Raw genomic sequence first — 144,179 nt, forward strand, 5'->3', positions numbered from 1 at the left:
GTAGAATATGCTACGGTACACCACTCCTGTTGTGTTTCATCTGTATTAGCAGAATATGCTACGATACACCACTCCTGTAGTGTTTCTTCTGGATTAGCAGAATTTGCAATGGTACACCACTCCGGTTCTGTTTCTTCCGAATTAGCAGAATATGCTACGGTACACCACTCCTGTTCTGTTTCTTCTGGATTGGCAGAATATGTTACGGTACACATCTCTCTGAATTAGCAGAATATGCTTTGGTACACCACTCCTGTTCTGTTTCTTCTGAATCAGCAGAATATGCTACAGTACACCACTCCTGTTCTGTTTCTTCTGAATTAGCAGAATATGCTACAGTAAATCATGCATGTTGTGTTTCTTCTGAACTAGCAAAATATGCTATTGTTCACCAATCTGTTCTGTTTCTTCTGAATTATCCTCCTGTTCTGTTCCTTCTTATTTAGCAGAATATGCTACAGTACACCTCTCCTGTTGTGTTTCTTCTGAATTAGCAGAATATGCTTTGGTACACCACTCCTGTTCTGTTTCTTCTGAATAAGCAGAATATGCTACGGTACACCACTCCTGTTCTGTTTCTTTTGAATTAGCAGAATATGCGTTGGTACACCACTACTATTCTGTTTCTTCTGAATTAGCAGAATACGCTACTGTACACCACTCCTGTTGTGATTCTCCTGGATTAGCAGAATATTCTACAGTTCAACACTACTGTTGTGTTTCTTCTAAAGTAGCAGAATATGCTTTGGTACAGCACTCCTGTTGTGTTTCTTCTGAATTAGAATGTGCTACGGTACACCACTCCTGTTGTGTTTCGTCTGAATTAGCAGAATATGCTACGGTACACCCTTCCTTTTCTGTTTCTTCTGGATTGGCAGAATATGATACGGTACACCTCTTTCTGAATTAGCAGAATATGCTTTGGTACACCACTCCTGTTCTGTTTCTTCTGAATCAGCAGAATATGCTACGGTACACCACTCCTGTTGTGTTTCCTCTGGATTAGCAGAATGTGCTACGGTACACCACTCCTGTTTTGTTTCTTCTGAAGTAGCAGAATATGCTACTGTACACCACTCCTGTTTTGTTTCGTCTGGATTAGCAGAATATGCTACGATACACCACTCCTGTTCTGTTTCTTCTGACTTAGCAGAATATGCTACGGTACACCACTCCTTTTGTGTTTCTTCTGGATTAGCAGAATATGCTACGGTACACTACTCCTGTTGTGTTTCTTCTGAAATAGCAGAATAGGCTAGGGTGCACCACTCCTGTTGTGTTTCTTGTAGATTAGCAGAATATGCTACGGTACATCACTCCTGTTGTGTTTCTTCTGGATTAGCAGAATATGATACAGTACACGGCTCCTGTTGTGTTTCCTCTGGATTAGCAGAATGTGTTACGGTACACCACTCCTGTTTTGTTTCTTCTGAAGTAGCAGAATATGCTACAGTACACCACTCCTGTTCTGTTTCTTCTGGATTAGCAGAATATGCTATGGCACACCACTCCTGTTCTGTTTCTTCCGATTTAGCAGAATATGCTACGGTACACTACTCCTGTTGTGTTTCTTCTGTATTAGCAGAATATGCTACGGTATACCACTGCTGTTGTGTTTCTTGTCGATTAGCAGAATGTGATACAGTACACGACTCCTGTTGTGTTTCTTCTGAATAAGCAGAATATGCTTTGGTACACCACTCCTGTTGTGTTTCTTCTGAATTAGAATGTGCTACGGTACACCACTCCTGTTGTGTTTCTTCTGAATTAGCAGAATATGGTACGGTACACCCTTCCTTTTCTGTTTCTTTTGGATTAGCAGAATATGATACGGTACACCTCTTTCTGAATTAGCAGAATATGCTTTGGTACACCACTCCTGTTCTGTTTTTTCTGAATCAGCAGAATATGCTACGGTACACCACTCCTGTTGTGTTTCCTCTGGATTAGCAGAATGTGTTATGGTACACCACTCCTGTTTTGTTTCTTCTGAAGTAGCAGAATATGCTACGGTAGACCACTCCTGTTTTGTTTCGTCTGGATTAGCAGAATATGCTACGATACACCACTCCTGTTGTGTTTCTTCTAGATTAGCAGAATATGCTATGGTACACCACTCCTGTTGTTTCTTCTGAATTAGCAGAATATGCTACTGTTCACCACTCCTGTTGTGTTTCTTCTGAATTAGCAAAATATGCTACGGTACACCACTCCTGTTCTGTTTCTTCTGAACCAGCAGAATATGCTACGGTACACCACTCCTGTTGTGTTTCCTCTGGATTAGCAGAATGTGCTACGGTACACCAATCCTGTTGTGTTTCTTCTGAAGTAGCAGAATATGCTACGGTACACCACTCCTGTTGTGTTTCGTCTGGATTAGCAGAATATGCTACGATACACCACTCCTGTTTTGTTTCTTCTGGATTAGCAGAATATGATACAGTACACCTCTCTCTGAATTAGCAGAATATGCTTTGGTACACCACTTCTGTTCTGTTTCTTCTGAATTAGCAGAATATGCTTTGGTACACCACTCCTGTTCTGTTTCTTCTGAATCTGCAGAATATGATACAGTACACCTCTCTCTGAATTAGCAGAATATGCAACGGTACACCACTCCTGTTGTGTTTCTTCTTAATTAGCAGAATATGCTACTGTACACCACCCCTGTTGTTTTTCTTCTGAATTAGCAGAATATCCTACGGTACACCACTCCTCTTCTGTTTCTTCTGGATTAGCAGAATATGCTACAATACACCACTCCTGTTCTGTTTCTTCTGAATTAGCAGAATATGCTACAGTAAATCATGCCTGTTGTGTTTGTTCTGAACTAGCAAAATATGCTATAGTTCACCAATCTGTTCTGTTTCTTCTGAATTATCCTCCTGTTCTGTTTCTTCTGATTTAGCAGAATATGCTACAGTACATCTCTCCTGTTGTGTTGCTTCTAGATTAGCAGAATATGCTTTGGTACACCTCTCCTGTTCTGTATCATCCGAATTAGCAGAATATGCTACGGTACACCACTCTTGTTGTGTTTCTTCTGAATTAGCAGAATATGCTGCGGTACACTACTCCTGTTGTGTTTCTTCTGAATTAGCAGAATAGGCTAGGGTGCACCACTCCTGTTGTGTTTCTTGTAGATTAGCATAATATGCTACGGTACATCACTCCTGTTGTGTTTCTTCTGGATTAGCAGAATATGATACAGTACACGGCTCCTGTTGCGTTTCCTCTGGATTAGCAGAATGTGTTACGGTACACCACTCCTGTTTTGTTTCTTCTGAAGTAGCAGAATATGCTACAGTACACCACTCCTGTTCTGTTTCTTCTGGATTAGCAGAATATGCTATGGCACACCACTCCTGTTCTGTTTCTTCCGATTTAGCAGAATATGCTATGGTACACTACTCCTGTTGTGTTTCTTCTGTATTAGCAGAATATGCTACGGTACACCACTGCTGTTGTGTTTCTTGTCGATTAGCAGAATGTGATACAGTACACGACTCCTGTTGTGTTTCTTCTGAATAAGCAGAATATGCTTTGGTACACCACTCCTGTTGTGTTTCTTCTGAATTAGAATGTGCTACGGTACACCACTCCTGTTGTGTTTCTTCTGAATTAGCAGAATATGCTACGGTACACCCTTCCTTTTCTGTTTCTTTTGGATTAGCAGAATATGATACGGTACACCTCTTTCTGAATTAGCAGAATATGCTTTGGTACACCACTCCTGTTCTGTTTTTTCTGAATCAGCAGAATATGCTACGGTACACCACTCCTGTTGTGTTTCCTCTGTATTAGCAGAATGTGTTATGGTACACCACTCCTGTTTTGTTTCTTCTGAAGTAGCAGAATATGCTACGGTAGACCACTCCTGTTTTGTTTCGTCTGGATTAGCAGAATATGCTACGATACACCACTCCTGTTGTGTTTCTTCTAGATTAGCAGAATATGCTATGGTACACCACTCCTGTTGTTTCTTCTGAATTAGCAGAATATGCTACTGTACACCACTCCTGTTGTGTTTCTTCTGAATTAGCAAAATATGCTACGGTACACCACTCCTGTTCTGTTTCTTCTGAACCAGCAGAATATGCTACGGTACACCACTCCTGTTGTGTTTCCTCTGGATTAGCAGAATGTGCTACGGTACACCAATCCTGTTGTGTTTCTTCTGAAGTAGCAGAATATGCTACGGTACACCACTCCTGTTGTGTTTCGTCTGGATTAGCAGAATATGCTACGATACACCACTCCTGTTGTGTTTCTTCTGGATTAGCAGAATATGATACAGTACACCTCTCTCTGAATTAGCAGAATATGCTTTGGTACACCACTTCTGTTCTGTTTCTTATGAATTAGCAGAATATGCTTTGGTACACCACTCCTGTTCTGTTTCTTCTGAATCTGCAGAATATGATACAGTACACCTCTCTCTGAATTAGCAGAATATGCAACGGTACACCACTCCTGTTGTGTTTCTTCTTAATTAGCAGAATATGCTACTGTACACCACCCCTGTTGTTTTTCTTCTGAATTAGCAGAATATCCTACGGTACACCACTCCTCTTCTGTTTCTTCTGGATTAGCAGAATATGCTACAATACACCACTCCTGTTCTGTTTCTTCTGAACTAGAGAATATGCTACAGTAAATCATGCCTGTTGTGTTTGTTCTGAACTAGCAAAATATGCTATAGTTCACCAATCTGTTCTGTTTCTTCTGAATTATCCTCCTGTTCTGTTTCTTCTGATTTAGCAGAATATGCTACAGTACACCTCTCCTGTTGTGTTGCTTCTAGATTAGCAGAATATGCTTTGGTACACCTCTCCTGTTCTGTATCGTCCGAATTAGCAGAATATGCTACGGTACACCACTCTTGTTGTGTTTCTTCTGAATTAGCAGAATATGCTACTGTACACCACTCCTGTTGTGTTTCTTCTAAATTAGCAGAATATGCTAAGGTACACCACTCCTGTTCCGTTTCTTCTGAATCAGCAGAATATGCTACGGTACACCGCTCCTGTTGTGTTTCCTCTGGATTAGCAGAATGTGCTACGGTACACCAAACCTGTTGTGTTTCTTCTGAAGTAGCAGAATATGCTACGGTACACCACTCCTGTTGTGTTCCGTCTGGATTAGCAGAATATGCTACGATACACCACTCCTGTTGTGTATCTTCTGGATTAGCAGAATATGATACAGTACACCTCTCTCTGAATTAGCAGAATATGCTTTGGTACACCACTCCTGTTCTGTTTCTTCTGAATTAGCAGAATATGCTTTGGTACACCACTCCTGTTCTGTTTCTTCTGAATCTGTAGAATATGCTACGGTACACCACTCCTGTTGTGTTTCATCTGTATTAGCAGAATATGCTACGATACACCACTCCTGTAGTGTTTCTTCTGGATTAGCAGAATTTGCAATGGTACACCACTCCGGTTCTGTTTCTTCCGAATTAGCAGAATATGCTACGGTACACCACTCCTGTTCTGTTTCTTCTGGATTGGCAGAATATGTTACGGTACACATCTCTCTGAATTAGCAGAATATGCTTTGGTACACCACTCCTGTTCTGTTTCTTCTGAATCAGCAGAATATGCTACAGTACACCACTCCTGTGTGTTTCCTCTGGATTAGCAGAATATGCTACGATACAACACTCCTGTTGTGTTTCTTCTGGATTAGCAGAATATGATACAGTACACCTCTCTCTGAATTAGCAGAATATGCAACGGTACACCACTCCTGTTGTGTTTCTTCTTAATTAGCAGAATATGCTACTGTACACCACCCCTGTTGTGTTTCTTCTGAATTAGTAGAATATCCTACGGTACACCACTCCTCTTCTGTTTCTTCTGGATTAGCAGAATATGCCACAGTACATCATGCCTGTTGTGTTTCTTCTGAACTAGCAAAAATATGCTATAATTCACAATTTGTTCTGTTTCTTCGGAATTATCCTCCTGTTCTGTTTCTTCTGATTTAGCAGAATATGCTACAGTACACCTCTCCTGTTGTGTTTCTTCTGGATTAGCAGAATATGCTTTGGTACACCACTCCTGTTCTGTTTCTTCTGTATTAGCAGAATATGCTACGGTACACCACTCCTGTTCTGTTTCTTCTGAATTAGCAGAATATGCTATGGTACACCACTCCTGTTGTGTTTCTTCTAAAGTAGCAGAATATGCTACGGTACACCACTCTTGTTGTGTTTCTTCGGGATTAGCAGAATATGCTACGGTACACCACTCCTATTGTGTTTCTTCTGGATTAGTAGAATATGATACGGTACACCACTCCTGTTGTGTTTCTTCAGGATTAGCAGAAATGGCTATAGTACACCACTCCAGTTGTGTTTCTTTTGAATTTACAGAATATGCTTTAGTACACCACTCCTGTTCTGTTTCTTCTGAATTAGCAGAATATGCTACGGTACACCAGTGATGTTCTGTTTCTTCTGAATTAGCAGAATATGCTATGGTACACCACTCCTGTTCTGTTTCTTCGGAATCGGCAGAATATGTTACAGTACACCACTCCTGTTGTGTTTCTTCTGAATTAGCAGCATATGCTACGGTACACCACTCCTGTTGTGTGTCTTCTGGATTAGCAGAATATGCTATGGTACACCACTCCTGTTCTGTTTCTTCTGGATTAGCAGAATATGCTATGGTACACCGCTCCTATTCTGTTTCTTCTGAATTAGCAGAATATGCTATGGACCGGTACATAACTCCTGTCTGTTTCTTATGATGTAGCAGAATATGCTTTGGTACACCACTACTGTTGTGTTTCTTCTGAATTAGCAGAATATGCTGTGGTACACCACTCCTGTTGTGTTTCTTGTGGATTAGCAGAATATGCTACGGTACACCACTCCTGTTGTGTTTCTTCTGAATTAGCAGAATATGCTACGGTACACCTCTCCTGTTGTGTGTCTTCTGGATTAGCAGAATATGCTACAGTACACCACTCTTTTTCTGTTTCTTCTGGATTAGAAGAATATGCTATGGTACACCACTCATATTCTGTTTCTTCTGAATTAGCAGAATATGCTATGGGCCGGTACACCACTCTTGTTGTGTGTCTTCTTGATTAGCAGAATATGCTACGGTACAAGACTCCTGTTGTGTTTCTTCTGAATTAGCAGACTATGCTACGGTACACAACTCCTGTTGTGTTTCTTCTGAATTAGCAGAATATGTTACTGTACACCACTCCTGTTTCTTCTGGATTAGCAGAATATGATACGGTATACCTCTCCTGTTGTGTTTCTTCTGATTTAGCAGAAATGGCTACAGTACACCACTCCTGTTCTGTTTCTTCTGAATTTACAGAATATGCTTTAGTACACCACTCCTGTTCTGTTTCTTCTGAATTAGCAGAATATGCTACGGTACACCACTCCTGTTCTGTTTCTTCTGGATTAGCAGAATATGATACGGTACACCTCTCTCTGAATTAGCAGAATATGCTTTGGTACACCACTCCTGTTCTGTTTCTTCTGAATTAGCAGAATATGCTTTGGTACACCACTCCTGTTCTGTTTCTTCTGAATTAACAGAATATGCTATGGTACACCACTCCTGTTGTGTTTCTTCTGGATTAGCATAATGTGCTACGGTGCACCACTCCTGTTGTGTTTCTTCTGAAGTAGCAGAATATGCTATGGTACACCACTCCTGTTGTGTTTCTTCTGGATTAGCAGAATATGCTACGGTACACCACTCCTGTTGCGTTTCTTCTGGATTAGCAGAATATGATACGGTACACCACTCCTGTTGTGTTTCTTCTGGATTAGCAGAAATGGCTACAGTACACCACTTCTGTTCTGTTTCTTCTGAATTTACAGAATATGCTTTAGTACACCAGTCCTGTTCTGTTTCTTCTGAATTAGCAGAATATGCTACGGTACACCACTCCTGTTCTGTTTCTTCTGAATTAGCAGAATATGCTACGCTATACTACTCCTGTTCTTTTTCTTTTGAATTAGCAGAATATACTACGGTAAATCTCTCCAGTTGTGTTTCTTCTGGATTAGCAGAATATGCTACGGTACACCACGCGTGTTGTGTTTCTTCTGGATTAGCAGAATATGCTATGGTACACCTCTCCTGTTGTGTTTCTTCTGGATTAGCAGAATATGGTATGGACCGGCACACCACTCTTGTTCTATTTCTTCTGAATTAGCATAATATGCTATGGTACTCCTCTCCTGTTGTGTTTCTTCTGGATTAGCAGAATATGCTACGGTACAGCTCTCCTATTGTGTGTCTTCTGGATTAGCAGAATATGCTATGGTACACCACTCCTGTTATGTTTCCTCTGGATTAGCAGAATATGCTATGGTACACCACTCATATTCTGTTTCTTCTGAATTAGTAGAATATGGTATGGACCGGCACACCACTCCTGTTCTGTTTCTTCTGAATTAGCAGAATATGCTAAAGTACACCTCTCCTGTTGGGTGTCTTCCGGATTAGCAGAATATGCTAAAGTACACCACTCCTGTTCTGTTTCTTCTGGATTAGCAGAATATGCTACGGTACACCACTCCTGTTCTGTTTCTTCTGGATTAGCAGAATATGCTACAGTACACCACTCCTGTTCTGTTTCTTCTTAATTAGCAGAATATGCTACTGTACACCACCCCTGTTGTGTTTCTTCTGAATTAGCAGAATATCCTACGGTACACCACTCCTCTTCGGTTTCTTCTGGATTAGCAGAATATGCCACAGTACATCATGCCTGTTGTGTTTCTTCTGAACTAGCAAAAATATGCTATAATTCACAATCTGTTCTGTTTCTTCGGAATTATCCTCCTGTTCTGTTTCTTCTGATTTAGCAGAATATTCTACATTACACCTCTCCTGTTCTGTTTCTTCTGAATTAGCAGAATATGCTATGGTACACCACTCCTGTTCTGTTTCTTCTGAATTAGCAGAATATGCTATGGTACACCACTCCTGTTGTGTTTCTTCTAAAGTAGCAGAATATGATACGGTACACCACTCCTGTTGTGTTTCTTCTGGATTAGCAGAAATGGCTACAGTACACCACTTCTGTTCTGTTTCTTCTGAATTTACAGAATATGCTTTAGTACACCAGTCCTGTTCTGTTTCTTCTGAATTAGCAGAATATGCTACGGTACACCACTCCTGTTCTGTTTCTTCTGAATTAGCAGAATATGCTACGCTATACTACTCCTGTTCTTTTTCTTTTGAATTAGCAGAATATACTACGGTAAATCTCTCCAGTTGTGTTTCTTCTGGATTAGCAGAATATGCTACGGTACACCACGCGTGTTGTGTTTCTTCTGGATTAGCAGAATATGCTATGGTACACCTCTCCTGTTGTGTTTCTTCTGGATTAGCAGAATATGGTATGGACCGGCACACCACTCTTGTTCTATTTCTTCTGAATTAGCATAATATGCTATGGTACTCCTCTCCTGTTGTGTTTCTTCTGGATTAGCAGAATATGCTACGGTACAGCTCTCCTATTGTGTGTCTTCTGGATTAGCAGAATATGCTATGGTACACCACTCCTGTTATGTTTCCTCTGGATTAGCAGAATATGCTATGGTACACCACTCATATTCTGTTTCTTCTGAATTAGTAGAATATGGTATGGACCGGCACACCACTCCTGTTCTGTTTCTTCTGAATTAGCAGAATATGCTAAAGTACACCTCTCCTGTTGGGTGTCTTCCGGATTAGCAGAATATGCTAAAGTACACCACTCCTGTTCTGTTTCTTCTGGATTAGCAGAATATGCTACGGTACACCACTCCTGTTCTGTTTCTTCTGGATTAGCAGAATATGCTACAGTACACCACTCCTGTTCTGTTTCTTCTTAATTAGCAGAATATGCTACTGTACACCACCCCTGTTGTGTTTCTTCTGAATTAGCAGAATATCCTACGGTACACCACTCCTCTTCGGTTTCTTCTGGATTAGCAGAATATGCCACAGTACATCATGCCTGTTGTGTTTCTTCTGAACTAGCAAAAATATGCTATAATTCACAATCTGTTCTGTTTCTTCGGAATTATCCTCCTGTTCTGTTTCTTCTGATTTAGCAGAATATTCTACATTACACCTCTCCTGTTCTGTTTCTTCTGAATTAGCAGAATATGCTATGGTACACCACTCCTGTTCTGTTTCTTCTGAATTAGCAGAATATGCTATGGTACACCACTCCTGTTGTGTTTCTTCTAAAGTAGCAGAATATGATACGGTACACCACTCCTGTTGTGTTTCTTCAGGATTAGCAGAAATGGCTATAGTACACCACTCCTGTTGTGTTTCTTTTGAATTTACAGAATATGCTTTAGTACACCACTCCTGTTCTGTTTCTTCTGAATTAGCAGAATATGCTACAGTACACCAGTGATGTTCTGTTTCTTCTGAATTAGAAGAATATGCTATGGTACACCACTCCTATTGTGTTTCTTCTGGATTAGTAGAATATGATACGGTACACCACTCCTGTTGTGTTTCTTCAGGATTAGCAGAAATGGCTATAGTACACCACTCCTGTTGTGTTTCTTTTGAATTTACAGAATATGCTTTAGTACACCACTCCTGTTCTGTTTCTTCTGAATTAGCAGAATATGCTACAGTACACCAGTGATGTTCTGTTTCTTCTGAATTAGCAGAATATGCTATGGTACACCACTCCTGTTCTGTTTCTTCGGAATCGGCAGAATATGTTACAGTACACCACTCCTGTTGTGTTTCTTCTGAATTAGCAGCATATGCTACGGTACACCACTCCTGTTGTGTGTCTTCTGGATTAGCAGAATATGCTATGGTACACCACTCCTGTTCTGTTTCTTCTGGATTAGCAGAATATGCTATGGTACACCACTCCTATTCTGTTTCTTCTGAATTAGCAGAATATGCTATGGACCGGTACATAACTCCTGTCTGTTTCTTATGATGTAGCAGAATATGCTTTGGTACACCACTACTGTTGTGTTTCTTCTAAATTAGCAGAATATGCTGTGGTACACCACTCCTGTTGTGTTTCTTGTGGATTAGCAGAATATGCTACGGTACACCACTCCTGTTGTGTTTCTTCTGAATTAGCAAAATATACTACGGTACACCTCTCCTGTTGTGTGTCTTCTGGATTAGCAGAATATGCTACAGTACACCACTCTTTTTCTGTTTCTTCTGGATTAGAAGAATATGCTATGGTACACCACTCATATTCTGTTTCTTCTGAATTAGCAGAATATGCTATGGGCTGGTACACCACTCTTGTTGTGTGTCTTCTTGATTAGCAGAATATGCTACGGTACAAGACTCCTGTTGTGTTTCTTCTGAATTAGCAGACTATGCTACGGTACACAACTCCTGTTGTGTTTCTTCTGAATTAGCAGAATATGTTACTGTACACCACTCCTGTTTCTTCTGGATTAGCAGAATATGATATGGTATACCTCTCCTGTTGTGTTTCTTCTGATTTAGCAGAAATGGCTACAGTACACCACTCCTGTTCTGTTTCTTCTGAATTTAGAGAATATGCTTTAGTACACCACTCCTGTTCTGTTTCTTCTGAATTAGCAGAATAGGCTACGGTATACCACTCCTGTTCTGTTTCTTCTGGATTAGCAGAATATGATACGGTACACCTCTCTCTGAATTAGCAGAATATGCTTTGGTACACCACTCCTGTTCTGTTTCTTCTGAATTAACAGAATATGCTATGGTACACCACTCCTGTTGTGTTTCTTCTGGATTAGCAGAATGTGCTACGGTGCACCACTCCTGTTGTGTTTCTTCTGAAGTAGCAGAATATGCTATGGTACACCACTCCTGTTGTGTTTCTTCTGGATTAGCAGAATATGCTACGGTACACCACTCCTGTTGCGTTTCTTCTGGATTAGCAGAATATGATACGGTACACCACTCCTGTTGTGTTTCTTCTGGATTAGCAGAAATGGCTACAGTACACCACTTCTGTTCTGTTTCTTCTGAATTTACAGAATATGCTTTAGTACACCAGTCCTGTTCTGTTTCTTCTGAATTAGCAGAATATGCTACGGTACACCACTCCTGTTCTGTTTCTTCTGAATTAGCAGAATATGCTACGCTATACTACTCCTGTTCTTTTTCTTTTGAATTAGCAGAATATACTACGGTAAATCTCTCCAGTTGTGTTTCTTCTGGATTAGCAGAATATGCTACGGTACACCACGCGTGTTGTGTTTCTTCTGGATTAGCAGAATATGCTATGGTACACCTCTCCTGTTGTGTATCTTCTGGATTAGCAGAATATGATACAGTACACCTCTCTCTGAATTAGCAGAATATGCTTTGGTACACCACTCCTGTTCTGTTTCTTCTGAATTAGCAGAATATGCTTTGGTACACCACTCCTGTTCTGTTTCTTCTGAATCTGTAGAATATGCTACGGTACACCACTCCTGTTGTGTTTCATCTGTATTAGCAGAATATGCTACGATACACCACTCCTGTAGTGTTTCTTCTGGATTAGCAGAATTTGCAATGGTACACCACTCCGGTTCTGTTTCTTCCGAATTAGCAGAATATGCTACGGTACACCACTCCTGTTCTGTTTCTTCTGGATTGGCAGAATATGTTACGGTACACATCTCTCTGAATTAGCAGAATATGCTTTGGTACACCACTCCTGTTCTGTTTCTTCTGAATCAGCAGAATATGCTACAGTACACCACTCCTGTGTGTTTCCTCTGGATTAGCAGAATATGCTACGATACAACACTCCTGTTGTGTTTCTTCTGGATTAGCAGAATATGATACAGTACACCTCTCTCTGAATTAGCAGAATATGCAACGGTACACCACTCCTGTTGTGTTTCTTCTTAATTAGCAGAATATGCTAATGTACACCACCCCGGTTATGTTTCTTCTGAATTAGTAGAATATCCTACGGTACACCACTCCTCTTCTGTTTCTTCTGGATTAGCAGAATATGCCACAGTACATCATGCCTGTTGTGTTTCTTCTGAACTAGCAAAAATATGCTATAATTCACAATCTGTTCTGTTTCTTCGGAATTATCCTCCTGTTCTGTTTCTTCTGATTTAGCAGAATATGCTACAGTACACCTCTCCTGTTGTGTTTCTTCTGGATTAGCAGAATATGCTTTGGTACACCACTCCTGTTCTGTTTCTTCTGTATTAGCAGAATATGCTACGGTACACCACTCCTGTTCTGTTTCTTCTGAATTAGCAGAATATGCTATGGTACACCACTCCTGTTGTGTTTCTTCTAAAGTAGCAGAATATGCTACGGTACACCACTCTTGTTGTGTTTCTTCGGGATTAGCAGAATATGCTACGGTACACCACTCCTATTGTGTTTCTTCTGGATTAGTAGAATATGATACGGTACACCACTCCTGTTGTGTTTCTTCAGGATTAGCAGAAATGGCTATAGTACACCACTCCAGTTGTGTTTCTTTTGAATTTACAGAATATGCTTTAGTACACCACTCCTGTTCTGTTTCTTCTGAATTAGCAGAATATGCTACGGTACACCAGTGATGTTCTGTTTCTTCTGAATTAGCAGAATATGCTATGGTACACCACTCCTGTTCTGTTTCTTCGGAATCGGCAGAATATGTTACAGTACACCACTCCTGTTGTGTTTCTTCTGAATTAGCAGCATATGCTACGGTACACCACTCCTGTTGTGTGTCTTCTGGATTAGCAGAATATGCTATGGTACACCACTCCTGTTCTGTTTCTTCTGGATTAGCAGAATATGCTATGGTACACCGCTCCTATTCTGTTTCTTCTGAATTAGCAGAATATGCTATGGACCGGTACATAACTCCTGTCTGTTTCTTATGATGTAGCAGAATATGCTTTGGTACACCACTACTGTTGTGTTTCTTCTGAATTAGCAGAATATGCTGTGGTACACCACTCCTGTTGTGTTTCTTGTGGATTAGCAGAATATGCTACGGTACACCACTCCTGTTGTGTTTCTTCTGAATTAGCAGAATATGCTACGGTACACCTCTCCTGTTGTGTGTCTTCTGGATTAGCAGAATATGCTACAGTACACCACTCTTTTTCTGTTTCTTCTGGATTAGAAGAATATGCTATGGTACACCACTCATATTCTGTTTCTTCTGAATTAGCAGAATATGCTATGGGCCGGTACACCACTCTTGTTGTGTGTCTTCTTGATTAGCAGAATATGCTACGGTACAAGACTCCTGTTGTGTTTCTTCTGAATTAGCAGACTAGGCTACGGTACACAACTCCTGTTGTGTTTCTTCTGAATTAGCAGAATATGTTACTGTACACCACTCCTGTTTCTTCTGGATTAGCAGAATATGATACGGTATACCTCTCCTGTTGTGTTTCTTCTGATTTAGCAGAAATGGCTACAGTACACCACTCCTGTTCTGTTTCTTCTGAATTTACAGAATATGCTTTAGTACACCACTCCTGTTCTGTTTCTTCTGAATTAGCAGAATATGCTACGGTACACCACTCCTGTTCTGTTTCTTCTGGATTAGCAGAATATGATACGGTACACCTCTCTCTGAATTAGCAGAATATGCTTTGGTACACCACTCCTGTTCTGTTTCTTCTGAATTAGCAGAATATGCTTTGGTACACCACTCCTGTTCTGTTTCTTCTGAATTAACAGAATATGCTATGGTACACCACTCCTGTTGTGTTTCTTCTGGATTAGCATAATGTGCTACGGTGCACCACTCCTGTTGTGTTTCTTCTGAAGTAGCAGAATATGCTATGGTACACCACTCCTGTTGTGTTTCTTCTGGATTAGCAGAATATGCTACGGTACACCACTCCTGTTGCGTTTCTTCTGGATTTGCAGAATATGATACGGTACACCACTCCTGTTGTGTTTCTTCTGGATTAGCAGAAATGGCTACAGTACACCACTTCTGTTCTGTTTCTTCTGAATTTACAGAATATGCTTTAGTACACCAGTCCTGTTCTGTTTCTTCTGAATTAGCAGAATATGCTACGGTACACCACTCCTGTTCTGTTTCTTCTGAATTAGCAGAATATGCTACGCTATACTACTCCTGTTCTTTTTCTTTTGAATTAGCAGAATATACTACGGTAAATCTCTCCAGTTGTGTTTCTTCTGGATTAGCAGAATATGCTACGGTACACCACGCGTGTTGTGTTTCTTCTGGATTAGCAGAATATGCTATGGTACACCTCTCCTGTTGTGTTTCTTCTGGATTAGCAGAATATGGTATGGACCGGCACACCACTCTTGTTCTATTTCTTCTGAATTAGCATAATATGCTATGGTACTCCTCTCCTGTTGTGTTTCTTCTGGATTAGCAGAATATGCTACGGTACAGCTCTCCTATTGTGTGTCTTCTGGATTAGCAGAATATGCTATGGTACACCACTCCTGTTATGTTTCCTCTGGATTAGCAGAATATGCTATGGTACACCACTCATATTCTGTTTCTTCTGAATTAGTAGAATATGGTATGGACCGGCACACCACTCCTGTTCTGTTTCTTCTGAATTAGCAGAATATGCTAAAGTACACCTCTCCTGTTGGGTGTCTTCCGGATTAGCAGAATATGCTAAAGTACACCACTCCTGTTCTGTTTCTTCTGGATTAGCAGAATATGCTACGGTACACCACTCCTGTTCTGTTTCTTCTGGATTAGCAGAATATGCTACAGTACACCACTCCTGTTCTGTTTCTTCTTAATTAGCAGAATATGCTACTGTACACCACCCCTGTTGTGTTTCTTCTGAATTAGCAGAATATCCTACGGTACACCACTCCTCTTCGGTTTCTTCTGGATTAGCAGAATATGCCACAGTACATCATGCCTGTTGTGTTTCTTCTGAACTAGCAAAAATATGCTATAATTCACAATCTGTTCTGTTTCTTCGGAATTATCCTCCTGTTCTGTTTCTTCTGATTTAGCAGAATATTCTACATTACACCTCTCCTGTTCTGTTTCTTCTGAATTAGCAGAATATGCTACGGTACACCACTCCTGTTCTGTTTCTTCTGAATTAGCAGAATATGCTATGGTACACCACTCCTGTTGTGTTTCTTCTAAAGTAGCAGAATATGATACGGTACACCACTCCTGTTGTGTTTCTTCAGGATTAGCAGAAATGGCTATAGTACACCACTCCTGTTGTGTTTCTTTTGAATTTACAGAATATGCTTTAGTACACCACTCCTGTTCTGTTTCTTCTGAATTAGCAGAATATGCTACAGTACACCAGTGATGTTCTGTTTCTTCTGAATTAGAAGAATATGCTATGGTACACCACTCCTATTGTGTTTCTTCTGGATTAGTAGAATATGATACGGTACACCACTCCTGTTGTGTTTCTTCAGGATTAGCAGAAATGGCTATAGTACACCACTCCTGTTGTGTTTCTTTTGAATTTACAGAATATGCTTTAGTACACCACTCCTGTTCTGTTTCTTCTGAATTAGCAGAATATGCTACAGTACACCAGTGATGTTCTGTTTCTTCTGAATTAGCAGAATATGCTATGGTACACCACTCCTGTTCTGTTTCTTCGGAATCGGCAGAATATGTTACAGTACACCACTCCTGTTGTGTTTCTTCTGAATTAGCAGCATGTGCTACGGTACACCACTCCTGTTGTGTGTCTTCTGGATTAGCAGAATATGCTATGGTACACCACTCCTGTTCTGTTTCTTCTGGATTAGCAGAATATGCTATGGTACACCACTCCTATTCTGTTTCTTCTGAATTAGCAGAATATGCTATGGACCGGTACATAACTCCTGTCTGTTTCTTATGATGTAGCAGAATATGCTTTGGTACACCACTACTGTTGTGTTTCTTCTAAATTAGCAGAATATGCTGTGGTACACCACTCCTGTTGTGTTTCTTGTGGATTAGCAGAATATGCTACGGTACACCACTCCTGTTGTGTTTCTTCTGAATTAGCAAAATATACTACGGTACACCTCTCCTGTTGTGTGTCTTCTGGATTAGCAGAATATGCTACAGTACACCACTCTTTTTCTGTTTCTTCTGGATTAGAAGAATATGCTATGGTACACCACTCATATTCTGTTTCTTCTGAATTAGCAGACTATGCTACGGTACACAACTCCTGTTGTGTTTCTTCTGAATTAGCAGAATATGTTACTGTACACCACTCCTGTTTCTTCTGGATTAGCAGAATATGATATGGTATACCTCTCCTGTTGTGTTTCTTCTGATTTAGCAGAAATGGCTACAGTACACCACTCCTGTTCTGTTTCTTCTGAATTTAGAGAATATGCTTTAGTACACCACTCCTGTTCTGTTTCTTCTGAATTAGCAGAATAGGCTACGGTATACCACTCCTGTTCTGTTTCTTCTGGATTAGCAGAATATGATACGGTACACCTCTCTCTGAATTAGCAGAATATGCTTTGGTACACCACTCCTGTTCTGTTTCTTCTGAATTAACAGAATATGCTATGGTACACCACTCCTGTTGTGTTTCTTCTGGATTAGCAGAATGTGCTACGGTGCACCACTCCTGTTGTGTTTCTTCTGAAGTAGCAGAATATGCTATGGTACACCACTCCTGTTGTGTTTCTTCTGGATTAGCAGAATATGCTACGGTACACCACTCCTGTTGCGTTTCTTCTGGATTAGCAGAATATGATACGGTACACCACTCCTGTTGTGTTTCTTCTGGATTAGCAGAAATGGCTACAGTACACCACTTCTGTTCTGTTTCTTCTGAATTTACAGAATATGCTTTAGTACACCAGTCCTGTTCTGTTTCTTCTGAATTAGCAGAATATGCTACGGTACACCACTCCTGTTCTGTTTCTTCTGAATTAGCAGAATATGCTACGCTATACTACTCCTGTTCTTTTTCTTTTGAATTAGCAGAATATACTACGGTAAATCTCTCCAGTTGTGTTTCTTCTGGATTAGCAGAATATGCTACGGTACACCACGCGTGTTGTGTTTCTTCTGGATTAGCAGAATATGCTATGGTACACCTCTCCTGTTGTGTATCTTCTGGATTAGCAGAATATGATACAGTACACCTCTCTCTGAATTAGCAGAATATGCTTTGGTACACCACTCCTGTTCTGTTTCTTCTGAATTAGCAGAATATGCTTTGGTACACCACTCCTGTTCTGTTTCTTCTGAATCTGTAGAATATGCTACGGTACACCACTCCTGTTGTGTTTCATCTGTATTAGCAGAATATGCTACGATACACCACTCCTGTAGTGTTTCTTCTGGATTAGCAGAATTTGCAATGGTACACCACTCCGGTTCTGTTTCTTCCGAATTAGCAGAATATGCTACGGTACACCACTCCTGTTCTGTTTCTTCTGGATTGGCAGAATATGTTACGGTACACATCTCTCTGAATTAGCAGAATATGCTTTGGTACACCACTCCTGTTCTGTTTCTTCTGAATCAGCAGAATATGCTACAGTACACCACTCCTGTGTGTTTCCTCTGGATTAGCAGAATATGCTACGATACAACACTCCTGTTGTGTTTCTTCTGGATTAGCAGAATATGATACAGTACACCTCTCTCTGAATTAGCAGAATATGCAACGGTACACCACTCCTGTTGTGTTTCTTCTTAATTAGCAGAATATGCTACTGTACACCACCCCTGTTGTGTTTCTTCTGAATTAGTAGAATATCCTACGGTACACCACTCCTCTTCTGTTTCTTCTGGATTAGCAGAATATGCCACAGTACATCATGCCTGTTGTGTTTCTTCTGAACTAGCAAAAATATGCTATAATTCACAATCTGTTCTGTTTCTTCGGAATTATCCTCCTGTTCTGTTTCTTCTGATTTAGCAGAATATGCTACAGTACACCTCTCCTGTTGTGTTTCTTCTGGATTAGCAGAATATGCTTTGGTACACCACTCCTGTTCTGTTTCTTCTGTATTAGCAGAATATGCTACGGTACACCACTCCTGTTCTGTTTCTTCTGAATTAGCAGAATATGCTATGGTACACCACTCCTGTTGTGTTTCTTCTAAAGTAGCAGAATATGCTACGGTACACCACTCTTGTTGTGTTTCTTCGGGATTAGCAGAATATGCTACGGTACACCACTCCTATTGTGTTTCTTCTGGATTAGTAGAATATGATACGGTACACCACTCCTGTTGTGTTTCTTCAGGATTAGCAGAAATGGCTATAGTACACCACTCCAGTTGTGTTTCTTTTGAATTTACAGAATATGCTTTAGTACACCACTCCTGTTCTGTTTCTTCTGAATTAGCAGAATATGCTACGGTACACCAGTGATGTTCTGTTTCTTCTGAATTAGCAGAATATGCTATGGTACACCACTCCTGTTCTGTTTCTTCGGAATCGGCAGAATATGTTACAGTACACCACTCCTGTTGTGTTTCTTCTGAATTAGCAGCATATGCTACGGTACACCACTCCTGTTGTGTGTCTTCTGGATTAGCAGAATATGCTATGGTACACCACTCCTGTTCTGTTTCTTCTGGATTAGCAGAATATGCTATGGTACACCGCTCCTATTCTGTTTCTTCTGAATTAGCAGAATATGCTATGGACCGGTACATAACTCCTGTCTGTTTCTTATGATGTAGCAGAATATGCTTTGGTACACCACTACTGTTGTGTTTCTTCTGAATTAGCAGAATATGCTGTGGTACACCACTCCTGTTGTGTTTCTTGTGGATTAGCAGAATATGCTACGGTACACCACTCCTGTTGTGTTTCTTCTGAATTAGCAGAATATGCTACGGTACACCTCTCCTGTTGTGTGTCTTCTGGATTAGCAGAATATGCTACAGTACACCACTCTTTTTCTGTTTCTTCTGGATTAGAAGAATATGCTATGGTACACCACTCATATTCTGTTTCTTCTGAATTAGCAGAATATGCTATGGGCCGGTACACCACTCTTGTTGTGTGTCTTCTTGATTAGCAGAATATGCTACGGTACAAGACTCCTGTTGTGTTTCTTCTGAATTAGCAGACTATGCTACGGTACACAACTCCTGTTGTGTTTCTTCTGAATTAGCAGAATATGTTACTGTACACCACTCCTGTTTCTTCTGGATTAGCAGAATATGATACGGTATACCTCTCCTGTTGTGTTTCTTCTGATTTAGCAGAAATGGCTACAGTACACCACTCCTGTTCTGTTTCTTCTGAATTTACAGAATATGCTTTAGTACACCACTCCTGTTCTGTTTCTTCTGAATTAGCAGAATATGCTACGGTACACCACTCCTGTTCTGTTTCTTATGGATTAGCAGAATATGATACGGTACACCTCTCTCTGAATTAGCAGAATATGCTTTGGTACACCACTCCTGTTCTGTTTCTTCTGAATTAGCAGAATATGCTTTGGTACACCACTCCTATTCTGTTTCTTCTGAATTAACAGAATATGCTATGGTACACCACTCCTGTTGTGTTTCTTCTGGATTAGCAGAATGTGCTACGGTGCACCACTCCTGTTGTGTTTCTTCTGAAGTAGCAGAATATGCTATGGTACACCACTCCTGTTGTGTTTCTTCTGGATTAGCAGAATATGCTACGGTACACCACTCCTGTTGCGTTTCTTCTGGATTAGCAGAATATGATACGGTACACCACTCCTGTTGTGTTTCTTCTGGATTAGCAGAAATGGCTACAGTACACCACTTCTGTTCTGTTTCTTCTGAATTTACAGAATATGCTTTAGTACACCAGTCCTGTTCTGTTTCTTCTGAATTAGCAGAATATGCTACGGTACACCACTCCTGTTCTGTTTCTTCTGAATTAGCAGAATATGCTACGCTATACTACTCCTGTTCTTTTTCTTTTGAATTAGCAGAATATACTACGGTAAATCTCTCCAGTTGTGTTTCTTCTGGATTAGCAGAATATGCTACGGTACACCACGCGTGTTGTGTTTCTTCTGGATTAGCAGAATATGCTATGGTACACCTCTCCTGTTGTGTATCTTCTGGATTAGCAGAATATGATACAGTACACCTCTCTCTGAATTAGCAGAATATGCTTTGGTACACCACTCCTGTTCTGTTTCTTCTGAATTAGCAGAATATGCTTTGGTACACCACTCCTGTTCTGTTTCTTCTGAATCTGTAGAATATGCTACGGTACACCACTCCTGTTGTGTTTCATCTGTATTAGCAGAATATGCTACGATACACCACTCCTGTAGTGTTTCTTCTGGATTAGCAGAATTTGCAATGGTACACCACTCCGGTTCTGTTTCTTCCGAATTAGCAGAATATGCTACGGTACACCACTCCTGTTCTGTTTCTTCTGGATTGGCAGAATATGTTACGGTACACATCTCTCTGAATTAGCAGAATATGCTTTGGTACACCACTCCTGTTCTGTTTCTTCTGAATCAGCAGAATATGCTACAGTACACCACTCCTGTGTGTTTCCTCTGGATTAGCAGAATATGCTACGATACAACACTCCTGTTGTGTTTCTTCTGGATTAGCAGAATATGATACAGTACACCTCTCTCTGAATTAGCAGAATATGCAACGGTACAGCACTCCTGTTGTGTTTCTTCTTAATTAGCAGAATATGCTACTGTACACCACCCCTGTTGTGTTTCTTCTGAATTAGTAGAATATCCTACGGTACACCACTCCTCTTCTGTTTCTTCTGGATTAGCAGAATATGCCACAGTACATCATGCCTGTTGTGTTTCTTCTGAACTAGCAAAAATATGCTATAATTCACAATCTGTTCTGTTTCTTCGGAATTATCCTCCTGTTCTGTTTCTTCTGATTTAGCAGAATATGCTACAGTACACCTCTCCTGTTGTGTTTCTTCTGGATTAGCAGAATATGCTTTGGTACACCACTCCTGTTCTGTTTCTTCTGTATTAGCAGAATATGCTACGGTACACCACTCCTGTTCTGTTTCTTCTGAATTAGCAGAATATGCTATGGTACACCACTCCTGTTGTGTTTCTTCTAAAGTAGCAGAATATGCTACGGTACACCACTCTTGTTGTGTTTCTTCGGGATTAGCAGAATATGCTACGGTACACCACTCCTATTGTGTTTCTTCTGGATTAGTAGAATATGATACGGTACACCACTCCTGTTGTGTTTCTTCAGGATTAGCAGAAATGGCTATAGTACACCACTCCAGTTGTGTTTCTTTTGAATTTACAGAATATGCTTTAGTACACCACTCCTGTTCTGTTTCTTCTGAATTAGCAGAATATGCTACGGTACACCAGTGATGTTCTGTTTCTTCTGAATTAGCAGAATATGCTATGGTACACCACTCCTGTTCTGTTTCTTCGGAATCGGCAGAATATGTTACAGTACACCACTCCTGTTGTGTTTCTTCTGAATTAGCAGCATATGCTACGGTACACCACTCCTGTTGTGTGTCTTCTGGATTAGCAGAATATGCTATGGTACACCACTCCTGTTCTGTTTCTTCTGGATTAGCAGAATATGCTATGGTACACCGCTCCTATTCTGTTTCTTCTGAATTAGCAGAATATGCTATGGACCGGTACATAACTCCTGTCTGTTTCTTATGATGTAGCAGAATATGCTTTGGTACACCACTACTGTTGTGTTTCTTCTGAATTAGCAGAATATGCTGTGGTACACCACTCCTGTTGTGTTTCTTGTGGATTAGCAGAATATGCTACGGTACACCACTCCTGTTGTGTTTCTTCTGAATTAGCAGAATATGCTACGGTACACCTCTCCTGTTGTGTGTCTTCTGGATTAGCAGAATATGCTACAGTACACCACTCTTTTTCTGTTTCTTCTGGATTAGAAGAATATGCTATGGTACACCACTCATATTCTGTTTCTTCTGAATTAGCAGAATATGCTATGGGCCGGTACACCACTCTTGTTGTGTGTCTTCTTGATTAGCAGAATATGCTACGGTACAAGACTCCTGTTGTGTTTCTTCTGAATTAGCAGACTATGCTACGGTACACAACTCCTGTTGTGTTTCTTCTGAATTAGCAGAATATGTTACTGTACACCACTCCTGTTTCTTCTGGATTAGCAGAATATGATACGGTATACCTCTCCTGTTGTGTTTCTTCTGATTTAGCAGAAATGGCTACAGTACACCACTCCTGTTCTGTTTCTTCTGAATTTACAGAATATGCTTTAGTACACCACTCCTGTTCTGTTTCTTCTGAATTAGCAGAATATGCTACGGTACACCACTCCTGTTCTGTTTCTTCTGGATTAGCAGAATATGATACGGTACACCTCTCTCTGAATTAGCAGAATATGCTTTGGTACACCACTCCTGTTCTGTTTCTTCTGAATTAGCAGAATATGCTTTGGTACACCACTCCTGTTCTGTTTCTTCTGAATTAACAGAATATGCTATGGTACACCACTCCTGTTGTGTTTCTTCTGGATTAGCATAATGTGCTACGGTGCACCACTCCTGTTGTGTTTCTTCTGAAGTAGCAGAATATGCTATGGTACACCACTCCTGTTGTGTTTCTTCTGGATTAGCAGAATATGCTACGGTACACCACTCCTGTTGCGTTTCTTCTGGATTAGCAGAATATGATACGGTACACCACTCCTGTTGTGTTTCTTCTGGATTAGCAGAAATGGCTACAGTACACCACTTCTGTTCTGTTTCTTCTGAATTTACAGAATATGCTTTAGTACACCAGTCCTGTTCTGTTTCTTCTGAATTAGCAGAATATGCTACGGTACACCACTCCTGTTCTGTTTCTTCTGAATTAGCAGAATATGCTACGCTATACTACTCCTGTTCTTTTTCTTTTGAATTAGCAGAATATACTACGGTAAATCTCTCCAGTTGTGTTTCTTCTGGATTAGCAGAATATGCTACGGTACACCACGCGTGTTGTGTTTCTTCTGGATTAGCAGAATATGCTATGGTACACCTCTCCTGTTGTGTTTCTTCTGGATTAGCAGAATATGGTATGGACCGGCACACCACTCTTGTTCTATTTCTTCAGAATTAGCATAATATGCTATGGTACTCCTCTCCTGTTGTGTTTCTTCTGGATTAGCAGAATATGCTACGGTACAGCTCTCCTATTGTGTGTCTTCTGGATTAGCAGAATATGCTATGGTACACCACTCCTGTTATGTTTCCTCTGGATTAGCAGAATATGCTATGGTACACCACTCATATTCTGTTTCTTCTGAATTAGTAGAATATGGTATGGACCGGCACACCACTCTTGTTCTGTTTCTTCTGAATTAGCAGAATATGCTAAAGTACACCTCTCCTGTTGGGTGTCTTCCGGATTAGCAGAATATGCTAAAGTACACCACTCCTGTTCTGTTTCTTCTGGATTACCAGAATATGCTACGGTACACCACTCCTGTTCTGTTTCTTCTGGATTAGCAGAATATGCTACAGTACACCACTCCTGTTCTGTTTCTTCTTAATTAGCAGAATATGCTACTGTACACCACCCCTGTTGTGTTTCTTCTGAATTAGCAGAATATCCTACGGTACACCACTCCTCTTCGGTTTCTTCTGGATTAGCAGAATATGCCACAGTACATCATGCCTGTTGTGTTTCTTCTGAACTAGCAAAAATATGCTATAATTCACAATCTGTTCTGTTTCTTCGGAATTATCCTCCTGTTCTGTTTCTTCTGATTTAGCAGAATATGCTACATTACACCTCTCCTGTCTGTTTCTTATGATGTAGCAGAATATGCTTTGGTACACCACTACTGTTGTGTTTCTTCTGAATTAGCAGAATATGCTGTGGTACACCACTCCTGTTGTGTTTCTTGTGGATTAGCAGAATATGCTACGGTACACCACTCCTGTTGTGTTTCTTCTGAATTAGCAGAATATGCTACGGTACACCTCTCCTGTTGTGTGTCTTCTGGATTAGCAGAATATGCTACAGTACACCACTCTTTTTCTGTTTCTTCTGGATTAGAAGAATATGCTATGGTACACCACTCATATTCTGTTTCTTCTGAATTAGCAGAATATGCTATGGGCCGGTACACCACTCTTGTTGTGTGTCTTCTTGATTAGCAGAATATGCTACGGTACAAGACTCCTGTTGTGTTTCTTCTGAATTAGCAGACTATGCTACGGTACACAACTCCTGTTGTGTTTCTTCTGAATTAGCAGAATATGTTACTGTACACCACTCCTGTTTCTTCTGGATTAGCAGAATATGATACGGTATACCTCTCCTGTTGTGTTTCTTCTGATTTAGCAGAAATGGCTACAGTACACCACTCCTGTTCTGTTTCTTCTGAATTTACAGAATATGCTTTAGTACACCACTCCTGTTCTGTTTCTTCTGAATTAGCAGAATATGCTACGGTACACCACTCCTGTTCTGTTTCTTCTGGATTAGCAGAATATGATACGGTACACCTCTCTCTGAATTAGCAGAATATGCTTTGGTACACCACTCCTGTTCTGTTTCTTCTGAATTAGCAGAATATGCTTTGGTACACCACTCCTGTTCTGTTTCTTCTGAATTAACAGAATATGCTATGGTACACCACTCCTGTTGTGTTTCTTCTGGATTAGCATAATGTGCTACGGTGCACCACTCCTGTTGTGTTTCTTCTGAAGTAGCAGAATATGCTATGGTACACCACTCCTGTTGTGTTTCTTCTGGATTAGCAGAATATGCTACGGTACACCACTCCTGTTGCGTTTCTTCTGGATTAGCAGAATATGATACGGTACACCACTCCTGTTGTGTTTCTTCTGGATTAGCAGAAATGGCTACAGTACACCACTTCTGTTCTGTTTCTTCTGAATTTACAGAATATGCTTTAGTACACCAGTCCTGTTCTGTTTCTTCTGAATTAGCAGAATATGCTACGGTACACCACTCCTGTTCTGTTTCTTCTGAATTAGCAGAATATGCTACGCTATACTACTCCTGTTCTTTTTCTTTTGAATTAGCAGAATATACTACGGTAAATCTCTCCAGTTGTGTTTCTTCTGGATTAGCAGAATATGCTACGGTACACCACGCGTGTTGTGTTTCTTCTGGATTAGCAGAATATGCTATGGTACACCTCTCCTGTTGTGTTTCTTCTGGATTAGCAGAATATGGTATGGACCGGCACACCACTCTTGTTCTATTTCTTCTGAATTAGCATAATATGCTATGGTACTCCTCTCCTGTTGTGTTTCTTCTGGATTAGCAGAATATGCTACGGTACAGCTCTCCTATTGTGTGTCTTCTGGATTAGCAGAATATGCTATGGTACACCACTCCTGTTATGTTTCCTCTGGATTAGCAGAATATGCTATGGTACACCACTCATATTCTGTTTCTTCTGAATTAGTAGAATATGGTATGGACCGGCACACCACTCCTGTTCTGTTTCTTCTGAATTAGCAGAATATGCTAAAGTACACCTCTCCTGTTGGGTGTCTTCCGGATTAGCAGAATATGCTAAAGTACACCACTCCTGTTCTGTTTCTTCTGGATTAGCAGAATATGCTACGGTACACCACTCCTGTTCTGTTTCTTCTGGATTAGCAGAATATGCTACAGTACACCACTCCTGTTCTGTTTCTTCTTAATTAGCAGAATATGCTACTGTACACCACCCCTGTTGTGTTTCTTCTGAATTAGCAGAATATCCTACGGTACACCACTCCTCTTCGGTTTCTTCTGGATTAGCAGAATATGCCACAGTACATCATGCCTGTTGTGTTTCTTCTGAACTAGCAAAAATATGCTATAATTCACAATCTGTTCTGTTTCTTCGGAATTATCCTCCTGTTCTGTTTCTTCTGATTTAGCAGAATATGCTACATTACACCTCTCCTGTTCTGTTTCTTCTGAATTAGCAGAATATGCTACGGTACACCACTCCTGTTCTGTTTCTTCTGAATTAGCAGAATATGCTATGGTACACCACTCCTGTTGTGTTTCTTCTAAAGTAGCAGAATATGATACGGTACACCACTCCTGTTGTGTTTCTTCAGGATTAGCAGAAATGGCTATAGTACACCACTCCTGTTGTGTTTCTTTTGAATTTACAGAATATGCTTTAGTACACCACTCCTGTTCTGTTTCTTCTGAATTAGCAGAATATGCTACAGTACACCAGTGATGTTCTGTTTCTTCTGAATTAGAAGAATATGCTATGGTACACCACTCCTATTGTGTTTCTTCTGGATTAGTAGAATATGATACGGTACACCACTCCTGTTGTGTTTCTTCAGGATTAGCAGAAATGGCTATAGTACACCACTCCTGTTGTGTTTCTTTTGAATTTACAGAATATGCTTTAGTACACCACTCCTGTTCTGTTTCTTCTGAATTAGCAGAATATGCTACAGTACACCAGTGATGTTCTGTTTCTTCTGAATTAGCAGAATATGCTATGGTACACCACTCCTGTTCTGTTTCTTCAGAATCGGCAGAATATGTTACAGTACACCACTCCTGTTGTGTTTCTTCTGAATTAGCAGCATATGCTACGGTACACCACTCCTGTTGTGTGTCTTCTGGATTAGCAGAATATGCTATGGTACACCACTCCTGTTCTGTTTCTTCTGGATTAGCAGAATATGCTATGGTACACCACTCCTATTCTGTTTCTTCTGAATTAGCAGAATATGCTATGGACCGGTACATAACTCCTGTCTGTTTCTTATGATGTAGCAGAATATGCTTTGGTACACCACTACTGTTGTGTTTCTTCTAAATTAGCAGAATATGCTGTGGTACACCACTCCTGTTGTGTTTCTTGTGGATTAGCAGAATATGCTACGGTACACCACTCCTGTTGTGTTTCTTCTGAATTAGCAAAATATACTACGGTACACCTCTCCTGTTGTGTGTCTTCTGGATTAGCAGAATATGCTACAGTACACCACTCTTTTTCTGTTTCTTCTGGATTAGCAGAATATGCTATGGTACACCACTCATATTCTGTTTCTTCTGAATTAGCAGAATATGCTATGGGCCGGTACACCACTCTTGTTGTGTGTCTTCTTGATTAGCAGAATATGCTACGGTACAAGACTCCTGTTGTGTTTCTTCTGAATTAGCAGACTATGCTACGGTACACAACTCCTGTTGTGTTTCTTCTGAATTAGCAGAATATGTTACTGTACACCACTCCTGTTTCTTCTGGATTAGCAGAATATGATATGGTATACCTCTCCTGTTGTGTTTCTTCTGATTTAGCAGAAATGGCTACAGTACACCACTCCTGTTCTGTTTCTTCTGAATTTAGAGAATATGCTTTAGTACACCACTCCTGTTCTGTTTCTTCTGAATTAGCAGAATAGGCTACGGTATACCACTCCTGTTCTGTTTCTTCTGGATTAGCAGAATATGATACGGTACACCTCTCTCTGAATTAGCAGAATATGCTTTGGTACACCACTCCTGTTCTGTTTCTTCTGAATTAACAGAATATGCTATGGTACACCACTCCTGTTGTGTTTCTTCTGGATTAGCAGAATGTGCTACGGTGCACCACTCCTGTTGTGTTTCTTCTGAAGTAGCAGAATATGCTATGGCACACCACTCCTGTTGTGTTTCTTCTGGATTAGCAGAATATGCTACGGTACACCACTCCTGTTGCGTTTCTTCTGGATTAGCAGAATATGATACGGTACACCACTCCTGTTGTGTTTCTTCTGGATTAGCAGAAATGGCTACAGTACACCACTTCTGTTCTGTTTCTTCTGAATTTACAGAATATGCTTTAGTACACCAGTCCTGTTCTGTTTCTTCTGAATTAGCAGAATATGCTACGGTACACCACTCCTGTTCTGTTTCTTCTGAATCAGCAGAATATGCTACGCTATACTACTCCTGTTCTTTTTCTTTTGAATTAGCAGAATATACTACGGTAAATCTCTCCAGTTGTGTTTCTTCTGGATTAGCAGAATATGCTACGGTACACCACGCGTGTTGTGTTTCTTCTGGATTAGCAGAATATGCTATGGTACACCTCTCCTGTTGTGTTTCTTCTGGATTAGCAGAATATGCTACAGTACACCACTCCTGTTCTGTTTCTTCTGAATTAGCAATATATGCTACGTACTGGTACACCACTCTTGTTCTATTTCTTCTGAATTAGCATAATATGCTATGGTACTCCTCTCCTGTTGTGTTTCTTCTGGATTAGCAGAATATGCTACGGTACACCTCTCCTATTGTGTGTCTTCTGGATTAGCAGAATATGCTATGGTACACCACTCCTGTTATGTTTCCTCTGGATTAGCAGAATATGCTATGGTACACCACTCATATTCTGTTTCTTCTGAATTAGCAGAATATGCTAAAGTACACCTCTCCTGTTGGGTGTCTTCCGGATTAGCAGAATATGCTAAAGTACACCACTCCTGTTCTGTTTCTTCTGGATTAGCAGAATATGCTACGGTACACCACTCCTGTTCTGTTTCTTCTGGATTAGCAGAATATGCTACAGTACACCACTCCTGTTCTGTTTCTTCTTAATTAGCAGAATATGCTACTGTACACCACCCCTGTTGTGTTTCTTCTGAATTAGCAGAATATCCTACGGTACACCACTCCTCTTCGGTTTCTTCTGGATTAGCAGAATATGCCACAGTACATCATGCCTGTTGTGTTTCTTCTGAACTAGCAAAAATATGCTATAATTCACAATCTGTTCTGTTTCTTCAGAATTATCCTCCTGTTCTGTTTCTTCTGATTTAGCAGAATATGCTACAGTACACCTCTCCTGTTGTGTTTCTTCTGAATTAGCAGAATATGCTTTGGTACACCACTCCTGTTCTGTTTCTTCTGAATTAGCAGAATATGCTACGGTACACCACTCCTGTTCTGTTTCTTCTGAATTAGCAGAATATGCTATGGTACACCACTCCTGTTGTGTTTCTTCTAAAGTAGCAGAATATGCTACGGTACACCACATTTGTTGTGTTTCTTCCGGATTAGCAGAATATGCTACGGTACACCACTCTTTTTCTGTTTCTTCTGGATTAGAAGAATATGCTATGGTACAGCACTCATATTCTGTTTCTTCTGAATTATCAGAATATGCTATGGGCCGGTACACCACTCTTGTTGTGTTTCTTCTGAATTAGCAGAATATGCTACGGTACACCTCTCCTGTTGTGTGTCTTCTGGATTAGCAGAATATGCTACAGTACGCCACTCTTTTTCTGTTTCTTCTGGATTAGAAGAATATGCTCTGGTACACCACTCATATTCTGTTTCTTCTGAATTAGCAGAATATGCTATGGGCCGGTCCACCACTCTTGTTGTGTGTCTTCTGGATTAGCATAATATGCTACGGTACAAGACTCCTGTTGTGTTTCTTCTGAATTAGCAGACTATGCTACGGTACACAACTCCTGTTGTGTTTCTTCTGAATTAGCAGAATATGTTACTGTACACCACTCCTGTTTCTTCTGGATTAGCAGAATATGATACAGTATACCTCTCCTGTTGTGTTTCTTCTGATTTAGCAGAAATGGCTACAGTACACCACTCCTGTTCTGTTTCTTCTGAATTTACAGAATATGCTTTAGTACACCACTCCTGTTCTGTTTCTTCTGAATTAGCAGAATATGCTACGGTACACCACTCCTGTTCTGTTTCTTCTGGATTAGCAGAATATGATACGGTACACCTCTCTCTGAATTAGCAGAATATGCTTTGGTACACCACTCCTGTTCTGTTTCTTCTGAATTAGCAGAATATGCTTTGGTACACCACTCCTGTTGTGTTTCTTCTGAAGTAGCAGAATATGCTATGGTACACCACTCCTGTTGTGTTTCTTCTGGATTAGCAGAATATGCTACGGTACACCACTCCTGTTGCGTTTCTTCTGGATTAGCAGAATATGATACGGTACACCACTCCTGTTGTGTTTCTTCTGGATTAGCAGAAATGGCTACAGTACACCACTTCTGTTCTGTTTCTTCTGAATTTACAGAATATGCTTTAGTACACCAGTCCTGTTCTGTTTCTTCTGACTTAGCAGAATATGCTACGGTACACCACTCCTGTTCTGTTTCTTCTGAATTAGCAGAATATGCTACGCTATACCACACCTGTTCTTTTTCTTTTGAATTAGCAGAATATACCACGGTAAATCTCTCCAGTTGTGTTTCTTCTGGATTAGCAGAATATGCTACGGTACACCACGCGTGTTGTGTTTCTTCTGGATTAGCAGAATATGCTATGGTACACCTCTCCTGTTGTGTTTCTTCTGGATTAGCAGAATATGCTACATTACATCACTACTGTGCAGTTTCTTCTGGATTAGCAGAATATGCTACAGTACACCACTCCTGTTCTGTTTCTTCTGAATTAGCAATATATGCTACGGACTGGTACACCACTCTTGTTCTATTTCTTCTGAATTAGCATAATATGCTATGGTACTCCTCTTCTGTTGTGTTTCTTCTGGATTAGCAGAATATGCTACGGTACACCTCTCCTATTGTGTGTCTTCTGGATTAGCAGAATATGCTATGGTACACCACTCCTGTTATGTTTCCTCTGGATTAGCAGAATATGCTATGGTACACCACTCATATTCTGTTTCTTCTGAATTAGCAGAATATGGTATGGACCGGCACACCACTCCTGTTCTGTTTCTTCTGAATTAGCAGAATATGCTAAAGTACACCTCTCCTGTTGGGTGTCTTCCGGATTAGCAGAATATGATAAAGTACACCACTCCTGTTCTGTTTCTTCTGGATTAGCAGAATATGCTACGGTACACCACTCCTGTTCTGTTTCTTCTGGATTAGCAGAATATGTTACAGTACACCACTCCTGTTCTGTTTCTTCTGGATTAGCAGAATAAGCTATGGTACACCACTCCTGTTCTGTTTTTTCCGATTTAGCAGAATATGCTACGGTACACTACTCCTGTTGTGTTTCTTCTGTATTAGCAGAATATGCTACGGTACACCACTGCTGTTGTGTTTCTTGTAGATTAGCAGAATATGCTACGGTACATCACTCCTGTTGTGTTTCTTCTGGATTAGCAGAATACGATACAGTACACGACTCCTGTTGTGTTTCTTCTGAATAAGCAAAATATGCTTTGGTACACCACTCCTGTTGTGTTTCTTCTGAATTAGAATGTGCTACGGTACACCACTCCTGTTGTGTTTCTTCTGAATTAGCAGAATATGCTACGGTGCACCCTTCCTTTTCTGTTTCTTCTGGATTAGCAGAATATGATACGGTACACCTCTTTCTGAATTAGCAGAATATGCTTTGGTACACCACTCCTGTTCTGTTTCTTCTGAATCAGCAGAATATGCTACGGTACACCACTCCTGTTGTGTTTCCTCTGGATTAGCAGAATGTGCTACGGTACACCACTCCTGTTGTGTTTCTTCTGAAGTAGCAGAATATGCTACGGTACACCACTCCTGTTGTGTTTCATCTGGATTAGCAGAATATGCTATGATACACCACTCCTGTTGTGTTTCTTCTGGATTAGCAGAATATGCTATCGTACACCACTCCTGTTCTGTTTCGTCCGAATTAGCAGAATATGCTATGGTACACCACTCCTGTTGTGTTTCTTCTGAATTAGCAGAATATGCTATGGTACACCACTCCTGTTCTGTTTCTTCTGGATTAGCAGAATGTGCTACAATACACCACTCCTGTTCTGTTTCTTCTGAATTAGCAGAATATCCTACAGTACATCATGCCTGTTGTGTTTCTTCTGGATTAGCAGAATGTGCTACAATACACCACTCCTGTTCTGTTTCTTCTGAATTAGCAGAATATGCTACAGTACATCATGCCTGTTGTGTTTCTTCTGAACTAGCAAAAATATGCTATAGTTCACAATCTGTTCTGTTTCTTCTGAATTAACCTCCTCTTCTGTTTCTTCTGATTTAGCAGAATATGCTACAGTACACCTCTCCTTTTGTGTTTCTTCTGAATTAGCAGAATATGCTTTGGTACACCACTCCTGTTCTGTTTCTTCTGAATTAGCAGAATATGCTACGGTACACCACTCCTGTTTTGTTTCTTCTGAATTAGCAGAATATGCTATGGTACACCACTCCTGTTGTGTTTCTTCTAAAGTAGCAGAATATGCTACGGTACACCACTCTTGTTGTGTTTCTTCCGGATTAGCAGAATATGCTACGGTACACCAGTCCTGTTCTGTTTCTTCTGAATTAGCAGAATATGCTATGGTACACCACTCCTGTTGTGTTTCTTCTAAAGTAGCAGAATATGCTACGGTACACCACTCTTGTTGTGTTTCTTCCGGATTAGCAGAATATGCTATGGTATACCACTCCTGTTCTGTTTCTTCGGAATCGGCAGAATATGTTACAGTACACCACTCCTGTTGTGTTTCTTCTGAAATAGCAGCATATGCTACGGTACACCACTCCTGTTGTGTGTCTTCTGGATTAGCAGAATATGCTATGGTACACCACTCCTGTTCTGTTTCTTCCGGATTAGCAGAATATGCTATGGTACACCATTCCTGTTCTGTTTCTTCTGATGTAGCAGAATATGCTTCGGAACACAACTACTGTTGTGTTTCTTTTAAATTAGCAGAATATGCTACGGTACACCACTCCTGTTGCGTTTCTTCTGGATTAGCAGAATATGATACGGTACACCAATCCTGTTGTGTTTCTTCTGGATTAGCAGAAATGGCTACAGTACACCACTTCTGTTCTGTTTCTTCTGAATTTACAGAATATGCTTTAGTACACCAGTCCTTTTCTGTTTCTTCTGAATTAGCAGAATATGCTACGGTACACCACTCCTGTTCTGTTTCTTCTGAATTAGCAGAATATGCTACGCTATACCACTCCTGTTCTTTTTCTTTTGAATTAGCAGAATATACTACGGTAAATCTCTCCAGTTGTGTTTCTTCTGGATTAGCAGAATATGCTACAGTACACCACGCGTGTTGTGTTTCTTCTGGATTAGCAGAATATGCTATGGTACACCTCTCCTGTTGTGTTTCTTCTGGATTAGCAGAATATGCTACATTACATCACTACTGTGCAGTTTCTTCTGGATTAGCAGAATATGCTACAGTACACCACTCCTGTTCTGTTTCTTCTGAATTAGCATAATATGCTATGGTACTCCTCTTCTGTTGTGTTTCTTCTGGATTAGCAGAATATGCTACAGTACACCTCTCCTATTGTGTGTCTTCTGGATTAGCAGAATATGCTATGGTACACCACTCCTGTTATGTTTCCTCTGGATTAGCAGAATATGCTATGGTACACCACTCATATTCTGTTTCTTCTGAATTAGCAGAATATGGTATGGACCGGCACACCACTCCTGTTCTGTTTCTTCTGAATTAGCAGAATATGCTAAAGTACACCTCTCCTGTTGGGTTCCTTCCGGATTAGCAGAATATGCTAAAGTACACCACTCCTGTTCTGTTTCTTCTGGATTAGCAGAATATGCTACGGTACACCACTCCTGTTCTGTTTCTTCTGGATTAGCAGAATATGCTACAGTACACCAGTCCTGTTCTGTTTCTTCTGAATTAGCAGAATATGCTATGGTACACCACTCCTGTTGTGTTTCTTCTAAAGTAGCAGAATATGCTACGGTACACCACTCTTGTTGTGTTTCTTCCGGATTAGCAGAATATGCTATGGTATACCACTCCTGTTCTGTTTCTTCGGAATCGGCAGAATATGTTACAGTACACCACTCCTGTTGTGTTTCTTCTGAAATAGCAGCATATGCTACGGTACACCACTCCTGTTGTGTGTCTTCTGGATTAGCAGAATATGCTATGGTACACCACTCCTGTTCTGTTTCTTCCGGATTAGCAGAATATGCTATGGTACACCACTCCTGTTCTGTTTCTTCTGATGTAGCAGAATATGCTTCGGAACACAACTACTGTTGTGTTTCTTTTAAATTAGCAGAATATGCTACGGTACACCACTCCTGTTGCGTTTCTTCTGGATTAGCAGAATATGATACGGTACACCAATCCTGTTGTGTTTCTTCTGGATTAGCAGAAATGGCTACAGTACACCACTTCTGTTCTGTTTCTTCTGAATTTACAGAATATGCTTTAGTACACCAGTCCTTTTCTGTTTCTTCTGAATTAGCAGAATATGCTACGGTACACCACTCCTGTTCTGTTTCTTCTGAATTAGCAGAATATGCTACGCTATACCACTCCTGTTCTTTTTCTTTTGAATTAGCAGAATATACTACGGTAAATCTCTCCAGTTGTGTTTCTTCTGGATTAGCAGAATATGCTACAGTACACCACGCGTGTTGTGTTTCTTCTGGATTAGCAGAATGTGCTACGGTGCACCACTCCTGTTGTGTTTCTTCTGAAGTAGCAGAATATGCTATGGCACACCACTCCTGTTGTGTTTCTTCTGGATTAGCAGAATATGCTACGGTACACCACTCCTGTTGCGTTTCTTCTGGATTAGCAGAATATGATACGGTACACCACTCCTGTTGTGTTTCTTCTGGATTAGCAGAAATGGCTACAGTACACCACTTCTGTTCTGTTTCTTCTGAATTTACAGAATATGCTTTAGTACACCAGCCTGTTCTGTTTCTTCTGAATTAGCAGAATATGCTACGGTACACCACTCCTGTTCTGTTTCTTCTGAATCAGCAGAATATGCTACGCTATACTACTCCTGTTCTTTTTCTTTTGAATTAGCAGAATATACTACGGTAAATCTCTCCAGTTGTGTTTCTTCTGGATTAGCAGAATATGCTACGGTACACCACGCGTGTTGTGTTTCTTCTGGATTAGCAGAATATGCTATGGTACACCTCTCCTGTTGTGTTTCTTCTGGATTAGCAGAATATGCTACAGTACACCACTCCTGTTCTGTTTCTTCTGAATTAGCAATATATGCTACGTACTGGTACACCACTCTTGTTCTATTTCTTCTGAATTAGCATAATATGCTATGGTACTCCTCTCCTGTTGTGTTTCTTCTGGATTAGCAGAATATGATACGGTACACCTCTCCTATTGTGTGTCTTCTGGATTAGCAGAATATGCTATGGTACACCACTCCTGTTATGTTTCCTCTGGATTAGCAGAATATGCTATGGTACACCACTCATATTCTGTTTCTTCTGAATTAGCAGAATATGCTAAAGTACACCTCTCCTGTTGGGTGTCTTCCGGATTAGCAGAATATGCTAAAGTACACCAATCCTGTTCTGTTTCTTCTGGATTAGCAGAATATGCTACGGTACACCACTCCTGTTCTGTTTCTTCTGGATTAGCAGAATATGCTACAGTACACCACTCCTGTTCTGTTTCTTCTTAATTAGCAGAATATGCTACTGTACACCACCCCTGTTGTGTTTCTTCTGAATTAGCAGAATATCCTACGGTACACCACTCCTCTTCGGTTTCTTCTGGATTAGCAGAATATGCCACAGTACATCATGCCTGTTGTGTTTCTTCTGAACTAGCAAAAATATGCTATAATTCACAATCTGTTCTGTTTCTTCAGAATTATCCTCCTGTTCTGTTTCTTCTGATTTAGCAGAATATGCTACAGTACACCTCTCCTGTTGTGTTTCTTCTGAATTAGCAGAATATGCTTTGGTACACCACTCCTGTTCTGTTTCTTCTGAATTAGCAGAATATGCTACGGTACACCACTCCTGTTCTGTTTCTTCTGAATTAGCAGAATATGCTATGGTACACCACTCCTGTTGTGTTTCTTCTAAAGTAGCAGAATATGCTACGGTACACCACTTTTGTTGTGTTTCTTCCGGATTAGCAGAATATGCTACGGTACACCACTCTTTTTCTGTTTCTTCTGGATTAGAAGAATATGCTATGGTACAGCACTCATATTCTGTTTCTTCTGAATTATCAGAATATGCTATGGGCCGGTACACCACTCTTGTTGTGTTTCTTCTGAATTAGCAGAATATGCTACGGTACACCTCTCCTGTTGTGTGTCTTCTGGATTAGCAGAATATGCTACAGTACGCCACTCTTTTTCTGTTTCTTCTGGATTAGAAGAATATGCTATGGTACACCACTCATATTCTGTTTCTTCTGAATTAGCAGAATATGCTATGGGCCGGTCCACCACTCTTGTTGTGTGTCTTCTGGATTAGCATAATATGCTACGGTACAAGACTCCTGTTGTGTTTCTTCTGAATTAGCAGACTATGCTACGGTACACAACTCCTGTTGTGTTTCTTCTGAATTAGCAGAATATGTTACTGTACACCACTCCTGTTTCTTCTGGATTAGCAGAATATGATACAGTATACCTCTCCTGTTGTGTTTCTTCTGATTTAGCAGAAATGGCTACAGTACACCACTCCTGTTCTGTTTCTTCTGAATTTACAGAATATGCTTTAGTACACCACTCCTGTTCTGTTTCTTCTGAATTAGCAGAATATGCTACGGTACACCACTCCTGTTCTGTTTCTTCTGGATTAGCAGAATATGATACGGTACACCTCTCTCTGAATTAGCAGAATATGCTTTGGTACACCACTCCTGTTCTGTTTCTTCTGAATTAGCAGAATATGCTACAGTACACCACTCCTGTTCTGTTTCTTCTGAATTAGCAATATATGCTACGTACTGGTACACCACTCTTGTTCTATTTCTTCTGAATTAGCATAATATGCTATGGTACTCCTCTCCTGTTGTGTTTCTTCTGGATTAGCAGAATATGATACGGTACACCTCTCCTATTGTGTGTCTTCTGGATTAGCAGAATATGCTATGGTACACCACTCCTGTTATGTTTCCTCTGGATTAGCAGAATATGCTATGGTACACCACTCATATTCTGTTTCTTCTGAATTAGCAGAATATGCTAAAGTACACCTCTCCTGTTGGGTGTCTTCCGGATTAGCAGAATATGCTAAAGTACACCACTCCTGTTCTGTTTCTTCTGGATTAGCAGAATATGCTACGGTACACCACTCCTGTTCTGTTTCTTCTGGATTAGCAGAATATGCTACAGTACACCACTCCTGTTCTGTTTCTTCTTAATTAGCAGAATATGCTACTGTACACCACCCCTGTTGTGTTTCTTCTGAATTAGCAGAATATCCTACGGTACACCACTCCTCTTCGGTTTCTTCTGGATTAGCAGAATATGCCACAGTACATCATGCCTGTTGTGTTTCTTCTGAACTAGCAAAAATATGCTATAATTCACAATCTGTTCTGTTTCTTCAGAATTATCCTCCTGTTCTGTTTCTTCTGATTTAGCAGAATATGCTACAGTACACCTCTCCTGTTGTGTTTCTTCTGAATTAGCAGAATATGCTTTGGTACACCACTCCTGTTCTGTTTCTTCTGAATTAGCAGAATATGCTACGGTACACCACTCCTGTTCTCTTTCTTCTGAATTAGCAGAATATGCTATGGTACACCACTCCTGTTGTGTTTCTTCTAAAGTAGCAGAATATGCTACGGTACACCACTTTTGTTGTGTTTCTTCCGGATTAGCAGAATATGCTACGGTACACCACTCTTTTTCTGTTTCTTCTGGATTAGAAGAATATGCTATGGTACAGCACTCATATTCTGTTTCTTCTGAATTATCAGAATATGCTATGGGCCGGTACACCACTCTTGTTGTGTTTCTTCTGAATTAGCAGAATATGCTACGGTACACCTCTCCTGTTGTGTGTCTTCTGGATTAGCAGAATATGCTACAGTACGCCACTCTTTTTCTGTTTCTTCTGGATTAGAAGAATATGCTATGGTACACCACTCATATTCTGTTTCTTCTGAATTAGCAGAATATGCTATGGGCCGGTCCACCACTCTTGTTGTGTGTCTTCTGGATTAGCATAATATGCTACGGTACAAGACTCCTGTTGTGTTTCTTCTGAATTAGCAGACTATGCTACGGTACACAACTCCTGTTGTGTTTCTTCTGAATTAGCAGAATATGTTACTGTACACCACTCCTGTTTCTTCTGGATTAGCAGAATATGATACAGTATACCTCTCCTGTTGTGTTTCTTCTGATTTAGCAGAAATGGCTACAGTACACCACTCCTGTTCTGTTTCTTCTGAATTTACAGAATATGCTTTAGTACACCACTCCTGTTCTGTTTCTTCTGAATTAGCAGAATATGCTACGGTACACCACTCCTGTTCTGTTTCTTCTGGATTAGCAGAATATGATACGGTACACCTCTCTCTGAATTAGCAGAATATGCTTTGGTACACCACTCCTGTTCTGTTTCTTCTGAATTAGCAGAATATGCTTTGGTACACCACTCCTGTTGTGTTTCTTCTGAAGTAGCAGAATATGCTATGGTACACCACTCCTGTTGTGTTTCTTCTGGATTAGCAGAATATGCTACGGTACACCACTCCTGTTGCGTTTCTTCTGGATTAGCAGAATATGATACGGTACACCACTCCTGTTGTGTTTCTTCTGGATTAGCAGAAATGGCTACAGTACACCACTTCTGTTCTGTTTCTTCTGAATTTACAGAATATGCTTTAGTACACCAGTCCTGTTCTGTTTCTTCTGACTTAGCAGAATATGCTACGGTACACCACTCCTGTTCTGTTTCTTCTGAATTAGCAGAATATGCTACGCTATACCACACCTGTTCTTTTTCTTTTGAATTAGCAGAATATACCACGGTAAATCTCTCCAGTTGTGTTTCTTCTGGATTAGCAGAATATGCTACGGTACACCACGCGTGTTGTGTTTCTTCTGGATTAGCAGAATATGCTATGGTAAACCTCTCCTGTTGTGTTTCTTCTGGATTAGCAGAATATGCTACATTACATCACTACTGTGCAGTTTCTTCTGGATTAGCAGAATATGCTACAGTACACCACTCCTGTTCTGTTTCTTCTGAATTAGCAATATATGCTACGGACTGGTACACCACTCTTGTTCTATTTCTTCTGAATTAGCATAATATGCTATGGTACTCCTCTTCTGTTGTGTTTCTTCTGGATTAGCAGAATATGCTACGGTACACCTCTCCTATTGTGTGTCTTCTGGATTAGCAGAATATGCTATGGTACACCACTCCTGTTATGTTTCCTCTGGATTAGCAGAATATGCTATGGTACACCTCTTTCTGAATTAGCAGAATATGCTTTGGTACACCACTCCTGTTCTGTTTCTTCTGAATCAGCAGAATATGCTACGGTACACCACTCCTGTTGTGTTTCTTCTGGATTAGCAGAATACGATACAGTACACGACTCCTGTTGTGTTTCTTCTGAATAAGCAAAATATGCTTTGGTACACCACTCCTGTTGTGTTTCTTCTGAATTAGAATGTGCTACGGTACACCACTCCTGTTGTGTTTCTTCTGAATTAGCAGAATATGCTACGGTGCACCCTTCCTTTTCTGTTTCTTCTGGATTAGCAGAATATGATACGGTACACCTCTTTCTGAATTAGCAGAATATGCTTTGGTACACCACTCCTGTTCTGTTTCTTCTGAATCAGCAGAATATGCTACAGTACACCACTCCTGTTGTGTTTCCTCTGGATTAGCAGAATGTGCTACGGTACACCACTCCTGTTGTGTTTCTTCTGAAGTAGCAGAATATGCTACGGTACACCACTCCTGTTGTGTTTCATCTGGATTAGCAGAATATGCTATGATACACCACTCCTGTTGTGTTTCTTCTGGATTAGCAGAATATGCTATCGTACACCACTCCTGTTCTGTTTCGTCCGAATTAGCAGAATATGCTATGGTACACCACTCCTGTTGTGTTTCTTCTGAATTAGCAGAATATGCTATGGTACACCACTCCTGTTCTGTTTCTTCTGGATTAGCAGAATGTGCTACAATACACCACTCCTGTTCTGTTTCTTCTGAATTAGCAGAATATCCTACAGTACATCATGCCTGTTGTGTTTCTTCTGGATTAGCAGAATGTGCTACAATACACCACTCCTGTTCTGTTTCTTCTGAATTAGCAGAATATGCTACAGTACATCATGCCTGTTGTGTTTCTTCTGAACTAGCAAAAATATGCTATAGTTCACAATCTGTTCTGTTTCTTCTGAATTAACCTCCTCTTCTGTTTCTTCTGATTTAGCAGAATATGCTACAGTACACCTCTCCTTTTGTGTTTCTTCTGAATTAGCAGAATATGCTTTGGTACACCACTCCTGTTCTGTTTCTTCTGAATTAGCAGAATATGCTACGGTACACCACTCCTGTTCTGTTTCTTCTGAATTAGCAGAATATGCTATGGTACACCACTCCTGTTGTGTTTCTTCTAAAGTAGCAGAATATGCTACGGTACACCACTCTTGTTGTGTTTCTTCCGGATTAGCAGAATATGCTACGGTACACCAGTCCTGTTCTGTTTCTTCTGAATTAGCAGAATATGCTATGGTACACCACTCCTGTTGTGTTTCTTCTAAAGTAGCAGAATATGCTATGGTACACCACTCTTGTTGTGTTTCTTCCGGATTAGCAGAATATGCTATGGTATACCACTCCTGTTCTGTTTCTTCGGAATCGGCAGAATATGTTACAGTACACCACTCCTGTTGTGTTTCTTCTGAAATAGCAGCATATGCTACGGTACACCACTCCTGTTGTGTGTCTTCTGGATTAGCAGAATATGCTATGGTACACCACTCCTGTTCTGTTTCTTCCGGATTAGCAGAATATGCTATGGTACACCACTCCTGTTCTGTTTCTTCTGATGTAGCAGAATATGCTTCGGAACACAACTACTGTTGTGTTTCTTTTAAATTAGCAGAATATGCTACGGTACACCACTCCTGTTGCGTTTCTTCTGGATTAGCAGAATATGATACGGTACACCAATCCTGTTGTGTTTCTTCTGGATTAGCAGAAATGGCTACAGTACACCACTTCTGTTCTGTTTCTTTTGAATTTACAGAATATGCTTTAGTACACCAGTCCTTTTCTGTTTCTTCTGAATTAGCAGAATATGCTACGGTACACCACTCCTGTTCTGTTTCTTCTGAATTAGCAGAATATGCTACGCTATACCACTCCTGTTCTTTTTCTTTTGAATTAGCAGAATATGCTACGGTAAATCTCTCCAGTTGTGTTTCTTCTGGATTAGCAGAATATGCTACAGTACACCACGCGTGTTGTGTTTCTTCTGGATTAGCAGAATATGCTATGGTACACCTCTCCTGTTGTGTTTCTTCTGGATTAGCAGAATATGCTACATTACATCACTACTGTGCAGTTTCTTCTGGATTAGCAGAATATGCTACAGTACACCACTCCTGTTCTGTTTCTTCTGAATTAGCATAATATGCTATGGTACTCCTCTTCTGTTGTGTTTCTTCTGGATTAGCAGAATATGCTACAGTACACCTCTCCTATTGTGTGTCTTCTGGATTAGCAGAATATGCTATGGTACACCACTCCTGTTATGTTTCCTCTGGATTAGCAGAATATGCTATGGTACACCACTCATATTCTGTTTCTTCTGAATTAGCAGAATATGGTATGGACCGGCACACCACTCCTGTTCTGTTTCTTCTGAATTAGCAGAATATGCTAAAGTACACCTCTCCTGTTGGGTTCCTTCCGGATTAGCAGAATATGCTAAAGTACACCACTCCTGTTCTGTTTCTTCTGGATTAGCAGAATATGCTACAGTACACCACGCGTGTTGTGTTTCTTCTGGATTAGCAGAATATGCTATGGTACACCTCTCCTGTTGTGTTTCTTCTGGATTAGCAGAATATGCTACATTACATCACTACTGTGCAGTTTCTTCTGGATTAGCAGAATATGCTACAGTACACCACTCCTGTTCTGTTTCTTCTGAATTAGCATAATATGCTATGGTACTCCTCTTCTGTTGTGTTTCTTCTGGATTAGCAGAATATGCTACAGTACACCAGTCCTGTTCTGTTTCTTCTGAATTAGCAGAATATGGTATGGACCGGCACACCACTCCTGTTCTGTTTCTTCTGAATTAGCAGAATATGCTAAAGTACACCTCTCCTGTTGGGTTCCTTCCGGATTAGCAGAATATGCTAAAGTACACCACTCCTGTTCTGTTTCTTCTGGATTAGCAGAATATGCTACGGTACACCACTCCTGTTCTGTTTCTTCTGGATTAGCAGAATATGCTACAGTACACCAGTCCTGTTCTGTTTCTTCTGAATTAGCAGAATATGCTATGGTACACCACTCCTGTTGTGTTTCTTCTAAAGTAGCAGAATATGCTACGGTACACCACTCTTGTTGTGTTTCTTCCGGATTAGCAGAATATGCTATGGTATACCACTCCTGTTCTGTTTCTTCGGAATCGGCAGAATATGTTACAGTACACCACTCCTGTTGTGTTTCTTCTGAAATAGCAGCATATGCTACGGTACACCACTCCTGTTGTGTGTCTTCTGGATTAGCAGAATATGCTATGGTACACCACTCCTGTTCTGTTTCTTCCGGATTAGCAGAATATGCTATGGTACACCACTCCTGTTCTGTTTCTTCTGATGTAGCAGAATATGCTTCGGAACACAACTACTGTTGTGTTTCTTTTAAATTAGCAGAATATGCTACGGTACACCACTCCTGTTGCGTTTCTTCTGGATTAGCAGAATATGATACGGTACACCAATCCTGTTGTGTTTCTTCTGGATTAGCAGAAATGGCTACAGTACACCACTTCTGTTCTGTTTCTTCTGAATTTACAGAATATGCTTTAGTACACCAGTCCTTTTCTGTTTCTTCTGAATTAGCAGAATATGCTACGGTACACCACTCCTGTTCTGTTTCTTCTGAATTAGCAGAATATGCTACGCTATACCACTCCTGTTCTTTTTCTTTTGAATTAGCAGAATATACTACGGTAAATCTCTCCAGTTGTGTTTCTTCTGGATTAGCAGAATATGCTACAGTACACCACGCGTGTTGTGTTTCTTCTGGATTAGCAGAATATGCTATGGTACACCTCTCCTGTTGTGTTTCTTCTGGATTAGCAGAATATGCTACATTACATCACTACTGTGCAGTTTCTTCTGGATTAGCAGAATATGCTACAGTACACCACTCCTGTTCTGTTTCTTCTGAATTAGCATAATATGCTATGGTACTCCTCTTCTGTTGTGTTTCTTCTGGATTAGCAGAATATGCTACAGTACACCTCTCCTATTGTGTGTCTTCTGGATTAGCAGAATATGCTATGGTACACCACTCCTGTTATGTTTCCTCTGGATTAGCAGAATATGCTATGGTACACCACTCATATTCTGTTTCTTCTGAATTAGCAGAATATGGTATGGACCGGCACACCACTCCTGTTCTGTTTCTTCTGAATTAGCAGAATATGCTAAAGTACACCTCTCCTGTTGGGTTCCTTCCGGATTAGCAGAATATGCTAAAGTACACCACTCCTGTTCTGTTTCTTCTGGATTAGCAGAATATGCTACGGTACACCACTCCTGTTCTGTTTCTTCTGGATTAGCAGAATATGCTACAGTACACCACTCCTGTTCTGTTTCTTCTGGATTAGCAGAATATGCTATGGTACACCACTCCTGTTCTGTTTTTTCCGATTTGGCAGAATATGCTACGGTACACTACTCCTGTTGTGTTTCTTCTGTATTAGCAGAATATGCTACGGTACACCACTGCTGTTGTGTTTCTTGTAGATTAGCAGAATATGCTACGGTACATCACTCCTGTTGTGTTTCTTCTGGATTAGCAGAATACGATACAGTACACAACTCCTGTTGTGTTTCTTCTGAATAAGCAGAATATGCTTTGGTACACCACTCCTGTTGTGTTTCTTCTGAATTAGAATGTGCTACGGTACACCTCTCCTGTTGTGTTTCTTCTGAATTAGCAGAATATGCTACGGTACACCCTTCCTTTTCTGTTTCTTCTGGATTAGCACAATATGATACGGTACACCTCTTTCTGAATTAGCAGAATATGCTTTGGTACACCACTCCTGTTCTGTTTCTTCTGAATCAGCAGAATATGCTACGGTACACCACTCCTGTTGTGTTTCCTCTGGATTAGCAGAATGTGCTACGGTACACCACTCCTGTTGTGTTTCTTCTGAAGTAGCAGAATATGCTACGGTACACCACTCCTGTTGTGTTTCATCTGGATTAGCAGAATTTGCTATGATACACCACTCCTGTTGTGTTTCTTCTGGATTAGCAGAATATGCTATCGTACACCACTCCTGTTCTGTTTCGTCCGGATTAGCAGAATATGCTATGGTACACCACTCCTGTTCTGTTTCTTCTGATGTAGCAGAATATGCTTCGGAACACAACTACTGTTGTGTTTCTTTTAAATTAGCAGAATATGCTACGGTACACCACTCCTGTTGCGTTTCTTCTGGATTAGCAGAATATGATACGGTACACCAATCCTGTTGTGTTTCTTCTGGATTAGCAGAAATGGCTACAGTACACCACTTCTGTTCTGTTTCTTCTGAATTTACAGAATATGCTTTAGTACACCAGTCCTTTTCTGTTTCTTCTGAATTAGCAGAATATGCTACGGTACACCACTCCTGTTCTGTTTCTTCTGAATTAGCAGAATATGCTACGCTATACCACTCCTGTTCTTTTTCTTTTGAATTAGCAGAATATACTACGGTAAATCTCTCCAGTTGTGTTTCTTCTGGATTAGCAGAATATGCTACAGTACACCACGCGTGTTGTGTTTCTTCTGGATTAGCAGAATATGCTATGGTACACCTCTCCTGTTGTGTTTCTTCTGGATTAGCAGAATATGCTACATTACATCACTACTGTGCAGTTTCTTCTGGATTAGCAGAATATGCTACAGTACACCACTCCTGTTCTGTTTCTTCTGAATTAGCATAATATGCTATGGTACTCCTCTTCTGTTGTGTTTCTTCTGGATTAGCAGAATATGCTACAGTACACCTCTCCTATTGTGTGTCTTCTGGATTAGCAGAATATGCTATGGTACACCACTCCTGTTATGTTTCCTCTGGATTAGCAGAATATGCTATGGTACACCACTCATATTCTGTTTCTTCTGAATTAGCAGAATATGGTATGGACCGGCACACCACTCCTGTTCTGTTTCTTCTGAATTAGCAGAATATGCTAAAGTACACCTCTCCTGTTGGGTTCCTTCCGGATTAGCAGAATATGCTAAAGTACACCACTCCTGTTCTGTTTCTTCTGGATTAGCAGAATATGCTACGGTACACCACTCCTGTTCTGTTTCTTCTGGATTAGCAGAATATGCTACAGTACACCACTCCTGTTCTGTTTCTTCTGGATTAGCAGAATATGCTATGGTACACCACTCCTGTTGTGTTTCCTCTGGATTAGCAGAATGTGCTACGGTACACCACTCCTGTTGTGTTTCTTCTGAAGTAGCAGAATATGCTACGGTACACCACTCCTGTTGTGTTTCATCTGGATTAGCAGAATATGCTATGATACACCACTCCTGTTGTGTTTCTTCTGGATTAGCAGAATATGCTATCGTACACCACTCCTGTTCTGTTTCGTCCGAATTAGCAGAATATGCTATGGTACACCACTCCTGTTGTGTTTCTTCTGAATTAGCAGAATATGCTATGGTACACCACTCCTGTTCTGTTTCTTCTGGATTAGCAGAATGTGCTACAATACACCACTCCTGTTCTGTTTCTTCTGAATTAGCAGAATATCCTACAGTACATCATGCCTGTTGTGTTTCTTCTGGATTAGCAGAATGTGCTACAATACACCACTCCTGTTCTGTTTCTTCTGAATTAGCAGAATATGCTACAGTACATCATGCCTGTTGTGTTTCTTCTGAACTAGCAAAAATATGCTATAGTTCACAATCTGTTCTGTTTCTTCTGAATTAACCTCCTCTTCTGTTTCTTCTGATTTAGCAGAATATGCTACAGTACACCTCTCCTTTTGTGTTTCTTCTGAATTAGCAGAATATGCTTTGGTACACCACTCCTGTTCTGTTTCTTCTGAATTAGCAGAATATGCTACGGTACACCACTCCTGTTCTGTTTCTTCTGAATTAGCAGAATATGCTATGGTACACCACTCCTGTTGTGTTTCTTCTAAAGTAGCAGAATATGCTACGGTACACCACTCTTGTTGTGTTTCTTCCGGATTAGCAGAATATGCTACGGTACACCAGTCCTGTTCTGTTTCTTCTGAATTAGCAGAATATGCTATGGTACACCACTCCTGTTGTGTTTCTTCTAAAGTAGCAGAATATGCTATGGTACACCACTCTTGTTGTGTTTCTTCCGGATTAGCAGAATATGCTATGGTATACCACTCCTGTTCTGTTTCTTCGGAATCGGCAGAATATGTTACAGTACACCACTCCTGTTGTGTTTCTTCTGAAATAGCAGCATATGCTACGGTACACCACTCCTGTTATGTGTCTTCTGGATTAGCAGAATATGCTATGGTACACCACTCCTGTTCTGTTTCTTCCGGATTAGCAGAATATGCTATGGTACACCACTCCTGTTCTGTTTCTTCTGATGTAGCAGAATATGCTTCGGAACACAACTACTGTTGTGTTTCTTTTAAATTAGCAGAATATGCTACGGTACACCACTCCTGTTGCGTTTCTTCTGGATTAGCAGAATATGATACGGTACACCAATCCTGTTGTGTTTCTTCTGGATTAGCAGAAATGGCTACAGTACACCACTTCTGTTCTGTTTCTTTTGAATTTACAGAATATGCTTTAGTACACCAGTCCTTTTCTGTTTCTTCTGAATTAGCAGAATATGCTACGGTACACCACTCCTGTTCTGTTTCTTCTGAATTAGCAGAATATGCTACGCTATACCACTCCTGTTCTTTTTCTTTTGAATTAGCAGAATATGCTACGGTAAATCTCTCCAGTTGTGTTTCTTCTGGATTAGCAGAATATGCTACAGTACACCACGCGTGTTGTGTTTCTTCTGGATTAGCAGAATATGCTATGGTACACATCTCCTGTTGTGTTTCTTCTGGATTAGCAGAATATGCTACATTACATCACTACTGTGCAGTTTCTTCTGGATTAGCAGAATATGCTACAGTACACCACTCCTGTTCTGTTTCTTCTGAATTAGCATAATATGCTATGGTACTCCTCTTCTGTTGTGTTTCTTCTGGATTAGCAGAATATGCTACAGTACACCTCTCCTATTGTGTGTCTTCTGGATTAGCAGAATATGCTATGGTACACCACTCCTGTTATGTTTCCTCTGGATTAGCAGAATATGCTATGGTACACCACTCATATTCTGTTTCTTCTGAATTAGCAGAATATGGTATGGACCGGCACACCACTCCTGTTCTGTTTCTTCTGAATTAGCAGAATATGCTAAAGTACACCTCTCCTGTTGGGTTCCTTCCGGATTAGCAGAATATGCTAAAGTACACCACTCCTGTTCTGTTTCTTCTGGATTAGCAGAATATGCTACAGTACACCACGCGTGTTGTGTTTCTTCTGGATTAGCAGAATATGCTATGGTACACCTCTCCTGTTGTGTTTCTTCTGGATTAGCAGAATATGCTACATTACATCACTACTGTGCAGTTTCTTCTGGATTAGCAGAATATGCTACAGTACACCACTCCTGTTCTGTTTCTTCTGAATTAGCATAATATGCTATGGTACTCCTCTTCTGTTGTGTTTCTTCTGGATTAGCAGAATATGCTACAGTACACCTCTCCTATTGTGTGTCTTCTGGATTAGCAGAATATGCTATGGTACACCACTCCTGTTATGTTTCCTCTGGATTAGCAGAATATGCTATGGTACACCACTCATATTCTGTTTCTTCTGAATTAGCAGAATATGGTATGGACCGGCACACCACTCCTGTTCTGTTTCTTCTGAATTAGCAGAATATGCTAAAGTACACCTCTCCTGTTGGGTTCCTTCCGGATTAGCAGAATATGCTAAAGTACACCACTCCTGTTCTGTTTCTTCTGGATTAGCAGAATATGCTACGGTACACCACTCCTGTTCTGTTTCTTCTGGATTAGCAGAATATGCTACAGTACACCAGTCCTGTTCTGTTTCTTCTGAATTAGCAGAATATGCTATGGTACACCACTCCTGTTGTGTTTCTTCTAAAGTAGCAGAATATGCTACGGTACACCACTCTTGTTGTGTTTCTTCCGGATTAGCAGAATATGCTATGGTATACCACTCCTGTTCTGTTTCTTCGGAATCGGCAGAATATGTTACAGTACACCACTCCTGTTGTGTTTCTTCTGAAATAGCAGCATATGCTACGGTACACCACTCCTGTTGTGTGTCTTCTGGATTAGCAGAATATGCTATGGTACACCACTCCTGTTCTGTTTCTTCCGGATTAGCAGAATATGCTATGGTACACCACTCCTGTTCTGTTTCTTCTGATGTAGCAGAATATGCTTCGGAACACAACTACTGTTGTGTTTCTTTTAAATTAGCAGAATATGCTACGGTACACCACTCCTGTTGCGTTTCTTCTGGATTAGCAGAATATGATACGGTACACCAATCCTGTTGTGTTTCTTCTGGATTAGCAGAAATGGCTACAGTACACCACTTCTGTTCTGTTTCTTCTGAATTTACAGAATATGCTTTAGTACACCAGTCCTTTTCTGTTTCTTCTGAATTAGCAGAATATGCTACGGTACACCACTCCTGTTCTGTTTCTTCTGAATTAGCAGAATATGCTACGCTATACCACTCCTGTTCTTTTTCTTTTGAATTAGCAGAATATACTACGGTAAATCTCTCCAGTTGTGTTTCTTCTGGATTAGCAGAATATGCTACAGTACACCACGCGTGTTGTGTTTCTTCTGGATTAGCAGAATATGCTATGGTACACCTCTCCTGTTGTGTTTCTTCTGGATTAGCAGAATATGCTACATTACATCACTACTGTGCAGTTTCTTCTGGATTAGCAGAATATGCTACAGTACACCACTCCTGTTCTGTTTCTTCTGAATTAGCATAATATGCTATGGTACTCCTCTTCTGTTGTGTTTCTTCTGGATTAGCAGAATATGCTACAGTACACCTCTCCTATTGTGTGTCTTCTGGATTAGCAGAATATGCTATGGTACACCACTCCTGTTATGTTTCCTCTGGATTAGCAGAATATGCTATGGTACACCACTCATATTCTGTTTCTTCTGAATTAGCAGAATATGGTATGGACCGGCACACCACTCCTGTTCTGTTTCTTCTGAATTAGCAGAATATGCTAAAGTACACCTCTCCTGTTGGGTTCCTTCCGGATTAGCAGAATATGCTAAAGTACACCACTCCTGTTCTGTTTCTTCTGGATTAGCAGAATATGCTACGGTACACCACTCCTGTTCTGTTTCTTCTGGATTAGCAGAATATGCTACAGTACACCACTCCTGTTCTGTTTCTTCTGGATTAGCAGAATATGCTATGGTACACCACTCCTGTTCTGTTTTTTCCGATTTGGCAGAATATGCTACGGTACACTACTCCTGTTGTGTTTCTTCTGTATTAGCAGAATATGCTACGGTACACCACTGCTGTTGTGTTTCTTGTAGATTAGCAGAATATGCTACGGTACATCACTCCTGTTGTGTTTCTTCTGGATTAGCAGAATACGATACAGTACACAACTCCTGTTGTGTTTCTTCTGAATAAGCAGAATATGCTTTGGTACACCACTCCTGTTGTGTTTCTTCTGAATTAGAATGTGCTACGGTACACCTCTCCTGTTGTGTTTCTTCTGAATTAGCAGAATATGCTACGGTACACCCTTCCTTTTCTGTTTCTTCTGGATTAGCACAATATGATACGGTACACCTCTTTCTGAATTAGCAGAATATGCTTTGGTACACCACTCCTGTTCTGTTTCTTCTGAATCAGCAGAATATGCTACGGTACACCACTCCTGTTGTGTTTCCTCTGGATTAGCAGAATGTGCTACGGTACACCACTCCTGTTGTGTTTCTTCTGAAGTAGCAGAATATGCTACGGTACACCACTCCTGTTGTGTTTCATCTGGATTAGCAGAATTTGCTATGATACACCACTCCTGTTGTGTTTCTTCTGGATTAGCAGAATATGCTATCGTACACCACTCCTGTTCTGTTTCGTCCGGATTAGCAGAATATGCTATGGTACACCACTCCTGTTCTGTTTCTTCTGATGTAGCAGAATATGCTTCGGAACACAACTACTGTTGTGTTTCTTTTAAATTAGCAGAATATGCTACGGTACACCACTCCTGTTGCGTTTCTTCTGGATTAGCAGAATATGATACGGTACACCAATCCTGTTGTGTTTCTTCTGGATTAGCAGAAATGGCTACAGTACACCACTTCTGTTCTGTTTCTTCTGAATTTACAGAATATGCTTTAGTACACCAGTCCTTTTCTGTTTCTTCTGAATTAGCAGAATATGCTACGGTACACCACTCCTGTTCTGTTTCTTCTGAATTAGCAGAATATGCTACGCTATACCACTCCTGTTCTTTTTCTTTTGAATTAGCAGAATATACTACGGTAAATCTCTCCAGTTGTGTTTCTTCTGGATTAGCAGAATATGCTACAGTACACCACGCGTGTTGTGTTTCTTCTGGATTAGCAGAATATGCTATGGTACACCTCTCCTGTTGTGTTTCTTCTGGATTAGCAGAATATGCTACATTACATCACTACTGTGCAGTTTCTTCTGGATTAGCAGAATATGCTACAGTACACCACTCCTGTTCTGTTTCTTCTGAATTAGCATAATATGCTATGGTACTCCTCTTCTGTTGTGTTTCTTCTGGATTAGCAGAATATGCTACAGTACACCTCTCCTATTGTGTGTCTTCTGGATTAGCAGAATATGCTATGGTACACCACTCCTGTTATGTTTCCTCTGGATTAGCAGAATATGCTATGGTACACCACTCATATTCTGTTTCTTCTGAATTAGCAGAATATGGTATGGACCGGCACACCACTCCTGTTCTGTTTCTTCTGAATTAGCAGAATATGCTAAAGTACACCTCTCCTGTTGGGTTCCTTCCGGATTAGCAGAATATGCTAAAGTACACCACTCCTGTTCTGTTTCTTCTGGATTAGCAGAATATGCTACGGTACACCACTCCTGTTCTGTTTCTTCTGGATTAGCAGAATATGCTACAGTACACCACTCCTGTTCTGTTTCTTCTGGATTAGCAGAATATGCTATGGTACACCACTCCTGTTCTGTTTTTTCCGATTTGGCAGAATATGCTACGGTACACTACTCCTGTTGTGTTTCTTGTAGATTAGCAGAATATGCTACGGTACATCACTCCTGTTGTGTTTCTTCTGGATTAGCAGAATACGATACAGTACACAACTCCTGTTGTGTTTCTTCTGAATAAGCAGAATATGCTTTGGTACACCACTCCTGTTGTGTTTCTTCTGAATTAGAATGTGCTACGGTACACCTCTCCTGTTGTGTTTCTTCTGAATTAGCAGAATATGCTACGGTACACCCTTCCTTTTCTGTTTCTTCTGGATTAGCACAATATGATACGGTACACCTCTTTCTGAATTAGCAGAATATGCTTTGGTACACCACTCCTGTTCTGTTTCTTCTGAATCAGCAGAATATGCTACGGTACACCACTCCTGTTGTGTTTCCTCTGGATTAGCAGAATGTGCTACGGTACACCACTCCTGTTGTGTTTCTTCTGAAGTAGCAGAATATGCTACGGTACACCACTCCTGTTGTGTTTCATCTGGATTAGCAGAATTTGCTATGATACACCACTCCTGTTGTGTTTCTTCTGGATTAGCAGAATATGCTATGGTACACCACTCCTGTTCTGTTTCGTCCGAATTAGCAGAATATGCTATGGTACACCACTCCTGTTGTGTTTCTTCTGAATTAGCAGAATATGCTATGGTACACCACTCCTGTTCTGTTTCTTCTGGATTAGCAGAATGTGCTACAATACACCACTCCTGTTCTGTTTCTTCTGAATTAGCAGAATATGCTACAGTACATCATGCCTGTTGTGTTTCTTCTGGATTAGCAGAATGTGCTACAATACACCACTCCTCTTCTGTTTCTTCTGAATTAGCAGAATATGCTACAGTACATCATGCCTGTTGTGTTTCTTCTGAACTAGCAAAAATATGCTATAGTTCACAATCTGTTCTGTTTCTTCTGAATTAACCTCCTGTTCTGTTTCTTCTGATTTAGCAGAATATGCTACAGTACACCTCTCCTGTTGTGTTTCTTCTGAATTAGCAGAATATGCTTTGGTACACCACTCCTGTTCTGTTTCTTCTGAATTAGCAGAATATGCTACGGTACACCACTCCTGTTCTGTTTCTTCTGAATTAGCAGAATATGCTAAGGTACACCACTCCTGTTGTGTTTCTTCTAAAGTAGCAGAATATGCTACAGTACATCATGCCTGTTGTGTTTCTTCTGGATTAGCAGAATGTGCTACAATACACCACTCCTGTTCTGTTTCTTCTGAATTAGCAGAATATGCTACAGTACATCATGCCTGTTGTGTTTCTTCTGAACTAGCAAAAATATGCTATAGTTCACAATCTGTTCTGTTTCTTCTGAATTAACCTCCTGTTCTGTTTCTTCTGATTTAGCAGAATATGCTACAGTACACCTCTCCTGTTGTGTTTCTTCTGAATTAGCAGAATATGCTTTGGTACACCACTCCTGTTCTGTTTCTTCTGAATTAGCAGAATATGCTACGGTACACCACTCCTGTTCTGTTTCTTCTGAATTAGCAGAATATGCTATGGTACACCACTCCTGTTCTGTTTCTTCTGAATTAGCAGAATATGCTATGGTACACCACTCCTGTTGTGTTTCTTCTAAAGTAGCAGAATATGCTACGGTACATCACTCTTGTTGTGCTTCTTCCGGATTAGCAGAATATGCTATGGTATACCACTCCTGTTCTGTTTCTTCGGAATCGGAAGAATATGTTACAGTACACCACTCCTGTTGTGTTTCTTCTGAAATAGCAGCATATGCTACGGAACACCACTCCTGTTGTGTGTCTTCTGGATTAGCAGAATATGCTATGGTACACCACTCCTGTTTTGTTTCTTCCGGATTAGCAGAATATGCTATGGTACACCACTCCTGTTCTGTTTCTTCTGATGTTTCAGAATATGCTTCGGTACACCACTACTGTTGTGTTTCTTTTAAATTAGCAGAATATGCTGTGGTACACCACCCCTGTTGTGTTTCTTGTGGATTAGCAGAATATGCTACGGTACACCATTCCTGTTGTGTTTCTTCTGAATTAGCAGAATATGCTATGGTACACCACTCTTGTTGTGTTTCTTCTGAATTTACAGAATATGCTACGGTACATCTCTCCTGTTGTGTGTCTTCTGGATTAGCAGAATATGCTACGGTACACCACTCTTTTTCTGTTTCTTCTGGATTAGCAGAATATGCTACGGTACACCACTCCTGTTGTGTTTCTTCTGAATTAGCAGAATATGCTACGGTACACCTCTTCTGTTGTGTGTCTTCTGGATTAGCAGAATATGCTACGGTACACCACTCTTTTTCTGTTTCTTCTGAATTAGCAGAATATGCTATGGGCAGGTACACCACTCTTGTTGTGTGTCGTCTGGATTAGCAGAATATGCTACGGTACAAGACTCCTGTTGTGTTTCTTCTGAATTAGCAGACTATGCTATGGTACACAACCCCTGTTGTGTTTCTTCTGAATTAGCAGAATATGCTACTGTACACCACTCCTGGATTAGCAGAATATGATACGGTATACATCTCCTGTTGTGTTTCTTCTGATTTAGCAGAATATGCTACGGTACACCACTCCTGTTCTGTTTCTTCTGAATTAGCAGAATATGCTACGGTACAAGACTCCTGTTGTGTTTCTTCTGAATTAGCAGAATGTGCTACGGTACACCACTGCTGTTTTGTTTCTTCTGAAGTAGCAGAATATGCTACGGTACACCACTCCTGTTTTGTTTCGTCTGGATTAGCAGAATATGCTACGATACACCACTCCTGTTGTGTTTCTTCTAGATTAGCAGAATATGCTATGGTACACCACTCCTGTTCTGTATCGACCGAATTAGCAGAATATGCTACGGTACACCACTCCTGTTGTGTTTCTTCTGAATTAGCAAAATATGCTACGGTACACCACTCCTGTTCTGTTTCTTCTGAACCAGCAGAATATGCTACGGTACACCACTCCTGTTGTGTTTCCTCTGGATTAGCAGAATGTGCTACGGTACACCAATCCTGTTATGTTTCTTCTGAAGTAGCAGAATATGCTACGGTACACCACTCCTGTTGTGCTTCGTCTAGATTAGCAGAATATGCTACAATACACCACTCCTGTTGTGTTTCTAATGGATTAGCAGAATATGATACAGTACACCTCTCTCTGAATTAGCAGAATATGCTTTGGTACACCACTCCTGTTCTGTTTCTTCTGAATTAGCAGAATATGCTTTGGTACACCACTCCTGTTCTGTTTCTTCTGAATCAGCAGAATATGCTACGGTACACCATTCCTGTTGTGTTTCTTCTGAAGTTGCAGAATATGCTACGGTACACCACTCCTGTTGTGTTTCGTCTGGATTAGCAGAATACGCTACGATACACCACTCCTGTTATGTTTCTTCTGGATTAGCAGAATATGCAATGGTACACCACTCCTGTTCTGTTTCTTCTGAATCAGCAGAATATGCTACGGTACACCACTCCTGTTGTGTTTCCTCTGAAGTTGAAGAATATGCTACGGTACACCACTCCTGTTGTGTTTCATCTGGATTAGCAGAATATGCTACGATACACCACTCCTGTTGTGTTTCTTCTAGATTAGCAGAATATGCTTTGGTACACCACTCCTGTTCTGTTTCTTCTGAATTAGCAGAATATGCTACGGTACACCACTCCTGTTCTGTTTCTTTTGAATTAGCAGAATATGCTTTGGTACACCACTCCTGTTCTGTTTCTTCTGAATTAGCAGAATATGCTACGGTACACCACTCCTGTTCTGTTTCTTTTGAATTAGCAGAATATGCTTTGGTACACCACTACTGTTCTTTTTCTTCTGAATTAGCAGAATATGCTACTGTACACCACTCCTTTTGTGTTTCTTCTGGATTAGCAGAATATTCTACAGTTCAACACTCCTGTTGTGTTTCTTCTAAAGTAGCAGAATATGCTTTGGTACAGCACTCCTGTTGTGTTTCTTCTGAATTAGAATGTGCTACGGTACACCACTCCTGTTGTGTTTCTTCTGAATTAGCAGAATATGCTACGGTACACCACTCCTGTTGTGTTTCTTCTTAATTAGCAGAATATGCTACTGTACACCACTCCTGTTGTGTTTCTTCTGAATTAGCAGAATATCCTAAGGTACACCACTCCTCTTCTGTTTCTTCTGGATTAGCAGATTATGCTACAATACACCACCCCTGTTCTGTTTCTTCTGAATTAGCAGAATATGCTACAGTAAATCATGCCTGTTGTGTTTCTTCTGAACTAGCAAAATATGCTATAGTTCACCAATCGGTTCTGTTTCTTCTGAATTATCATCCTGGTCTGTTTCTTCTGATTTAGCAGAATATGCTACAGTACACCTCTCCTGTTGTGTTTCTTCTGAATTAGCAGAATATGCTCTGGTACACCACTCCTGTTCTGTTTCTTCTGAATTAGCAGAATATGCTTTGGTACACCACTCCTGTTCTATTTCTTCTGAATCAGCAGAATATGCTACGGTACACCACTCCTGTTGTGTTTCCTCTGGATTAGCAGAATGTGCTACGGTACACCACTCCTGTTTTGTTTCTTCTGAAGTAGCAGAATATGCTACGGTACACCATTCCTGTTTTGTTTCGTCTGGATTAGCAGAATATGCTACGATACACCACTCCTGTTGTGTTTCTTCTAGATTAGCAGAATATGCTATGGTACACCACTCCTGTTGTTTCTTCTGAATTAGCAGAATATGCTACTGTACACCACCACTATTGTGTTTCTTCTGAATTAGCAAAATATGCTACGGTACACCACTCCTGTTCTGTTTCTTCTGAACCAGCAGAATATGCTACGGTACACCACACGTGTTGTGTTTCCTCTGGATTAGCAGAATGTGCTACGGTACACCAATCCTGTTGTGTTTCTTCTGAAGTAGCAGAATATGCTACGGTACACCACTCCTGTTGTGTTTCGCTGGATTAGCAGAATATGCTACGATACACCACTCCTGTTGTGTTTCTTCTAGATTAGCAGAATTTGCTATGGTACACCACTCCTGTTGTTTCTTCTGAATTAGCAGAATATGCTACTGTACACCACTACTGTTGTGTTTCTTCTGAATTTGCAAAATATGCTACGGTACACCACTCCTGTTCTGTTTCTTCTGAACCAGCAGAATATGCTTTGGTACACCACTCCTGTTGTGTTTCTTCTGAATCAGCAGAATATGCTACGGTACACCATTCCTGTTGTGTTTCTTCTGAAGTAGCAGAATATGCTACATTACACCACTCCTGTTGTGTTTCGTCTGGATTAGCAGAATACGCTACGATACACCACTCCTGTTGTGTTTCTTCTGGATTAGCAGAATATGCAATGGTACACCACTCCTGTTCTGTTTCTTCCGAATTAGCAGAATATGCTTTGGTACACCACTCCTGTTCTGTTTCTTCTGAATCAGCAGAATATGCTACGGTACACCACTCCTGTTGTGTTTCCTCTGTATTAGCAGAATGTGCTACGGTACACCACTCCTGTTGTGTTTCTTCTGAAGTTGCAGAATATGCTATGGTACACCACTCCTGTTGTGTTTCATCTGGATTAGCAGAATATGCTACAATACACCACTCCTGTTGTGTTTCTTCTAGATTAGCAGAATATGCTTTGGTACACCACTCCTGTTCTGTTTCTTCTGAATTAGCAGAATATGCTACGGTACACCACTCCTCTTCTGTTTCTTTTGAATTAGCAGAATATGCTTTGGTACACCACTACTGTTCCTTTTCTTCTGAATTAGCAGAATATGCTACTGTACACCACTCCTGTTGTGTTTCTTCTGGATTAGCAGAATATTCTACAGTTCAACACTCCTGTTGTGTTTCTGCTAAAGTAGCAGAATATGCTTTGGTACAGCACTCCTGTTGTGTTTCTTCTGAATTAGAATGTGCTACGGTACACCACTCCTGTTGTGTTTCTTCTGAATTAGCAGAATATGCTACGGTACACCACTCCTGTTGTGTTTCTTCTTAATTAGCAGAATATGCTACTGTACACCACTCCTGTTGTGTTTCTTCTGAATTAGCAGAATATCCTAAGGTACACCACTCCTCTTCTGTTTCTTCTGGATTAGCATATTATGCTACAATACACCACTCCTGTTCTGTTTCTTCTGAATTAGCAGAATATGCTACAGTAAATCATGCCTGTTGTGTTTCTTCTGAACTAGCAAAATATGCTATAGTTCACCAATCGGTTCTGTTTCTTCTGAATTATCATCCTGTTCTGTTTCTTCTGATTTAGCAGAAGATGCTACAGTACACCTCTCCTGTTGTGTTTCTTCTGAATTAGCAGAATATGCTTTGGTACACCACTCCTGTTCTGTTTCTTCTGAATTAGCAGAATATGCTAAGGTACACCACTTCTGTTCTGTTTCTTTTGAATTAGCAGAATATGCTTTGGTACACCACTACTGTTCTGTTTCTTCTGAATTAGCAGAATATGCAACTGTACACCCTTCCTGTTGTGTTTCTTCTGGATTAGCAGAATATTCTACAGTTCAACACTCCTGTTGTGTTTCTTCTAAAGTAGCAGAATATGCTTTGGTACAGCACTCCTGTTGTGTTTCTTCTGAATTAGAATGTGCTACGGTACACCACTCCTGTTGTGTTTCTACTGAATTAGCAGAATATGCTACGGTACACCCTTCCTTTTCTGTTTCTTCTGGATTAGCAGAATATGATAGGGTACACCTCTTTCTGAATTAGCAGAATATGCTTTGGTACACCACTCCTGATCTGTTTCTTCTGAATCAGCAGAATATGCTACGGTACACCACTCCTGTTGTGTTTCCTCTGGATTAGCAGAATGTGCTACGGTACACCACTCCTGTTTTGTTTCTTCTGAAGTAGCAGAATATGCTACGGTACACCACTCCTGTTTTGTTTCGTCTGGATTAGCAGAATATGCTACGATACACCACTCCTGTTCTGTTTCTTCCGATTTAGCAGAATATGCTAAGGTACACCACTCATGTTGTGTTCCTTCTGGATTAGCAGAATATGCTACGGTACACTACTCCTGCTGTGTTACTTCTGAATTAGCAGAATAGGCTACGGTACACCACTCCTGTTGTGTTTCTTGTAGATTAGCAGAATATGCTACGGTACATCACTCCTGTTGTGTTTGTTCTGGATTAGCAGAATATGATACAGTACACGACTCCTGTTGTGTTTCTTCTGAATAAGCAGAATATGCTTTGGTACACCACTCCTGTTGTGTTTCTTCTGAATTAGAATGTGCTACGGTACACCACTCCTGTTGTGTTTCTTCTGAATTAGCAGAATATGCTACGGTACACCCTTCCTGTTCTGTTTCTTCTGGATTAGCAGAATATGATATGGTACACCTCTCTCTGAATTAGCAGAATATGCTTTGGTACACCACTCCTGTTCTGTTTCTTCTGAATCAGCAGAATATGCTACGATACACCACCCCTGTTGTGTTTCCTCTGGATTAGCAGAATGTGCTACGGTACACCACTCCTGTTGTGTTTCTTCTAGATTAGCAGTATATGCTTTGGTACACCTCTCCTGTTCTGTATCGTCCGAATTAGCAGAATATGCTACGGTACACCACTCCTGTTGTGTTTCTTCTGAATTAGCAGAATATGCTACAGTACACCTCTCCTGTTGTGTTTCTTCTGAATTAGCAGAATATGCTTTGGTACGCCACTCCTGTTCTGTTTCTTCTGAATTAGCAGAATATGCTACGGTACACCACTCCTGTTCTGTTTCTTCTGAATTAGCAGAATATGCTACGCTATACTACTCCTGTTCTTTTTCTTTTGAATTAGCAGAATATACTACGGTAAATCTCTCCAGTTGTGTTTCTTCTGGATTAGCAGAATATGCTACGGTACACCACGCGTGTTGTGTTTCTTCTGGATTAGCAGAATATGCTATGGTACACCTCTCCTGTTGTGTTTCTTCTGGATTAGCAGAATATGGTATGGACCGGCACACCACTCTTGTTCTATTTCTTCTGAATTAGCATAATATGCTATGGTACTCCTCTCCTGTTGTGTTTCTTCTGGATTAGCAGAATATGCTACGGTACAGCTCTCCTATTGTGTGTCTTCTGGATTAGCAGAATATGCTATGGTACACCACTCCTGTTATGTTTCCTCTGGATTAGCAGAATATGCTATGGTACACCACTCATATTCTGTTTCTTCTGAATTAGTAGAATATGGTATGGACCGGCACACCACTCCTGTTCTGTTTCTTCTGAATTAGCAGAATATGCTAAAGTACACCTCTCCTGTTGGGTGTCTTCCGGATTAGCAGAATATGCTAAAGTACACCACTCCTGTTCTGTTTCTTCTGGATTAGCAGAATATGCTACGGTACACCACTCCTGTTCTGTTTCTTCTGGATTAGCAGAATATGCTACAGTACACCACTCCTGTTCTGTTTCTTCTTAATTAGCAGAATATGCTACTGTACACCACCCCTGTTGTGTTTCTTCTGAATTAGCAGAATATCCTACGGTACACCACTCCTCTTCGGTTTCTTCTGGATTAGCAGAATATGCCACAGTACATCATGCCTGTTGTGTTTCTTCTGAACTAGCAAAAATATGCTATAATTCACAATCTGTTCTGTTTCTTCGGAATTATCCTCCTGTTCTGTTTCTTCTGATTTAGCAGAATATGCTACATTACACCTCTCCTGTTCTGTTTCTTCTGAATTAGCAGAATATGCTACGGTACACCACTCCTGTTCTGTTTCTTCTGAATTAGCAGAATATGCTATGGTACACCACTCCTGTTGTGTTTCTTCTAAAGTAGCAGAATATGATACGGTACACCACTCCTGTTGTGTTTCTTCAGGATTAGCAGAAATGGCTATAGTACACCACTCCTGTTGTGTTTCTTTTGAATTTACAGAATATGCTTTAGTACACCACTCCTGTTCTGTTTCTTCTGAATTAGCAGAATATGCTACAGTACACCAGTGATGTTCTGTTTCTTCTGAATTAGAAGAATATGCTATGGTACACCACTCCTATTGTGTTTCTTCTGGATTAGTAGAATATGATATGGTACACCACTCCTGTTGTGTTTCTTCAGGATTAGCAGAAATGGCTATAGTACACCACTCCTGTTGTGTTTCTTTTGAATTTACAGAATATGCTTTAGTACACCACTCCTGTTCTGTTTCTTCTGAATTAGCAGAATATGCTACAGTACACCAGTGATGTTCTGTTTCTTCTGAATTAGCAGAATATGCTATGGTACACCACTCCTGTTCTGTTTCTTCGGAATCGGCAGAATATGTTACAGTACACCACTCCTGTTGTGTTTCTTCTGAATTAGCAGCATATGCTACGGTACACCACTCCTGTTGTGTGTCTTCTGGATTAGCAGAATATGCTATGGTACACCACTCCTGTTCTGTTTCTTCTGGATTAGCAGAATATGCTATGGTACACCACTCCTATTCTGTTTCTTCTGAATTAGCAGAATATGCTATGGACCGGTACATAACTCCTGTCTGTTTCTTATGATGTAGCAGAATATGCTTTGGTACACCACTACTGTTGTGTTTCTTCTAAATTAGCAGAATATGCTGTGGTACACCACTCCTGTTGTGTTTCTTGTGGATTAGCAGAATATGCTACGGTACACCACTCCTGTTGTGTTTCTTCTGAATTAGCAAAATATACTACGGTACACCTCTCCTGTTGTGTGTCTTCTGGATTAGCAGAATATGCTACAGTACACCACTCTTTTTCTGTTTCTTCTGGATTAGCAGAATATGCTATGGTACACCACTCATATTCTGTTTCTTCTGAATTAGCAGAATATGCTATGGGCCGGTACACCACTCTTGTTGTGTGTCTTCTTGATTAGCAGAATATGCTACGGTACAAGACTCCTGTTGTGTTTCTTCTGAATTAGCAGACTATGCTACGGTACACAACTCCTGTTGTGTTTCTTCTGAATTAGCAGAATATGTTACTGTACACCACTCCTGTTTCTTCTGGATTAGCAGAATATGATATGGTATACCTCTCCTGTTGTGTTTCTTCTGATTTAGCAGAAATGGCTACAGTACACCACTCCTGTTCTGTTTCTTCTGAATTTAGAGAATATGCTTTAGTACACCACTCCTGTTCTGTTTCTTCTGAATTAGCAGAATAGGCTACGGTATACCACTCCTGTTCTGTTTCTTCTGGATTAGCAGAATATGATACGGTACACCTCTCTCTGAATTAGCAGAATATGCTTTGGTACACCACTCCTGTTCTGTTTCTTCTGAATTAACAGAATATGCTATGGTACACCACTCCTGTTGTGTTTCTTCTGGATTAGCAGAATGTGCTACGGTGCACCACTCCTGTTGTGTTTCTTCTGAAGTAGCAGAATATGCTATGGCACACCACTCCTGTTGTGTTTCTTCTGGATTAGCAGAATATGCTACGGTACACCACTCCTGTTGCGTTTCTTCTGGATTAGCAGAATATGATATGGTACACCACTCCTGTTGTGTTTCTTCTGGATTAGCAGAAATGGCTACAGTACACCACTTCTGTTCTGTTTCTTCTGAATTTACAGAATATGCTTTAGTACACCAGTCCTGTTCTGTTTCTTCTGAATTAGCAGAATATGCTACGGTACACCACTCCTGTTCTGTTTCTTCTGAATCAGCAGAATATGCTACGCTATACTACTCCTGTTCTTTTTCTTTTGAATTAGCAGAATATACTACGGTAAATCTCTCCAGTTGTGTTTCTTCTGGATTAGCAGAATATGCTACGGTACACCACGCGTGTTGTGTTTCTTCTGGATTAGCAGAATATGCTATGGTACACCTCTCCTGTTGTGTTTCTTCTGGATTAGCAGAATATGCTACAGTACACCACTCCTGTTCTGTTTCTTCTGAATTAGCAATATATGCTACGTACTGGTACACCACTCTTGTTCTATTTCTTCTGAATTAGCATAATATGCTATGGTACTCCTCTCCTGTTGTGTTTCTTCTGGATTAGCAGAATATGCTACGGTACACCTCTCCTATTGTGTGTCTTCTGGATTAGCAGAATATGCTATGGTACACCACTCCTGTTATGTTTCCTCTGGATTAGCAGAATATGCTATGGTACACCACTCATATTCTGTTTCTTCTGAATTAGCAGAATATGCTAAAGTACACCTCTCCTGTTGGGTGTCTTCCGGATTAGCAGAATATGCTAAAGTACACCACTCCTGTTCTGTTTCTTCTGGATTAGCAGAATATGCTACGGTACACCACTCCTGTTCTGTTTCTTCTGGATTAGCAGAATATGCTACAGTACACCACTCCTGTTCTGTTTCTTCTTAATTAGCAGAATATGCTACTGTACACCACCCCTGTTGTGTTTCTTCTGAATTAGCAGAATATCCTACGGTACACCACTCCTCTTCGGTTTCTTCTGGATTAGCAGAATATGCCACAGTACATCATGCCTGTTGTGTTTCTTCTGAACTAGCAAAAATATGCTATAATTCACAATCTGTTCTGTTTCTTCAGAATTATCCTCCTGTTCTGTTTCTTCTGATTTAGCAGAATATGCTACAGTACACCTCTCCTGTTGTGTTTCTTCTGAATTAGCAGAATATGCTTTGGTACACCACTCCTGTTCTGTTTCTTCTGAATTAGCAGAATATGCTACGGTACACCACTCCTGTTCTGTTTCTTCTGAATTAGCAGAATATGCTATGGTACACCACTCCTGTTGTGTTTCTTCTAAAGTAGCAGAATATGCTACGGTACACCACTTTTGTTGTGTTTCTTCCGGATTAGCAGAATATGCTACGGTACACCACTCTTTTTCTGTTTCTTCTGGATTAGAAGAATATGCTATGGTACAGCACTCATATTCTGTTTCTTCTGAATTATCAGAATATGCTATGGGCCGGTACACCACTCTTGTTGTGTTTCTTCTGAATTAGCAGAATATGCTACGGTACACCTCTCCTGTTGTGTGTCTTCTGGATTAGCAGAATATGCTACAGTACGCCACTCTTTTTCTGTTTCTTCTGGATTAGAAGAATATGCTATGGTACACCACTCATATTCTGTTTCTTCTGAATTAGCAGAATATGCTATGGGCCGGTCCACCACTCTTGTTGTGTGTCTTCTGGATTAGCATAATATGCTACGGTACAAGACTCCTGTTGTGTTTCTTCTGAATTAGCAGACTATGCTACGGTACACAACTCCTGTTGTGTTTCTTCTGAATTAGCAGAATATGTTACTGTACACCACTCCTGTTTCTTCTGGATTAGCAGAATATGATACAGTATACCTCTCCTGTTGTGTTTCTTCTGATTTAGCAGAAATGGCTACAGTACACCACTCCTGTTCTGTTTCTTCTGAATTTACAGAATATGCTTTAGTACACCACTCCTGTTCTGTTTCTTCTGAATTAGCAGAATATGCTACGGTACACCACTCCTGTTCTGTTTCTTCTGGATTAGCAGAATATGATACGGTACACCTCTCTCTGAATTAGCAGAATATGCTTTGGTACACCACTCCTGTTCTGTTTCTTCTGAATTAGCAGAATATGCTTTGGTACACCACTCCTGTTGTGTTTCTTCTGAAGTAGCAGAATATGCTATGGTACACCACTCCTGTTGTGTTTCTTCTGGATTAGCAGAATATGCTACGGTACACCACTCCTGTTGCGTTTCTTCTGGATTAGCAGAATATGATACGGTACACCACTCCTGTTGTGTTTCTTCTGGATTAGCAGAAATGGCTACAGTACACCACTTCTGTTCTGTTTCTTCTGAATTTACAGAATATGCTTTAGTACACCAGTCCTGTTCTGTTTCTTCTGACTTAGCAGAATATGCTACGGTACACCACTCCTGTTCTGTTTCTTCTGAATTAGCAGAATATGCTACGCTATACCACACCTGTTCTTTTTCTTTTGAATTAGCAGAATATACCACGGTAAATCTCTCCAGTTGTGTTTCTTCTGGATTAGCAGAATATGCTACGGTACACCACGCGTGTTGTGTTTCTTCTGGATTAGCAGAATATGCTATGGTACACCTCTCCTGTTGTGTTTCTTCTGGATTAGCAGAATATGCTACATTACATCACTACTGTGCAGTTTCTTCTGGATTAGCAGAATATGCTACAGTACACGACTCCTGTTCTGTTTCTTCTGAATTAGCAATATATGCTACGGACTGGTACACCACTCTTGTTCTATTTCTTCTGAATTAGCATAATATGCTATGGTACTCCTCTTCTGTTGTGTTTCTTCTGGATTAGCAGAATATGCTACGGTACACCTCTCCTATTGTGTGTCTTCTGGATTAGCAGAATATGCTATGGTACACCACTCCTGTTATGTTTCCTCTGGATTAGCAGAATATGCTATGGTACACCACTCATATTCTGTTTCTTCTGAATTAGCAGAATATGGTATGGACCGGCACACCACTCCTGTTCTGTTTCTTCTGAATTAGCAGAATATGCTAAAGTACACCTCTCCTGTTGGGTGTCTTCCGGATTAGCAGAATATGATAAAGTACACCACTCCTGTTCTGTTTCTTCTGGATTAGCAGAATATGCTACGGTACACCACTCCTGTTCTGTTTCTTCTGGATTAGCAGAATATGTTACAGTACACCACTCCTGTTCTGTTTCTTCTGGATTAGCAGAATAAGCTATGGTACACCACTCCTGTTCTGTTTTTTCCGATTTAGCAGAATATGCTACGGTACACTACTCCTGTTGTGTTTCTTCTGTATTAGCAGAATATGCTACGGTACACCACTGCTGTTGTGTTTCTTGTAGATTAGCAGAATATGCTACGGTACATCACTCCTGTTGTGTTTCTTCTGGATTAGCAGAATATGCTACGGTACACCACTCCTGTTCTGTTTCTTCTGGATTAGCAGAATATGCTACAGTACACCAGTCCTGTTCTGTTTCTTCTGAATTAGCAGAATATGCTATGGTACACCACTCCTGTTGTGTTTCTTCTAAAGTAGCAGAATATGCTACGGTACACCACTCTTGTTGTGTTTCTTCCGGATTAGCAGAATATGCTATGGTATACCACTCCTGTTCTGTTTCTTCGGAATCGGCAGAATATGTTACAGTACACCACTCCTGTTGTGTTTCTTCTGAAATAGCAGCATATGCTACGGTACACCACTCCTGTTGTGTTTCTTCTGAATTAGAATGTGCTACGGTACACCACTCCTGTTGTGTTTCTTCTGAATTAGCAGAATATGCTAAGGTGCACCCTTCCTTTTCTGTTTCTTCTGGATTAGCAGAATATGATACGGTACACCTCTTTCTGAATTAGCAGAATATGCTTTGGTACACCACTCCTGTTCTGTTTCTTCTGAATCAGCAGAATATGCTACGGTACACCACTCCTGTTGTGTTTCCTCTGGATTAGCAGAATGTGCTACGGTACACCACTCCTGTTGTGTTTCTTCTGAAGTAGCAGAATATGCTACGGTACACCACTCCTGTTGTGTTTCATCTGGATTAGCAGAATATGCTATGATACACCACTCCTGTTGTGTTTCTTCTGGATTAGCAGAATATGCTATCGTACACCACTCCTGTTCTGTTTCGTCCGAATTAGCAGAATATGCTATGGTACACCACTCCTGTTGTGTTTCTTCTGAATTAGCAGAATATGCTACGGTGCACCCTTCCTTTTCTGTTTCTTCTGGATTAGCAGAATATGATACGGTACACCTCTTTCTGAATTAGCAGAATATGCTTTGGTACACCACTCCTGTTCTGTTTCTTCTGAATCAGCAGAATATGCTACGGTACACCACTCCTGTTGTGTTTCCTCTGGATTAGCAGAATGTGCTACGGTACACCACTCCTGTTGTGTTTCTTCTGAAGTAGCAGAATATGCTACGGTACACCACTCCTGTTGTGTTTCATCTGGATTAGCAGAATATGCTATGATACACCACTCCTGTTGTGTTTCTTCTGGATTAGCAGAATATGCTATCGTACACCACTCCTGTTCTGTTTCGTCCGAATTAGCAGAATATGCTATGGTACACCACTCCTGTTGTGTTTCTTCTGAATTAGCAGAATATGCTATGGTACACCACTCCTGTTCTGTTTCTTCTGGATTAGCAGAATGTGCTACAATACACCACTCCTGTTCTGTTTCTTCTGAATTAGCAGAATATCCTACAGTACATCATGCCTGTTGTGTTTCTTCTGGATTAGCAGAATGTGCTACAATACACCACTCCTGTTCTGTTTCTTCTGAATTAGCAGAATATGCTACAGTACATCATGCCTGTTGTGTTTCTTCTGAACTAGCAAAAATATGCTATAGTTCACAATCTGTTCTGTTTCTTCTGAATTAACCTCCTCTTCTGTTTCTTCTGATTTAGCAGAATATGCTACAGTACACCTCTCCTTTTGTGTTTCTTCTGAATTAGCAGAATATGCTTTGGTACACCACTCCTGTTCTGTTTCTTCTGAATTAGCAGAATATGCTACGGTACACCACTCCTGTTTTGTTTCTTCTGAATTAGCAGAATATGCTATGGTACACCACTCCTGTTGTGTTTCTTCTAAAGTAGCAGAATATGCTACGGTACACCACTCTTGTTGTGTTTCTTCCGGATTAGCAGAATATGCTACGGTACACCAGTCCTGTTCTGTTTCTTCTGAATTAGCAGAATATGCTATGGTACACCACTCCTGTTGTGTTTCTTCTAAAGTAGCAGAATATGCTACGGTACACCACTCTTGTTGTGTTTCTTCCGGATTAGCAGAATATGCTATGGTATACCACTCCTGTTCTGTTTCTTCGGAATCGGCAGAATATGTTACAGTACACCACTCCTGTTGTGTTTCTTCTGAAATAGCAGCATATGCTACGGTACACCACTCCTGTTGTGTGTCTTCTGGATTAGCAGAATATGCTATGGTACACCACTCCTGTTCTGTTTCTTCCGGATTAGCAGAATATGCTATGGTACACCACTCCTGTTCTGTTTCTTCTGATGTAGCAGAATATGCTTCGGAACACAACTACTGTTGTGTTTCTTTTAAATTAGCAGAATATGCTACGGTACACCACTCCTGTTGCGTTTCTTCTGGATTAGCAGAATATGATACGGTACACCAATCCTGTTGTGTTTCTTCTGGATTAGCAGAAATGGCTACAGTACACCACTTCTGTTCTGTTTCTTCTGAATTTACAGAATATGCTTTAGTACACCAGTCCTTTTCTGTTTCTTCTGAATTAGCAGATTATGCTACGGTACACCACTCCTGTTCTGTTTCTTCTGAATTAGCAGAATATGCTACGCTATACCACTCCTGTTCTTTTTCTTTTGAATTAGCAGAATATACTACGGTAAATCTCTCCAGTTGTGTTTCTTCTGGATTAGCAGAATTTGCTACAGTACACCACGCGTGTTGTGTTTCTTCTGGATTAGCAGAATATGCTATGGTACACCTCTCCTGTTGTGTTTCTTCTGGATTAGCAGAATATGCAACATTACATCACTACTGTGCAGTTTCTTCTGGATTAGCAGAATATGCTACAGTACACCACTCCTGTTCTGTTTCTTCTGAATTAGCATAATATACTATGGTACTCCTCTTCTGTTGTGTTTCTTCTGGATTAGCAGAATATGCTACAGTACACCTCTCCTATTGTGTGTCTTCTGGATTAGCAGAATATGCTATGGTACACCACTCCTGTTATGTTTCCTCTGGATTAGCAGAATATGCTATGGTACACCACTCATATTCTGTTTCTTCTGAATTAGCAGAATATGGTATGGACCGGCACACCACTCCTGTTCTGTTTCTTCTGAATTAGCAGAATATGCTAAAGTACACCTCTCCTGTTGGGTTCCTTCCGGATTAGCAGAATATGCTAAAGTACACCACTCCTGTTCTGTTTCTTCTGGATTAGCAGAATATGCTACGGTACACCACTCCTGTTCTGTTTCTTCTGGATTAGCAGAATATGCTACAGTACACCAGTCCTGTTCTGTTTCTTCTGAATTAGCAGAATATGCTATGGTACACCACTCCTGTTGTGTTTCTTCTAAAGTAGCAGAATATGCTACGGTACACCACTCTTGTTGTGTTTCTTCCGGATTAGCAGAATATGCTATGGTATACCACTCCTGTTCTGTTTCTTCGGAATCGGCAGAATATGTTACAGTACACCACTCCTGTTGTGTTTCTTCTGAAATAGCAGCATATGCTACGGTACACCACTCCTGTTGTGTGTCTTCTGGATTAGCAGAATATGCTATGGTACACCACTCCTGTTCTGTTTCTTCCGGATTAGCAGAATATGCTATGGTACACCACTCCTGTTCTGTTTCTTCTGATGTAGCAGAATATGCTTCGGAACACAACTACTGTTGTGTTTCTTTTAAATTAGCAGAATATGCTACGGTACACCACTCCTGTTGCGTTTCTTCTGGATTAGCAGAATATGATACGGTACACCAATCCTGTTGTGTTTCTTCTGGATTAGCAGAAATGGCTACAGTACACCACTTCTGTTCTGTTTCTTCTGAATTTACAGAATATGCTTTAGTACACCAGTCCTTTTCTGTTTCTTCTGAATTAGCAGAATATGCTACGGTACACCACTCCTGTTCTGTTTCTTCTGAATTAGCAGAATATGCTACGCTATACCACTCCTGTTCTTTTTCGTTTGAATTAGCAGAATATACTACGGTAAATCTCTCCAGTTGTGTTTCTTGTGGATTAGCAGAATATGCTACAGTACACCACGCGTGTTGTTTTTCTTCTGGATTAGCAGAATGTGCTACGGTGCACCACTCCTGTTGTGTTTCTTCTGAAGTAGCAGAATATGCTATGGCACACCACTCCTGTTGTGTTTCTTCTGGATTAGCAGAATATGCTACGGTACACCACTCCTGTTGCGTTTCTTCTGGATTAGCAGAATATGATACGGTACACCACTCCTGTTGTGTTTCTTCTGGATTAGCAGAAATGGCTACAGTACACCACTTCTGTTCTGTTTCTTCTGAATTTACAGAATATGCTTTAGTACACCAGTCCTGTTCTGTTTCTTCTGAATTAGCAGAATATGCTACGGTACACCACTCCTGTTCTGTTTCTTCTGAATCAGCAGAATATGCTACGCTATACTACTCCTGTTCTTTTTCTTTTGAATTAGCAGAATATACTACGGTAAATCTCTCCAGTTGTGTTTCTTCTGGATTAGCAGAATATGCTACGGTACACCACGCGTGTTGTGTTTCTTCTGGATTAGCAGAATATGCTATGGTACACCTCTCCTGTTGTGTTTCTTCTGGATTAGCAGAATATGCTTCAGTACACCACTCCTGTTCTGTTTCTTCTGAATTAGCAATATATGCTACGTACTGGTACACCACTCTTGTTCTATTTCTTCTGAATTAGCATAATATGCTATGGTACTCCTCTCCTGTTGTGTTTCTTCTGGATTAGCAGAATATGCTACGGTACACCTCTCCTATTGTGTGTCTTCTGGATTAGCAGAATATGCTATGGTACACCACTCCTGTTATGTTTCCTCTGGATTAGCAGAATATGCTATGGTACACCACTCATATTCTGTTTCTTCTGAATTAGCAGAATATGCTAAAGTACACCTCTCCTGTTGGGTGTCTTCCGGATTAGCAGAATATGCTAAAGTACACCACTCCTGTTCTGTTTCTTCTGGATTAGCAGAATATGCTACGGTACACCACTCCTGTTCTGTTTCTTCTGGATTAGCAGAATATGCTACAGTACACCACTCCTGTTCTGTTTCTTCTTAATTAGCAGAATATGCTACTGTACACCACCCCTGTTGTGTTTCTTCTGAATTAGCAGAATATCCTACGGTACACCACTCCTCTTCGGTTTCTTCTGGATTAGCAGAATATGCCACAGTACATCATGCCTGTTGTGTTTCTTCTGAACTAGCAAAAATATGCTATAATTCACAATCTGTTCTGTTTCTTCAGAATTATCCTCCTGTTCTGTTTCTTCTGATTTAGCAGAATATGCTACAGTACACCTCTCCTGTTGTGTTTCTTCTGAATTAGCAGAATATGCTTTGGTACACCACTCCTGTTCTGTTTCTTCTGAATTAGCAGAATATGCTACGGTACACCACTCCTGTTCTGTTTCTTCTGAATTAGCAGAATATGCTATGGTACACCACTCCTGTTGTGTTTCTTCTAAAGTAGCAGAATATGCTACGGTACACCACTTTTGTTGTGTTTCTTCCGGATTAGCAGAATATGCTACGGTACACCACTCTTTTTCTGTTTCTTCTGGATTAGAAGAATATGCTATGGTACAGCACTCATATTCTGTTTCTTCTGAATTATCAGAATATGCTATGGGCCGGTACACCACTCTTGTTGTGTTTCTTCTGAATTAGCAGAATATGCTACGGTACACCTCTCCTGTTGTGTGTCTTCTGGATTAGCAGAATATGCTACAGTACGCCACTCTTTTTCTGTTTCTTCTGGATTAGAAGAATATGCTATGGTACACCACTCATATTCTGTTTCTTCTGAATTAGCAGAATATGCTATGGGCCGGTCCACCACTCTTGTTGTGTGTCTTCTGGATTAGCATAATATGCTACGGTACAAGACTCCTGTTGTGTTTCTTCTGAATTAGCAGACTATGCTACGGTACACAACTCCTGTTGTGTTTCTTCTGAATTAGCAGAATATGTTACTGTACACCACTCCTGTTTCTTCTGGATTAGCAGAATATGATACAGTATACCTCTCCTGTTGTGTTTCTTCTGATTTAGCAGAAATGGCTACAGTACACCACTCCTGTTCTGTTTCTTCTGAATTTACAGAATATGCTTTAGTACACCACTCCTGTTCTGTTTCTTCTGAATTAGCAGAATATGCTACGGTACACCACTCCTGTTCTGTTTCTTCTGGATTAGCAGAATATGATACGGTACACCTCTCTCTGAATTAGCAGAATATGCTTTGGTACACCACTCCTGTTCTGTTTCTTCTGAATTAGCAGAATATGCTTTGGTACACCACTCCTGTTGTGTTTCTTCTGAAGTAGCAGAATATGCTATGGTACACCACTCCTTTTGTGTTTCTTCTGGATTAGCAGAATATGCTACGGTACACCACTCCTGTTGCGTTTCTTCTGGATTAGCAGAATATGATACGGTACACCACTCCTGTTGTGTTTCTTCTGGATTAGCAGAAATGGCTACAGTACACCACTTCTGTTCTGTTTCTTCTGAATTTACAGAATATGCTTTAGTACACCAGTCCTGTTCTGTTTCTTCTGACTTAGCAGAATATGCTACGGTACACCACTCCTGTTCTGTTTCTTCTGAATTAGCAGAATATGCTACGCTATACCACACCTGTTCTTTTTCTTTTGAATTAGCAGAATATACCACGGTAAATCTCTCCAGTTGTGTTTCTTCTGGATTAGCAGAATATGCTACGGTACACCACGCGTGTTGTGTTTCTTCTGGATTAGCAGAATATGCTATGGTACACCTCTCCTGTTGTGTTTCTTCTGGATTAGCAGAATATGCTACATTACATCACTACTGTGCAGTTTCTTCTGGATTAGCAGAATATGCTACAGTACACCACTCCTGTTCTGTTTCTTCTGAATTAGCAATATATGCTACGGACTGGTACACCACTCTTGTTCTATTTCTTCTGAATTAGCATAATATGCTATGGTACTCCTCTTCTGTTGTGTTTCTTCTGGATTAGCAGAATATGCTACGGTACACCTCTCCTATTGTGTGTCTTCTGGATTAGCAGAATATGCTATGGTACACCACTCCTGTTATGTTTCCTCTGGATTAGCAGAATATGCTATGGTACACCACTCATATTCTGTTTCTTCTGAATTAGCAGAATATGGTATGGACCGGCACACCACTCCTGTTCTGTTTCTTCTGAATTAGCAGAATATGCTAAAGTACACCTCTCCTGTTGGGTGTCTTCCGGATTAGCAGAATATGATAAAGTACACCACTCCTGTTCTGTTTCTTCTGGATTAGCAGAATATGCTACGGTACACCACTCCTGTTCTGTTTCTTCTGGATTAGCAGAATATGTTACAGTACACCACTCCTGTTCTGTTTCTTCTGGATTAGCAGAATAAGCTATGGTACACCACTCCTGTTCTGTTTTTTCCGATTTAGCAGAATATGCTACGGTACACTACTCCTGTTGTGTTTCTTCTGTATTAGCAGAATATGCTACGGTACACCACTGCTGTTGTGTTTCTTGTAGATTAGCAGAATATGCTACGGTACATCACTCCTGTTGTGTTTCTTCTGGATTAGCAGAATACGATACAGTACACGACTCCTGTTGTGTTTCTTCTGAATAAGCAAAATATGCTTTGGTACACCACTCCTGTTGTGTTTCTTCTGAATTAGAATGTGCTACGGTACACCACTCCTGTTGTGTTTCTTCTGAATTAGCAGAATATGCTACGGTGCACCCTTCCTTTTCTGTTTCTTCTGGATTAGCAGAATATGATACGGTACACCTCTTTCTGAATTAGCAGAATATGCTTTGGTACACCACTCCTGTTCTGTTTCTTCTGAATCAGCAGAATATGCTACGGTACACCACTCCTGTTGTGTTTCCTCTGGATTAGCAGAATGTGCTACGGTACACCACTCCTGTTGTGTTTCTTCTGAAGTAGCAGAATATGCTACGGTACACCACTCCTGTTGTGTTTCATCTGGATTAGCAGAATATGCTATGATACACCACTCCTGTTGTGTTTCTTCTGGATTAGCAGAATATGCTATCGTACACCACTCCTGTTCTGTTTCATCCGAATTAGCAGAATATGCTATGGTACACCACTCCTGTTGTGTTTCTTCTGAATTAGCAGAATATGCTATGGTACACCACTCCTGTTCTGTTTCTTCTGGATTAGCAGAATGTGCTACAATACACCACTCCTGTTCTGTTTCTTCTGAATTAGCAGAATATCCTACAGTACATCATGCCTGTTGTGTTTCTTCTGGATTAGCAGAATGTGCTACAATACACCACTCCTGTTCTGTTTCTTCTGAATTAGCAGAATATGCTACAGTACATCATGCCTGTTGTGTTTCTTCTGAACTAGCAAAAATATGCTATAGTTCACAATCTGTTCTGTTTCTTCTGAATTAACCTCCTCTTCTGTTTCTTCTGATTTAGCAGAATATGCTACAGTACACCTCTCCTTTTGTGTTTCTTCTGAATTAGCAGAATATGCTTTGGTACACCACTCCTGTTCTGTTTCTTCTGAATTAGCAGAATATGCTACGGTACACCACTCCTGTTCTGTTTCTTCTGAATTAGCAGAATATGCTATGGTACACCACTCCTGTTGTGTTTCTTCTAAAGTAGCAGAATATGCTACGGTACACCACTCTTGTTGTGTTTCTTCCGGATTAGCAGAATATGCTACGGTACACCAGTCCTGTTCTGTTTCTTCTGAATTAGCAGAATATGCTATGGTACACCACTCCTGTTGTGTTTCTTCTAAAGTAGCAGAATATGCTACGGTACACCACTCTTGTTGTGTTTCTTCCGGATTAGCAGAATATGCTATGGTATACCACTCCTGTTCTGTTTCTTCGGAATCGGCAGAATATGTTACAGTACACCACTCCTGTTGTGTTTCTTCTGAAATAGCAGCATATGCTACGGTACACCACTCCTGTTGTGTGTCTTCTGGATTAGCAGAATATGCTATGGTACACCACTCCTGTTCTGTTTCTTCCGGATTAGCAGAATATGCTATGGTACACCACTCCTGTTCTGTTTCTTCTGATGTAGCAGAATATGCTTCGGAACACAACTACTGTTGTGTTTCTTTTAAATTAGCAGAATATGCTACGGTACACCACTCCTGTTGCGTTTCTTCTGGATTAGCAGAATATGATACGGTACACCAATCCTGTTGTGTTTCTTCTGGATTAGCAGAAATGGCTACAGTACACCACTTCTGTTCTGTTTCTTTTGAATTTACAGAATATGCTTTAGTACACCAGTCCTTTTCTGTTTCTTCTGAATTAGCAGAATATGCTACGGTACACCACTCCTGTTCTGTTTCTTCTGAATTAGCAGAATATGCTACGCTATACCACTCCTGTTCTTTTTCTTTTGAATTAGCAGAATATGCTACGGTAAATCTCTCCAGTTGTGTTTCTTCTGGATTAGCAGAATATGCTACAGTACACCACGCGTGTTGTGTTTCTTCTGGATTAGCAGAATATGCTATGGTACACCTCTCCTGTTGTGTTTCTTCTGGATTAGCAGAATATGCTACATTACATCACTACTGTGCAGTTTCTTCTGGATTAGCAGAATATGCTACAGTACACCACTCCTGTTCTGTTTCTTCTGAATTAGCATAATATGCTATGGTACTCCTCTTCTGTTGTGTTTCTTCTGGATTAGCAGAATATGCTACAGTACACCTCTCCTATTGTGTGTCTTCTGGATTAGCAGAATATGCTATGGTACACCACTCCTGTTATGTTTCCTCTGGATTAGCAGAATATGCTATGGTACACCACTCATATTCTGTTTCTTCTGAATTAGCAGAATATGGTATGGACCGGCACACCACTCCTGTTCTGTTTCTTCTGAATTAGCAGAATATGCTAAAGTACACCTCTCCTGTTGGGTTCCTTCCGGATTAGCAGAATATGCTAAAGTACACCACTCCTGTTCTGTTTCTTCTGGATTAGCAGAATATGCTACAGTACACCACGCGTGTTGTGTTTCTTCTGGATTAGCAGAATATGCTATGGTACACCTCTCCTGTTGTGTTTCTTCTGGATTAGCAGAATATGCTACATTACATCACTACTGTGCAGTTTCTTCTGGATTAGCAGAATATGCTACAGTACACCACTCCTGTTCTGTTTCTTCTGAATTAGCATAATATGCTATGGTACTCCTCTTCTGTTGTGTTTCTTCTGGATTAGCAGAATATGCTACAGTACACCTCTCCTATTGTGTGTCTTCTGGATTAGCAGAATATGCTATGGTACACCACTCCTGTTATGTTTCCTCTGGATTAGCAGAATATGCTATGGTACACCACTCATATTCTGTTTCTTCTGAATTAGCAGAATATGGTATGGACCGGCACACCACTCCTGTTCTGTTTCTTCTGAATTAGCAGAATATGCTAAAGTACACCTCTCCTGTTGGGTTCCTTCCGGATTAGCAGAATATGCTAAAGTACACCACTCCTGTTCTGTTTCTTCTGGATTAGCAGAATATGCTACGGTACACCACTCCTGTTCTGTTTCTTCTGGATTAGCAGAATATGCTACAGTACACCAGTCCTGTTCTGTTTCTTCTGAATTAGCAGAATATGCTATGGTACACCACTCCTGTTGTGTTTCTTCTAAAGTAGCAGAATATGCTACGGTACACCACTCTTGTTGTGTTTCTTCCGGATTAGCAGAATATGCTATGGTATACCACTCCTGTTCTGTTTCTTCGGAATCGGCAGAATATGTTACAGTACACCACTCCTGTTGTGTTTCTTCTGAAATAGCAGCATATGCTACGGTACACCACTCCTGTTGTGTGTCTTCTGGATTAGCAGAATATGCTATGGTACACCACTCCTGTTCTGTTTCTTCCGGATTAGCAGAATATGCTATGGTACACCACTCCTGTTCTGTTTCTTCTGATGTAGCAGAATATGCTTCGGAACACAACTACTGTTGTGTTTCTTTTAAATTAGCAGAATATGCTACGGTACACCACTCCTGTTGCGTTTCTTCTGGATTAGCAGAATATGATACGGTACACCAATCCTGTTGTGTTTCTTCTGGATTAGCAGAAATGGCTACAGTACACCACTTCTGTTCTGTTTCTTCTGAATTTACAGAATATGCTTTAGTACACCAGTCCTTTTCTGTTTCTTCTGAATTAGCAGAATATGCTACGGTACACCACTCCTGTTCTGTTTCTTCTGAATTAGCAGAATATGCTACGCTATACCACTCCTGTTCTTTTTCTTTTGAATTAGCAGAATATACTACGGTAAATCTCTCCAGTTGTGTTTCTTCTGGATTAGCAGAATATGCTACAGTACACCACGCGTGTTGTGTTTCTTCTGGATTAGCAGAATATGCTATGGTACACCTCTCCTGTTGTGTTTCTTCTGGATTAGCAGAATATGCTACATTACATCACTACTGTGCAGTTTCTTCTGGATTAGCAGAATATGCTACAGTACACCACTCCTGTTCTGTTTCTTCTGAATTAGCATAATATGCTATGGTACTCCTCTTCTGTTGTGTTTCTTCTGGATTAGCAGAATATGCTACAGTACACCTCTCCTATTGTGTGTCTTCTGGATTAGCAGAATATGCTATGGTACACCACTCCTGTTATGTTTCCTCTGGATTAGCAGAATATGCTATGGTACACCACTCATATTCTGTTTCTTCTGAATTAGCAGAATATGGTATGGACCGGCACACCACTCCTGTTCTGTTTCTTCTGAATTAGCAGAATATGCTAAAGTACACCTCTCCTGTTGGGTTCCTTCCGGATTAGCAGAATATGCTAAAGTACACCACTCCTGTTCTGTTTCTTCTGGATTAGCAGAATATGCTACGGTACACCACTCCTGTTCTGTTTCTTCTGGATTAGCAGAATATGCTACAGTACACCACTCCTGTTCTGTTTCTTCTGGATTAGCAGAATATGCTATGGTACACCACTCCTGTTCTGTTTTTTCCGATTTGGCAGAATATGCTACGGTACACTACTCCTGTTGTGTTTCTTCTGTATTAGCAGAATATGCTACGGTACACCACTGCTGTTGTGTTTCTTGTAGATTAGCAGAATATGCTACGGTACATCACTCCTGTTGTGTTTCTTCTGGATTAGCAGAATACGATACAGTACACAACTCCTGTTGTGTTTCTTCTGAATAAGCAGAATATGCTTTGGTACACCACTCCTGTTGTGTTTCTTCTGAATTAGAATGTGCTACGGTACACCTCTCCTGTTGTGTTTCTTCTGAATTAGCAGAATATGCTACGGTACACCCTTCCTTTTCTGTTTCTTCTGGATTAGCACAATATGATACGGTACACCTCTTTCTGAATTAGCAGAATATGCTTTGGTACACCACTCCTGTTCTGTTTCTTCTGAATCAGCAGAATATGCTACGGTACACCACTCCTGTTGTGTTTCCTCTGGATTAGCAGAATGTGCTACGGTACACCACTCCTGTTGTGTTTCTTCTGAAGTAGCAGAATATGCTACGGTACACCACTCCTGTTGTGTTTCATCTGGATTAGCAGAATTTGCTATGATACACCACTCCTGTTGTGTTTCTTCTGGATTAGCAGAATATGCTATCGTACACCACTCCTGTTCTGTTTCGTCCGGATTAGCAGAATATGCTATGGTACACCACTCCTGTTCTGTTTCTTCTGATGTAGCAGAATATGCTTCGGAACACAACTACTGTTGTGTTTCTTTTAAATTAGCAGAATATGCTACGGTACACCACTCCTGTTGCGTTTCTTCTGGATTAGCAGAATATGATACGGTACACCAATCCTGTTGTGTTTCTTCTGGATTAGCAGAAATGGCTACAGTACACCACTTCTGTTCTGTTTCTTCTGAATTTACAGAATATGCTTTAGTACACCAGTCCTTTTCTGTTTCTTCTGAATTAGCAGAATATGCTACGGTACACCACTCCTGTTCTGTTTCTTCTGAATTAGCAGAATATGCTACGCTATACCACTCCTGTTCTTTTTCTTTTGAATTAGCAGAATATACTACGGTAAATCTCTCCAGTTGTGTTTCTTCTGGATTAGCAGAATATGCTACAGTACACCACGCGTGTTGTGTTTCTTCTGGATTAGCAGAATATGCTATGGTACACCTCTCCTGTTGTGTTTCTTCTGGATTAGCAGAATATGCTACATTACATCACTACTGTGCAGTTTCTTCTGGATTAGCAGAATATGCTACAGTACACCACTCCTGTTCTGTTTCTTCTGAATTAGCATAATATGCTATGGTACTCCTCTTCTGTTGTGTTTCTTCTGGATTAGCAGAATATGCTACAGTACACCTCTCCTATTGTGTGTCTTCTGGATTAGCAGAATATGCTATGGTACACCACTCCTGTTATGTTTCCTCTGGATTAGCAGAATATGCTATGGTACACCACTCATATTCTGTTTCTTCTGAATTAGCAGAATATGGTATGGACCGGCACACCACTCCTGTTCTGTTTCTTCTGAATTAGCAGAATATGCTAAAGTACACCTCTCCTGTTGGGTTCCTTCCGGATTAGCAGAATATGCTAAAGTACACCACTCCTGTTCTGTTTCTTCTGGATTAGCAGAATATGCTACGGTACACCACTCCTGTTCTGTTTCTTCTGGATTAGCAGAATATGCTACAGTACACCACTCCTGTTCTGTTTCTTCTGGATTAGCAGAATATGCTATGGTACACCACTCCTGTTCTGTTTTTTCCGATTTGGCAGAATATGCTACGGTACACTACTCCTGTTGTGTTTCTTCTGTATTAGCAGAATATGCTACGGTACACCACTGCTGTTGTGTTTCTTGTAGATTAGCAGAATATGCTACGGTACATCACTCCTGTTGTGTTTCTTCTGGATTAGCAGAATACGATACAGTACACAACTCCTGTTGTGTTTCTTCTGAATAAGCAGACTATGCTTTGGTACACCACTCCTGTTGTGTTTCTTCTGAATTAGAATGTGCTACGGTACACCTCTCCTGTTGTGTTTCTTCTGAATTAGCAGAATATGCTACGGTACACCCTTCCTTTTCTGTTTCTTCTGGATTAGCACAATATGATACGGTACACCTCTTTCTGAATTAGCAGAATATGCTTTGGTACACCACTCCTGTTCTGTTTCTTCTGAATCAGCAGAATATGCTACGGTACACCACTCCTGTTGTGTTTCCTCTGGATTAGCAGAATGTGCTACGGTACACCACTCCTGTTGTGTTTCTTCTGAAGTAGCAGAATATGCTACGGTACACCACTCCTGTTGTGTTTCATCTGGATTAGCAGAATTTGCTATGATACACCACTCCTGTTGTGTTTCTTCTGGATTAGCAGAATATGCTATCGTACACCACTCCTGTTCTGTTTCGTCCGAATTAGCAGAATATGCTATGGTACACCACTCCTGTTGTGTTTCTTCTGAATTAGCAGAATATGCTATGGTACACCACTCCTGTTCTGTTTCTTCTGGATTAGCAGAATGTGCTACAATACACCACTCCTGTTCTGTTTCTTCTGAATTAGCAGAATATGCTACAGTACATCATGCCTGTTGTGTTTCTTCTGGATTAGCAGAATGTGCTACAATACACCACTCCTCTTCTGTTTCTTCTGAATTAGCAGAATATGCTACAGTACATCATGCCTGTTGTGTTTCTTCTGAACTAGCAAAAATATGCTATAGTTCACAATCTGTTCTGTTTCTTCTGAATTAACCTCCTGTTCTGTTTCTTCTGATTTAGCAGAATATGCTACAGTACACCTCTCCTGTTGTGTTTCTTCTGAATTAGCAGAATATGCTTTGGTACACCACTCCTGTTCTGTTTCTTCTGAATTAGCAGAATATGCTACGGTACACCACTCCTGTTCTGTTTCTTCTGAATTAGCAGAATATGCTAAGGTACACCACTCCTGTTGTGTTTCTTCTAAAGTAGCAGAATATGCTACAGTACATCATGCCTGTTGTGTTTCTTCTGGATTAGCAGAATGTGCTACAATACACCACTCCTGTTCTGTTTCTTCTGAATTAGCAGAATATGCTACAGTACATCATGCCTGTTGTGTTTCTTCTGAACTAGCAAAAATATGCTATAGTTCACAATCTGTTCTGTTTCTTCTGAATTAACCTCCTGTTCTGTTTCTTCTGATTTAGCAGAATATGCTACAGTACACCTCTCCTGTTGTGTTTCTTCTGAATTAGCAGAATATGCTTTGGTACACCACTCCTGTTCTGTTTCTTCTGAATTAGCAGAATATGCTACGGTACACCACTCCTGTTCTGTTTCTTCTGAATTAGCAGAATATGCTATGGTACACCACTCCTGTTCTGTTTCTTCTGAATTAGCAGAATATGCTATGGTACACCACTCCTGTTGTGTTTCTTCTAAAGTAGCAGAATATGCTACGGTACATCACTCTTGTTGTGCTTCTTCCGGATTAGCAGAATATGCTATGGTATACCACTCCTGTTCTGTTTCTTCTGAAATAGCAGCATATGCTACGGAACACCACTCCTGTTGTGTGTCTTCTGGATTAGCAGAATATGCTATGGTACACCACTCCTGTTTTGTTTCTTCCGGATTAGCAGAATATGCTATGGTACACCACTCCTGTTCTGTTTCTTCTGATGTTTCAGAATATGCTTCGGTACACCACTACTGTTGTGTTTCTTTTAAATTAGCAGAATATGCTGTGGTACACCACCCCTGTTGTGTTTCTTGTGGATTAGCAGAATATGCTACGGTACACCATTCCTGTTGTGTTTCTTCTGAATTAGCAGAATATGCTATGGTACACCACTCTTGTTGTGTTTCTTCTGAATTTACAGAATATGCTACGGTACATCTCTCCTGTTGTGTGTCTTCTGGATTAGCAGAATATGCTACGGTACACCACTCTTTTTCTGTTTCTTCTGGATTAGCAGAATATGCTACGGTACACCACTCCTGTTGTGTTTCTTCTGAATTAGCAGAATATGCTACGGTACACCTCTTCTGTTGTGTGTCTTCTGGATTAGCAGAATATGCTACGGTACACCACTCTTTTTCTGTTTCTTCTGAATTAGCAGAATATGCTATGGGCAGGTACACCACTCTTGTTGTGTGTCGTCTGGATTAGCAGAATATGCTACGGTACAAGACTCCTGTTGTGTTTCTTCTGAATTAGCAGACTATGCTATGGTACACAACCCCTGTTGTGTTTCTTCTGAATTAGCAGAATATGCTACTGTACACCACTCCTGGATTAGCAGAATATGATACGGTATACATCTCCTGTTGTGTTTCTTCTGATTTAGCAGAATATGCTACGGTACACCACTCCTGTTCTGTTTCTTCTGAATTAGCAGAATATGCTACGGTACAAGACTCCTGTTGTGTTTCTTCTGAATTAGCAGAATGTGCTACGGTACACCACTGCTGTTTTGTTTCTTCTGAAGTAGCAGAATATGCTACGGTACACCACTCCTGTTTTGTTTCGTCTGGATTAGCAGAATATGCTACGATACACCACTCCTGTTGTGTTTCTTCTAGATTAGCAGAATATGCTATGGTGCACCACTCCTGTTCTGTATCGACCGAATTAGCAGAATATGCTACGGTACACCACTCCTGTTGTGTTTCTTCTGAATTAGCAGAATATGCTACTGTACACCACTCCTGTTGTGTTTCTTCTGAATTAGCAAAATATGCTACGGTACACCACTCCTGTTCTGTTTCTTCTGAACCAGCAGAATATGCTACGGTACACCACTCCTGTTGTGTTTCCTCTGGATTAGCAGAATGTGCTACGGTACACCAATCCTGTTATGTTTCTTCTGAAGTAGCAGAATATGCTACGGTACACCACTCCTGTTGTGCTTCGTCTAGATTAGCAGAATATGCTACAATACACCACTCCTGTTGTGTTTCTAATGGATTAGCAGAATATGATACAGTACACCTCTCTCTGAATTAGCAGAATATGCTTTGGTACACCACTCCTGTTCTGTTTCTTCTGAATTAGCAGAATATGCTTTGGTACACCACTCCTGTTCTGTTTCTTCCGAATCAGCAGAATATGCTACGGTACACCATTCCTGTTGTGTTTCTTCTGAAGTTGCAGAATATGCTACGGTACACCACTCCTGTTGTGTTTCGTCTGGATTAGCAGAATACGCTACGATACACCACTCCTGTTGTGTTTCTTCTGGATTAGCAGAATATGCAATGGTACACCACTCCTGTTCTGTTTTTTCCGAATTAGCAGAATATGCTTTGGTACACCACTCCTGTTCTGTTTCTTCTGAATCAGCAGAATATGCTACGGTACACCACTCCTGTTGTGTTTCCTCTGAAGTTGAAGAATATGCTACGGTACACCACTCCTGTTGTGTTTCATCTGGATTAGCAGAATATGCTACGATACACCACTCCTGTTGTGTTTCTTCTAGATTAGCAGAATATGCTTTGGTACACCACTCCTGTTCTGTTTCTTCTGAATTAGCAGAATATGCTACGGTACACCACTCCTGTTCTGTTTCTTTTGAATTAGCAGAATATGCTTTGGTACACCACTACTGTTCTTTTTCTTCTGAATTAGCAGAATATGCTACTGTACACCACTCCTTTTGTGTTTCTTCTGGATTAGCAGAATATTCTACAGTTCAACACTCCTGTTGTGTTTCTTCTAAAGTAGCAGAATATGCTTTGGTACAGCACTCCTGTTGTGTTTCTTCTGAATTAGAATGTGCTACGGTACACCACTCCTGTTGTGTTTCTTCTGAATTAGCAGAATATGCTACGGTACACCACTCCTGTTGTGTTTCTTCTTAATTAGCAGAATATGCTACTGTACACCACTCCTGTTGTGTTTCTTCTGAATTAGCAGAATATCCTAAGGTACACCACTCCTCTTCTGTTTCTTCTGGATTAGCAGATTATGCTACAATACACCACCCCTGTTCTGTTTCTTCTGAATTAGCAGAATATGCTACAGTAAATCATGCCTGTTGTGTTTCTTCTGAACTAGCAAAATATGCAATAGTTCACCAATCGGTTCTGTTTCTTCTGAATTATCATCCTGGTCTGTTTCTTCTGATTTAGCAGAATATGCTACAGTACACCTCTCCTGTTGTGTTTCTTCTGAATTAGCAGAATATGCTCTGGTACACCACTCCTGTTCTGTTTCTTCTGAATTAGCAGAATATGCTTTGGTACACCACTCCTGTTCTATTTCTTCTGAATCCGCAGAATATGCTACGGTACACCACTCCTGTTGTGTTTCCTCTGGATTAGCAGAATGTGCTACGGTACACCACTCCTGTTTTGTTTCTTCTGAAGTAGCAGAATATGCTACGGTACACCATTCCTGTTTTGTTTCGTCTGGATTAGCAGAATATGCTACGATACACCACTCCTGTTGTGTTTCTTCTAGATTAGCAGAATATGCTATGGTACACCACTCCTGTTGTTTCTTCTGAATTAGCAGAATATGCTACTGTACACCACTACTATTGTGTTTCTTCTGAATTAGCAAAATATGCTACGGTACACCACTCCTGTTCTGTTTCTTCTGAACCAGCAGAATATGCTACGGTACACCACACGTGTTGTGTTTCCTCTGGATTAGCAGAATGTGCTACGGTACACCAATCCTGTTGTGTTTCTTCTGAAGTAGCAGAATATGCTACGGTACACCACTCCTGTTGTGTTTCGCTGGATTAGCAGAATATGCTACGATACACCACTCCTGTTGTGTTTCTTCTAGATTAGCAGAATTTGCTATGGTACACCACTCCTGTTGTTTCTTCTGAATCAGCAGAATATGCTACGGTACACCATTCCTGTTGTGTTTCTTCTGAAGTAGCAGAATATGCTACATTACACCACTCCTGTTGTGTTTCGTCTGGATTAGCAGAATACGCTACGATACACCACTCCTGTTGTGTTTCTTCTGGATTAGCAGAATATGCAATGGTACACCACTCCTGTTCTGTTTCTTCCGAATTAGCAGAATATGCTTTGGTACACCACTCCTGTTCTGTTTCTTCTGAATCAGCAGAATATGCTACGGTACACCACTCCTGTTGTGTTTCCTCTGTATTAGCAGAATGTGCTACGGTACACCACTCCTGTTGTGTTTCTTCTGAAGTTGCAGAATATGCTATGGTACACCACTCCTGTTGTGTTTCATCTGGATTAGCAGAATATGCTACAATACACCACTCCTGTTGTGTTTCTTCTAGATTAGCAGAATATGCTTTGGTACACCCCTCCTGTTCTGTTTCTTCTGAATTAGCAGAATATGCTACGGTACACCACTCCTGTTCTGTTTCTTTTGAATTAGCAGAATATGCTTTGGTACACCACTACTGTTCTGTTTCTTCTGAATTAGCAGAATATGCTACTGTACACCACTCCTGTTGTGTTTCTTCTGGATTAGCAGAATATTCTACAGTTCAACACTCCTGTTGTGTTTCTGCTAAAGTAGCAGAATATGCTTTGGTACAGCACTCCTGTTGTGTTTCTTCTGAATTAGAATGTGCTACGGTACACCACTCCTGTTGTGTTTCTTCTGAATTAGCAGAATATGCTACGGTACACCACTCCTGTTGTGTTTCTTCTTAATTAGCAGAATATGCTACTGTACACCACTCCTGTTGTGTTTCTTCTGAATTAGCAGAATATCCTAAGGTACACCACTCCTCTTCTGTTTCTTCTGGATTAGCATATTATGCTACAATACACCACTCCTGTTCTGTTTCTTCTGAATTAGCAGAATATGCTACAGTAAATCATGCCTGTTGTGTTTCTTCTGAACTAGCAAAATATGCTATAGTTCACCAATCGGTTCTGTTTCTTCTGAATTATCATCCTGTTCTGTTTCTTCTGATTTAGCAGAAGATGCTACAGTACACCTCTCCTGTTGTGTTTCTTCTGAATTAGCAGAATATGCTTTGGTACACCACTCCTGTTCTGTTTCTTCTGAATTAGCAGAATATGCTAAGGTACACCACTTCTGTTCTGTTTCTTTTGAATTAGCAGAATATGCTTTGGTACACCACTACTGTTCTGTTTCTTCTGAATTAGCAGAATATGCAACTGTACACCCTTCCTGTTGTGTTTCTTCTGGATTAGCAGAATATTCTACAGTTCAACACTCCTGTTGTGTTTCTTCTAAAGTAGCAGAATATGCTTTGGTACAGCACTCCTGTTGTGTTTCTTCTGAATTAGAATGTGCTACGGTACACCACTCCTGTTGTGTTTCTACTGAATTAGCAGAATATGCTACGGTACACCCTTCCTTTTCTGTTTCTTCTGGATTAGCAGAATATGATAGGGTACACCTCTTTCTGAATTAGCAGAATATGCTTTGGTACACCACTCCTGATCTGTTTCTTCTGAATCAGCAGAATATGCTACGGTACACCACTCCTGTTGTGTTTCCTCTGGATTAGCAGAATGTGCTACGGTACACCACTCCTGTTTTGTTTCTTCTGAAGTAGCAGAATATGCTACGGTACACCACTCCTGTTTTGTTTCGTCTGGATTAGCAGAATATGCTACGATACACCACTCCTGTTCTTTTTCTTCCGATTTAGCAGAATATGCTAAGGTACACCACTCATGTTGTATTCCTTCTGGATTAGCAGAATATGCTACGGTACACTACTCCTGCTGTGTTACTTCTGAATTAGCAGAATAGGCTACGGTACACCACTCCTGTTGTGTTTCTTGTAGATTAGCAGAATATGCTACGGTACATCACTCCTGTTGTGTTTGTTCTGGATTAGCAGAATATGATACAGTACACGACTCCTGTTGTGTTTCTTCTGAATAAGCAGAATATGCTTTGGTACACCACTCCTGTTGTGTTTCTTCTGAATTAGAATGTGCTACGGTACACCACTCCTGTTGTGTTTCTTCTGAATTAGCAGAATATGCTACGGTACACCCTTCCTGTTCTGTTTCTTCTGGATTAGCAGAATATGATATGGTACACCTCTCTCTGAATTAGCAGAATATGCTTTGGTACACCACTCCTGTTCTGTTTCTTCTGAATCAGCAGAATATGCTACGATACACCACCCCTGTTGTGTTTCCTCTGGATTAGCAGAATGTGCTACGGTACACCACTCCTGTTGTGTTTCTTCTAGATTAGCAGTATATGCTTTGGTACACCTCTCCTGTTCTGTATCGTCCGAATTAGCAGAATATGCTACGGTACACCACTCCTGTTGTGTTTCTTCTGAATTAGCAGAATATGCTACAGTACACCTCTCCTGTTGTGTTTCTTCTGAATTAGCAGAATATGCTTTGGTACGCCACTCCTGTTCTGTTTCTTCTGAATTAGCAGAATATGCTACGGTACACCACTTCTGTTCTGTTTCTTTTGAATTAGCAGAATATGCTTTGGTACACCACTACTGTTCTGTTTCTTCTGAATTAGCAGAATATGCAACTGTACACCCTTCCTGTTGTGTTTCTTCTGGATTAGCAGAATATTCTACAGTTCAACACTCCTGTTGTGTTTCTTCTAAAGTAGCAGAATATGCTTTGGTACAGCACTCCTGTTGTGTTTCTTCTGAATTAGAATGTGCTACGGTACACCACTCCTGTTGTGTTTCTACTGAATTAGCAGAATATGCTATGGTACACCTTTCCTTTTCTGTTTCTTCTGGATTAGCAGAATATGATACGGTACACCTCTTTCTGAATTAGCAGAATATGCTTTGGTACACCACTCCTGTTCTGTTTCTTCTGAATCAGCAGAATATGCTACGGTACACCACTCCTGTTTTGTTTCCTCTGGATTAGCAGAATGTGCTACGGTACACCACTCCTGTTTTGTTTCCTTCTGAAGTAGCAGAATATGCTACGGTACACCACTCCTGTTTTGTTTCGTCTGGATTAGCAGAATATGCTACGATACACCACTCCTGTTCTGTTTCTTCCGATTTAGCAGAATATGCTAAGGTACACCACTCATGTTGTGTTTCTTCTGGATTAGCAGAATATGCTATGGTACACTACTCCTGTTGTGTTACTTCTGAATTAGCAGAATAGGCTACGGTACACCACTCCTGTTGTGTTTCTTGTAGATTAGCAGAATATGCTACGGTACATCACTCCTGTTGTGTTTGTTCTGGATTAGCAGAATATGATACACTACGCGACTACTGTTGTGTTTCTTCTGAATAAGCAGAATATGCTTTGGTACACCACTCCTGTTGTGTTTCTTCTGAATTAGAATGTGCTACGGTACACCACTCCTGTTTTGTTTCTTCTGAATTAGCAGAATATGCTACGGTACTCCCTTCCTGTTCTGTTTCTTCTGGATTAGCAGAATATGATACTGTACACCTCTCTCTGAATTAGCAGAATATGCTTTGGTACACCACTCCTGTTTTGTTTCTTCTGAATCAGCAGAATATGCTACGGTACACCACCCCTGTTGTGTTTCCTCTGGAGTAGCAGAATGTGCTACGGTACCCCACTCCTGTTGTGTTTCTTCTAGATTAGCAGAATATGTTTTGGTACACCTCCCCTGTTCTGTATCATCCGAATTAGCAGAATATGCTACGGTACACCACTCCTGTTGTGTTTCTTCTGAATTAGCAGAATATGCTACTGTGCACCACTCCTGTTGTGTTTCTTCTGAATTAGCAGAATATGCTAAGGTACACCACTCCTGTTCCGTTTCTTCTGAATCAGCAGAATATGCTACGGTACACCACTCCTGTTGTATTTCCTCTGGATTAGCAGAATGTGCTACGGTACACCAATCCTGTTGTGTTTCTTCTGAAGTAGCAGCATATGCTATGGTACACCACTCCTGTTGTGTGTCGTCTGGATTAGCAGAATATGCTACGATACACCACTCCTGTTGTGTTTCTTCTGGATTAGCAGAATATGATACAGTACACCTCTCTCTGAATTAGCAGAATATGCTACGGTACACAACTAATGTTCTGTTTCTTCTGAATTAGCAGAATATGCTTTGGTGCACCACTCCTGTTCTGTTTTTTCTGAATCTGCAGAATATGCTACGGTACACCATTCCTGTTGTGTTTCTTCTGAATTAGCAGAATATGCTACTGTGCACCACTCCTGTTGTGTTTCCTCTGGATTAGAAGAATGTGCTACGGTACACCAATCCTGTTCCGTTTCTTCTGAATCAGCGGAATATGCTACGGTACACCACTCCTGTTGTGTTTCTTCTGAATTAGAATGTGCTACGGTACACCACTCCTGTTTTGTTTCTTCTGAATTAGCAGAATATGCTACGGTACACCCTTCCTGTTCTGTTTCTTCTGGATTAGCAGAATATGATACGGTACACCTCTCTCTGAATTAGCAGAATATGCTTTGGTACACCACTCCTGTTTTGTTTCTTCTGAATCAGCAGAATATGCTATGGTACACCACCCCTGTTGTGTTTCCTCTGGATTAGCAGAATGTGCTACGGTACCCCACTCCTGTTGTGTTTCTTCTAGATTAGCAGAATATGTTTTGGTACACCTCCCCTGTTCTGTATCATCCGAATAAGCAGAATATGCTACGGTACACCACTCCTGTTGTGTTTCTTCTGAATTAGCAGAATATGCTACTGTGCACCACTCCTGTTGTGTTTCTTCTGAATTAGCAGAATATGCTAAGGTACACCACTCCTGTTCCGTTTCTTCTGAATCAGCAGAATATGCTACGGTACACCACTCCTGTTGTATTTCCTCTGGATTAGCAGAATGTGCTACGGTACACCAATCCTGTTGTGTTTCTTCTGAAGTAGCAGCATATGCTATGGTACACCACTCCTGTTGAGTTTCGTCTGGATTAGCAGAATATGCTACGATACACCACTCCTGTTGTGTTTCTTCTGGATTAGCAGAATATGATACAGTACACCTCTCTCTGAATTAGCAGAATATGCTACGGTACACCAGTCATGTTCTGTTTCTTCTGAATTAGCAGAATATGCTTTGGTACACCACTCCTGTTCTGTTTCTTCTGAATCTGCAGAATATGCTACGGTACACCATTCCTGTTGTGTTTCTTCTGAAGTAGCAGAATATGCTACGATACACCACTCCTGTTGTGTTTCTTCTGGATTAGCAGAATACGCAAGGGTACACCACTCCTGTTCTGTTTCTTCCGAAATAGCAGAATATGCTACGGTACACCACTCCTGTTCTGTTTTTTCTGGATTAGCAGAATATGATACGGTACACCTCTCTCTGAATTAGCAGAATATGCTTTAGTACACCAGTCCTGTTCTGTTTCTTCTGAATCAGCAGAATATGCTACGGTACACCACTCCTGTTGTGTTTCCTCTGGATTAGCAGAATATGCTATGATACACTACTCCTGTTGTGTTTCTTATGGATTAGCAGAATATGATACAGTACACCTCTCTCTGAATTAGCAGAATATGCAACGGTACACCACTCCTGTTGTGTTTCTTCTTAATTAGCAGAATATGATACTGTACGCCACCCCTGTTGTGTTTCTTCTGAATTAGCAGAATATCCTACGGTACACCACTCCACTTCTGTTTCTTCTGGATTAGCAGAATATGCTACAATACACCACTCCTGTTCTGTTTCTTCTGAATTAGCAGCATATGCTACAGTAAATCATGCCTGTTGTGTTTGTTCTGAACTAGCAAAATATGCTATAGTTCACCAATCTGTTCTGTTTCTTCTGAATTATCCTCCTGTTCTGTTTCTTCTGATTTAGCAGAATATGCTACAGTACACCTCTCCTGTTGTGTTGCTTCTAGATTAGCAGAATATGCTTTGGTACACCTCTCCTGTTCTGTATCGTCCGAATTAGCAGAATATGCTACGGTACACCACTCCTGTTGTGTTTCTTCTGAATTAGCATAATATGCTAAGGTACACCACTCCTGTTCCGTTTCTTCTGAATCAGCAGAATATGCTACGGTACACCACTCCTGTTGTGTTTCCTCTGGATTAGCAGAATGTGCTATGGTACACCAATCCTGTTGTGTTTCTTCTGAAGTAGCAGAATATGCTACGGTACACCACTCCTGTTGTGTTTCTTCTGGATTAGCAGAATATGATACAGTACCCCTCTCTCTGAATTAGCAGAATATGCTTTGGTACACCACTCCTGTTGTGTTTCTTCTGAATTAGCATAATATGCTAAGGTACACCACTCCTGTTCCGTTTCTTCTGAATCAGCAGAATATGCTACGGTACACCACTCCTGTTCTGTTTCTTCTGAATCAGCAGAATATGCTACGGTACACCACTCCTGTCGTGTTTCCTCTGGATTAGCAGAATGTGCTACGGTACACCACTCCTGTTTTGTTTCGTCTGGATTAGCAGAATATGCTACGATACACCACTCCTGTTCTGTTTCTTCCGATTTAGCAGAATATGCTAAGGTACACCACTCATGTTGTGTTCCTTCTGGATTAGCAGAATATGCTACGGTACACTACTCCTGTTGTGTTACTTCTGAATTAGCAGAATAGGCTACGGTACACCACTCCTGTTGTGTTTCTTGTAGATTAGCAGAATATGCTACGGTACATCACTCCTGTTGTGTTTGTTCTGGATTAGCAGAATATGATACAGTACACGACTCCTGTTGTGTTTCTTCTGAATAAGCAGAATATGCTTTGGTACACCACTCCTGTTGTGTTTCTTCTGAATTAGAATGTGCTACGGTACACCACTCCTGTTGTGTTTCTTCTGAATTAGCAGAATATGCTACGGTACACCCTTCCTGTTCTGTTTCTTCTGGATTAGCAGAATATGATATGGTACACCTCTCTCTGAATTAGCAGAATATGCTTTGGTACACCACTCCTGTTCTGTTTCTTCTGAATCAGCAGAATATGCTACGGTACACCACCCCTGTTGTGTTTCCTCTGGATTAGCAGAATGTGCTACGGTACACCACTCCTGTTGTGTTTCTTCTAGATTAGCAGTATATGCTTTGGTACACCTCTCCTGTTCTGTATCGTCCGAATTAGCAGAATATGCTACGGTACACCACTCCTGTTGTGTTTCTTCTGAATTAGCAGAATATGCTACAGTACACCTCTCCTGTTGTGTTTCTTCTGAATTAGCAGAATATGCTTTGGTACGCCACTCCTGTTCTGTTTCTTCTGAATTAGCAGAATATGCTACGGTACACCACTTCTGTTCTGTTTCTTTTGAATTAGCAGAATATGCTTTGGTACACCACTACTGTTCTGTTTCTTCTGAATTAGCAGAATACGCAACTGTACACCCTTCCTGTTGTGTTTCTTCTGGATTAGCAGAATATTCTACAGTTCAACACTCCTGTTGTGTTTCTTCTAAAGTAGCAGAATATGCTTTGGTACAGCACTCCTGTTGTGTTTCTTCTGAATTAGAATGTGCTACGGTACACCACTCCTGTTGTGTTTCTACTGAATTAGCAGAATATGCTATGGTACACCTTTCCTTTTCTGTTTCTTCTGGATTAGCAGAATATGATACGGTACACCTCTTTCTGAATTAGCAGAATATGCTTTGGTACACCACTCCTGTTCTGTTTCTTCTGAATCAGCAGAATATGCTACGGTACACCACTCCTGTTGTGTTTCCTCTGGATTAGCACAATGTGCTACGGTACACAACTCCTGTTTTGTTTCTTCTGAAGTAGCAGAATATGCTATGGTACACCACTCCTGTTTTGTTTCGTCTGGATTAGCAGAATATGCTACGATACACCACTCCTGTTCTGTTTCTTCCGATTTAGCAGAATATGCTAAGGTACACCACTCATGTTGTGTTTCTTCTGGATTAGCAGAATATGCTACGGTACACTACTCCTGTTGTGTTACTTCTGAATTAGCAGAATAGGCTACGGTACACCACTCCTGTTGTGTTTCTTGTAGATTAGCAGAATATGCTACGGTACATCACTCCTGTTGTGTTTGTTCGGGATTAGCAGAATATGATACAGTACACGACTACTGTTGTGTTTCTTCTGAATAAGCAGAATATGCTACGGTACACCCTTCCTGTTCTGTTTCTTCTGGATTAGCAGAATATGATACGGTACACCTCTCTCTGAATTAGCAGAGTATGCTTTGGTACACCACTCCTGTTTTGTTTCTTCTGAATTAGCAGAATATGCTACGGTACACCCTTCCTGTTCTGTTTCTTCTGGATTAGCAGAATATGATACGGTACACCTCTCTCTGAATTAGCAGAATATGCTTTGGTACACCACTCCTGTTTTGTTTCTTCTGAATTAGCAGAATATGCTTTGGTACACCACTCCTGTTTTGTTTCTTCTGAATCAGCAGAATATGCTACGGTACACCACCCCTGTTGTGTTTCCTCTGGATTAGCAGAATGTGCTACGGTACCCCACTCCTGTTGTGTTTCTTCTAGATTAGCAGAATATGTTTTGGTACACCTCCCCTGTTCTGTATCATCCGAATTAGCAGAATACGCTACGGTACACCACTCCTGTTGTGTTTCTTCTGAATTAGCAGAATATGCTACTGTGCACCACTCCTGTTGTGTTTCTTCTGAATTAGCAGAATATGCTAAGGTACACCACTCCTGTTCCGTTTCTTCTGAATCAGCAGAATATGCTACGGTACACCACTCCTGTTGTATTTCCTCTGGATTAGCAGAATGTGCTACGGTACACCAATCCTGTTGTGTTTCTTCTGAAGTAGCAGCATATGCTATGGTACACCACTCCTGTTGAGTTTCGTCTGGATTAGCAGAATATGCTACGATACACCACTCCTGTTGTGTTTCTTCTGGATTAGCAGAATATGATACAGTACACCTCTCTCTGAATTAGCAGAATATGCTACGGTACACCCGTCATGTTCTGTTTCTTCTGAATTAGCAGAATATGCTTTGGTACACCACTCCTGTTCTGTTTCTTCTGAATCTGCAGAATATGCTACGGTACACCATTCCTGTTGTGTTTCTTCTGAAGTAGCAGAATATGCTACGATACACCACTCCTGTTGTGTTTCTTCTGGATTAGCAGAATACGCAAGGGTACACCACTCCTGTTCTGTTTTTTCTGGATTAGCAGAATATGATACGGTACACCTCTCTCTGAATTAGCAGAATATGCTTTAGTACACCAGTCCTGTTCTGTTTCTTCTGAATCAGCAGAATATGCTACGGTACACCACTCCTGTTGTGTTTCCTCTGGATTAGCAGAATATGCTATGATACACTACTCCTGTTGTGTTTCTTATGGATTAGCAGAATATGATACAGTACACCTCTCTCTGAATTAGCAGAATATGCAACGGTACACCACTCCTGTTGTGTTTCTTCTTAATTAGCAGAATATGATACTGTACGCCACCCCTGTTGTGTTTCTTCTGAATTAGCAGAATATCCTACGGTACACCACTCCTCTTCTGTTTCTTCTGGATTAGCAGAATATGCTACAATACACCACTCCTGTTCTGTTTCTTCTGAATTAGCAGCATATGCTACAGTAAATCATGCCTGTTGTGTTTGTTCTGAACTAGCAAAATATGCTATAGTTCACCAATCTGTTCTGTTTCTTCTGAATTATCCTCCTGTTCTGTTTCTTCTGATTTAGCAGAATATGCTACAGTACACCTCTCCTGTTGTGTTGCTTCTAGATTAGCAGAATATGCTTTGGTACACCTCTCCTGTTCTGTATCGTCCGAATTAGCAGAATATGCTACGGTACACCACTCCTGTTGTGTTTCTTCTGAATTAGCATAATATGCTAAGGTACACCACTCCTGTTCCGTTTCTTCTGAATCAGCAGAATATGCTACGGTACACCACTCCTGTTGTGTTTCCTCTGGATTAGCAGAATGTGCTATGGTACACCAATCCTGTTGTGTTTCTTCTGAAGTAGCAGAATATGCTACGGTACACCACTCCTGTTGTGTTTCTTCTGGATTAGCAGAATATGATACAGTACCCCTCTCTCTGAATTAGCAGAATATGCTTTGGTACACCACTCCTGTTGTGTTTCTTCTGAATTAGCATAATATGCTAAGGTACACCACTCCTGTTCCGTTTCTTCTGAATCAGCAGAATATGCTACGGTACACCACTCCTGTTCTGTTTCTTCTGAATCAGCAGAATATGCTACGGTACACCACTCCTGTCGTGTTTCCTCTGGATTAGCAGAATGTGCTACGGTACACCACTCCTGTTTTGTTTCGTCTGGATTAGCAGAATATGCTACGATACACCACTCCTGTTCTGTTTCTTCCGATTTAGCAGAATATGCTAAGGTACACCACTCATGTTGTGTTCCTTCTGGATTAGCAGAATATGCTACGGTACACTACTCCTGTTGTGTTACTTCTGAATTAGCAGAATAGGCTACGGTACACCACTCCTGTTGTGTTTCTTGTAGATTAGCAGAATATGCTACGGTACATCACTCCTGTTGTGTTTGTTCTGGATTAGCAGAATATGATACAGTACACGACTCCTGTTGTGTTTCTTCTGAATAAGCAGAATATGCTTTGGTACACCACTCCTGTTGTGTTTCTTCTGAATTAGAATGTGCTACGGTACACCACTCCTGTTGTGTTTCTTCTGAATTAGCAGAATATGCTACGGTACACCCTTCCTGTTCTGTTTCTTCTGGATTAGCAGAATATGATATGGTACACCTCTCTCTGAATTAGCAGAATATGCTTTGGTACACCACTCCTGTTCTGTTTCTTCTGAATCAGCAGAATATGCTACGGTACACCACCCCTGTTGTGTTTCCTCTGGATTAGCAGAATGTGCTACGGTACACCACTCCTGTTGTGTTTTTTCTAGATTAGCAGTATATGCTTTGGTACACCTCTCCTGTTCTGTATCGTCCGAATTAGCAGAATATGCTACGGTACACCACTCCTGTTGTGTTTCTTCTGAATTAGCAGAATATGCTACAGTACACCTCTCCTGTTGTGTTTCTTCTGAATTAGCAGAATATGCTTTGGTACGCCACTCCTGTTCTGTTTCTTCTGAATTAGCAGAATATGCTACGGTACACCACTTCTGTTCTGTTTCTTTTGAATTAGCAGAATATGCTTTGGTACACCACTACTGTTCTGTTTCTTCTGAATTAGCAGAATACGCAACTGTACACCCTTCCTGTTGTGTTTCTTCTGGATTAGCAGAATATTCTACAGTTCAACACTCCTGTTGTGTTTCTTCTAAAGTAGCAGAATATGCTTTGGTACAGCACTCCTGTTGTGTTTCTTCTGAATTAGAATGTGCTACGGTACACCACTCCTGTTGTGTTTCTACTGAATTAGCAGAATATGCTATGGTACACCTTTCCTTTTCTGTTTCTTCTGGATTAGCAGAATATGATACGGTACACCTCTTTCTGAATTAGCAGAATATGCTTTGGTACACCACTCCTGTTCTGTTTCTTCTGAATCAGCAGAATATGCTACGGTACACCACTCCTGTTGTGTTTCCTCTGGATTAGCACAATGTGCTACGGTACACAACTCCTGTTTTGTTTCTTCTGAAGTAGCAGAATATGCTACGGTACACCACTCCTGTTTTGTTTCGTCTGGATTAGCAGAATATGCTACGATACACCACTCCTGTTCTGTTTCTTCCGATTTAGCAGAATATGCTAAGGTACACCACTCATGTTGTGTTTCTTCTGGATTAGCAGAATATGCTACGGTACACTACTCCTGTTGTGTTACTTCTGAATTAGCAGAATAGGCTACGGTACACCACTCCTGTTGTGTTTCTTGTAGATTAGCAGAATATGCTACGGTACATCACTCCTGTTGTGTTTGTTCGGGATTAGCAGAATATGATACAGTACACGACTACTGTTGTGTTTCTTCTGAATAAGCAGAATATGCTACGGTACACCCTTCCTGTTCTGTTTCTTCTGGATTAGCAGAATATGATACGGTACACCTCTCTCTGAATTAGCAGAATATGCTTTGGTACACCACTCCTGTTTTGTTTCTTCTGAATTAGCAGAATATGCTACGGTACACCCTTCCTGTTCTGTTTCTTCTGGATTAGCAGAATATGATACGGTACACCTCTCTCTGAATTAGCAGAATATGCTTTGGTACACCACTCCTGTTTTGTTTCTTCTGAATCAGCAGAATATGCTACGGTACACCACCCCTGTTGTGTTTCCTCTGGATTAGCAGAATGTGCTACGGTACCCCACTCCTGTTGTGTTTCTTCTAGATTAGCAGAATATGTTTTGGTACACCTCCCCTGTTCTGTATCATCCGAATTAGCAGAATACGCTACGGTACACCACTCCTGTTGTGTTTCTTCTGAATTAGCAGAATATGCTACTGTGCACCACTCCTGTTGTGTTTCTTCTGAATTAGCAGAATATGCTAAGGTACACCACTCCTGTTCCGTTTCTTCTGAATCAGCAGAATATGCTACGGTACACCACTCCTGTTGTATTTCCTCTGGATTAGCAGAATGTGCTACGGTACACCAATCCTGTTGTGTTTCTTCTGAAGTAGCAGCATATGCTATGGTACACCACTCCTGTTGAGTTTCGTCTGGATTAGCAGAATATGCTACGATACACCACTCCTGTTGTGTTTCTTCTGGATTAGCAGAATATGATACAGTACACCTCTCTCTGAATTAGCAGAATATGCTACGGTACACCAGTCATGTTCTGTTTCTTCTGAATTAGCAGAATATGCTTTGGTACACCACTCCTGTTCTGTTTCTTCTGAATCTGCAGAATATGCTACGGTACACCATTCCTGTTGTGTTTCTTCTGAAGTAGCAGAATATGCTACGATACACCACTCCTGTTGTGTTTCTTCTGGATTAGCAGAATACGCAAGGGTACACCACTCCTGTTCTGTTTCTTCCGAAATAGCAGAATATGCTACGGTACACCACTCCTGTTCTGTTTTTTCTGGATTAGCAGAATATGATACGGTACACCTCTCTCTGAATTAGCAGAATATGCTTTAGTACACCAGTCCTGTTCTGTTTCTTCTGAATCAGCAGAATATGCTACGGTACACCACTCCTGTTGTGTTTCCTCTGGATTAGCAGAATATGCTATGATACACTACTCCTGTTGTGTTTCTTATGGATTAGCAGAATATGATACAGTACACCTCTCTCTGAATTAGCAGAATATGCAACGGTACACCACTCCTGTTGTGTTTCTTCTTAATTAGCAGAATATGATACTGTACGCCACCCCTGTTGTGTTTCTTCTGAATTAGCAGAATATCCTACGGTACACCACTCCTCTTCTGTTTCTTCTGGATTAGCAGAATATGCTACAATACACCACTCCTGTTCTGTTTCTTCTGAATAAGCAGCATATGCTACAGTAAATCATGCCTGTTGTGTTTGTTCTGAACTAGCAAAATATGCTATAGTTCACCAATCTGTTCTGTTTCTTCTGAATTATCCTCCTGTTCTGTTTCTTCTGATTTAGCAGAATATGCTACAGTACACCTCTCCTGTTGTGTTGCTTCTAGATTAGCAGAATATGCTTTGGTACACCTCTCCTGTTCTGTATCGTCCGAATTAGCAGAATATGCTACGGTACACCACTCCTGTTGTGTTTCTTCTGAATTAGCATAATATGCTAAGGTACACCACTCCTGTTCCGTTTCTTCTGAATCAGCAGAATATGCTACGGTACACCACTCCTGTTGTGTTTCCTCTGGATTAGCAGAATGTGCTACGGTACACCAATCCTGTTGTGTTTCTTCTGAAGTAGCAGAATATGCTACGGTACACCACTCCTGTTGTGTTTCTTCTGGATTAGCAGAATATGATACAGTACCCCTCTCTCTGAATTAGCAGAATATGCTTTGGTACACCACTCCTGTTGTGTTTCTTCTGAATTAGCATAATATGCTAAGGTACACCACTCCTGTTCCGTTTCTTCTGAATCAGCAGAATATGCTACGGTACACCACTCCTGTTCTGTTTCTTCTGAATCAGCAGAATATGCTACGGTACACCACTCCTGTCGTGTTTCCTCTGGATTAGCAGAATGTGCTACGGTACACCACTCCTGTTTTGTTTCGTCTGGATTAGCAGAATATGCTACGATACACCACTCCTGTTCTGTTTCTTCCGATTTAGCAGAATATGCTAAGGTACACCACTCATGTTGTGTTCCTTCTGGATTAGCAGAATATGCTACGGTACACTACTCCTGTTGTGTTACTTCTGAATTAGCAGAATAGGCTACGGTACACCACTCCTGTTGTGTTTCTTGTAGATTAGCAGAATATGCTACGGTACATCACTCCTGTTGTGTTTGTTCTGGATTAGCAGAATATGATACAGTACACGACTCCTGTTGTGTTTCTTCTGAATAAGCAGAATATGCTTTGGTACACCACTCCTGTTGTGTTTCTTCTGAATTAGAATGTGCTACGGTACACCACTCCTGTTGTGTTTCTTCTGAATTAGCAGAATATGCTACGGTACACCCTTCCTGTTCTGTTTCTTCTGGATTAGCAGAATATGATATGGTACACCTCTCTCTGAATTAGCAGAATATGCTTTGGTACACCACTCCTGTTCTGTTTCTTCTGAATCAGCAGAATATGCTACGGTACACCACCCCTGTTGTGTTTCCTCTGGATTAGCAGAATGTGCTACGGTACACCACTCCTGTTGTGTTTCTTCTAGATTAGCAGTATATGCTTTGGTACACCTCTCCTGTTCTGTATCGTCCGAATTAGCAGAATATGCTACGGTACACCACTCCTGTTGTGTTTCTTCTGAATTAGCAGAATATGCTACAGTACACCTCTCCTGTTGTGTTTCTTCTGAATTAGCAGAATATGCTTTGGTACGCCACTCCTGTTCTGTTTCTTCTGAATTAGCAGAATATGCTACGGTACACCACTTCTGTTCTGTTTCTTTTGAATTAGCAGAATATGCTTTGGTACACCACTACTGTTCTGTTTCTTCTGAATTAGCAGAATACGCAACTGTACACCCTTCCTGTTGTGTTTCTTCTGGATTAGCAGAATATTCTACAGTTCAACACTCCTGTTGTGTTTCTTCTAAAGTAGCAGAATATGCTTTGGTACAGCACTCCTGTTGTGTTTCTTCTGAATTAGAATGTGCTACGGTACACCACTCCTGTTGTGTTTCTACTGAATTAGCAGAATATGCTATGGTACACCTTTCCTTTTCTGTTTCTTCTGGATTAGCAGAATATGATACGGTACACCTCTTTCTGAATTAGCAGAATATGCTTTGGTACACCACTCCTGTTCTGTTTCTTCTGAATCAGCAGAATATGCTACGGTACACCACTCCTGTTGTGTTTCCTCTGGATTAGCACAATGTGCTACGGTACACAACTCCTGTTTTGTTTCTTCTGAAGTAGCAGAATATGCTACGGTACACCACTCCTGTTTTGTTTCATCTGGATTAGCAGAATATGCTACGATACACCACTCCTGTTCTGTTTCTTCCGATTTAGCAGAATATGCTAAGGTACACCACTCATGTTGTGTTTCTTCTGGATTAGCAGAATATGCTACGGTACACTACTCCTGTTGTGTTACTTCTGAATTAGCAGAATAGGCTACGGTACACCACTCCTGTTGTGTTTCTTGTAGATTAGCAGAATATGCTACGGTACATCACTCCTGTTGTGTTTCTTCTGAATAAGCAGAATATGCTACGGTACACCCTTCCTGTTCTGTTTCTTCTGGATTAGCAGAATATGATACGGTACACCTCTCTCTGAATTAGCAGAATATGCTTTGGTACACCACTCCTGTTTTGTTTCTTCTGAATTAGCAGAATATGCTACGGTACACCCTTCCTGTTCTGTTTCTTCTGGATTAGCAGAATATGATACGGTACACCTCTCTCTGAATTAGCAGAATATGCTTTGGTACACCACTCCTGTTTTGTTTCTTCTGAATCAGCAGAATATGCTACGGTACACCACCCCTGTTGTGTTTCCTCTGGATTAGCAGAATGTGCTACGGTACCCCACTCCTGTTGTGTTTCTTCTAGATTAGCAGAATATGTTTTGGTACACCTCCCCTGTTCTGTATCATCCGAATTAGCAGAATATGCTACGGTACACCACTCCTGTTGTGTTTCTTCTGAATTAGCAGAATAAGCTACTGTGCACCACTCCTGTTGTGTTTCTTCTGAATTAGCAGAATATGCTAAGGTACACCACTCCTGTTCCGTTTCTTCTGAATCAGCAGAATATGCTACGGTACACCACTCCTGTTGTATTTCCTCTGGATTAGCAGAATGTGCTACGGTACACCAATCCTGTTGTGTTTCTTCTGAAGTAGCAGCATATGCTATGGTACACCACTCCTGTTGTGTTTCGTCTGGATTAGCAGAATATGCTACGATACACCACTCCTGTTGTGTTTCTTCTGGATTAGCAGAATATGATACAGTACACCTCTCTCTGAATTAGCAGAATATGCTACGGTACACCACTCATGTTCTGTTTCTTCTGAATTAGCAGAATATGCTTTGGTACACCACTCCTGTTCTGTTTTTTCTGAATCTGCAGAATATACTACGGTACACCATTCCTGTTGTGTTTCTTCTGAATTAGCAGAATATGCTACTGTGCACCACTCCTGTTGTGTTTCCTCTGGATTAGCAGAATGTGCTACGGTACACCAATCCTGTTGTGTTTCTTCTGAAGTAGCAGCATATGCTATGGTACACCACTCCTGTTGTGTTTCGTCTGGATTAGCAGAATATGCTACGATACACCACTCCTGTTGTGTTTCTTCTGGATTAGCAGAATATGATACAGTACACCTCTCTCTGAATTAGCAGAATATGCTACGGTACACCACTCATGTTCTGTTTCTTCTGAATTAGCAGAATATGCTTTGGTACACCACTCCTGTTCTGTTTCTTCTGAATCTGCAGAATATGCTACGGTACACCATTCCTGTTGTGTTTCTTCTGAAGTAGCAGAATATGCTACGATACACCACTCCTGTTGTGTTTCTTCTGGATTAGCAGAATACGCAAGGGTACACCACTCCTGTTCTGTTTCTTTCGAAATAGCAGAATATGCTACAGTACACCACTCCTGTTCTGTTTTTTCTGGATTAGCAGAATATGATACGGTACACCTCTCTCTGAATTAGCAGAATATGCTTTAGTACACCAGTCCTGTTCTGTTTCTTCTGAATCAGCAGAATATGCTACAGTACACCACTCCTGTTGTGTTTCCTCTGGATTAGCAGAATATGCTATGATACACTACTCCTGTTGTGTTTCTTATGGATTAGCAGAATATGATACAGTACACCTCTCTCTGAATTAGCAGAATATGCAACGGTACACCACTCCTGTTGTGTTTCTTCTTAATTAGCAGAATATGCTACTGTACACCACTCCTCTTCTGTTTCTTCTGGATTAGCAGAATATGCTACAATACACCACTCCTGTTCTGTTTCTTCTGAATTAGCAGCATATGCTACAGTAAATCATGCCTGTTGTGTTTGTTCTGAACTAGCAAAATATGCTATAGTTCACCAATCTGTTCTGTTTCTTCTGAATTATCCTCCTGTTCTGTTTCTTCTGATTTAGCAGAATATGCTACAGTACACCTCTCCTGTTGTGTTGCTTCTAGATTAGCAGAATATGCTTTGGTACACCTCTCCTGTTCTGTATCGTCCGAATTAGCAGAATATGCTACGGTACACCACTCCTGTTGTGTTTCTTCTGAATTAGCATAATATGCTAAGGTACACCACTCCTGTTCCGTTTCTTCTGAATCAGCAGAATATGCTACGGTACACCACTCCTGTTGTGTTTCCTCTGGATTAGCAGAATGTGCTACGGTACACCAATCCTGTTGTGTTTCTTCTGAAGTAGCAGAATATGCTACGGTACACCACTCCTGTTGTGTTTCTTCTGGATTAGCAGAATATGATACAGTACACCTCTCTCTGAATTAGCAGAATATGCTTTGGTACACCACTCCTGTTGTGTTTCTTCTGGATTAGCAGAATATGATACAGTACACCTCTCTCTGAATTAGCAGAATATGCTTTGGTACACCGCTCCTGTTCTGTTTCTTCTGAATCAGCAGAATATGCCACGGTACACCACCCCTGTTGTGTTTCCTCTGGATTAGCAGAATATGCTACGGTACACCACTCCTGTTGTGTTTCTTCTAGATTAGCAGAATATGCTTTGGTACACCTCTCCTGTTCTGTATCGTCCGAATTAGCAGAATATGCTACGGTACACCACTCCTGTTGTGTTTCTTCTGAATTAGCAGAATATGCTACTGTGCACCACTCCTGTTGTGTTTCTTCTGAATTAGCAGAATATGCTAAGGTACACCACTCCTGTTCAGTTTCTTCTGAATCAGCAGAATATGCTACGGTACACCACTCCTGTTGTGTTTCCTCTGGATTAGCAGAATGTGCTACGGTACACCAATCCTGTTGTGTTTCTTCTGAAGTAGCAGCATATGCTATGGTACACCACTCCTGTTGTGTTTCGTCTGGATTAGCAGAATATGCTACGATACACCACTCCTGTTGTGTTTCTTCTGGATTAGCAGAATATGATACAGTACACCTCTCTCTGAATTAGCAGAATATGCTACGGTACACCACTCATGTTCTGTTTCTTCTGAATTAGCAGAATATGCTTTGGTACACCACTCCTGTTCTGTTTCTTCTGAATCTGCAGAATATGCTACGGTACACCATTCCTGTTGTGTTTCTTCTGAAGTAGCAGAATATGCTACGATACACCACTCCTGTTGTGTTTCTTCTGGATTAGCAGAATATGATACAGTACACCTCTCTCTGAATTAGCAGAATATGCTACGGTACACCACTCATGTTCTGTTTCTTCTGAATTAGCAGAATATGCTTTGGTACACCACTCCTGTTCTGTTTCTTCTGAATCTGCAGAATATGCTACGGTACACCATTCCTGTTGTGTTTCTTCTGAAGTAGCAGAATATGCTACGATACACCACTCCTGTTGTGTTTCTTCTGGATTAGCAGAATACGCAAGGGTACACCACTCCTGTTCTGTTTCTTCCGAAATAGCAGAATATGCTACGGTACACCACTCCTGTTCTGTTTTTTCTGGATTAGCAGAATATGATACGGTACACCTCTCTCTGAATTAGCAGAATATGCTTTAGTACACCAGTCCTGTTCTGTTTCTTCTGAATCAGCAGAATATGCTACGGTACACCACTCCTGTTGCGTTTCCTCTGGATTAGCAGAATATGCTATGATACACTACTCCTGTTGTGTTTCTTATGGATTAGCAGAATATGATACAGTACACCTCTCTCTGAATTAGCAGAATATGCAACGGTACACCACTCCTGTTGTGTTTCTTCTTAATTAGCAGAATATGCTACTGTACACCACCCCTGTTGTGTTTCTTCTGAATTAGCAGAATATCCTACGGTACACCACTCCTCTTCTGTTTCTTCTGGATTAGCAGAATATGCTACAATACACCACTCCTGTTCTGTTTCTTCTGAATTAGCAGCATATGCTACAGTAAATCATGCCTGTTGTGTTTGTTCTGAACTAGCAAAATATGCTATAGTTCACCAATCTGTTCTGTTTCTTCTGAATTATCCTCCTGTTCTGTTTCTTCTGATTTAGCAGAATATGCTACAGTACACCTCTCCTGTTGTGTTGCTTCTAGATTAGCAGAATATGCTTTGGTACACCTCTCCTGTTCTGTATCGTCCGAATTAGCAGAATATGCTACGGTACACCACTCCTGTTGTGTTTCTTCTGAATTAGCATAATATGCTAAGGTACACCACTCCTGTTCCGTTTCTTCTGAATCAGCAGAATATGCTACGGTACACCACTCCTGTTGTGTTTCCTCTGGATTAGCAGAATGTGCTACGGTACACCAATCCTGTTGTGTTTCTTCTGAAGTAGCAGAATATGCTACGGTACACCACTCCTGTTGTGTTTCTTATGGATTAGCAGAATATGATACAGTACACCTCTCTCTGAATTAGCAGAATATGCTTTGGTACACCACTCCTGTTGTGTTTCTTCTGGATTAGCAGAATATGATACAGTACACCTCTCTCTGAATTAGCAGAATATGCTTTGGTACACCACTCCTGTTCTGTTTCTTCTGAATCAGCAGAATATGCTACGGTACACCACCCCTGTTGTGTTTCCTCTGGATTAGCAGAATGTGCTACGGTACACCACTCCTGTTGTGTTTCTTCTAGATTAGCAGAATATGCTTTGGTACACCTCTCCTGTTCTGTATCGTCCGAATTAGCAGAATATGCTACGGTACACCACTCCTGTTGTGTTTCTTCTGAATTAGCAGAATATGCTACTGTGCACCACTCCTGTTGTGTTTCTTCTGAATTAGCAGAATATGCTAAGGTACACCACTCCTGTTCAGTTTCTTCTGAATCAGCAGAATATGCTACGGTACACCACTCCTGTTGTGTTTCCTCTGGATTAGCAGAATGTGCTACGGTACACCAATCCTGTTGTGTTTCTTCTGAAGTAGCAGCATATGCTATGGTACACCACTCCTGTTGTGTTTCGTCTGGATTAGCAGAATATGCTATGATACACCACTCCTGTTGTGTTTCTTCTGGATTAGCAGAATATGATACAGTACACCTCTCTCTGAATTAGCAGACTATGCTACGGTACACCACTCATGTTCTGTTTCTTCTGAATTAGCAGAATATGCTTTGGTACACCACTCCTGTTCTGTTTCTTCTGAATCTGCAGAATATGCTACGGTACACCATTCCTGTTGTGTTTCTTCTGAAGTAGCAGAATATGCTACGATACACCACTCCTGTTGTCTTTCTTCTGGATTAGCAGAATATGCAAGGGTACACCACTCCTGTTCTGTTTCCTCCAAAATAGCAGAATATGCTACGGTACACCACTCCTGTTCTGTTTTTTCTGGATTAGCAGAATATGATACGGTACACCTCTCTCTGAATTAATAGAATATGCTTTAGTACACCAGTCCTGTTCTGTTTCTTCTGAATCAGCAGAATATGCTACGGTACACCACTCCTGTTGTGTTTCCTCTGGATTAGCAGAATATGCTATGATACACCACTCCTGTTGTGTTTCTTATGGATTAGCAGAATATGATACAATACACCTCTCTCTGAATTAGCAGAATATGCAACGGTACACCACTCCTGTTGTGTTTCTTCTTAATTAGCAGAATATGCTACTGTACACCACCCCTGTTGTGTTTCTTCTGAATTAGCAGAATATCCTACGGTACACCACTCCTCTTCTGTTTCTTCTGGATTAGCAGAATATGCTACAATACACCACTCCTGTTCTGTTTCTTCTGAATTAGCAGAATATGCTACAGTAAATCATGCCTGTTGTGTTTGTTCTGAACTAGCAAAATATGCTATAGTTCACCAATCTGTTCTGTTTCTTCTGAATTATCCTCCTGTTCTGTTTCTTCTGATTTAGCAGAATATGCTACAGTACACCTCTCCTGTTGTGTTGCTTCTAGATTAGCAGAATATGCTTTGGTACACCTCTCCTGTTCTGTATCGTCCGAATTAGCAGAATATGCTACGGTACACCACTCCTGTTCTGTTTCTTCTGGATTAGCAGAATATGCTACGATACACCATTCCTGTTCTGTTTCTTCTGAATTAGCAGAATATTGTAGAGTACACTACACCTGTTGTGTTTCTTCTGAATTATAGAATATGCAACGGTACACCACTCCTGTTGTGTTTCCTCTGGATTAGCAGAATATGCTACGATACACCACTCCTGGTGTGTTTCTTCTGGATTAGCAGAATATGATACAGTACACCTCTCTCAATTAGCAGAATATGCAACGGTACACCACTCCTGTTGTGTTTCTTCTTAATTAGCAGAATATGCTACTGTACACCACCCCTGTTGTGTTTCTTCTGAATTAGCAGAATATCCTACGGTACACCACTCCTCTTCAGTTTCTTCTGGATTAGCAGAATATGCTACAATACACCACTCCTGTTCTGTTTCTTCTGAATTAGCAGTATATGCTACAGTACATCACTCCTGTTGTGTTTCTTCTGAACTAGCAAAAAAATACTATAGTTCACAATCTGTTCTGTTTCTTCTGAATTATCCTCCTGTTCTGCTTCTTCTGATTTAGCAGAATATGCTACAGTACACCTCTCCTGTTGTGTTTCTTCTGAATTAGCAGAATATGCTTTGGTACACCACTCCTGTTATGTTTCTTCTAAATTAGCAGAATATGCTACGGTACACCACTCCTGTTCTGTTTCTTCTGAATTAGCAGAATATGCTATGGTACACCACTCCTGTTGTGTTTCTTCTAAAGTAGCAGAATATGCTACGGTACACCACTCTTGTTGTGTTTCTTCCGGATTAGCAGAATATGCTACGGTACACCACTCCTGGTGTGTTTCTTCTGGATTAGCAGAATATGATACAGTACACCACTCCTGTTGTGTTTCTTCTGGATTAGCAGAAATGGCCATAGTACACCACTCCTGTTGTGTTTCTTTTGAATTTATAGAATATGCTTTAGTACACCACTCCTGTTCTGTTTCTTCTGAATTAGCAGAATATGCTACGGTACACCACTGATGTTCTGTTTCTTCTGAATTAGCATAATATGCTATGGTACACCACTCCTGTTGTGTTTCTTCGGAATCGGCAGAATATGCTACAGTACACCACTCCTGTTGTGTTTCTTCTGAATTAGCAGCATGTGCTACGGTACACCACTCCTGCTGTGTTTCTTCTAGATTAGCAGAATATGCTTTGGTACACCTCTCCTGTTCTGTATCGTCCAAATTAGCAGAATATGCTACGGTACACCACTCCTGTTGTGTTTCTTCTGAATTAGCAGAATATGCTACTGTGCACCACTCCTGTTGTGTTTCTTCTGAATTAGCAGAATATGCTAAGGTACACCACTCCTGTTCCGTTTCTTCTGAATCAGCAGATTATGCTATGGTACACCACTCCTGTTGTGTTTCCTCTGGATTAGCAGAATGTGCTACGGTACACCAATCCTGTTTTGTTTCTTCTGAATCAGCAGAATATGCTACGGTACACCACCCCTGTTGTGTTTCCTCTGGATTAGCAGAATGTGCTACGGTACCCCACTCCTGTTGTGTTTCTTCTAGATTAGCAGAATATGTTTTGGTACACCTCCCCTGTTCTGTATCATCCGAATTAGCAGAATACGCTACGGTACACCACTCCTGTTGTGTTTCTTCTGAATTAGCAGAATATGCTACTGTGCACCACTCCTGTTGTGTTTCTTCTGAATTAGCAGAATATGCTAAGGTACACCACTCCTGTTCCGTTTCTTCTGAATCAGCAGAATATGCTACGGTACACCACTCCTGTTGTATTTCCTCTGGATTAGCAGAATGTGCTACGGTACACCAATCCTGTTGTGTTTCTTCTGAAGTAGCAGCATATGCTATGGTACACCACTCCTGTTGAGTTTCGTCTGGATTAGCAGAATATGCTACGATACACCACTCCTGTTGTGTTTCTTCTGGATTAGCAGAATATGATACAGTACACCTCTCTCTGAATTAGCAGAATATGCTACGGTACACCAGTCATGTTCTGTTTCTTCTGAATTAGCAGAATATGCTTTGGTACACCACTCCTGTTCTGTTTCTTCTGAATCTGCAGAATATGCTACGGTACACCATTCCTGTTGTGTTTCTTCTGAAGTAGCAGAATATGCTACGATACACCACTCCTGTTGTGTTTCTTCTGGATTAGCAGAATACGCAAGGGTACACCACTCCTGTTCTGTTTTTTCTGGATTAGCAGAATATGATACGGTACACCTCTCTCTGAATTAGCAGAATATGCTTTAGTACACCAGTCCTGTTCTGTTTCTTCTGAATCAGCAGAATATGCTACGGTACACCACTCCTGTTGTGTTTCCTCTGGATTAGCAGAATATGCTATGATACACTACTCCTGTTGTGTTTCTTATGGATTAGCAGAATATGATACAGTACACCTCTCTCTGAATTAGCAGAATATGCAACGGTACACCACTCCTGTTGTGTTTCTTCTTAATTAGCAGAATATGATACTGTACGCCACCCCTGTTGTGTTTCTTCTGAATTAGCAGAATATCCTACGGTACACCACTCCTCTTCTGTTTCTTCTGGATTAGCAGAATATGCTACAATACACCACTCCTGTTCTGTTTCTTCTGAATTAGCAGCATATGCTACAGTAAATCATGCCTGTTGTGTTTGTTCTGAACTAGCAAAATATGCTATAGTTCACCAATCTGTTCTGTTTCTTCTGAATTATCCTCCTGTTCTGTTTCTTCTGATTTAGCAGAATATGCTACAGTACACCTCTCCTGTTGTGTTGCTTCTAGATTAGCAGAATATGCTTTGGTACACCTCTCCTGTTCTGTATCGTCCGAATTAGCAGAATATGCTACGGTACACCACTCCTGTTGTGTTTCTTCTGAATTAGCATAATATGCTAAGGTACACCACTCCTGTTCCGTTTCTTCTGAATCAGCAGAATATGCTACGGTACACCACTCCTGTTGTGTTTCCTCTGGATTAGCAGAATGTGCTATGGTACACCAATCCTGTTGTGTTTCTTCTGAAGTAGCAGAATATGCTACGGTACACCACTCCTGTTGTGTTTCTTCTGGATTAGCAGAATATGATACAGTACCCCTCTCTCTGAATTAGCAGAATATGCTTTGGTACACCACTCCTGTTGTGTTTCTTCTGAATTAGCATAATATGCTAAGGTACACCACTCCTGTTCCGTTTCTTCTGAATCAGCAGAATATGCTACGGTACACCACTCCTGTTCTGTTTCTTCTGAATCAGCAGAATATGCTACGGTACACCACTCCTGTCGTGTTTCCTCTGGATTAGCAGAATGTGCTACGGTACACCACTCCTGTTTTGTTTCGTCTGGATTAGCAGAATATGCTACGATACACCACTCCTGTTCTGTTTCTTCCGATTTAGCAGAATATGCTAAGGTACACCACTCATGTTGTGTTCCTTCTGGATTAGCAGAATATGCTACGGTACACTACTCCTGTTGTGTTACTTCTGAATTAGCAGAATAGGCTACGGTACACCACTCCTGTTGTGTTTCTTGTAGATTAGCAGAATATGCTACGGTACATCACTCCTGTTGTGTTTGTTCTGGATTAGCAGAATATGATACAGTACACGACTCCTGTTGTGTTTCTTCTGAATAAGCAGAATATGCTTTGGTACACCACTCCTGTTGTGTTTCTTCTGAATTAGAATGTGCTACGGTACACCACTCCTGTTGTGTTTCTTCTGAATTAGCAGAATATGCTACGGTACACCCTTCCTGTTCTGTTTCTTCTGGATTAGCAGAATATGATATGGTACACCTCTCTCTGAATTAGCAGAATATGCTTTGGTACACCACTCCTGTTCTGTTTCTTCTGAATCAGCAGAATATGCTACGGTACACCACCCCTGTTGTGTTTCCTCTGGATTAGCAGAATGTGCTACGGTACACCACTCCTGTTGTGTTTCTTCTAGATTAGCAGTATATGCTTTGGTAGACCTCTCCTGTTCTGTATCGTCCGAATTAGCAGAATATGCTACGGTACACCACTCCTGTTGTGTTTCTTCTGAATTAGCAGAATATGCTACAGTACACCTCTCCTGTTGTGTTTCTTCTGAATTAGCAGAATATGCTTTGGTACGCCACTCCTGTTCTGTTTCTTCTGAATTAGCAGAATATGCTACGGTACACCACTTCTGTTCTGTTTCTTTTGAATTAGCAGAATATGCTTTGGTACACCACTACTGTTCTGTTTCTTCTGAATTAGCAGAATACGCAACTGTACACCCTTCCTGTTGTGTTTCTTCTGGATTAGCAGAATATTCTACAGTTCAACACTCCTGTTGTGTTTCTTCTAAAGTAGCAGAATATGCTTTGGTACAGCACTCCTGTTGTGTTTCTTCTGAATTAGAATGTGCTACGGTACACCACTCCTGTTGTGTTTCTACTGAATTAGCAGAATATGCTATGGTACACCTTTCCTTTTCTGTTTCTTCTGGATTAGCAGAATATGATACGGTACACCTCTTTCTGAATTAGCAGAATATGCTTTGGTACACCACTCCTGTTCTGTTTCTTCTGAATCAGCAGAATATGCTACGGTACACCACTCCTGTTGTGTTTCCTCTGGATTAGCACAATGTGCTACGGTACACAACTCCTGTTTTGTTTCTTCTGAAGTAGCAGAATATGCTACGGTACACCACTCCTGTTTTGTTTCGTCTGGATTAGCAGAATATGCTACGATACACCACTCCTGTTCTGTTTCTTCCGATTTAGCAGAATATGCTAAGGTACACCACTCATGTTGTGTTTCTTCTGGATTAGCAGAATATGCTACGGTACACTACTCCTGTTGTGTTACTTCTGAATTAGCAGAATAGGCTACGGTACACCACTCCTGTTGTGTTTCTTGTAGATTAGCAGAATATGCTACGGTACATCACTCCTGTTGTGTTTGTTCGGGATTAGCAGAATATGATACAGTACACGACTACTGTTGTGTTTCTTCTGAATAAGCAGAATATGCTACGGTACACCCTTCCTGTTCTGTTTCTTCTGGATTAGCAGAATATGATACGGTACACCTCTCTCTGAATTAGCAGAATATGCTTTGGTACACCACTCCTGTTTTGTTTCTTCTGAATTAGCAGAATATGCTACGGTACACCCTTCCTGTTCTGTTTCTTCTGGATTAGCAGAATATGATACGGTACACCTCTCTCTGAATTAGCAGAATATGCTTTGGTACACCACTCCTGTTTTGTTTCTTCTGAATCAGCAGAATATGCTACGGTACACCACCCCTGTTGTGTTTCCTCTGGATTAGCAGAATGTGCTACGGTACCCCACTCCTGTTGTGTTTCTTCTAGATTAGCAGAATATGTTTTGGTACACCTCCCCTGTTCTGTATCATCCGAATTAGCAGAATACGCTACGGTACACCACTCCTGTTGTGTTTCTTCTGAATTAGCAGAATATGCTACTGTGCACCACTCCTGTTGTGTTTCTTCTGAATTAGCAGAATATGCTAAGGTACACCACTCCTGTTCCGTTTCTTCTGAATCAGCAGAATATGCTACGGTACACCACTCCTGTTGTATTTCCTCTGGATTAGCAGAATGTGCTACGGTACACCAATCCTGTTGTGTTTCTTCTGAAGTAGCAGCATATGCTATGGTACACCACTCCTGTTGAGTTTCGTCTGGATTAGCAGAATATGCTACGATACACCACTCCTGTTGTGTTTCTTCTGGATTAGCAGAATATGATACAGTACACCTCTCTCTGAATTAGCAGAATATGCTACGGTACACCAGTCATGTTCTGTTTCTTCTGAATTAGCAGAATATGCTTTGGTACACCACTCCTGTTCTGTTTCTTCTGAATCTGCAGAATATGCTACGGTACACCATTCCTGTTGTGTTTCTTCTGAAGTAGCAGAATATGCTACGATACACCACTCCTGTTGTGTTTCTTCTGGATTAGCAGAATACGCAAGGGTACACCACTCCTGTTCTGTTTCTTCCGAAATAGCAGAATATGCTACGGTACACCACTCCTGTTCTGTTTTTTCTGGATTAGCAGAATATGATACGGTACACCTCTCTCTGAATTAGCAGAATATGCTTTAGTACACCAGTCCTGTTCTGTTTCTTCTGAATCAGCAGAATATGCTACGGTACACCACTCCTGTTGTGTTTCCTCTGGATTAGCAGAATATGCTATGATACACTACTCCTGTTGTGTTTCTTATGGATTAGCAGAATATGATACAGTACACCTCTCTCTGAATTAGCAGAATATGCAACGGTACACCACTCCTGTTGTGTTTCTTCTTAATTAGCAGAATATGATACTGTACGCCACCCCTGTTGTGTTTCTTCTGAATTAGCAGAATATCCTACGGTACACCACTCCTCTTCTGTTTCTTCTGGATTAGCAGAATATGCTACAATACACCACTCCTGTTCTGTTTCTTCTGAATTAGCAGCATATGCTACAGTAAATCATGCCTGTTGTGTTTGTTCTGAACTAGCAAAATATGCTATAGTTCACCAATCTGTTCTGTTTCTTCTGAATTATCCTCCTGTTCTGTTTCTTCTGATTTAGCAGAATATGCTACAGTACACCTCTCCTGTTGTGTTGCTTCTAGATTAGCAGAATATGCTTTGGTACACCTCTCCTGTTCTGTATCGTCCGAATTAGCAGAATATGCTACGGTACACCACTCCTGTTGTGTTTCTTCTGAATTAGCATAATATGCTAAGGTACACCACTCCTGTTCCGTTTCTTCTGAATCAGCAGAATATGCTACGGTACACCACTCCTGTTGTGTTTCCTCTGGATTAGCAGAATGTGCTACGGTACACCAATCCTGTTGTGTTTCTTCTGAAGTAGCAGAATATGCTACGGTACACCACTCCTGTTGTGTTTCTTCTGGATTAGCAGAATATGATACAGTACCCCTCTCTCTGAATTAGCAGAATATGCTTTGGTACACCACTCCTGTTGTGTTTCTTCTGAATTAGCATAATATGCTAAGGTACACCACTCCTGTTCCGTTTCTTCTGAATCAGCAGAATATGCTACGGTACACCACTCCTGTTCTGTTTCTTCTGAATCAGCAGAATATGCTACGGTACACCACTCCTGTCGTGTTTCCTCTGGATTAGCAGAATGTGCTACGGTACACCACTCCTGTTTTGTTTCGTCTGGATTAGCAGAATATGCTACGATACACCACTCCTGTTCTGTTTCTTCCGATTTAGCAGAATATGCTAAGGTACACCACTCATGTTGTGTTCCTTCTGGATTAGCAGAATATGCTACGGTACACTACTCCTGTTGTGTTACTTCTGAATTAGCAGAATAGGCTACGGTACACCACTCCTGTTGTGTTTCTTGTAGATTAGCAGAATATGCTACGGTACATCACTCCTGTTGTGTTTGTTCTGGATTAGCAGAATATGATACAGTACACGACTCCTGTTGTGTTTCTTCTGAATAAGCAGAATATGCTTTGGTACACCACTCCTGTTGTGTTTCTTCTGAATTAGAATGTGCTACGGTACACCACTCCTGTTGTGTTTCTTCTGAATTAGCAGAATATGCTACGGTACACCCTTCCTGTTCTGTTTCTTCTGGATTAGCAGAATATGATATGGTACACCTCTCTCTGAATTAGCAGAATATGCTTTGGTACACCACTCCTGTTCTGTTTCTTCTGAATCAGCAGAATATGCTACGGTACACCACCCCTGTTGTGTTTCCTCTGGATTAGCAGAATGTGCTACGGTACACCACTCCTGTTGTGTTTCTTCTAGATTAGCAGTATATGCTTTGGTACACCTCTCCTGTTCTGTATCGTCCGAATTAGCAGAATATGCTACGGTACACCACTCCTGTTGTGTTTCTTCTGAATTAGCAGAATATGCTACAGTACACCTCTCCTGTTGTGTTTCTTCTGAATTAGCAGAATATGCTTTGGTACGCCACTCCTGTTCTGTTTCTTCTGAATTAGCAGAATATGCTACGGTACACCACTTCTGTTCTGTTTCTTTTGAATTAGCAGAATATGCTTTGGTACACCACTACTGTTCTGTTTCTTCTGAATTAGCAGAATACGCAACTGTACACCCTTCCTGTTGTGTTTCTTCTGGATTAGCAGAATATTCTACAGTTCAACACTCCTGTTGTGTTTCTTCTAAGGTAGCAGAATATGCTTTGGTACAGCACTCCTGTTGTGTTTCTTCTGAATTAGAATGTGCTACGGTACACCACTCCTGTTGTGTTTCTACTGAATTAGCAGAATATGCTATGGTACACCTTTCCTTTTCTGTTTCTTCTGGATTAGCAGAATATGATACGGTACACCTCTTTCTGAATTAGCAGAATATGCTTTGGTACACCACTCCTGTTCTGTTTCTTCTGAATCAGCAGAATATGCTACGGTACACCACTCCTGTTGTGTTTCCTCTGGATTAGCACAATGTGCTACGGTACACAACTCCTGTTTTGTTTCTTCTGAAGTAGCAGAATATGCTACGGTACACCACTCCTGTTTTGTTTCATCTGGATTAGCAGAATATGCTACGATACACCACTCCTGTTCTGTTTCTTCCGATTTAGCAGAATATGCTAAGGTACACCACTCATGTTGTGTTTCTTCTGGATTAGCAGAATATGCTACGGTACACTACTCCTGTTGTGTTACTTCTGAATTAGCAGAATAGGCTACGGTACACCACTCCTGTTGTGTTTCTTGTAGATTAGCAGAATATGCTACGGTACATCACTCCTGTTGTGTTTCTTCTGAATAAGCAGAATATGCTACGGTACACCCTTCCTGTTCTGTTTCTTCTGGATTAGCAGAATATGATACGGTACACCTCTCTCTGAATTAGCAGAATATGCTTTGGTACACCACTCCTGTTTTGTTTCTTCTGAATTAGCAGAATATGCTACGGTACACCCTTCCTGTTCTGTTTCTTCTGGATTAGCAGAATATGATACGGTACACCTCTCTCTGAATTAGCAGAATATGCTTTGGTACACCACTCCTGTTTTGTTTCTTCTGAATCAGCAGAATATGCTACGGTACACCACCCCTGTTGTGTTTCCTCTGGATTAGCAGAATGTGCTACGGTACCCCACTCCTGTTGTGTTTCTTCTAGATTAGCAGAATATGTTTTGGTACACCTCCCCTGTTCTGTATCATCCGAATTAGCAGAATATGCTACGGTACACCACTCCTGTTGTGTTTCTTCTGAATTAGCAGAATAAGCTACTGTGCACCACTCCTGTTGTGTTTCTTCTGAATTAGCAGAATATGCTAAGGTACACCACTCCTGTTCCGTTTCTTCTGAATCAGCAGAATATGCTACGGTACACCACTCCTGTTGTATTTCCTCTGGATTAGCAGAATGTGCTACGGTACACCAATCCTGTTGTGTTTCTTCTGAAGTAGCAGCATATGCTATGGTACACCACTCCTGTTGTGTTTCGTCTGGATTAGCAGAATATGCTACGATACACCACTCCTGTTGTGTTTCTTCTGGATTAGCAGAATATGATACAGTACACCTCTCTCTGAATTAGCAGAATATGCTACGGTACACCACTCATGTTCTGTTTCTTCTGAATTAGCAGAATATGCTTTGGTACACCACTCCTGTTCTGTTTTTTCTGAATCTGCAGAATATACTACGGTACACCATTCCTGTTGTGTTTCTTCTGAATTAGCAGAATATGCTACTGTGCACCACTCCTGTTGTGTTTCCTCTGGATTAGCAGAATGTGCTACGGTACACCAATCCTGTTGTGTTTCTTCTGAAGTAGCAGCATATGCTATGGTACACCACTCCTGTTGTGTTTCGTCTGGATTAGCAGAATATGCTACGATACACCACTCCTGTTGTGTTTCTTCTGGATTAGCAGAATATGATACAGTACACCTCTCTCTGAATTAGCAGAATATGCTACGGTACACCACTCATGTTCTGTTTCTTCTGAATTAGCAGAATATGCTTTGGTACACCACTCCTGTTCTGTTTCTTCTGAATCTGCAGAATATGCTACGGTACACCATTCCTGTTGTGTTTCTTCTGAAGTAGCAGAATATGCTACGATACACCACTCCTGTTGTGTTTCTTCTGGATTAGCAGAATACGCAAGGGTACACCACTCCTGTTCTGTTTCTTTCGAAATAGCAGAATATGCTACAGTACACCACTCCTGTTCTGTTTTTTCTGGATTAGCAGAATATGATACGGTACACCTCTCTCTGAATTAGCAGAATATGCTTTAGTACACCAGTCCTGTTCTGTTTCTTCTGAATCAGCAGAATATGCTACAGTACACCACTCCTGTTGTGTTTCCTCTGGATTAGCAGAATATGCTATGATACACTACTCCTGTTGTGTTTCTTATGGATTAGCAGAATATGATACAGTACACCTCTCTCTGAATTAGCAGAATATGCAACGGTACACCACTCCTGTTGTGTTTCTTCTTAATTAGCAGAATATGCTACTGTACACCACTCCTCTTCTGTTTCTTCTGGATTAGCAGAATATGCTACAATACACCACTCCTGTTCTGTTTCTTCTGAATTAGCAGCATATGCTACAGTAAATCATGCCTGTTGTGTTTGTTCTGAACTAGCAAAATATGCTATAGTTCACCAATCTGTTCTGTTTCTTCTGAATTATCCTCCTGTTCTGTTTCTTCTGATTTAGCAGAATATGCTACAGTACACCTCTCCTGTTGTGTTGCTTCTAGATTAGCAGAATATGCTTTGGTACACCTCTCCTGTTCTGTATCGTCCGAATTAGCAGAATATGCTACGGTACACCACTCCTGTTGTGTTTCTTCTGAATTAGCATAATATGCTAAGGTACACCACTCCTGTTCCGTTTCTTCTGAATCAGCAGAATATGCTACGGTACACCACTCCTGTTGTGTTTCCTCTGGATTAGCAGAATGTGCTACGGTACACCAATCCTGTTGTGTTTCTTCTGAAGTAGCAGAATATGCTACGGTACACCACTCCTGTTGTGTTTCTTCTGGATTAGCAGAATATGATACAGTACACCTCTCTCTGAATTAGCAGAATATGCTTTGGTACACCACTCCTGTTGTGTTTCTTCTGGATTAGCAGAATATGATACAGTACACCTCTCTCTGAATTAGCAGAATATGCTTTGGTACACCGCTCCTGTTCTGTTTCTTCTGAATCAGCAGAATATGCCACGGTACACCACCCCTGTTGTGTTTCCTCTGGATTAGCAGAATATGCTACGGTACACCACTCCTGTTGTGTTTCTTCTAGATTAGCAGAATATGCTTTGGTACACCTCTCCTGTTCTGTATCGTCCGAATTAGCAGAATATGCTACGGTACACCACTCCTGTTGTGTTTCTTCTGAATTAGCAGAATATGCTACTGTGCACCACTCCTGTTGTGTTTCTTCTGAATTAGCAGAATATGCTAAGGTACACCACTCCTGTTCAGTTTCTTCTGAATCAGCAGAATATGCTACGGTACACCACTCCTGTTGTGTTTCCTCTGGATTAGCAGAATGTGCTACGGTACACCAATCCTGTTGTGTTTCTTCTGAAGTAGCAGCATATGCTATGGTACACCACTCCTGTTGTGTTTCGTCTGGATTAGCAGAATATGCTACGATACACCACTCCTGTTGTGTTTCTTCTGGATTAGCAGAATATGATACAGTACACCTCTCTCTGAATTAGCAGAATATGCTACGGTACACCACTCATGTTCTGTTTCTTCTGAATTAGCAGAATATGCTTTGGTACACCACTCCTGTTCTGTTTCTTCTGAATCTGCAGAATATGCTACGGTACACCATTCCTGTTGTGTTTCTTCTGAAGTAGCAGAATATGCTACGATACACCACTCCTGTTGTGTTTCTTCTGGATTAGCAGAATATGATACAGTACACCTCTCTCTGAATTAGCAGAATATGCTACGGTACACCACTCATGTTCTGTTTCTTCTGAATTAGCAGAATATGCTTTGGTACACCACTCCTGTTCTGTTTCTTCTGAATCTGCAGAATATGCTACGGTACACCATTCCTGTTGTGTTTCTTCTGAAGTAGCAGAATATGCTACGATACACCACTCCTGTTGTGTTTCTTCTGGATTAGCAGAATACGCAAGGGTACACCACTCCTGTTCTGTTTCTTCCGAAATAGCAGAATATGCTACGGTACACCACTCCTGTTCTGTTTTTTCTGGATTAGCAGAATATGATACGGTACACCTCTCTCTGAATTAGCAGAATATGCTTTAGTACACCAGTCCTGTTCTGTTTCTTCTGAATCAGCAGAATATGCTACGGTACACCACTCCTGTTGCGTTTCCTCTGGATTAGCAGAATATGCTATGATACACTACTCCTGTTGTGTTTCTTATGGATTAGCAGAATATGATACAGTACACCTCTCTCTGAATTAGCAGAATATGCAACGGTACACCACTCCTGTTGTGTTTCTTCTTAATTAGCAGAATATGCTACTGTACACCACCCCTGTTGTGTTTCTTCTGAATTAGCAGAATATCCTACGGTACACCACTCCTCTTCTGTTTCTTCTGGATTAGCAGAATATGCTACAATACACCACTCCTGTTCTGTTTCTTCTGAATTAGCAGCATATGCTACAGTAAATCATGCCTGTTGTGTTTGTTCTGAACTAGCAAAATATGCTATAGTTCACCAATCTGTTCTGTTTCTTCTGAATTATCCTCCTGTTCTGTTTCTTCTGATTTAGCAGAATATGCTACAGTACACCTCTCCTGTTGTGTTGCTTCTAGATTAGCAGAATATGCTTTGGTACACCTCTCCTGTTCTGTATCGTCCGAATTAGCAGAATATGCTACGGTACACCACTCCTGTTGTGTTTCTTCTGAATTAGCATAATATGCTAAGGTACACCACTCCTGTTCCGTTTCTTCTGAATCAGCAGAATATGCTACGGTACACCACTCCTGTTGTGTTTCCTCTGGATTAGCAGAATGTGCTACGGTACACCAATCCTGTTGTGTTTCTTCTGAAGTAGCAGAATATGCTACGGTACACCACTCCTGTTGTGTTTCTTATGGATTAGCAGAATATGATACAGTACACCTCTCTCTGAATTAGCAGAATATGCTTTGGTACACCACTCCTGTTGTGTTTCTTCTGGATTAGCAGAATATGATACAGTACACCTCTCTCTGAATTAGCAGAATATGCTTTGGTACACCACTCCTGTTCTGTTTCTTCTGAATCAGCAGAATATGCTACGGTACACCACCCCTGTTGTGTTTCCTCTGGATTAGCAGAATGTGCTACGGTACACCACTCCTGTTGTGTTTCTTCTAGATTAGCAGAATATGCTTTGGTACACCTCTCCTGTTCTGTATCGTCCGAATTAGCAGAATATGCTACGGTACACCACTCCTGTTGTGTTTCTTCTGAATTAGCAGAATATGCTACTGTGCACCACTCCTGTTGTGTTTCTTCTGAATTAGCAGAATATGCTAAGGTACACCACTCCTGTTCAGTTTCTTCTGAATCAGCAGAATATGCTACGGTACACCACTCCTGTTGTGTTTCCTCTGGATTAGCAGAATGTGCTACGGTACACCAATCCTGTTGTGTTTCTTCTGAAGTAGCAGCATATGCTATGGTACACCACTCCTGTTGTGTTTCGTCTGGATTAGCAGAATATGCTATGATACACCACTCCTGTTGTGTTTCTTCTGGATTAGCAGAATATGATACAGTACACCTCTCTCTGAATTAGCAGACTATGCTACGGTACACCACTCATGTTCTGTTTCTTCTGAATTAGCAGAATATGCTTTGGTACACCACTCCTGTTCTGTTTCTTCTGAATCTGCAGAATATGCTACGGTACACCATTCCTGTTGTGTTTCTTCTGAAGTAGCAGAATATGCTACGATACACCACTCCTGTTGTCTTTCTTCTGGATTAGCAGAATATGCAAGGGTACACCACTCCTGTTCTGTTTCCTCCAAAATAGCAGAATATGCTACGGTACACCACTCCTGTTCTGTTTTTTCTGGATTAGCAGAATATGATACGGTACACCTCTCTCTGAATTAATAGAATATGCTTTAGTACACCAGTCCTGTTCTGTTTCTTCTGAATCAGCAGAATATGCTACGGTACACCACTCCTGTTGTGTTTCCTCTGGATTAGCAGAATATGCTATGATACACCACTCCTGTTGTGTTTCTTATGGATTAGCAGAATATGATACAATACACCTCTCTCTGAATTAGCAGAATATGCAACGGTACACCACTCCTGTTGTGTTTCTTCTTAATTAGCAGAATATGCTACTGTACACCACCCCTGTTGTGTTTCTTCTGAATTAGCAGAATATCCTACGGTACACCACTCCTCTTCTGTTTCTTCTGGATTAGCAGAATATGCTACAATACACCACTCCTGTTCTGTTTCTTCTGAATTAGCAGAATATGCTACAGTAAATCATGCCTGTTGTGTTTGTTCTGAACTAGCAAAATATGCTATAGTTCACCAATCTGTTCTGTTTCTTCTGAATTATCCTCCTGTTCTGTTTCTTCTGATTTAGCAGAATATGCTACAGTACACCTCTCCTGTTGTGTTGCTTCTAGATTAGCAGAATATGCTTTGGTACACCTCTCCTGTTCTGTATCGTCCGAATTAGCAGAATATGCTACGGTACACCACTCCTGTTCTGTTTCTTCTGGATTAGCAGAATATGCTACGATACACCATTCCTGTTCTGTTTCTTCTGAATTAGCAGAATATTGTAGAGTACACTACACCTGTTGTGTTTCTTCTGAATTATAGAATATGCAACGGTACACCACTCCTGTTGTGTTTCCTCTGGATTAGCAGAATATGCTACGATACACCACTCCTGGTGTGTTTCTTCTGGATTAGCAGAATATGATACAGTACACCTCTCTCAATTAGCAGAATATGCAACGGTACACCACTCCTGTTGTGTTTCTTCTTAATTAGCAGAATATGCTACTGTACACCACCCCTGTTGTGTTTCTTCTGAATTAGCAGAATATCCTACGGTACACCACTCCTCTTCAGTTTCTTCTGGATTAGCAGAATATGCTACAATACACCACTCCTGTTCTGTTTCTTCTGAATTAGCAGTATATGCTACAGTACATCACTCCTGTTGTGTTTCTTCTGAACTAGCAAAAAAATACTATAGTTCACAATCTGTTCTGTTTCTTCTGAATTATCCTCCTGTTCTGCTTCTTCTGATTTAGCAGAATATGCTACAGTACACCTCTCCTGTTGTGTTTCTTCTGAATTAGCAGAATATGCTTTGGTACACCACTCCTGTTATGTTTCTTCTAAATTAGCAGAATATGCTATGGTACACCACTCCTGTTCTGTTTCTTCTGAATTAGCAGAATATGCTATGGTACACCACTCCTGTTGTGTTTCTTCTAAAGTAGCAGAATATGCTACGGTACACCACTCTTGTTGTGTTTCTTCCGGATTAGCAGAATATGCTACGGTACACCACTCCTGGTGTGTTTCTTCTGGATTAGCAGAATATGATACAGTACACCACTCCTGTTGTGTTTCTTCTGGATTAGCAGAAATGGCCATAGTACACCACTCCTGTTGTGTTTCTTTTGAATTTATAGAATATGCTTTAGTACACCACTCCTGTTCTGTTTCTTCTGAATTAGCAGAATATGCTACGGTACACCACTGATGTTCTGTTTCTTCTGAATTAGCATAATATGCTATGGTACACCACTCCTGTTGTGTTTCTTCGGAATCGGCAGAATATGCTACAGTACACCACTCCTGTTGTGTTTCTTCTGAATTAGCAGCATGTGCTACGGTACACCACTCCTGCTGTGTTTCTTCTAGATTAGCAGAATATGCTTTGGTACACCTCTCCTGTTCTGTATCGTCCAAATTAGCAGAATATGCTACGGTACACCACTCCTGTTGTGTTTCTTCTGAATTAGCAGAATATGCTACTGTGCACCACTCCTGTTGTGTTTCTTCTGAATTAGCAGAATATGCTAAGGTACACCACTCCTGTTCCGTTTCTTCTGAATCAGCAGATTATGCTATGGTACACCACTCCTGTTGTGTTTCCTCTGGATTAGCAGAATGTGCTACGGTACACCAATCCTGTTGTGTTTCTTCTGAAGTAGCAGAATATGCTACGGTACACCACTCCTGTTGTGTTTCGTCTGGATTAGCAGAATATGCTACGATACACCACTCCTGTTGTGTTTCTTCTGGATTAGCAGAATATGATACAGTACACCTCTCTCTGAATTAGCAGAATATGCTTTGGTACACCACTCATGTTCTGTTTCTTCTGAATTAGCAGAATATGCTTTGGTACACCACTCCTGTTCTGTTTCTTCTGAATCTGCAGAATATGCTACGGTACACCATTCCTGTTTTGTTTCTTCTGAAGTAGCAGAATATGCTACGGTACACCACTCCTGTTGTTTTTCGTCTGGATTAGCAGAATATGCTACGATACACCACTCCTGTTGTGTTTCTTCTGGATTAGCAGAATATGCAATGGTACACCACTCCTGTTCTGTTTCTTCCGAATTAGCAGAATATGCTACGGTACACCACTCCTGTTCTGTTTTTTCTGGATTAGCAGAATATGATACGGTACACCTCTCTCTGAATTAGCAGAATATGCTTTACTACACCAGTCCTGTTCTGTTTCTTCCGAATCAGAAGAATATGCTACGGTACACCACTCCTGTTGTTTTTCCTCTGGATTAGCAGAATGTGATACAGTACACCTCTCTCTGAATTAGCAGAATATGCAACGGTACACCACTCCTGTTGTGTTTCTTCTTAATTAGCAGAATATGCTACTGTACACCACCACTGTTGTGTTTCTTCTGAATTAGCAGAATATCCTACGGTACACCACTCCTCTTCTGTTTCTTCTGGATTAGCAGAATATGCTACAATACACCACTCCTGTTTTGTTTCTTGTGAATTAGCAGAATATGCTACAGTAAATCATGCCTGTTGTGTTTGTTCTGAATTAGCAAAATATGCTATAGTTCACCAATCTGTTCTGTTTCTTCCGAATTATCCTCCTGTTCTGTTTCTTCTGATTTAGCAGAATATTCTATAGTACACCTCTCCTGTTGTGTTGCTTCTAGATTAGCAGAATATGCTTTGGTACACCTCTCCTGTTCTGTATCGTCCCAATTAGCAGAATATGCTACGGTACACCACTCCTGTTGTGTTTCTTCTGAATTAGCAGAATATGCTACTGTACACCACTCCTGTTGTGTTTCTTCTGAATTAGTATAATATGCTAAGGTACACCACTCCTGTTCCGTTTCTTATGAATCAGTAGAATATGCTACGGTACACCACTCCTGTTGTGTTTCCTCTGGATTAGCAGAATGTGCTACGGTACACCAATCCTGTTGTGTTTCTTGTGAAGTAGCAGAATATGCTACGGTACACCACTCTTGTTGTGTTTCATCTGGATTAGCAGAATATGCTACGATACACCACTCCTGTTGTGTTTCTTCTGGATTAGCAGAATATGATACAGTACACCTCTCTCTGAATTAGCAGAATATGCTTTGGTACACCACTCCTGTTCTGTTTCTTCTGAATTAGCAGAATACGCTTTGGTACACCACTCCTGTTCTGTTTCTTCTGAATCTGCAGAATATGCTACGGTACACCATTCCTGTTGTGTTTCTTCTGAAGTAGCAGATTATGCTACGGTACACCACTCCTGTTGTGTTTCGTCTGGATTAGCAGAATATGCTACGATACACCACTCCTGTTGTGTTTCTTCTGGATTAGCAGAATTTGCAATGGTACAGCACTCCTGTTCTGTTTCTTCTGAATTAGCAGAATATGCTACAGTACACCACTCCTGTTCTGTTTCTTCTGGATTAGCAGAATATGATACGGTACACCTGTCTCTGAATTAGCAGAATATACTTTGGTACACCACTCCTGTTCTGTTTCTTCTGAATCAGCAGAATATGCTACGGTACACCACTCCTGTTGTGTTTCTTCTGGATTAGCAGAATATTCTACAGTTCAACACTCCTGTTGTGTTTCTTCTAAAGTAGCAGAATATGCTTTGGTACAGCACTCCTGTTGTGTTTCTTCTGAATTAGAATGTGCTACGGTACACCACTCCTGTTGTGTTTCTTCTGAATTAGCAGAATATGCTACGGTACACCACTCCTGTTGTGTTTCTTCTTAATTAGCAGAATATGCTACTGTACACCACTCCTGTTGTGTTTCTTCTGAATTGGCAGAATATCCTAAGGTACACCACTCCTCTTCTGTTTCTTCTGGATTAGCAGATTATGCTACAATACACCACTCCTGTTCTGTTTCTTCTGAATTAGCAGAATATGCTACAGTAAATCATGCCTGTTGTGTTTCTTCTGAACTAGCAAAATATGCTATAGTTCACCAATCGGTTCTGTTTCTTCTGAATTATCATCCTGTTCTGTTTCTTCTAGATTAGCAGAATATGCTTTGGTACACCTCTCCTGTTCTGTATCGTCCGAATTAGCAGAATATGCTACGGTACACCACTCCTGTTGTGTTTCTTCTGAATTAGCAGAATATGCTACTGTGCACCACTCCTGTTGTGTTTCTTCTGAATTAGCAGAATATGCTAAGGTACACCACTCCTGTTCAGTTTCTTCTGAATCAGCAGAATATGCTACGGTACACCACTCCTGTTGTGTTTCCTCTGGATTAGCAGAATGTGCTACGGTACACCAATCCTGTTGTGTTTCTTCTGAAGTAGCAGCATATGCTATGGTACACCACTCCTGTTGTGTTTCGTCTGGATTAGCAGAATATGCTACGATACACCACTCCTGTTGTGTTTCTTCTGGATTAGCAGAATATGATACAGTACACCTCTCTCTGAATTAGCAGAATATGCTACGGTACACCACTCATGTTCTGTTTCTTCTGAATTAGCAGAATATGCTTTGGTACACCACTCCTGTTCTGTTTCTTCTGAATCTGCAGAATATGCTACGGTACACCATTCCTGTTGTGTTTCTTCTGAAGTAGCAGAATATGCTACGATACACCACTCCTGTTGTGTTTCTTCTGGATTAGCAGAATATGATACAGTACACCTCTCTCTGAATTAGCAGAATATGCTACGGTACACCACTCATGTTCTGTTTCTTCTGAATTAGCAGAATATGCTTTGGTACACCACTCCTGTTCTGTTTCTTCTGAATCTGCAGAATATGCTACGGTACACCATTCCTGTTGTGTTTCTTCTGAAGTAGCAGAATATGCTACGATACACCACTCCTGTTGTGTTTCTTCTGGATTAGCAGAATACGCAAGGGTACACCACTCCTGTTCTGTTTCTTCCGAAATAGCAGAATATGCTACGGTACACCACTCCTGTTCTGTTTTTTCTGGATTAGAAGAATATGATACGGTACACCTCTCTCTGAATTAGCAGAATATGCTTTAGTACACCAGTCCTGTTCTGTTTCTTCTGAATCAGCAGAATATGCTACGGTACACCACTCCTGTTGTGTTTCCTCTGGATTAGCAGAATATGCTATGATACACTACTCCTGTTGTGTTTCTTATGGATTAGCAGAATATGATACAGTACACCTCTCTCTGAATTAGAAGAATATGCAACGGTACACCACTCCTGTTGTGTTTCTTCTTAATTAGCAGAATATGCTACTGTACACCACCCCTGTTGTGTTTCTTCTGAATTAGCAGAATATCCTACGGTACACCACTCCGCTTCTGTTTCTTCTGGATTAGCAGAATATGCTACAAAACACCACTCCTGTTCTGTTTCTTCTGAATTAGCAGCATATGCTACAGTAAATCATGCCTGTTGTGTTTGTTCTGAACTAGCAAAATATGCTATAGTTCATCAATCTGTTCTGTTTCTTCTGAATTATCCTCCTGTTCTGTTTCTTCTGATTTAGCAGAATATGCTACAGTACACCTCTCCTGTTGTGTTGCTTCTAGATTAGCAGAATATGCTTTGGTACACCTCTCCTGTTCTGTATCGTCCGAATTAGCAGAATATGCTATGGTACACCACTCCTGTTGTGTTTCTTCTGAATTAGCATAATATGCTAAGGTACACCACTCCTGTTCCGTTTCTTCTGAATCAGCAGAATATGCTACGGTACACCACTCCTGTTGTGTTTCCTCTGGATTAGCAGAATGTGCTACGGTACACCAATCCTGTTGTGTTTCTTCTGAAGTAGCAGAATATGCTACGGTACACCACTCCTGTTGTGTTTCTTATGGATTAGCAGAATATGATACAGTACACCTCTCTCTGAATTAGCAGAATATGCTTTGGTACACCACTCCTGTTGTGTTTCTTCTGGATTAGCAGAATATGATACAGTACACCTCTCTCTGAATTAGCAGAATATGCTTTGGTACACCACTCCTGTTCTGTTTCTTCTGAATCAGCAGAATATGCTACGGTACACCACCTCTGTTGTGTTTCCTCTGGATTAGCAGAATGTGCTACGGTACACCACTCCTGTTGTGTTTCTTCTAGATTAGCAGAATATGCTTTGGTACACCTCTCCTGTTCTGTATCGTCCGAATTAGCAGAATATGCTACGGTACACCACTCCTGTTGTGTTTCTTCTGAATTAGCAGAATATGCTACTGTGCACCACTCCTGTTGTGTTTCTTCTGAATTAGCAGAATATGCTAAGGTACACCACTCCTGTTCAGTTTCTTCTGAATCAGCAGAATATGCTACGGTACACCACTCCTGTTGTGTTTCCTCTGGATTAGCAGAATGTGCTACGGTACACCAATCCTGTTGTGTTTCTTCTGAAGTAGCAGCATATGCTATGGTACACCACTCCTGTTGTGTTTCGTCTGGATTAGCAGAATATGATACAGTACACCTCTCTCTGAATTAGCAGAATATGCTTTGGTACACCACTCCTGTTGTGTTTCTTCTGGATTAGCAGAATATGATACAGTACACCTCTCTCTGAATTAGCAGAATATGCTTTGGTACACCACTCCTGTTCTGTTTCTTCTGAATCAGCAGAATATGCCACGGTACACCACCCCTGTTGTGTTTCCTCTGGATTAGCAGAATGTGCTACGGTACACCACTCCTGTTGTGTTTCTTCTAGATTAGCAGAATATGCTTTGGTACACCTCTCCTGTTCTGTATCGTCCGAATTAGCAGAATATGCGACGGTACACCACTCCTGTTGTGTTTCTTCTGAATTAGCAGAATATGCTACTGTGCACCACTCCTGTTGTGTTTCTTCTGAATTAGCAGAATATGCTAAGGTACACCACTCCTGTTCAGTTTCTTCTGAATCAGCAGAATATGCTACGGTACACCACTCCTGTTGTGTTTCCTCTGGATCAGCAGAATGTGCTACGGTACACCAATCCTGTTGTGTTTCTTCTGAAGTAGCAGCATATGCTATGGTACACCACTCCTGTTGTGTTTCGTCCGGATTAGCAGAATATGCTACGATACACCACTCCTGTTGTGTTTCTTCTGGATTAGCAGAATATGATACAGTACACCTCTCTCTGAATTAGCAGAATATGCTACGGTACACCACTCATGTTCTGTTTCTTCTGAATTAGCAGAATATGCTTTGGTACACCACTCCTGTTCTGTTTCTTCTGAATCTGCAGAATATGCTACGGTACACCATTCCTGTTGTGTTTCTTCTGAAGTAGCAGAATATGCTACGATACACCACTCCTGTTGTGTTTCTTCTGGATTAGCAGAATACGCAAGGGTACACCACTCCTGTTCTGTTTCTTCCGAAATAGCAGAATATGCTACGGTACACCACTCCTGTTCTGTTTTTTCTGGATTAGCAGAATATGATACGGTACACCTCTCTCTGAATTAGCAGAATATGCTTTAGTACACCAGTCCTGTTCTGTTTCTTCTGAATCAGCAGAATATGCTACGGTACACCACTCCTGTTGTGTTTCCTCTGGATTAGCAGAATATGCTATGATACACTACTCCTGTTGCGTTTCTTATGGATTAGCAGAATATGATACAGTACACCTCTCTCTGAATTAGCAGAATATGCAACGGTACACCACTCCTGTTGTGTTTCTTCTTAATTAGCAGAATATGCTACTGCACACCACCCCTGTTGTGTTTCTTCTGAATTAGCAGAATATCCTACGGTACACCACTCCTCTTCTGTTTCTTCTGGATTAGCAGAATATGCTACAATACACCACTCCTGTTCTGTTTCTTCTGAATTAGCAGCATATGCTACAGTAAATCATGCCTGTTGTGTTTGTTCTGAACTAGCAAAATATGCTATAGTTCACCAATCTGTTCTCTTTCTTCTGAATTATCCTCCTGTTCTGTTTCTTCTGATTTAGCAGAATATGCTACAGTACACCTCTCCTGTTGTGTTGCTTCTAGATTAGCAGAATATGCTTTGGTACACCTCTCCTGTTCTGTATCATCCGAATTAGCAGAATATGCTACGGTACACCACTCCTTTTGTGTTTCTTCTGAATTAGCATAATATGCTAAGGTACACCACTCCTGTTCCGTTTCTTCTGAATCAGCAGAATATGCTACGGTACACCACTCCTGTTGTGTTTCCTCTGGATTAGCAGAATGTGCTACGGTACACCAATCCTGTTGTGTTTCTTCTGAAGTAGCAGAATATGCTACGGTACACCACTCCTGTTGTGTTTCTTATGGATTAGCAGAATATGATACAGTACACCTCTCTCTGAATTAGCAGAATATGCTTTGGTACACCACTCCTGTTGTGTTTCTTCTGGATTAGCAGAATATGATACAGTACACCTCTCTCTGAATTAGCAGAATATGCTTTGGTACACCACTCCTGTTCTGTTTCTTCTGAATCAGCAGAATATGCTACGGTACACCACCCCTGTTGTGTTTCCTCTGGATTAGCCGAATGTGCTACGGTACACCACTCCTGTTGTGTTTCTTCTAGATTAGCAGAATATGCTTTGGTACACCTCTCCTGTTCTGTATCGTCCGAATTAGCAGAATATGCTACGGTACACCACTCCTGTTGTGTTTCTTCTGAATTAGCAGAATATGCTACTGTGCACCACTCCTGTTGTGTTTCTTCTGAATTAGCAGAATATGCTAAGGTACACCACTCCTGTTCAGTTTCTTCTGAATCAGCAGAATATGCTACGGTACACCACTCCTGTTGTGTTTCCTCTGGATTAGCAGAATGTGCTACGGTACACCAATCCTGTTGTGTTTCTTCTGAAGTAGCAGCATATGCTATTGTACACCACTCCTGTTGTGTTTCGTCTGGATTAGCAGAATATGCTACGATACACCACTCCTGTTGTGTTTCTTCTGGATTAGCAGAATATGATACAGTACACCTCTCTCTGAATTAGCAGACTATGCTACGGTACACCACTCATGTTCTGTTTCTTCTGAATTAGCAGAATATGCTTTGGTACACCACTCCTGTTCTGTTTCTTCTGAATCTGCAGAATATGCTACGGTACACCATTCCTGTTGTGTTTCTTCTGAAGTAGCAGAATATGCTACGATACACCACTCCTGTTGTGTTTCTTCTGGATTAGCAGAATATGCAAGGGTACACCACTCCTGTTCTGTTTCCTCCGAAATAGCAGAATATGCTACGGTACACCACTCCTGTTCTGTTTTTTCTGGATTAGCAGAATATGATACGGTACACCTCTCTCTGAATTAATAGAATATGCTTTAGTACACCAGTCCTGTTCTGTTTCTTCTGAATCAGCAGAATATGCTACGGTACACCACTCCTGTTGTGTTTCCTCTGGATTAGCAGAATATGCTATGATACACCACTCCTGTTGTGTTTCTTATGGATTAGCAGAATATGATACAATACACCTCTCTCTGAATTAGCAGAATATGCAACGGTACACCACTCCTGTTGTGTTTCTTCTTAATTAGCAGAATATGCTACTGTACACCACCCCTGTTGTGTTTCTTCTGAATTAGCAGAATATCCTACGGTACACCACTCCTCTTCTGTTTCTTCTGGATTAGCAGAATATGCTACAATACACCACTCCTGTTCTGTTTCTTCTGAATTAGCAGAATATGCTACAGTAAATCATGCCTGTTGTGTTTGTTCTGAACTAGCAAAATATGCTATAGTTCACCAATCTGTTCTGTTTCTTCTGAATTATCCTCCTGTTCTGTTTCTTCTGATTTAGCAGAATATGCTACAGTACACCTCTCCTGTTGTGTTGCTTCTAGATTAGCAGAATATGCTTTGGTACACCTCTCCTGTTCTGTATCGTCCGAATTAGCAGAATATGCTATGGTACACCACTCCTGTTCTGTTTCTTCTGGATTAGCAGAATATGCTACGATACACCATTCCTGTTCTGTTTCTTCTGAATTAGCAGAATATTGTAGAGTACACTACACCTGTTGTGTTTCTTCTGAATTATAGAATATGCAACGGTACACCACTCCTGTTGTGTTTCCTCTGGATTAGCAGAATATGCTACGATACACCACTCCTGGTGTGTTTCTTCTGGATTAGCAGAATATGATACAGTACACCTCTCTCAATTAGCAGAATATGCAACGGTACACCACTCCTGTTGTGTTTCTTCTTAATTAGCAGAATATGCTACTGTACACCACCCCTGTTGTGTTTCTTCTGAATTAGCAGAATATCCTACGGTACACCACTCCTCTTCTGTTTCTTCTGGATTAGCAGAATATGCTACAATACACCACTCCTGTTCTGTTTCTTCTGAATTACCAGTATATGCTACAGTACATCATGCCTGTTGTGTTTCTTCTGAACTAGCAAAAAAATACTATAGTTCACAATCTGTTCTGTTTCTTCTGAATTATCCTCCTGTTCTTCTTCTTCTGATTTAGCAGAATATGCTACAGTACACCTCTCCTGTTGTGTTTCTTCTGAATTAGCAGAATATGCTTTGGTACACCACTCCTGTTCTGTTTCTTCTAAATTAGCAGAATATGCTACGGTACACCACTCCTGTTCTGTTTCTTCTGAATTAGCAGAACATGCTATGGTACACCACTCCTGTTGTGTTTCTTCTAAAGTAGCAGAATATGCTACGGTACACCACTCTTGTTGTGTTTCTTCCGGATTAGCAGAATATGCTACGGTACACCACTCCTGGTGTGTTTCTTCTGGATTAGCAGAATATGATACAGTACACCACTCCTGTTGTGTTTCTTCTGGATTAGCAGAAATGGCTATAGTACACCACTCCTGTTGTGTTTCTTTTGAATTTATAGAATATGCTTTAGTACACCACTCCTGTTCTGTTTCTTCTGAATTAGCAGAATATGCTACGGTACACCACTGATGTTCTGTTTCTTCTGAATTCACATAATATGCTATGGTACACCACTCCTGTTGTGTTTCTTCGGAATCGGCAGAATATGTTACAGTACACCACTCCTGTTGTGTTTCTTCTGAATTAGCAGCATGTGCTACGGTACACCACTCCTGTTGTGTTTCTTCTAGATTAGCAGAATATGCTTTGGTACACCTCTCCTGTTCTGTATCGTCCAAATTAGCAGAATATGCTACGGTACACCACTCCTGTTGTGTTTCTTCTGAATTAGCAGAATATGCTACTGTGCACCACTCCTGTTTTGTTTCTTCTGAATTAGCAGAATATGCTAAGGTACACCACTCCTGTTCCGTTTCTTCTGAATCAGCAGAATATGCTATGGTACACCACTCCTGTTGTGTTTCCTCTGGATTAGCAGAATGTGCTACGGTACACCAATCCTGTTGTGTTTCTTCTGAAGTAGCAGAATATGCTACGGTACACCACTCCTGTTGTGTTTCGTCTGGATTAGCAGAATATGCTACGATACACCACTCCTGTTGTGTTTCTTCTGGATTAGCAGAATATGATACAGTACACCTCTCTCTGAATTAGCAGAATATGCTTTGGTACACCACTCATGTTCTGTTTCTTCTGAATTAGCAGAATATGCTTTGGTACACCACTCCTGTTCTGTTTCTTCTGAATCTGCAGAATATGCTACAGTACACCACTCCTGTTGTTTTTCGTCTGGATTAGCAGAATATGCTACGATACACCACTCCTGTTCTGTTTCTTCTGGATTAGCAGAATATGCAATGGTACACCACTCCTGTTCTGTTTCTTCCGAATTAGCAGAATATGCTACGGTACACCACTCCTGTTCTGTTTTTTCTGGATTAGCAGAATATGATACGGTACACCTCTCTCTGAATTAGCAGAATATGCTTTAGTACACCAGTCCTGTTCTGTTTCTTCCGAATCAGAAGAACATGCTACGGTACACCACTCCTGTTTTTTTTCCTCTGGATTACAGAATATGCTATGATACACCACTCCTGTTGTGTTTCTTCTGGATTAGCAGAATGTGATACAGTACACCTCTCTCTGAATTAGCAGAATATGCAACGGTACACCACTCCTGTTGTGTTTCTTCTTAATTAGCAGAATATGCTACTGTACACCACCACTGTTGTGTTTCTTCTGAATTAGCAGAATATCCTACGGTACACCACTCCTCTTCTGTTTCTTCTGGATTAGCAGAATATGCTACAATACACCACTCCTGTTCTGTTTCTTGTGAATTAGCAGAATATGCTACAGTAAATCATGCCTGTTGTGTTTGTTCTGAATTAGCAAAATATGCTATAGTTCACCAATCTGTTCTGTTTCTTCCGAATTATCCTCCTGTTCTGTTTCTTCTGATTTAGCAGAATATTCTATAGTACACCTCTCCTGTTGTGTTGCTTCTAGATTAGCAGAATATGCTTTGGTACACCTCTCCTGTTCTGTATCGTCCCAATTAGCAGAATATGCTACGGTACACCACTCCTGTTGTGTTTCTTCTGAATTAGCAGAATATGCTACTGTACACCACTCCTGTTGTGTTTCTTCTGAATTAGTATAATATGCTAAGGTACACCACTCCTGTTCCGTTTCTTATGAATCAGTAGAATATGCTACGGTACACCACTCCTGTTGTGTTTCCTCTGGATTAGCAGAATGTGCTACGGTACACCAATCCTGTTGTGTTTCTTGTGAAGTAGCAGAATATGCTACGGTACACCACTCTTGTTGTGTTTCATCTGGATTAGCAGAATATGCTACGATACACCACTCCTGTTGTGTTTCTTCTGGATTAGCAGAATATGATACAGTACACCTCTCTCTGAATTAGCAGAATATGCTTTGGTACACCACTCCTGTTCTGTTTCTTCTGAATTAGCAGAATACGCTTTGGTACACCACTCCTGTTCTGTTTCTTCTGAATCTGCAGAATATGCTACGGTACACCATTCATGTTGTGTTTCTTCTGAAGTAGCAGATTATGCTACGGTACACCACTCCTGTTGTGTTTCATCTAAAGTAGCAGAATATGCTTTGGTACAGCACTCCTGTTGTGTTTCTTCTGAATTAGAATGTGCTACGGTACACCACTCCTGTTGTGTTTCTTCTGAATTAGCAGAATATGCTACGGTACACCACTCCTGTTGTGTTTCTTCTTAATTAGCAGAATATGCTACTGTACACCACTCCTGTTGTGTTTCTTCTGAATTGGCAGAATATCCTAAGGTACACCACTCCTCTTCTGTTTCTTCTGGATTAGCAGATTATGCTACAATACACCACTCCTGTTCTGTTTCTTCTGAATTAGCAGAATATGCTACAGTAAATCATGCCTGTTGTGTTTCTTCTGAACTAGCAAAATATGCTATAGTTCACCAATCGGTTCTGTTTCTTCTGAATTATCATCCTGTTCTGTTTCTTCTGATTTAGCAGAATATGCTACAGTACACCTCTCCTCCTGTTGTGTTTCTTCTGAATTAGCAGAATATGCTTTGGTATACCACTCCTGTTCTGTTTCTTCTGAATTAGCAGAATATGCTTCGGTACACCACTCCTGTTCTGTTTCTTCTGAATTAGCAGAATATGCTACGGTACACCACTTCTGTTCGGCTTCTTTTGAATTAGCAGAATATGCTTTGGTACACCACTACTGTTCTGTTTCTTCTGAATTAGCAGAATATGCTACTGTACACCACTCCTGTTGTGTTTCTTCTGGATTAGCAGAATATTCTACAGTTCAACACTCCTGTTGTGTTTCTTCTAAAGTAGCAGAATATGCTTTGGTACAGCACTCCTGTTGTGTTTCTTCTGAATTAGAATGTGCTATGGTACACCACTCCTGTTGTGTTTCTTCTGAATTAGCAGAATATGCTACGGTACACCACTCCTGTTGTGTTTCTTCTGGATTAGCAGAATATTCTACAGTTCAACACTCCTGTTGTGTTTCTTCTAAAGTATCAGAATATACTTTGGTACACCACTCCTGTTCTGTTTCTTCTGAATCAGCAGAATATGCTACGGTACACCACTCCTGTTGTGTTTCTTCTGGATTAGCAGAATATTCTACAGTTCAACACTCCTGTTGTGTTTCTTCTAAAGTAGCAGAATATGCTTTGGTACAGCACTCCTGTTGTGTTTCTTCTGAATTAGAATGTGCTACGGTACACCACTCCTGTTGTGTTTCTTCTGAATTAGCAGAATATGCTACAGTAAATCATGCCTGTTGTGTTTCTTCTGATCTAGCAAAATATGCTATAGTTCACCAATCGGTTCTGTTTCTTCTGAATTATCATCCTGTTCTGTTTCTTCTGATTTAGCAGAATATGCTACAGTACACCTCTCCTCCTGTTGTGTTTCTTCTGAATTAGCAGAATATGCTTTGGTACACCACTCCTGTTCTGTTTCTTCTGAATTAGCAGAATATGCTACAGTAAATCATGCCTGTTGTGTTTCTTCTGAACTAGCAAAATATGCTATAGTTCACCAATCGGTTCTGTATCTTCTGAATTATCATCCTGTTCTGTTTCTTCTGATTTAGCAGAATATGCTACAGTACACCTCTCCTCCTGTTGTGTTTCTTCTGAATTAGCAGAATATGCTTTGGTACACCACTCCTGTTCTGTTTCTTCTGAATTAGCAGAATATGCTTCGGTACACCACTCCTGTTCTGTTTCTTCTGAATTAGCAGAATATGCTACGGTACACCACTTCTGTTCGGTTTCTTTTGAATTAGCAGAATATGCTTTGGTACACCACTACTGTTCTGTTTCTTCTGAATTAGCAGAAAATGCTACTGTACACCACTCCTGTTGTGTTTCTTCTGGATTAGCAGAATATTCTACAGTTCAACACTCCTGTTGTGCTTCTTCTAAAGTAGCAGAATATGCTTTGGTACACCCTTCCTTTTCTGTTTCTTCTGGATTAGCAGAATATGATACGGTACACCTCTTTCTGAATTAGCAGAATATGCTTTGGTACAACACTCCTGTTCTGTTTCATCTGAATCAGCAGAATATGCTACAATACACCACTCCTGTTCTGTTTCTTCTGAATTAGCAGAATATGCTACAGTAAATCATGCCTGTTGTGTTTGTTCTGAACTAGCAAAATATGCTATAGTTCACCAATCTGTTCTGTTTCTTCTGAATTATCCTCCTGTTCTGTTTCTTCTGATTTAGCAGAATATGCTACAGTACACCTCTCCTGTTGTGTTGCTTCTAGATTAGCAGAATATGCTTTGGTACACCTCTCCTGTTCTGTATCGTCCGAATTAGCAGAATATGCTACGGTACACCACTCCTGTTCTGTTTCTTCTGGATTAGCAGAATATGCTACGATACACCATTCCTGTTCTGTTTCTTCTGAATTAGCAGAATATTGTAGAGTACACTACACCTGTTGTGTTTCTTCTGAATTATAGAATATGCAACGGTACACCACTCCTGTTGTGTTTCCTCTGGATTAGCAGAATATGCTACGATACACCACTCCTGGTGTGTTTCTTCTGGATTAGCAGAATATGATACAGTACACCTCTCTCAATTAGCAGAATATGCAACGGTGCACCACTCCTGTTGTGTTTCTTCTTAATTAGCAGAATATGCTACTGTACACCACCCCTGTTGTGTTTCTTCTGAATTAGCAGAATATCCTACGGTACACCACTCCTCTTCTGTTTCTTCTGGATTAGCAGAATATGCTACAATACACCACTCCTGTTCTGTTTCTTCTGAATTACCAGTATATGCTACAGTACATCATGCCTGTTGTGTTTCTTCTGAACTAGAAAATAAATACTATAGTTCACAATCTGTTCTGTTTCTTCTGAATTATCCTCCTGTTCTTCTTCTTCTGATTTAGCAGAATATGCTACAGTACACCTCTCCTGTTGTGTTTCTTCTGAATTAGCAGAATATGCTTTGGTACACCACTCCTGTTCTGTTTCTTCTAAATTAGCAGAATATGCTACGGTACACCACTCCTGTTCTGTTTCTTCTGAATTAGCAGAACATGCTATGGTACACCACTCCTGTTGTGTTTCTTCTAAAGTAGCAGAATATGCTACGGTACACCACTCTTGTTGTGTTTCTTCCGGATTAGCAGAATATGCTACGGTACACCACTCCTGGTGTGTTTCTTCTGGATTAGCAGAATATGATACAGTACACCACTCCTGTTGTGTTTCTTCTGGATTAGCAGAAATGGCTATAGTACACCACTCCTGTTGTGTTTCTTTTGAATTTATAGAATATGCTTTAGTACACCACTCCTGTTCTGTTTCTTCTGAATTAGCAGAATATGCTACGGTACACCACTGATGTTCTGTTTCTTCTGAATTCACATAATATGCTATGGTACACCACTCCTGTTGTGTTTCTTCGGAATCGGCAGAATATGTTACAGTACACCACTCCTGTTGTGTTTCTTCTGAATTAGCAGCATGTGCTACGGTACACCACTCCTGTTGTGTTTCTTCTAGATTAGCAGAATATGCTTTGGTACACCTCTCCTGTTCTGTATCGTCCAAATTAGCAGAATATGCTACGGTACACCACTCCTGTTGTGTTTCTTCTGAATTAGCAGAATATGCTACTGTGCACCACTCCTGTTTTGTTTCTTCTGAATTAGCAGAATATGCTAAGGTACACCACTCCTGTTCCGTTTCTTCTGAATCAGCAGAATATGCTATGGTACACCACTCCTGTTGTGTTTCCTCTGGATTAGCAGAATGTGCTACGGTACACCAATCCTGTTGTGTTTCTTCTGAAGTAGCAGAATATGCTACGGTACACCACTCCTGTTGTGTTTCGTCTGGATTAGCAGAATATGCTACGATACACCACTCCTGTTGTGTTTCTTCTGGATTAGCAGAATATGATACAGTACACCTCTCTCTGAATTAGCAGAATATGCTTTGGTACACCACTCATGTTCTGTTTCTTCTGAATTAGCAGAATATGCTTTGGTACACCACTCCTGTTCTGTTTCTTCTGAATCTGCAGAATATGCTACAGTACACCATTCCTGTTTTGTTTCTTCTGAAGTAGCAGAATATGCTACGGTACACCACTCCTGTTGTTTTTCGTCTGGATTAGCAGAATATGCTACGATACACCACTCCTGTTGTGTTTCTTCTGGATTAGCAGAATATGCAATGGTACACCACTCCTGTTCTGTTTCTTCCGAATTAGCAGAATATGCTACGGTACACCACTCCTGTTCTGTTTTTTCTGGATTAGCAGAATATGATACGGTACACCTCTCTCTGAATTAGCAGAATATGCTTTAGTACACCAGTCCTGTTCTGTTTCTTCCGAATCAGAAGAACATGCTACGGTACACCACTCCTGTTTTCTTTCCTCTGGATTACAGAATATGCTATGATACACCACTCCTGTTGTGTTTCTTCTGGATTAGCAGAATGTGATACAGTACACCTCTCTCTGAATTAGCAGAATATGCAACGGTACACCACTCCTGTTGTGTTTCTTCTTAATTAGCAGAATATGCTACTGTACACCACCACTGTTGTGTTTCTTCTGAATTAGCAGAATATCCTACGGTACACCACTCCTCTTCTGTTTCTTCTGGATTAGCAGAATATGCTACAATACACCACTCCTGTTCTGTTTCTTGTGAATTAGCAGAATATGCTACAGTAAATCATGCCTGTTGTGTTTGTTCTGAATTAGCAAAATATGCTATAGTTCACCAATCTGTTCTGTTTCTTCCGAATTATCCTCCTGTTCTGTTTCTTCTGATTTAGCAGAATATTCTATAGTACACCTCTCCTGTTGTGTTGCTTCTAGATTAGCAGAATATGCTTTGGTACACCTCTCCTGTTCTGTATCGTCCCAATTAGCAGAATATGCTACGGTACACCACTCCTGTTGTGTTTCTTCTGAATTAGCAGAATATGCTACTGTACACCACTCCTGTTGTGTTTCTTCTGAATTAGTATAATATGCTAAGGTACACCACTCCTGTTCCGTTTCTTATGAATCAGTAGAATATGCTACGGTACACCACTCCTGTTGTGTTTCCTCTGGATTAGCAGAATGTGCTACGGTACACCAATCCTGTTGTGTTTCTTGTGAAGTAGCAGAATATGCTACGGTACACCACTCTTGTTGTGTTTCATCTGGATTAGCAGAATATGCTACGATACACCACTCCTGTTGTGTTTCTTCTGGATTAGCAGAATATGATACAGTACACCTCTCTCTGAATTAGCAGAATATGCTTTGGTACACCACTCCTGTTCTGTTTTTTTCTGAATTAGCAGAATACGCTTTGGTACACCACTCCTGTTCTGTTTCTTCTGAATCTGCAGAATATGCTACGGTACACCATTCCTGTTGTGTTTCTTCTGAAGTAGCAGATTATGCTACGGTACACCACTCCTGTTGTGTTTCATCTAAAGTAGCAGAATATGCTTTGGTACAGCACTCCTGTTGTGTTTCTTCTGAATTAGAATGTGCTACGGTACACCACTCCTGTTGTGTTTCTTCTGAATTAGCAGAATATGCTACGGTACACCACTCCTGTTGTGTTTCTTCTTAATTAGCAGAATATGCTACTGTACACCACTCCTGTTGTGTTTCTTCTGAATTGGCAGAATATCCTAAGGTACACCACTCCTCTTCTGTTTCTTCTGGATTAGCAGATTATGCTACAATACACCACTCCTGTTCTGTTTCTTCTGAATTAGCAGAATATGCTACAGTAAATCATGCCTGTTGTGTTTCTTCTGAACTAGCAAAATATGCTATAGTTCACCAATCGGTTCTGTTTCTTCTGAATTATCATCCTGTTCTGTTTCTTCTGATTTAGCAGAATATGCTACAGTACACCTCTCCTCCTGTTGTGTTTCTTCTGAATTAGCAGAATATGCTTTGGTATACCACTCCTGTTCTGTTTCTTCTGAATTAGCAGAATATGCTTCGGTACACCACTCCTGTTCTGTTTCTTCTGAATTAGCAGAATATGCTACGGTACACCACTTCTGTTCGGCTTCTTTTGAATTAGCAGAATATGCTTTGGTACACCACTACTGTTCTGTTTCTTCTGAATCAGCAGAATATGCTACGGTACACCACTCCTGTTGTGTTTCTTCTGAATTAGCAGAATATGCTTTGGTATACCACTCCTGTTCTGTTTCTTCTGAATTAGCAGAATATGCTACGGTACACCACTTCTGTTCGGCTTCTTCTGAATTAGCAGAATATGCTACTGTACACCACTCCTGTTGTGTTTCTTCTGGATTAGCAGAATATTCTACAGTTCAACACTCCTGTTGTGTTTCTTCTAAAGTAGCAGAATATGCTTTGGTACAGCACTCCTGTTGTGTTTCTTCTGAATTAGAATGTGCTACGGTACACCACTCCTGTTGTGTTTCTTCTGAATTAGCAGAATATGCTACGGTACACCACTCCTGTTGTGTTTCTTCTGGATTAGCAGAATATTCTACAGTTCAACACTCCTGTTGTGTTTCTTCTAAAGTAGCAGAATATACTTTGGTACACCACTCCTGTTCTGTTTCTTCTGAATCAGCAGAATATGCTACGGTACACCACTCCTGTTGTGTTTCTTCTGGATTAGCAGAATATTCTACAGTTCAACACTCCTGTTGTGTTTCTTCTAAAGTAGCAGAATATGCTTTGGTACAGCACTCCTGTTGTGTTTCTTCTGAATTAGAATGTGCTACGGTACACCACTCCTGTTGTGTTTCTTCTGAATTAGCAGAATATGCTACAGTAAATCATGCCTGTTGTGTTTCTTCTGATCTAGCAAAATATGCTATAGTTCACCAATCGGTTCTGTTTCTTCTGAATTATCATCCTGTTCTGTTTCTTCTGATTTAGCAGAATATGCTACAGTACACCTCTCCTCCTGTTGTGTTTCTTCTGAATTAGCAGAATATGCTTTGGTACACCACTCCTGTTCTGTTTCTTCTGAATTAGCAGAATATGCTACAGTAAATCATGCCTGTTGTGTTTCTTCTGAACTAGCAAAATATGCTATAGTTCACCAATCGGTTCTGTATCTTCTGAATTATCATCCTGTTCTGTTTCTTCTGATTTAGCAGAATATGCTACAGTACACCTCTCCTCCTGTTGTGTTTCTTCTGATTTAGCAGAATATGCTTTGGTACACCACTCCTGTTCTGTTTCTTCTGAATTAGCAGAATATGCTTCGGTACACCACTCCTGTTCTGTTTCTTCTGAATTAGCAGAATATGCTACGGTACACCACTTCTGTTCGGTTTCTTTTGAATTAGCAGAATATGCTTTGGTACACCACTACTGTTCTGTTTCTTCTGAATTAGCAGAAAATGCTACTGTACACCACTCCTGTTGTGTTTCTTCTGGATTAGCAGAATATTCTACAGTTCAACACTCCTGTTGTGCTTCTTCTAAAGTAGCAGAATATGCTTTGGTACACCCTTCCTTTTCTGTTTCTTCTGGATTAGCAGAATATGATACGGTACACCTCTTTCTGAATTAGCAGAATATGCTTTGGTACAACACTCCTGTTCTGTTTCGTCTGAATCAGCAGAATATGCTACAATACACCACTCCTGTTCTGTTTCTTCTGAATTAGCAGAATATGCTACAGTAAATCATGCCTGTTGTGTTTGTTCTGAACTAGCAAAATATGCTATAGTTCACCAATCTGTTCTGTTTCTTCTGAATTATCCTCCTGTTCTGTTTCTTCTGATTTAGCAGAATATGCTACAGTACACCTCTCCTGTTGTGTTGCTTCTAGATTAGCAGAATATGCTTTGGTACACCTCTCCTGTTCTGTATCGTCCGAATTAGCAGAATATGCTACGGTACACCACTCCTGTTCTGTTTCTTCTGGATTAGCAGAATATGCTACGATACACCATTCCTGTTCTGTTTCTTCTGAATTAGCAGAATATTGTAGAGTACACTACACCTGTTGTGTTTCTTCTGAATTATAGAATATGCAACGGTACACCACTCCTGTTGTGTTTCCTCTGGATTAGCAGAATATGCTACGATACACCACTCCTGGTGTGTTTCTTCTGGATTAGCAGAATATGATACAGTACACCTCTCTCAATTAGCAGAATATGCAACGGTACACCACTCCTGTTGTGTTTCTTCTTAATTAGCAGAATATGCTACTGTACACCACCCCTGTTGTGTTTCTTCTGAATTAGCAGAATATCCTACGGTACACCACTCCTCTTCAGTTTCTTCTGGATTAGCAGAATATGCTACAATACACCACTCCTGTTCTGTTTCTTCTGAATTAGCAGTATATGCTACAGTACATCATGCCTGTTGTGTTTCTTCTGAACTAGCAAAAAAATACTATAGTTCACAATCTGTTCTGTTTCTTCTGAATTATCCTCCTGTTCTGCTTCTTCTGATTTAGCAGAATATGCTACAGTACACCTCTCCTGTTGTGTTTCTTCTGAATTAGCAGAATATGCTTTGGTACACCACTCCTGTTATGCTTCTTCTAAATTAGCAGAATATGCTACGGTACACCACTCCTGTTCTGTTTCTTCTGAATTAGCAGAATATGCTATGGTACACCACTCCTGTTGTGTTTCTTCTAAAGTAGCAGAATATGCTACGGTACACCACTCTTGTTGTGTTTCTTCCGGATTAGCAGAATATGCTACGGTACACCACTCCTGGTGTGTTTCTTCTGGATTAGCAGAATATGATACAGTACACCACTCCTGTTGTGTTTCTTCTGGATTAGCAGAAATGGCCATAGTACACCACTCCTGTTGTGTTTCTTTGAATTTATAGAATATGCTTTAGTACACCACTCCTGTTCTGTTTCTTCTGAATTAGCAGAATATGCTACGGTACACCACTGATGTTCTGTTTCTTCTGAATTCACATAATATGCTATGGTACACCACTCCTGTTGTGTTTCTTCGGAATCGGCAGAATATGTTACAGTACACCACTCCTGTTGTGTTTCTTCTGAATTAGCAGCATGTGCTACGGTACACCACTCCTGCTGTGTTTCTTCTAGATTAGCAGAATATGCTTTGGTACACCTCTCCTGTTCTGTATCGTCCAAATTAGCAGAATATGCTACGGTAGACCACTCCTGTTGTGTTTCTTCTGAATTAGCAGAATATGCTACTGTGCACCACTCCTGTTGTGTTTCTTCTGAATTAGCAGAATATGCTAAGGTACACCACTCCTGTTCTGTTTCTTCTGAATCAGCAGAATATGCTATGGTACACCACTCCTGTTGTGTTTCCTCTGGATTAGCAGAATGTGCTACGGTACACCAATCCTGTTGTGTTTCTTCTGAAGTAGCAGAATATGCTACGGTACACCACTCCTGTTGTGTTTCGTCTGGATTAGCAGAATATGCTACGATACACCACTCCTGTTGTGTTTCTTCTGGATTAGCAGAATATGATACAGTACACCTCTCTCTGAATTAGCAGAATATGCTTTGGTACACCACTCATGTTCTGTTTCTTCTGAATTAGCAGAATATGCTTTGGTACACCACTCCTGTTCTGTTTCTTCTGAATCTGCAGAATATGCTACGGTACACCATTCCTGTTTTGTTTCTTCTGAAGTAGCAGAATATGCTACGGTACACCACTCCTGTTGTTTTTCGTCTGGATTAGCAGAATATGCTACGATACACCACTCCTGTTGTGTTTCTTCTGGATTAGCAGAATATGCAATGGTACACCACTCCTGTTCTGTTTCTTCCGAATTAGCAGAATATGCTACGGTACACCACTCCTGTTCTGTTTTTTCTGGATTAGCAGAATATGATACGGTACACCTCTCTCTGAATTAGCAGAATATGCTTTACTACACCAGTCCTGTTCTGTTTCTTCCGAATCAGAAGAATATGCTACGGTACACCACTCCTGTTGTTTTTCCTCTGGATTAGCAGAATGTGATACAGTACACCTCTCTCTGAATTAGCAGAATATGCAACGGTACACCACTCCTGTTGTGTTTCTTCTTAATTAGCAGAATATGCTACTGTACACCACCACTGTTGTGTTTCTTCTGAATTAGCAGAATATCCTACGGTACACCACTCCTCTTCTGTTTCTTCTGGATTAGCAGAATATGCTACAATACACCACTCCTGTTTTGTTTC

This window comes from Ambystoma mexicanum, chromosome 1p, assembly GCF_040938575.1.
Source record: "Ambystoma mexicanum isolate Mex_15411 chromosome 1p, UKY_AmexF1_1, whole genome shotgun sequence".
Classification (NCBI taxonomy): domain Eukaryota; kingdom Metazoa; phylum Chordata; class Amphibia; order Caudata; family Ambystomatidae; genus Ambystoma; species Ambystoma mexicanum.